Below are 144179 nucleotides of genomic sequence, written 5' to 3' on the forward strand. Positions count from 1 at the left end.
TAGAAACCTCTGTTCATGTTAATAATATGAACAAGGATTATTTCAAAAGTTTATAATATGTAACTGGACAATGTCCACAATCAATATACAATTAATATTAAACTTGCTAAGAGAAAGTCATAAGATTTATGGATTCAGAAATAATTAAAAAATAAACATCCTTTATTCTGTGAATTCTCTGACACATTTGACCAGGCTGGATAACATTTCACTGAATGTATCACAACAGTTTAAGCATATGGGGGTAATTATTACAAGGAAACATAAAGATCGCTTTAAGCACATTTGGTAGTAAAATGGAAAACATCAAAGAAGATGTTAATAGCAAATCTTCCCTCCATCGTACTGTTGCTGAAAGAATCAATATTTTCAAATGCATATCCTCTCAAAGCATCCCTATATACTTCAGCAATTATTTCCTTAGGAAGTTAGACTCAGTTATAACATCAGGTCAGGTTGGGTCAGATTGGCAAGCCCCCAGGCAGACAAACGGTCCAGTCCCACCCTCTGGAAATGACTATCTATCTGCGGCAGCTAGGTGTTACGTGGGTGTCCCCTTGGCCTGGTCCAGTTGTTCGGGTCCTCAACAATGAGGATCCTGTGACCCGGATCACCCTTGTGGAATCGCGCCACATGGCCGTAGTGCCGTAACTGACATTCCCTCACCATTCAGGCAATGTGCCTCATTTGGGACTTCGTGAGCAAACACTCACTTGACACAAAGTCAAACTAGCCCAAGGATTCTCCAAAAAGACACAGTACTGAAGTCCAGTCTTTGTCTCAAGTCACTGGATAGTGTTCATGTCTTGCAACCATATGGCAAGACAGGAAGCACCAGGACTCTAAAGACTTGGACCTTCGTCCTTTTGCATAGATATCGGGAGCACACCCCTTTCCAGTGACCTCATGACCCCCCATGCTCTCCCGATTCGTCTACTGACTTCATAGGAAGAGTCACCAGAGACATGACTGTCACTGCCAAGGTAAGAAAACCTCTTGACAAGGTCGACACTCTCTCCACAGACAGACACAATGCTGATGGCTGTGCCCAAGAGGTCATTAAAGGCCTGGATCTTGGTTTTTATCCAGGACACTCGCAAGCCCAGACACTCAGACTCCTCGCTCAGTGTCTTGAGAGCCCCGACCTGAGCCTCCATTGACTCCGCAAAGCATCGTCAGCAAAGTCAAAATCAGTGAATCTTTCTTCACCAACACATGCCCTACTGCTGCTGGATCCCATGACCTTGCCCAACACCCAGTCCATGCAAGGACTGAACAAAGTAGGAGCAAGAACACACTCCTGATGAAACCCAGAATCAACTGGGAAAAATGCAGAGGTTCTGCATCCACTCTGCACAGCACTCATAGCACCAGTGTACAGGCCGTCCATGATATCCAGCAACCTTGAGGGGATCCCACAATGTCTTAGGATTTCCCACAAGGCAGCTCGATCAACTGAGTTGAATGCTTTTTGAAAATCAGCAAAGTTTGAAAAGAAACTCTGCCGAAATTCACGTTTGTATTCCATTAGAACCCTCAGTGACAGGATGTCGATGGTAGACTTCTTAGTGGCAAAGCCAGACTGCTCCAGTTGCTAGTAGGTAAGCAAGTGATCACAGATCCTATTGTGCATGACACTAGCAAGGACCTTACCTGGCAACAGAAAGCAGTGTTATTTCCCTGTATCCAGGCGATCACCCTTCCCTTCACAGATAGGGATAACAAGTCCCATTCTCCAGTCAGTTGGGATGTTGCCTGTCTTCCAAATGGAAGCAAAGATTGCTTGCAGTGCCAGGAGGCAGCCTTACCACCAGCCTGGAGAAGCTCACCCCAGATACCACAGATCCTCTCAGCCTTCTCTACCATCAGCTGTTTCACAACCTCTGAAGTCTCAGTGAGATTGGGTGGTTCACAGCTAATTGGAGGAAAACCCTAATCCTAATTATAACATCATTTTTCTGAAAATCCAAACAGCCATACTACAAAAAGGTACCTAACTGTATTACTGGGCTGCAAGCATTTATTCCATAAAATATTGGAAACTAGCAAAAGTCTATAAATTTACACTGGCTTGGTTCGCAATGGAAAATAAATCCTGTTCTAAATCTGCTATATATGCACTGATCTGTGCTCCATTTCACACTAGATATAGTGGCAAGAAAAAGTATGTGAACCCATTACAAATAATCACATTTATGTATAAATTACTCTTAAAATATGGTCTGATCTTCATCTAAGTTACAATAATGAACAAACACAATATATTTTAATTAATAACAAAGTATTGTATTGTTTCAGTACTTATTAAATACATAATTCAGACATTCACAGGTTTAGGTTGGAAAAGGTAAGGCTAATGACTTGAGTTGGAGTCAGGAGTTAGCAAACCTGGAGTCCAATCAATAAAAAAGGATTGAAGGTGTGCTTTAGATACTTTGACCTTTAAAAAAGACTTGCAAGGAATCGTTTGCTGATGTGAAGCATGCCTCACAAAAAGAGATCCCAGAAGATGTAGAATAAATACTTGTTGATTGCATACAGATGGAAAAGGTTAGAAAGTAATTTCAAAAAGTTCAGATATTTGTCCATCCACAGTTAAACCAACTGTGTATAAATGGAGATGATTTAGTATAGTGAATGCTCTCCCTTGAAGATGGTGCTCAGCAAAGTTGACTTAAAAGGTATAAAACAGAATGTTCAATGAGGTAAAAAAAGAACCCTAGAGTAACAACTAAAGGCCAGAAGGAATCGTTGGAACAGGTTAATATCTCTGTTCATGAGTCTGCATTATAAAAAATATTGAACAGACATGGTTTCCATGGCAAGACATCAAGAAGAAAGCCACTGAACTCCAAAAACATTTCTGCCTGCCTGAAGGTTTCCTAAAAGCAGTGTCATTGGAAAAATGTTCTGTGGACTGATGAAACTATAAGATGAATTGTTCTGGAAGACTATTCAACAATATGAATGCTATAAAAAAAAAGGACACACACACCAATATGAAAGAATGTTAGAAGGAGGGTGATTTGGGGCTGCTTTGCTGAGTCAGAGCCTGGACAGCTTGCCATCATCAAGGGGAAAATTAATTGCAAAGTTTATATAAGTAACCTACAGAATAATGTCACAGTTACTGTCCACCAGCAGAAGCTCTGTTGAAGTTGAGTGATGCAGGACATTGACCATAAACATCAAAGTAAATCTGGTACAAAATGGCTTAAAAAAAGAAAATTCACATTTTGCAGGGGCCCAGTCAGTGCCCAAACCTTAACCCAGTAGAAATGCTGTGGAATAACATCAAGTGCTTTGAGTAGTGAGAAAAGTGCTATATAAATGTAAAGAATTAAGTAAGCTGTTCACACCACACTTTACAGGAATTGGACTGAGCTGAAGCAGTTCTGTAACAGAGAGTGGTCCAGAATTCCTCTTGAATGATGTGCAGGTTAATTTGTAAGCAATTACAGTTAGGTCCATAAATATTTGGACAGAGACAACTATTTTCTAATTTTGGTTCTGTACATTACCACAATTAATTTTAAATGAAACAACTCAGATGCAGTTGAAGTGCAGACTTTCAGCTTTAATTCAGTGGGGTGAACAAAATGATTGCATAAAAATGTGAGGCAACTAAAGCATTTTTTTAACACAATCCCTTCATTTCAGGGGCTCAAAAGTAATTGGACAAATTAAATAACTGGAAATAAAATGTTCATTTCTAATACTTGGTTGAAAACCCTTTGCTGGCAATGACAGCCTGAAGTCTTGAACTCATGGACATCACCAGATGCTGGGTTTCCTCCTTTTTAATGCTCTGCCAGGCCTTTACTGCAGCGGCTTTCAGTTGCTGTTTGTTTGTGGGCCTTTCTGTCTAAAGTTTAGTCTTCAACAAGTGAAATGCATGCTCAATTGGGTTAAGATCAGGTGACTGACTTGGCCATTCAAGAATTTTCCACATCTTTGCTTTAATAAACTCCTGGGTTGCTTTGGCTGTATGTTTCAGGTCATTGTCCATCTGTATCATGAAACGCCGCCCAATCAATTTGACTGCATTTAGCTGGATTTGAACAGACAGTATGTCTCTGAACACCTCAGAATTCATTCAGCTGCTTCTGTCCTGTGTCACATCATCAATAAACACTAGTGTCCCAGTGCCACTGGTAGCTATGCACGCCCAAGCCATCACACTGCCTCCTCCATGTTTTACAGATGATGTGATATGCTTTGGATAATGAGCTGTTCCACGCCATCTCCATACTTCTTTTTTGCCATCATTCTGGTAGAGGTTGATCTTGGTTTCATCTGTCCAAAGAATGTTTTTCCAGAACTGTGCTGGCTTTTTTAGATGTTCTTTAGTAAAGTCCAATCTAGCTTTTCTATTCTTGAGGCTTATGAGTGACTTGCACCTTGCAGTGCACCCTCTATATTTACTTTCATGCAGTCTTCTCTTTATGGTAGATTTGGATATCGACACGCCTATCCTCTGAAAATTGCTGTTCACTTGGTTGGCTGTTGTGAAGGGGTTTCTCTTCACCATGGAAATGATTCTGCGATCATCCACCACTGTTGTCTTCCGTGGACGTCCAGGTCTTTTTGCGTTGCTGATTTCACCAGTGCTTGCTTTCTTTCTCTGGATGTACCAAACTGTAGATTTTGCCATTCGTAATATTGTAGCAATTTCTCAGATGGGTTTTTTCTGTTTTTGCAGCTTAAGGATGGCTTCTTTCACCTGTATGGAGAGCTCCTTTGACCGCATGTTGTCTGTTCACAGCAAAATCTTCCACATGCAAGCACCACACCTCAAATCAACTCCAGGCCTTTTATCTGCTTAATTCAGGGGTGGGCAAACTCATTCATGGAGGGCCGCAGTGGCTGCAGGTTTTTGTTCCAACCCAATTGCTTAATAAGAAGCACTTATTGCTCTAGAAAGACTTCTGCTTCATTTTAGTTATCTCCCTCATTAAGATTTTGAACCCTTATTGCTTATTTAAGTCTTAAACAGCTGCATTCTTGGATTTTAATTGCTCCTTATTAGCAATAAGATGCAAATGACAAAAGAAACCAGCAGTTATCCATTTTGCTTGTTACCCTTTACACCTGTGTGTATTTATTGTGTACTATTTGGTTTAATTAAATACTTGGAAGGAAAGAGAAGAGAAAAAAGTGAAGGATTGAGAATTACCCATCCGTTTTACACTTCAAAGTATTTGGATGTTATCCTTAGAATGGAAAAAAAATCTAGGATATGAGAATGACTTGACATAGCAGAGTTAAAGCACTAACATGCCATGAAATGTAATTATTGGCAAGGGTTGTTTTCTAATTAAGCAACTGGGTTGGAACAAAAACCCGCAGCCACTGCAGCCCTCCAGGAATGACTTTGCCCACCTCTGGCTTAATTGATAATGACATAACAACGGACTTGCCCACACCTGCCCATGAAATAGCCTTTGAGTCAATTGTCCAATTACTTTTGAGCCCCTGAAATGAAGGGATTGTGTTAAAAAATGCTTTAGTTGCTTCACATTTTTATGCAATCGTTTTGTTCACCCCACTGAATTAAAGCTGAAAGTTTGCACTTCAACTGCATCTGAGTTGTTTCATTTAAAATTCATTGTGGCAATGTACAGAACCAAAATTAGAAAAAAGTTGTCACTGTCCAAATATTTATGGACCTAACTGTAAGTGCTTCACCATTTACTAAAGATACAAAGTGATACATGACAATCACCTATTTCAGCCTTGTGTAATCTACACAATATTAATCTAGGAATGACACACGTGATTGCTATATTTGAAGAGCTCTGTTTTATTAATGTATTCACACTTTTTGAACAATTAGGGTCCAGATTTAATCTTCTAGCTAAACACTTTTTATTCTATATATAAATTTAAAACTATGTCTAGCAACCTACCTAACTTCCACAACCTTTTATGTATATCCCTGAAGCAATACTGACTAGTGTGGGTGAAGATTCAGACTGCATCTCCACAGTATATATAACATTTCAAGGAATTTAGACTTTAGTGATCTTACGAAATGACAGGAAAGAGATCTTTCAATTAAAATTTCATAAGGAATGACCCATTTTTTAAATTGATATTGTATTTCTGTGCCCATCATGAATTTTCAGAAAAAGCACCTTTCTCTAAAATATGTTTTGTTTCAGATGAGTTGATATGGAAAAATTTCTTCATCTCAGATAGGTTCAGAGACATTGCCATAAATTGTCTGCAACTGGCCTGCACCCACCCTCTGTGACTGGCTCCTAGACTTTCTGACTGGCAGGCCCCAGTCTGTCAGGATTGGTAATAGGATTTCAGCCACCATTATTACAAACACAGGCACCCCACAGGGATGTGTCCTCAGCCTCATCCTCTACACCCTGTTCACCCATAACTGTGTTGCCTCCCACAAAGATAACATCATCCTAAAGTTTGCAGGCGACACCGCAGTGATAGGATGCATCACTGGTGGTGATGAGGCAGCCTACAGGAGGGAGGTGGACAGTCTGGCGTCATGGTTTGAGGATAACAACCTCACCCTCAACACAGACAAGACAAAGGAGATGATAGTAGACATGAGGAAGGAGATGAGACCTCACCGCCCACTGTTCATCTGAGGGCTTGAAGTGGAGAGGGTGAGCAGCATTAAATACCTGGGCATCTACATTAGTGAGGACCTCACTTGGACACTTAACACCACACAGCTGGTCAAGATGGCCCAACAGCGGCTGTACTTTCTGAGGAGGCTGAGGAAGTTTGGTATGTCGACTAAGATCCTTGGCAACTTTTACAGCTGCATTGTTAAGAGCATCTTGACTAGCTGCATCACCATGTGGTACAGCAACACTACTGCTACGGACTGTAAACTCCTGCAGAGAGTGGTAAGGACGGCTGAGAAGATCACCAGGACCCCACTGCCCCCTCTGCAGAGCATCTACAACTGCAGAGTCCAAAGCAGCACTGCCTCGATCCTCAAGGACCCCACCCTCCCCCAACACGAACTGTTCACACTTCTATCCTCAGGGAGGAGGTATATAAGTATGAAATGCAGAACTTCCAGGCTAAAGAACTCTTTCTTTCCCAAGCCCATTAGACTCCTAAATAACTGACTGGAGTTTATAACCATGGCTCACCTCATTCTATCTACCTCACACAACTGTATTTGACTTGTCCATCACACACCTATCTGCACATAACACTTTATACTTCTATTCTGTTTTTATACTTTATGCTGCCTCTGTTACTTCTATCTGCTACTTATTATTTATGTTTATCTTTTTACTTTGGTTTTCGCATTTGGTGTGGATAACAAAGAAAGAATTTCATTGTACAGGGAAACATGTTTCCTTACTGTGCACATGACAGTAAACTTTAAATTTGAACTACCTTGACAACAGAGGGAGCTACAAAGAGTTTTAATGAAAAAGGTTAATTTGGGATTGGGTTCTTTTTTGTAACTGATGCAAGGATTTTGGCTGACAATTTCACTGTGGTAAGGCTGTAGACTTGAATGGGGTATAGTCTGAAAAGTTGACAGTCCCTAAAATTGTTGGCAAGTTTTGTCTAACATGACACTTCAGATTTGTATGAATGGCAGGAACCTTATTACATGATTTAAGACTGAAGACTGCATTAAATTTATATACAATTATATTCTTGGAAAGGTGACTGTGGCTAAAAATTACACTTGTGAATGAAAAGAGTATCGTGATGTATCATGTCTTGAATGAAATTGCCTTCAAAAGAAGCCAAATTTTAGAAATGTGTCACCTAGTGGACATGATAATTGGTTCTCTAAATACAGTATGTAGATATAGTCTTTTATAGGTCAAAGTTGTTTACACTTTTTCGGTGACTGAAAATTATCTTTCACAGGTACATATATTTAAATGCCAAGGAACCTTGATAATGGAAGAAGATACAGTATATTCAATTGTAAGACTGTCCAACAGTCTTGGGCAATGGTGTTAAAATGATCCAAAGTATAGTGGTAAGAAGAGACACAAATCATCAGATGAAGTAATAAATGTGATTATGAACAGGGGGTTGTATAATTGTGGCCTAAGTGTTGTTGAAACAAACTAATGCAGGAGGCAATGCAGAAATGTTAGATGGAAATGTTACTCCCTGAATCCAGAAGGTCATTTAGTTTAAATTCTCTTACCTTTGGTCCAGACCTTGGCCAAGTTAGGGAAGCAGGTGATTATGTGGTCCCATTTCAGTTGTAGCATCTTACAGGCTCTGGACATTAAGTAGAATAGTCTGTTTTTTAACAGGGAAGTCTCAGGCAAGGACAGGTCTTCTTTTCAAGGCTCCTCCATACTCATATTGACATGCCTCCAAATGAACCTAAAATGAGTGTGTGTAAGAGCCTGCAGTACAATAAGCTCAAACATTCTGTGCCAGGTGTCCTCTTTGGGAATATTCATTTAGCTTCAAATCAGACTTTTAGAGAGGTAAAATGATTGTAAGGACCCGAAAGAACAGAATTAAAAAAACTGATGTCTGAAATGGAGGATTTACTCTTGGTTTAGGACATGTATATCAGATGTCTGGTCAAAGTTTATTTCTCTAGGGGTATGGAGTTATCAAGGTTAAAGTAAGCAATCCATGATGAACAAAAACAAAACATGTTTTTCTTAACGGAACAGTACCGCCATTTTTAATTTAATATCTCTGTATATTGATAGCTTATTTTACCATTTTTAATCTATTTTCTTTTTTTATCTTTTTTGGCTTGATTATATTAATTACTAAATCAAACCAGCTATTAATAGTTTCTACTTTCTTATTTAATTATTTTATTTTATAACAGTTAATATAGTATACATTGGTTTAAATATAAAACTTCATGAAACCTGAACCTCAATAAATATATCAGTTTTAGTATAGTTTATGAAAAGTGTAAGAGTGCATTTTTGTACAGTAGAGTGGAAATTGTGGCAAACAATTGCATTATGAACACACTATCAATGCATTTTAATACATATATATATATTGTCACACACGTGTGATTGGGAGGCAGCTATACGGCCTAAATATTAGTAGAACCATGCCAGACTAGGGGGTGGCAAGCTGCACTAACTTTCTCTCTCCGTCCTCTGCAGACTATCTCCGGGAAATCCCATTAGGTGCTGGCCCCATAGATGATGTCACTTCCGGCTCTGGTCCTGGGTTTATAGTTGACATCACTTGTCACTTCTGGTCCTGAAGGCGTCACTTCCAGTTCCTGCCCAGATGATGTCACTTCCTGTCATGGCCTTTAAAGTCATGGCATGGCCATCTTGTCAAACCAAACTCAGTTCTGTTTTGGACTTCAACCTGAACACAACTCATCAAAATTGAACCTTTTGGAGTTGGTCTCGTCCATTACGGGAGATGGACGTCTGAAGCAGAGCTCCATTAGCAGCGGTGTTATTTTTTTTCTTATTTCTTATTATCCCGAGGTATCCTGTATCTACCCAAACCAAGGAGGTTCTATTACAGCATATGCAAGCATATATAAACATGAGTAGCAAGAAAGGGGCTCAGAAAGAAACTAAATCTAAAGCTACATCCAAGCCTAGGCAGGCATCAAGTCCAAGTTCAAGGTACGGCCTTTCAGAGACTGACCTAGAACAGACAGGTGAAAACACAGACTTCCCAGGACCCCACTCTGCTGCATCATCTCCAGTCGAGAGCGAAAATGGGAGTGAATGTGGAAGTGATGCAGGTCACGATAGCTCGCTGGTTCCAGAAGATAACTTGAAACTGGAAATGGCCTCACAGTCCATGCTTTCATCTACTCCTCGTGAGCCGGAAGCATCAGCTTTAATAGGGATTGCCACTTCACCTGCGGAGCATGAAAGCCGAAACAATCTGTCCGAAATGAAGGTAATGATCGCTACAATGGCTACAGCCATAAATGAGCTCAAGAAAGATATTCAGAAAAATATAAAGAAAGAAATAAATGGCATGCTCAAGACAAACGAGAAGACAAATGAGAAGGTGCGGCTGGAGCTGCAGAAGCTGCGGCAGGATAATAAAGACTTGGAGAAACATGTATATAATTGCTTTGAGGCAGCCTTTAAAGGTATGCTGGAAAAAACTGAAGAACACATTCAGGAAAATGTGTCTAAACTGAGAGCACTTGCCGATTAGCTGGACAACATTAAGCAGACATTCACAACTCAAATTGAAACAGCCAAACATCCGGCATCCATCACTGATGGAAAAGCAAAAAACTCGGAGACAGACTTGCTGCTCTGGAAGATGGATGCAGAAGGAATAATATTAGAATCGAAGGTCATAGCTGAACTATTCTCAAAAATAATAGAAGAGGACTTTAAATCAGACACCGAGATAGCAGCAGCTTACCACACACGGGGATCAAATACCTCTAAACCTAGGACGCTTGTCATGCGCTTTGAGAAATTAAAATCTAAGTTTAATGTAATGTCACTTCTCAGACAGAAACAAGAGATTATATTTGAAAATAACCACATTCGTATCTTCCCTGATTTCTCACCCTCAACAGCTGCTAAACGAGCAGCTTTTTACAACATTAAACAGCGCTTACGGAAAGCCGAGATCAGATATAGCCTCTTGTATCCTGCCAAACTGAAAGTGGATATTCAAGGCAAGCATTATATCTTTACCACTATGGAGGAAGCAGAAAAATAACTAAGAAAACTGAGTCCGACACTCTTCTGAAATACGATTGTGAGTCGCACCATGTCATGGCATGGCAAAGAAGATCTTACCGGCTGTCTGATCCACTTGCAATGAAACTGGTACCGTAATTATACATCCTTTTCACTTCTCTGCCACTTTCTGTTTTTTGTTTTTTTTTTTTTTGTTTGGTGACTGTTTACCATCATACCCTTGGTTTATTGTTACTGTTATTATTGTATAAGGGCTTGCAATGCTTATCCAGGGCAACTTTTTAACACCATTTCCTGGGTTTACTATGTTACTATTTTAAGACTGTTAAAGACTATATTTTATGCTTATAGTATTTGGTCTGTATTGGCAATAGATATCTCAATTTTAATCCTCATACGTCACTGCTGGGGGGCTTGTTTTGTTTCGGATGTGCTCTGTCTCTAGGTATGTCAGAGGGCTAGGACTTTGTGAAGTGTGGTCCAGGTTCAAGTGGGGAGGCAAAATGGGGGGGGGGGGGGTCTGGGGGGGAGAGAAAGAGAGCAAGCTATTTCTAATCTATCCTTTCAGTCCTTATAATGATAAGAGCCAATGTAACAATAGGCTTCATGGCAATAACTCCTGGGAAAACTGGAAATTTAGGTCAAAGCTGTCTCATTAAAATTACATCAAAAACTCAAAAGCAATGTCTCCATGACCGGGCAGTTAACTTTGTGAGCTGGAATGTTAAAGGCCTGAATCATGAATTAAAAATAAAAAAAGTATTCTCTCACCTAACAGGTCTAAACACTAAAATAGAATGTTTACAGTCCATCGGGTGAGAACAGCATCAGCCTCTGGGCCAAATGGAGTCCCGTACAAAGTGTACAAGAATGCACCAAATGGTTGTAGGTTTCTTTGGAGGCTCATGAGAACAGTATGGCAGAAGAGAACCATACCCAAAGTGTGGTGTAAAGCAGGTGGGGTCTTGATCCCAAAGGAAAAGGACGCAATGAACATCAGCCAGTTCCGTCCAATCTCCCTGCTTAATGTGGAGGGTAAAGTCTTCTTCAGTGTCATTGCACAGAGGATGGCCGATACATTGACACATCTGTACAGAAGGCGGGGATATCGGGCTTCTCTGGGTGTCTAGAATGTGCTAGCATGATCTGGCACCAGATCCAAATGGCAAAGCTGGAGAAAAGGGACCTACATGTAATCTTTTTGGACCTCGCTAATGCCTTTGGCTCTGTGCCCCACTAGCTCCTTTGGTCTGTGTTCAGCTTCTTCAACATCCCAGACACCATCACAACTTTGGTTAAAGTCTACTTTCAGGACTTGCAGTTCTGCTTTTCAACTCCGGAATTTACAACTTCATGGCAGTGCTTGGAGGTAGGCATCATGGCTGGATGCACAGTCTCTCCCTTGGTGTTTACCGTGGCAATGGAGATCATCATTCGAGCCTCAAAATGGGTCATGGGGTGGGGGGGGAACGAGTTGGCTGTTGTCTGCGCCTCCCTCCCCTCAGAGCCTACATGGATGACATTACCACCTTAACTACCACCGTCCCATGCGCCAGGAGATTGCTCAGAAAACTGGAGGAGAATATCAGTTGGGCCCGGATGAAGGTAAAGCCATCTAAGTCACGTAGCATCTCAGTGGTGAAGGGAGTGCTTGCTGACCAGAGGTTCTTCATGAGCCAATCCCCATAGTATCGGAACAGCCTGTAAAGAGCCTCGGAAGGTGCTACAATGCAAGCCTGAAAGACAGAGACCAGGTGAAACAACTGCGCAAGGACATTAATGCTGGCCTATGGTCCATCGACAGCACCCAACTACCCGGGAAATTAAAGACCTGGTGCTTCCAGTTTGGTCTCCTACCCCGGGCATTGTGGCCCCTTTCAGTTTATGAGGTCCCCATCTCAATAGTAGAGAAGCTGGAAAGAGGAGTCACAGCCTACATTAAAAAGTGGCTTAGGGTTCCACGGAGCCTTACCACCATAGGCCTCTACAGAGACGGTGTCCTCAAGCTGCCCCTCACCAGCCTCACAGAGGAGTACAAGTGCACTAAAACACGACTGCAGATGACATTGAATGATTCTCAGGACAAAGTTTTGAGGAGCAACGCACCAACCTTGGCTACTGGGCAAAAATGGATAACAACAGCAGCAGTGAAGGAGGCAATATCAGCTATCAGATATGCTGACATCGTGTGGAATGTTCATCATAGAAGAGGAGGCCTTGGCCTTACAACTAGCCGCCCAGCCTGGAATAAAGCCACTGCTCAAACACGGAGGAGGATGGAGGTGGAGGAAGTACATCGTCAGGAGGAGGCTGCAAAGTGGGCGAAGGCAGTCTCCCTTGGCAAACAGGGGCAGTGGACACGGTGGGACAGTGTCGAAAGGAGGAAGCTTAGCTGGAACGATGTGCGGGCCATGGAGGCGAGGAGTCTGAGCTTTACCATCAGAGCCACTTATGACGTCCTGCCAACACCAACCAATCTCCATCAGTGGATTGGTGAAGATCCAGAGTGTACCCTTTGCTCCAGGCCAACCTCCCTCCGGCATATACTCACAGGGTGTAAGACCAGTCTCACCCAAGGGCGATACACTTGGTGCCACAACCAGGTCCTAAAGAGCCTTGCATCCACAATGGAAGAAAAACGATCTTTCATCAATGCCCTTTCATCACCAATATCTAAACACCCATGGACGACTGACTTTGTCCAAGAAGGTGCTACAGTTACCAGCAGCAACTCCACACCATCGGAGAGAGGCCAGCTGTGCTTAGCACGTGACTGGAAACTGGTGGTAGATATTGGCCAACAGTTGGTGTTTCCCCCGGAGATTGCCACTACTACCTTGAGACCTGACATGATGCTCTGGTCACATTATCGAGCTCACCGTACCCTGGGAGGATTCCGTGGATGAGGCATACGAGCGGAAATACTGTGTCTACGGTATGCTGAAGCGCAACATCATAGCTGGACCATGTAAGTTCACCCAGTGGAAGTTGGATGCAGAGGGTTTGTGGCAACATCTAATATCAAACTGCTGAGAGACCTGGGAATTAGGGGCCAGAGCCAGCGTGCAGCCATCAAAACTGCATCAGAGGCAGCAGAGAGAAGTAGCCAGTGGCTTTGGATGAAGAGGAATGCCCCCTGCTGGGCCCCCAAGTAACAAACTTAGGCTGCCATACATAGGTTCATGAGATGTCAGTCATTTGAGACCAAAGTGACTCTCATGACTAATTGGGAATGGGACGCAAGCTTAGGGCTGATCATCCTATAGCTGGCCACCTCTGGTGAGGGTGTATAGTGTGAAAGGCTGAAACACCCCATGAGCCAGAGGAACACTACTGATGATGCATCCCAATATTGTACAAACTTCTTCAAGTCTACCACTCACCATTCACCGCCAAGCGTAACTGAACCTATTGTACGTGCTTGCACAAGGATAGTAACATCTCATTCTGTGTTTTGTAATCTTACAGGAGAACCATTTATTAAGCAAGGATCAGTTCCGGCTGCAAAAAGATTGGACTGGCCAAATATTCCATTCCAGCTTTACAAAGAAAACTAGAGGTGTGAGAAATCTTATACTGTATATAGAACAGTCTCATTTGTAGTATCAGCTGCAATATCTGATCCTGAAGGGAGATATGTGATTGTCATGGTTAATTTATTTAACTGTAAAGTGATTCTGATAAATGTTTATGCACCCAATGTGGATGCTAGGGAATTCATGCAAAATGTATTTGCATCCATTCCCAATGTGAACACTCATAAAATTATAATGGCTGGGGACTTTAATTGTGTTTTAAATCCAGACCTAGATAGGTCTCCTGTCACAGGGGTGAAGACATCTAACATTGCAAAGACAATTACACAGTTTGTAACTGATCACAACTTATCAGACCCCTGGAGATTTCTAAACCCAAACTCAAGAGCATATTTCTTCTACTCACTAGTGCATCATTGCTACTCAAGAATTGATTATATCTTTGTAGATAACAATTTCTTTCCTACGATTAAATCTTGTAAGTACAATGCTATTGTTATTTCTGACCATACCCCTTTGACCTTGAAGCTAAAATCATTATGCCCCATATACTCATCTCACAGATGGCATCTTAACCCTCTTTTATTAGCAGACAAAAACTGTACAGACTTTATATCAAAACAAATCAGCTTTTTTCTAGAGACAAATATATCTTCAGAGGTCTCTGCAGTTATACTCTGGGAAACCTTGAAGGCCTTCTTAAGAGGACAGATTAGTTCATATCTTTCCCGCAGAAATAAATTGGAAACCAAGAAGGTATCAGAGCTAATTAACGAAATTACTAGAATAGACCAAGAACATGCTAGGTGTCCAAGTGAGGCTCTTCATAGGAAAAGTCAGGCTCTGCATTCAGAACTCAACCTCTTGACAATTAAAGAAACAGAACAACTCATTTCAAAATCAAGACATGAAGAATATACATCTTTATATTCTACTGAGTTTAAAGAAGACAAGATACAATCTAATGCATTTATGGATGCATTACACATACCACAAATAGATACTCTCAATGCAGAGGAATTGGACAAACCTCTGGTGCTATCAGAATTACTAGATGCTATAAAGTCACTTCAGAGTGGGAAAGCAGCAGGCCCCAATGGCTACCCTGCTTAATTTTATAAGAAATTCTCCACTCAGCTAGCTCCCCTCTTATTAGCAACATTCACAAAAATTCTACCTCAACCTTTTCGCCAAGCATTAATCACTGTTTTTCCTAAACAAAATAAGGACTTATTACAATATTCATCATACAGACCAATTTCACTTCTGTATAATGATGTTAAGATACTCACCAAAGTCCTAGCTAGAATAATGAAGAAAGTGCTGCCTTCGGTAATATCATAAGATCAAACAGGATTTATTAACACTAGAATTACCAGAGCCTACGAGAAAATTCATACATCCAGCCCACCTTAAATCCATTCGCACCTCTCCATCAGCGTCTTTTGTCCTGTAAATGTGCCGATTAAGACAAGCAGCAAGCAGCCTGCTATTCCAATCCCCCATTGTCGCAAAACGTGCACAATGTTCTCCCAGCTCATGCCTTGATTGATTATCTGGGAGTGAAGTGCTGAAGTTTTAGAGCGGAAATAGTAGATCGTTATTTGAAACACATGCATTTCATGTGTGTTCCGTTTCTACAGTAATCTGTGTAAGCACATTATTAAAACAGAAACTTTTTCATATTTTAGTAATAAATGTTACAAAATGTAGGCATAAACTATAGAATGTGTGAAACCTGAAGTCCAAAGATCAAATAAACACTTTCACAAAAGGTTCAAGGACAATACTATAGCTTCTGTGGCATAGCGGTAAGATTTGCTGACTTATAATCAAGAGTCCTCGGTTCGAACCCGTCTGCCTCCTGTATTTGCCGTTTTCAGTAGTGAGCTGCTCTTATTGTTAATATTATACAGTACACACATACATTTGGTTTGTGTCTGTATCAGGTACTATACATTTATAGGACTTGTAAAAGTTACCGTTTTTTTTTCACTTTTGTTCTCTGTCACAACCACGATGCATACTACCGCCCCCCTCCAAACACTCTGTGATCTGACGCTGTTACTTTTTATCTGAAACTGGGAATAACTGGAGATGTGAGTGATGTTTTGAGGCAATGGGACTAGAAATTCTCTGATCTGGATGGATAAAAGACATAGGTATATATGATATTTGGAATAACCTATTTTATGACCTGTATAGTACATTTCGGAAAACATTGTGGCACGGATGCAACATTATTCGTATTATTCATATTCATTCGCATAACATCTTGCGGTAGTAATCACTGACCATGTGTTTCGCGTGTTTTTTTTTTCCCCCTGATCTTGCCAGTCCCCACGTGTTGCTGTATGCTGCTGTTTCTTTTGTACTCCAGGATATGCAGAGGAAAGAATAGTACAGAGAGGTCAGTTCAGCACTATATGCAATCATCAGATTCAAATGTTAACAGTTTACACACACGCAAGATCCATCCTTCCTATATTTACGACATGTGTACCTGTTGCAATGCGCACACTTCTCTCTGTGCTGTGGTTTCTATTACACACCTGAAAGAAAGTGACAATATATGTGACATTTTGAAGAAATCATTTTATGACCTGAATAGTACCAATCAGAAAACATCATCTCTATAATGCAATATTATTTGAAAACGAACAGCGTCAGGTCGAGTGTGAATTTATGCTGGCGCTGTTACTTAATCACCCCAGAGACATTATTATTATTGGATGCAGAAAAAGCATTTGATGAGATTGAATGAAACTACCTTTTCACTACATTGGAGAAATTTGGATTTGGCCCGAACATTTGTGTGTGGATCAAACTACTTTATACCAATCCAGAAGCTTCAGTTTGTATTAATACATTAATTCAGACTACTTTAAACTAGAACGTGATACCAGACAACGATACCCCTAATCACCACTGCTTTTTGCAATTGCTATTGAGCCACTGGCAGTTCACTGTAGAAATGCTTTTGAGATAAAGGGGATTAACAGAGAAGGACTTGAACAGAAAATTTCTCTATACGTAGATGATATGATACTGCATATATCAAATCCACAAAATACTGTGCATGCAGTCCTAACAGCACTTACAGAATTTCAAAAGATTTCTGGTCTCAGAATTAATTTGACTAAAAGTGTGCTCTTTACAGTGAATTCTCAAGCACACAATGTAAGATTGGACACCTTCCCATTTATCATCGCAGATCAGTTTACATACCTAGGGGTAAACATTATAAGTAGACTTAAAGCTCTCTATCAACAAAATTTGAAAAAATTAAGCAAGACTTGTATAGATGGTCAACCCTTCATCTCACTTTAGCTAGAAGAATTAACATTGTTAAGAAGAATATCCTTCCTAAGCTTTTCTTTTTATTTCAAAACATTCCAATATACATCAATAAATCATTTTTTAAGAAATTAGATTCAACCATAACCTCATTTATTTGCAATTTAAAACATTCATGTATCCAAAGAGCAACCCTACAAAGACCTAAGGCAGAAGGTGGCATGGCTCTACCTAACTTTCAATTTTATTACTGGGCAGCAAATATACAAGCTATAAAAACTTGGACATGGACACAAATAGATGAACATACACATTGCTTGGTCAGCAATAGAAATAAAATCCTGCAGTACATCTTTATATTCTTTGCTTTGTACCCCAATAAATGCAAGTTATCGGCAATATACTAACAACCCATCCTACGAACAATTACATTCCAAATTTAACTTCCCAGCAACACATTTCTTTCACTACCTTTCAAATCAAAAACTTTGTTAAACAGAACCTGCCCAATTTTCCTCACCTCCCACCTACCTCTATGCTTGAAAAAATATTGATTAGTCTTGAGGACTCAGATAGCATTTTTGTAATATATAAAACTATTTTACAGTCCCTCCCTTTCAAAGATCCAAGAGGACAGTGGGAAAAGGATCTCTCACTCAAAATTTCAGAAAAGGAGTGGAAAGTAGCAATGCAGAGAATCCACTCGAGCTCCATATGCGCAAAGCATACAATTATTCAACTCAATATTATATATCGAGCACATCTGTCTCGCTTAAAATTGTCTAAAATGTTTTCAGGGCAAGATCCAGCCTGCAAATGTTGCAATCAAGTTCCAGCCTCACTGGGCCACATATTCTGGACCTGCACCAAATTAACATCATTCTGGACCAAAATCTTTAAATGCCTATCTGACATCCTTGGTGTCACAATCCCTCCTAACCCATTAACAGCTGTGTTTGGTGTTTAACCCCAGATGGGCTTAAAGTGGAGAAGGACAAACAAACTGTAATTGCCTTTACTACACTATTGGCACATAGACTTATCTTGCTCAACTGGAAGAATGCTAACTCTCCTATTCTAAGTCAGTGGGTAACTGATGTTATATACTATTTGAAACCAGAAAAAATCAAATTCTCACTTAAAGGATCTGTGCAGAACTTTTTCCGAAACTGGCAGGATCTGATCTATAACATTTTAGAATAAGCTTTTAAAGCACTGAGGATTTCTCCATTTATCATTATTCACTTATTAATTAATCTATTTCTAATTTTTACTAGCTTTAAGTTTTACTCTTTCTCAGGGGTGGGGTTGATTTGTTTTCAATCTTATGTTTGTAAAAATTGATTTATTTGTATGGAATGATGTGTGATTTTAATAAAATCAATAAAATAAAAAAAAAGGAACCTTTTGCAGCCAGGGCACAATATATGGGTGTGTTGTGATGTGAGATTTTGCATATAACTTAATAAATATTTTGTGTGTCTTTATTTGTAATTTAGGCAAAGCAAAGTAACTTAGTGTGACTTTGGTGAGAGGCATTCGTGTTTGCCCCCTCTTTTACGACTGAGTTTCTTTGAATTTTACGACAGAGTGGGGGGGTGGGGGTGGTGGGGTGGTGTGCTTTAACCAGTTTGGCGAGTGTTTCTCTGCTAAAGTCTTTCAACCCCCGCAAGGAAGTCTGGTTACTTTAACATATGGTCTTTGGGGGGTGGCAGGTTTTAAGATGTTGTATTCCCCCATTGCTCTGAAGTATGGCTGTTTGGAATTGGCTTGGATCAGAAGCTTTTAAGTACCATGATGTCCTATTGGCTCTAGGGGTTGGACAGAGAATCTATAAATCTGCTTGCTCAGCCACAAAGATCCAAGAGGACAGTGGGAAAAGGATCTCTCACTCAAAATTTCAGAAAAGGAGTGGAAAGTAGCAATGCAGAGAATCCACTCGAGCTCCATATGCGCAAAGCATACAATTATTCAACTCAATATTATATATCGAGCACATCTGTCTCGCTTAAAATTGTCTAAAATGTTTTCAGGGCAAGATCCAGCCTGCAAATGTTGCAATCAAGTTCCAGCCTCACTGGGCCACATATTCTGGACCTGCACCAAATTAACATCATTCTGGACCAAAATCTTTAAATGCCTATCTGACATCCTTGGTGTCACAATCCCTCCTAACCCATTAACAGCTGTGTTTGGTGTTTAACCCCAGATGGGCTTAAAGTGGAGAAGGACAAACAAACTGTAATTGCCTTTACTACACTATTGGCACATAGACTTATCTTGCTCAACTGGAAGAATGCTAACTCTCCTATTCTAAGTCAGTGGGTAACTGATGTTATATACTATTTGAAACCAGAAAAAATCAAATTCTCACTTAAAGGATCTGTGCAGAACTTTTTCCGAAACTGGCAGGATCTGATCTATAACATTTTAGAATAAGCTTTTAAAGCACTGAGGATTTCTCCATTTATCATTATTCACTTATTAATTAATCTATTTCTAATTTTTACTAGCTTTAAGTTTTACTCTTTCTCAGGGGTGGGGGTTGATTTGTTTTCAATCTTATGTTTGTAAAAATTGATTTATTTGTATGGAATGATGTGTGATTTTAATAAAATCAATAAAATAAAAAAAAGGAACCTTTTGCAGCCAGGGCACAATATATGGGTGTGTTGTGATGTGAGATTTTGCATATAACTTAATAAATATTTTGTGTGTCTTTATTTGTAATTTAGGCAAAGCAAAGTAACTTAGTGTGACTTTGGTGAGAGGCATTCGTGTTTGCCCCCTCTTTTACGACTGAGTTTCTTTGAATTTTACGACAGAGTGGGGGGGTGGGGGTGGGTGGGGTGGTGTGCTTTAACCAGTTTGGCGAGTGTTTCTCTGCTAAAGTCTTTCAACCCCCGCAAGGAAGTCTGGTTACTTTAACATATGGTCTTTGGGGGTGGCAGGTTTTAAGATGTTGTATTCCCCCATTGCTCTGAAGTATGGCTGTTTGGAATTGGCTTGGATCAGAAGCTTTTAAGTACCATGATGTCCTATTGGCTCTAGGGGTTGGACAGAGAATCTATAAATCTGCTTGCTCAGCCACATTCTCTCTGTCTCACCAACCAACATATGATGAAGAATTATCTTTCTTACCAAACTGATGAAGACCATCACACCATGAACTGAAAGGACAACACAATGGAGACCACAGCTTAGTAGCCATTTTGGAACAGGCATATAGCCTGTTCTGAAGAAAGCTGAGCAACAGTGATGCCTTAACTAGAGACATTTTAAATAACTAACAAGTCTGTGTGCTGCCTGAAACTACACATCACCATTTAATCAGGTTGTATGGTTGCCAATATTCAAATGTACTTTGCATATTGTTATTATTTATGAATATTACCAATAATACATTGTTTTATGTGTAACTTAATTCCTGCTTGTCTTTTTTACTACACCTAATTGCCTTTAGATATAGAAGGGAAGGTGGGGATAAATCTGCGAGATTAAATACCTTATAAACAGTGGTAAATCTGTGAGATTAAGCATTTTGACAAAGGCTACATATTAATAATACAAAAGGAGAAAGCAGAGCAATATACATTACTCTACCAAGACAAAACAGGGTGGCTGCCCCAAACCTTTTTTGATGTACCCGTGTCTTTCTTATCACCTTATATTCTTATTATATATATATATATATATATATATATATATATACAGTGGTGTGAAAAACTATTTGCCCCCTTCCTGATTTCTTATTCTTTTGCATGTTTGTCACACAAAATGTTTCTGATCATCAAACACATTTGACCATTAGTCAAATATAACACAAGTAAACACAAAATGCAGTTTTTAAATGATGGTTTTTATTATTTAGGGAGAAAAAAAATCCAAACCTACATGGCCCTGTGTGAAAAAGTAATTGCCCCCTTGTTAAAAAATAACCTAACTGTGGTGTATCACACCTGAGTTCAATTTCCGTAGCCACCCCCCAGGCCTGATTACTGCCACACCTGTTTCAATCAAGAAATCACTTAAATAGGAGCTGCCTGACACAGAGAAGTAGACCAAAAGCACCTCAAAAGCTAGACATCATGCCAAGATCCAAAGAAATTCAGGAACAAATGAGAACAGAAGTAATTGAGATCTATCAGTCTGGTAAAGGTTATAAAGCCATTTCTAAAGCTTTGGGACTCCAGCGAACCACAGTGAGAGCCATTATCCACAAATGGCAAAAACATGGAACAGTGGTGAACCTTCCCAGGAGTGGCCGGCCGACCAAAATTACCCCAAGAGCGCAGAGACGACTCACCCGAGAGGTCACAAAAGACCCCAGGACAACGTCTAAAGAACTGCAGGCATCCCTTGCCTCAATTAAGGTCAGTGTTCATGACTCCACCATAAGAAAGAGACTGGGCAAAAACGGCCTGCATGGCAGATTTCCAAGACGCAAACCACTGTTAAGCAAAAAGAACATTAGGGCTCGTCTCAATTTTGCTAAGAAACATCTCAATGATTGCCAAGACTTTTGGGAAAATACCTTGTGGACTGATGAGTCAAAAGTTGAACTTTTTGGAAGGCAAATGTCCCGTTACATCTGGCATAAAAGGAACACAGCATTTCAGAAAAAGAACATCATACCAACAGTAAAATATGGTGGTGGTAGTGTGATGGTCTGGGGTTATTTTGCTGCTTCAGGACCTGGAAGGCTTGCTGTGATAGATGGAACCATGAATTCTACTGTCTACCAAAAAATCCTGAAGGAGAATGTCCGGCCATCTGTTTGTCAACTCAAGCTGAAGCGATCTTGGGTGCTGAAACAGGACAATGACCCAAAACACACCAGCAAATCCACCTCTGAATGGCTGAAGAAAAACAAAATGAAGACTTTGGAGTGGCCTAGTCAAAGTCCTGACCTGAATCCAATTGAGATGCTATGGCATGACCTTAAAAAGGCGGTTCATGCTAGAAAACCCTCAAATAAAGCTGAATTACAACAATTTTGCAAAGATGAGTGGGCCAAAATTCCTCCAGAGCGCTGTAAAAGACTCATTGCAAGTTATCGCAGACGCTTGATTGCAGTTATTGCTGCTAAGGGTGGCCCAACCAGTTATTAGGTTCAGGGGGCAATTACTTTTTCACACAGGGCCATGTAGGTTTGGATTTTTTTTTCCCCCTAAATAATAAAAACCACCATTTACAAACTGCATTTTGTGTTTACTTGTGTTATATTTGACTAATGGTTAAATGTGTTTGATGATCAGAAACATTTTGTGTGACAAACATGCAAAAGAATAAGAAATCAGGAAGGGGGCAAATACTTTTTCACACCACTGTATATATATATATATATATATATATATATATATATATATTTATATATATATATATATATATATATATTTATATATATATATATATATATATATATATATGAAAACTGCACTTCTACAACTCAGATTGAATTGTGTCACTTTCAATGTAAAACATGAAACATCTGAAACCACTGTATGGAGATGTGGCCATAAAAGAGTGAGTGAAGACTTAAGGGTCCAGAGATCATTATGATAGAGTTTCCAGTTGGTGACAATATACTTTTAATGGTTTTATATATTCTGTATGTTGTTTCAGTAAAAGGAGTTATCTTAATAAATTAATCTTCTATCAAATTTATCTTTATTTTGTTATAGTATTACAGGGCAAACTGGCCAACACATAGGGAAAATATGCCAACTCCATAATAAATGCAGTGGGAAAAAACAGTATAATACACAATGCTTAATTTTATCATTTTATTGATATTGATCATTTTATTGATGTATATCAAGAGAGAATTTATCTTGAAGAGACATTGTTTATTTGCATATTTTTCAAAAGCTTTATATGGCATAAAGTGATGCTTTAGTTTGATTGTTATACATCACATGACACTCTTTTGATGCTTATTTGCTTACACCAGTATGTAACATATAAATGTTTATAGAGTATTATTATACAGTATTTATTAACCAAGCTTGATGTCAGGATGCTCTGTCTTCTGAGTGGTCTTTTATCAGGTTAGTCAATAATTCAAGTAATCACTTTGCTTTAATGTAATGTCAATATGATGACTTTCTTTTTTTTAATGTTAAATTTGATTGATGGTGCGATCTATTGAACATTGTCAGTGATTTTACCTTTTTACAGCATGTTAAAGTATTTTAATAAAAATTAATATGGTAAATGATATAGTATTAAAGATTAGATGAATTTAACAAAGGGTAGACTTTCTCAATTAAACTTTGGAAAGAACACAGCATTCAAGTATTTTATCAATCAAAGGTAATAATGCACTTAAACACTGAAAATGCTAATAAGATTATTAATGATTTACCTACTGAACCACTCAAAAGGCAGTATGATAATTCTAAATGAAAAGGGACAAAAAGTCTGCTTGATGAAAATACAGCTATCCTTCAGGCAAAATGATCTTACATTAATACACATTCATTAAAATATTTAAGAAAAAAATCAATATGAAAAATAAACAGCATTGATGTGAGTAATATTTTAATCCATGTGTTTTTTAGCGCTGCATCATAATAGTAAAGATACCATGATGCTACAGACAACATTAAGTAAATATATTGCTGGAAAATGAAAAATAGCATAATGATAAAAGATCATGGCATTCTTTCAGCTTCAACATCAGCAATTAGCCTGATGTTTCATTACCATTTTTATCTTCAAATAACCTTTATTACATGATTAAATATTAAGTATGAGATTGTCATATACTGAGGTTTCTAAATAATTTTTGTTGAGTAATATGTTTAGGTCTACCTAATCTTTCTTTCTTTCTTTCTTTCTTTCTTTCTTTCTTTCTTTCTTTCTTTCTTTCTTTCTTTCTTTCTTCTATATGCAGATACATGATTAACATTACTAAGGTGGGCTGGCGCCCTGCCCGGGGTTTGTTTCCTGCCTTGCACCCTGTGTTGGCTGGGATTGGCTCCAGCAGACCCCCATGACCCTGTAGTTAGGATATAGCAGGTTGGATAATGGATGGATGGATGGATGGATGGATGGATGGATGGATGGATGGATGGATGATCAACATTACAGTTGTGTGAAACTGCGGATTTCTAATATGTCGAGGTAGTCCGAACACAGAGTGATTAGACAAAAAAGTCAAAAAATATTTATGTTCACACTTTATTGGTTTGTGAACAGCAAATCATAAAAAGTTATCTCAAATGCTAATATTGTATTAATTAGGAATGGTTCAATTCTTAAACATACAATTATTAAACAAATATAGTCCTAGGGCATGCAAACAGGAGAAGCTCATCTACTCCTCCTAAAGCTGAGGGTTGTGGGAGTGTTTCAGGCTTGTCCAAGCAGGAGGAGACCTCAGGGCTGACCCAGGATATGCTGGAGAGAAGATATCTCTCAACTGCCCTTGGAATGCCTCAGTATGCCCCTAGAGGAGTTGGAACAGATAACGAGGAAAAGGCACGTCTCAATACTTTGCTCAGACTGCTGCCATCATTGATGGATGGCTGTAGTCCAGTTCTAATTTTTTAGTTCCATCTAAAACTTCATTTAAAAACATTGCTAAACAAGTTTACTTGCTTTTGCCACAAACACTAGTTTTTTCCTTCTGAGGTAATTTTAAGAGATTTAATCACAACAATGGAGTAGTCAAAATCCAAAATCCAAATAAATATAGAGTTAAGTCCAGTATATTTGTCCATATTTAGTTGACAAGCTCCTCGTGAGTGTATCTCATATGAGTTTGAGTCTGCTAATGTCTCATTATCACATATTATCCTGTTTACATATGTTATTTTTAGGACTGAGCTCATTAAGAACCTAAAAATTAACCCATCAATGGTGAGGTCAACAGTTTGCAAAGTAGTATTCATAATCTTTGAAAGCTACAGGTTTCCTGTCAAGATTTAAAAATAAGGATAAGGCACAATCCTACATAAAAAAGCACAGGCATATATAATGTTTGTGAAAATGTGTGTATCAAAGGACAAGACTTTCAAGGAACTATATGGAAATCAATTCATACAATTCACATTGTGATATTGTGCCCAATACTATTTAATTTAACTGGAATAGGCTTGGTCCCATTAATAAAATATTTAAGAATAATTTAAACAGACTGCAAATTGCATTTTCCTCTCATCCATATATATTAATGATTATGAAATTTTTAAGTTTGGGTAAACAATCCCTTATAGATGCTCTATAATGACCTTATGAGATCCAGGAGTTCAGAATTCATATTAGAGTGATTGGAGCTTATTAAACAAGATTATTTTTTTGTCACAGACTGCATTCCTTGCTAACAGAAATTAAGTGTACTGTGAATTGGCTGTCCAACCAGTGCACTAATAACCAATGAAAAGAAGATGAAAGACATTAGCAGAAAAAAATCAGTGTCAGCAGTGACCAACATTGCACCCAATCCTCAGTGACATTGCATTGAAATGAGCTTCCTTACTTCAGTAGTGTCCAAATATGTTCATTACAACCTGGAAGAAGTGCATTTAATATATTTGTTACACTAGTATCTTCTCCTCAGTGTCCATTTTTATTTTCAATATAGCAATAAACGTTCTTTTAAAGCTGAAACATTTATATAGCACAGACACCCTGAGGGGTACGTTGAAATTTTCCTAAACAGAAACAGCTTGTTTCTGCTGTGAATAAAGTGTTTAGAAGCAAGCAGAATTTTATGTCCCCTATTCCATTTTGAACGTGTTGTTAATTTTTCATTGCATTTTGTTATTTTCATGCCACCATTTGGTTAATTGAGGTTGCCATCATCTTGCCTGTTGTTTTTGGCAACAATATTCCATTGCCATCTTGTGAATAACAGAAATTGCAACACATTAACACTACTGTATTTAACTTGGTGTTTTTATGATTCTGTCATCCAGGATTTTGGATTCTCTATTAGAGTGATTTATCACTGTGTTTCTTTTACTTCAAGTTTAGGTTAATGTTTGGCTTTGGTTTCTCAAAGATATTGATCTTTTGGTATTGATCCCTTCATGTTGTTCATTCTGCATAGGCATTTTGTCTGTTGATTTTTTAAAATCCTGATCCATGATTTCAACCCTGGCAAAACAATTGTGTCTTGCTTCCAGATGGATTCTTCATTAAACAACCGTTTTAAACAAACACATTTTGCTACAAGCAAGACAAAACTCATAACAAATAAATACAGATAAGTTCATTTCTGTGTATAAAATATACATATTTAAATTCTATTATTAAGCAACATTAAACTTTATGGCATTTAAGGATAGGCACATTTAATTTAGTTTAGTCTCTGATTATGATATTTGTTAGAACTAAACAGCAGAAATGATTTCCCAGGACCAGGACTGGGAACCACAGATTCAAAGTAATTCAAGTAAAATTTCAATATATCTTGTCTTTAAACCAAACCACTCCAACTTATACACCTTCATAACTTGAGATGCAAATAAAACATGAATGGCATATATTTGAACATCAGCAAAACAGCTTTCTTGTGCTAGATGACAAACACTTAAAATGTTAATGTTCACAATGCTTATTCAGGCTTTTCACTTTTATCACCATCTCTCTCTCTTCTTGCCTAAGCTGAGATGGTGATGGCAGGATTTTCAGGTGCAGAAGTAAACTGAAAGAATGGAGCAAAACATATAATTTAGAACAACAGTTGTTTAGGAAATACTTAGAAGAACAATTAAAGAAACTTAAGTAAACATTAAATTTTCTCTAAAACTACAAATAGAAGATCAGTCTCTTTGCAAGTGGGAGGTGTCCCCATCTTGGTTAACTCTAGAACAGAATCCGATACCTCGTGTTCACTTACCCTCTCTCCCTTTTTATTGTGTATAATCTAAGACATTAATTCTACAACTCTCACCCATACTTAAACATGTGCTGCAGGTTTGGGTTCAGGTGGAGTGTATGTTTAACCCCATTCCGAAGTTTTATCCATATTCACCTATTTTTGACAATTGTGCCCTTAATATCAGGGTTCATCCAACCACTTTCCCTGTGTGGTATAATTCAGGTATTTGTATATTAGGTGATACTGTATCTTTGATTCCAGTTGCCTTTCAGCTATTATGCAAGGAATTCTCAATCCCAAACATTTCCTTCTTCTTCAATATCCCAGTAAGATTGGCTATCAAAGCACAGGGCATTGTTATATCTGCTTCTCTAACAACACACCCATTAATTAAATTTGCCTTTGAACCTGGTTCTGATTCTAGACTTGTCTCTTAATTTTATGATGTGCAATGTAGTGCAGCAGTTAACACATTAACTGTTCAAAAAGTCTGGCAATGGGATTTGTTGGCTACTACAGAGATTTGTTGTGATACCATTTTTGACAGCATAAAGGTCTCGTCTAGAAATCCAGATTATCAGTATGTGCAATTTAGATTTGTTCATTGTATATAAACAGTATATCACACAACGTAAGCATTCTTTATGGATAAAGCCGATTGCTCACACTGTAATTTCTGCCCATCTACAGTGTCTGGCACTTTTATGCATGACTTTTAGGAGTGCCCCAGGGTGGAGGAATTGTGGAATCTTGTTGTGAGCACCCTTACCTCCATACTGGATATTTGATTACCTGTATCACCACAATTATCAATCTTACCAGAATTTTCCATTTTTCTTTCGTCAATATCTCAGCTACACGAAAGGGTTATTTCTATTGCTTCTATTGCTTTAAAACTTCTATTAGTGTGTCATTGGACAGATCAAGATGTGTATCCTTTAGTCAATGAACATTTTCATTTTATAATCTGATTCTTTTAGACGTTTCAGCTTCAAGAATTAATGGGGCATCAGAAAACAGCAGGAGAAAGTGTGAGGCTAGCACTAATACAGTTTTGCTGTCCCAGGTGAGTGGGCATTTTGGGGTTGGGCTGATGGAGTCTTGGAGAGGATTGGGGGGGGGTTGGAGTGTAAGACCACTCTAACATCTAACATTCTTATGTTTATGATTTTTCAAATATAGTTTGCAATTACTTTTTCTTCAAAATATCTGTAATTTTAAATACTGTATTATTTTCCTTTTTTTTTTACATTGGTATGTATTATATCTTACTCTAAGCGAATAATTGTTCACAAAAAAAAACAGCCCCTTTGCAGTATTCACTAGCTCCACTGACTGTTTAAATGAGGGGAAATTAGCCTTATACAGAGACAAGAGATTTTCTTTTTCTTTATTTATCAAGTTTATTAAACTATCATGGATCAAAAAGTACAGTTGTTCATTCTTTAAGAATGCAATAAAGTTTACTGTCCACAAAAATAAGAAATCTCAGCAACATTTTAGAATAGGGGCTTTAAGGGCTTGATAATGATGCATCTATCATTCTCTTATTCATGTATTAAACAAAACAAAAGCTTTGTTAAGGTCTTGGTAGATATAATAAACTATTAGATACATCATAGGTACTCCCTATTCTAAAGTGTGGTCTTTCTAAGTATTACTACGACCAAACCATGCCTTTGTTAAAGTCTTTTCACAAAGCAGTAACAGACTACTAGATACACCTACTGTAGATAGCCCCGCTTCTAACTGATAACCAAATTTCAAGCTTAGTACATTAGAATTCCAAAAACAGCATGGATGCTGTTTTTATTAGGGGGTCATATGTACAGTGCTTAACACTCTTTAGAAACTGTACTTTTTGTCAGCACAATTTCATTTTTTGATACTTTCTGGTTATAGTAACTAAATGCAGATCTTTTCACCTGCATCATTCCAATTCTAATGTGTGCAGTCTGTTAATGTTGTTGAAGTAACGTTGATTAATAAATTTATGTGTCCTCTTTTAGTATTGTGTGCTAGCACTACTGTCTTTGTATTATGGCTCTCAAATATCTGTGAAATGCATTATCACCTAATATATCCTTAAATGTAATTTTAATATCAGCATCAAGCTATTCCATTCAAAACCTTAATTCTTTAACATTGTTGAAACAATTAAGTGGAATGTCCTGTTCTCTTTGGTTCTGCAGTATTTTTGTAATTGCATTGTTTTAAGGAAAGTATTTTATATCCATATCAAATACAAGTCTGATTGTTTTTCTGGCATATTGAGATATATGATTCAAAGTTCCTAGATGAACAAAAACTCACTCTTTGTCCTTAACTAATTAGAATGTTTGAGGGAAAGAAAGGTGAAAAGAAAATCCTGACCTGAGTTTCTAAAGGTGTTTCTTGTATGCTTCATATATCATTATATACCACGATATATAATATTATTGCCTGCATATATCAACAATTTGCAGTTTCTTGACTATGATTCTTCCCTCAACATTTCTTCATATTTCCCATTAGAGTATGATACTAGATGAAATTTTTATTACTATTTCTAAGTTATTATAGCTCTCTTACATCATTTTATTATTACTTATAATTTGGCTCATGACTTTATTCAAGGTTATCTACATCATTTAAGGAGAAGAATTGGTTACATTTCTTTTGTTTTTGGCTAAACAGAGGGGCCGAGCTGGAAAACATGAGCAGCAGGTTAGGGTGATAGAGAATAATGAGGAAACATACTCACAACAAGGAGAGTGTGTTGAGCAGATGGAAGGAGTACTTTGAGAAATTAATGAAGAAAGAAATTGAGAGACTGAAGGTGGGATGATGTGGGGATAGTGAACCAGGAATTGAAATGGATTAGCAAGGAGGAAGTAAGGACCACTATGAAGAGGATGAAGAGTGGGTAAGCTGTTGGTACAGACAACATACCTGTGGAAGCATGGAGTTGTTTAGGAGAGATGTGAGTGGACATTTAACCAGATTGTTTAATTCAAACATGGAAAGTGAAAGTATGCCTGAGGAGTGGAGAAGAAGTATACTGACCGATTTTTAAGGATAAGGGAGATGTGTGAACTCTAGTAACTACAGACGATTCAAATTGATCAGCCTCAGCATGAAGTTATGAGAAAGAGTAGTGGAATCTAGGTTTAAGAAGGAAGGTAATGATTAGTGAGCAGCAGTATGGTTTCATGCCAGGAAAGAGCACCACAGATGCGATGTTTGCTTTGAGTGTGTTGATGGAGAAGTATAGAGGAGGCTAAAAGGAGTTACATTGTGTCTTTGTGGACGTAGAGAAAGCATTTGACAGGGTGCCTAGAGAGAAGTTGTGGTTTTGTATGAGAAAGTGGGGATTGGCAGAGAAGTTTGTAAGTGTGGTACAGGATATGTACAAGGAAAGTGAGACAGTGGTGAGGTCTGCAGTAGGAGTGATGGATGAGTTCAAGGTGGAGGTGGGATTACATCAGGGTACCGGCTCTGGGTCCTTTCTTATTTGCTATGGTGATGGACAGGTTGAAAGACGAGATTAGACAGGAGTCCCTGTGGACTATGATGTTTGCAGATGACATTGTGATCTGTAACAAGAGTAGGAAGTAGGTTGAGGAGACCCTGGAGAGGTGGAGATATGCTGTAGGGAGGAGAGGAATGAAGGTCAGTAGGACCAAGACAGAATACATGGGTGTGAAAGAGATGGAGGACAGAGGAATGGTGATGATGCAGGGAGTAGATTTGATGAAGGTGGATGAGTTTAAATACTTGGGATCAACAGTACAGAGTAACGGAGATTGTGGAAGAGAGGTGAAAAAGAAGAGAGTGCAGGCAAGGTGAAGTGGGTGGAGAAGAGTGTCAGGAGTAATTTGTGACAGACAGGTACCAACAAGGGTGAAAGAGAAGGTCTACAAGATGGTAGTGAGATCAGCTATGTTATATGGTTTGGAGATGGTGGCACTGACAAAAAGACAGGAGACAGAGCTGGAGGTGGCAGAGTTAGAGATGTTAAGATATGCATTGGGTATTACGAGGATGGACAGGATTAGGGGGTCAGCTCAGGTTGGACGGTTTAGAGACAAAGCCAGAGATGCGAGATTGCGTGGGTTTGGACATATACAGAGAAAAAATGATGGGTATATTGGGAGAAGGATTCTAAGGATATCTGCATGGCAAGAGGAAAAGAGCCTAAGAGAAGATTTATGGATGTGTTGAGACATGCAGTTGGTGGGTGTGACCAAGATGCAGAGGAAAGGAAGATATGGAAAAAGATAATCCACTGTGGCGAACTGTAACGGGAGCAGCCGTGAGAAGAAAGGGAAGGGCATGGTGTATTCTTTCTCTTATTCTAAATTTCCAAAAATGCGGAATTGCTACAAGGAAAAAGTAAGTATACCCCTACAGTTATTAACACTTTAAATCCAAATAATGAGAATCAGGTGTTCTAGATTACTGTAGTTGCCAATGATTAGAGCCTCCTTAGGCAGCATAGAGGTGGGACCTGTCGTATTCAAACTGTAGATATGCATCTGGAGTCTGGTGTCCTCTTTGCTTTTGACGTGTGTGGTATCATCATTCCAAGATCAAAAGAGCTCTCAAAAGCCATCAGAAAGAAAGTGGTTAATGCCTCTGAGCCTGTCAAAGGATTTAAAAAGATGCCAGATTATTTGCAAATCAACCATTCTACTGAAAGCAAAATCCACTTCAATTGGCTTAAATTTTAAAGAACTGCTTATTTGTCCAGAGCTGTCCATCCCAGCAAACTCAGTGCAAAAGCTGATCATTTGATACTAAAAGAAGTCTCCAAGAGTCCTAATATTTCACTGCAGGAACTGCAGGTAACTCTTGCAAAGTTTGTGTCAAAGTGCATACATCTACAGTCAGAAAGAGACAACACAAATTTGACTTTGCTGCCCAAAAAATTGATATTGAACATATAAGCAAAGATTAGGCCATTTTGGAACAATGTGCTCTGGACGTTGCCTAGGCACTTAGGGCCAAAGCAGCTTGTGGTCACTGACTCAATTCTGGATTCTGCATTGTATCAAAGGGTGCTTGTGGATAATGTGAGGCCATCTATCCAAAAGCAGAAGTTGAAACATAAATGAATGCTTTAACATGATAATGATCCAAAGCATACTAGCAAATTCACCAAAGAATGGCTCAAAAAGAAGAAATTATGGACTGGGCTAATGAAAATCCTGATTTAAATTCCATTGAAATGTGCTGGTAGAGCGTCTTGCTACTGATGGAATTTTCAATGAAGAAGTGGTCAAAAATGTCACTGAATCAAAGTCAGATTCTGGGGGGCAGTTATACAAACACCAACAAAAAGTAATTTATGCTAAAGAGGGCAATAACAGCTTCTCAGAAAAAAGGTGTACTTTCCCCTTGTAGACCATTACCTCTGCTGTTAGAATTAAGATCTGATATATTCCTGTTCAAATATATTATAAAAAATCTACAATTTCAGGTGGTGTACTTACATTTTCACATGGTTGTCTATTAATTTGTCACATGAAAAAGCTTTCTACAGTATTACAAATTAAAAAAAAATAACTAGCCTGCTCTTGAACTTTATAATGGAGCTAAAGGGAAAGAAGACCCTTAAACATTACTGAATATGTCAATTTTTTACAGCAAAACGTTTTATATGTGTTGATCCACATCATGAGATTATAGACATATTGCATAGCACAGTGTCCATGTCATTTTAAGAAGAAAAAAAGCAATCCATTGTTGTGAGACTCAGCCATTTTTAAAGGATATTGACTTTTAGCCTAACTTTGCTAAGTTTGATTTCATTCATGACACTGCTTAGAACCACGGGCATGGATTAACCTCAGAAAGTCATTGCTAAGTGCTGTTATTGACGTTGAATGTTGATGCCTAGATGTGAATTGCTGTCTTAGTTCTGTAGACAACTAGACAATAGTAACTGAATAAAGTCGCATGTCAGTCAGTTTGCTTTGTAAAGATAAGGCCGGCTGCCACTGTGTTGTTATTGTCATTATACATAATAAAAGATATTTTGTGAAAGTACTGCTGGTGCAGAACAAAAGGTACAAGAGCTTAGATCAATAATCAACTCAATGTCAATAAAAATAAACACATAATCAACAATATTAATTAAAAATGCATTTATTTAATATTTGTTTAAAATGCATTTATCAAATAAAAAGTTAATTTTCATCAAAACATTTTAACATATGTGAAAATATTGATTTTAGTTGGCCCATTCACTTTTTTTTTCCTTATCTAAATACAGTATACTAATAAAATAGATTCTTTGTGATGAACACAAAAAGGTTCAAATAGTTAGGAGAACAGTTGTTTGTACCTTACTATTAAACAGACGAGGGCTAAGAAAAAAAAGACAACATGATTACTAATCAAGAAATTTAATAAGTAAGCAAGGTAAAAACAAAAGGAGATTAAATTTGCTCATATTTCATTGAACTTAAAACCATAAGATGTATGTTTTTGAATGTCAGAGTAATGTAACAGACAAAGATACCAATGGCAATTAGTGAGACTGCAAAAAGAGTTCTTGGATAAAATATCTAATCATCCTAGAAGTTAAATATCAGCAAGAAGTAACCTCAGATTAAGAAATTAGTTGGAACAAAAATCTCCAGTCAGAGGAATGTGTTGCCTATCTACCTTACTTATTAGAGTAGGACAAAATTAGACACGTTTTAAATATTATCAAGAAATACAAACTTACTAATAACTATTCCAATGATGATTGCACAAATTGCTCCCATTAATATCATCATCTGAAAAAAAAGAATATAAAATATAACATCTGTTTGAGTACCTTCACTATAGTTCCGCTTGATCTATTACATAATGTAATTGTCAATTTCTCTATTTTATATGGTTTCTCTTTTTCTTTCTATAAATAGGTGGTGGCCAAGGACTAGACAAATAGACATTTTTAAGCTCCTTTATTAAAGAAAATACCAAATTACTGTACATAAAGATTAGATGTGTTTGGCCTTCTAACCTGAATACATTGCCATCAATCAGTAAATCATACGTTTTAAGCTTATTAGGCCACCACAAGAGTTAAATACTTCATACCAGTTTACTTACAGTGCTTACTACAGTTGAACACATAGTTTTAAATATTCACATAAGCTTTGTGTCAGTGTGAGAAGATTAAAGTCACTCAAGGCCTTACTCATAAACTAATTTGAAATTGTGAGATGTGTGTTAAAATTATCTCTAAGGAGATAATAACATATAAGCTACTAATATATGCTACTAACCAAACACTGACATCACTTCAGTAAGAGTGTAGGCGCACTGGTCTATGAAGAGAGACCTCTGCCCTACACATGAGTTTGTAAATTTTGATTTGCTCTTTATTCCAAAGAGTTTGCTATTTATAGTCTAGTAACAACCATTTATTTATTTCTCCATCTTAATCAGGGGCCTCATGTATAAACGGTGTGTACGCACAGAACTGTTGCGTACGAACGTTTCCACGCTCAAATCGCGATGTATAAAACCTAAACTTGGCGTAAAGCCACACACATTTCCACGGTACCTACCTGGCGTACGCAGTTTCTCCGCTCGGTTTTGCAGACTGGCGGCACCCAGCGTCAAAGCAGTGCTACTGTTCCTGTGTGGTTACCCTTTCTTTCTTAGACCCACATTCCTGGCGGCTTTATAAATACACTGAAATTAACTGCATATTGTTCATTAGTGTAATGCATCTGATTGTAATTAACCTATAGCAATATAATGGTCCAGGGAATAGCCATAGTATTCCAAATACCATAACTGCTTTAGCATTGTTACGCTCACTGCATCTTCTTCTTCTTTCAGCTGCTCCCGTTAAGGGTTGCCACAGCAGATCATCTTTTTCCATATTACTCTCACTGCACCACTTGGAGTATTTATATCACTGTATCTGAGTGGGGAATCACAGCAGCAGCTGATCGGAAAGAGAATTATCGGTATACAGTTTCAAGCACACACTACCTCAGCCACGGCAAAACGCGTCAAAGCTTTTCCTGTACGGACCTCACGTTTCAGAAACAGTTTCATCCCAAGAACTATAAATGCACTCAATCAGTCCATCAAGTGCTCCTTGTAGAACTGTTTGTACTTATAAGTATAATTACCCCACTGTAAACTTGCACTACAGTTATAATATTGCACAACCTGCACCACTTTATAAAGCGCGTATGATGACGATATCATTTTTAAGATGAAATGCAGCAAAATATGTTGCTCATAGTATACAGATAAAACTTTAACTTCATTTAAATAATCTGTATTGTTAATAATTAAACATGTGAGGACACTGTGCCACAGCGCTAGCTAGTTCACGGATAGCTCCTGCCTTGCGCTGTATTATTGGTGGTGCTGACGCGACACTGGAAGGATAGACAGATAGAATAATTAAACATGTACTACGAAGATATTTCAATGCTCCTTAAAAGTTTTGAAGAATCTGCGTTCTAAGTTTACAGATGGCTTAACGTCTATTACAAAGCTGATTGTGTGGCGATTGGGTATTTGGAAAAAGAAAAGTAAGGACAGGAATTGGAGGTTAGTACGTTTGAAAGAGACAGTACTTCTGTAATAAATTATTTCATCAAAGGTCGCGCATGGCGCAGCAAGCCTCTTGCGTGAGATATGAACAATCACTGCACCACCGTGTTCCCATGTTTAATAACATGCTTTCATTCCTATCATCATGAAAAAGATATCACGTATACATCTCAGTATTTTAATTATTCAGAGAGCTGTAATATCATGAATGTAATGGATTCTGTGTCCTGTCGGAGAAAGAGAAAGAACGGAAGCACGTAGTGATTCACACACATAGAGCACATAGAAGATCAAACACAGAACAAAGCATTTAACGTCCTACTTTAGGTACGATGGGATTTGAGAAACTAGTAAAATAAACGATTTTAAGATGAAGTTTATGATGTTCTACTTTAATGACAAAATAAACTATGTGATTAAAGTGGAAATTTCGAGATTAAAGTTGACATTTCGTGCTTTTTTCCCACTGTGTGCCTATTTTTTTTCTCTGTACCCTAATAAGCTTTCATATGACACTCAGACGGTCGGCTACGAGACGCCTTTTCACGCCGACATTGATATGTGACAACTTCTTTTTTATTTCAGGCACTGTGCGACTTTGTGAACTTGAGCTTTCAAGTTTCTTCGACACTATGTCACTCGATCAACTTTCTTTTGTTGATTATACCACTGTTTAAACCAACAAATAGTACGTTTTTCCTTTGCCTCCACTTGGTATTTGCTGAAATTCTTATATTTTCCCCCGTGCTTTTCCCATTGTCTTTTCACAGAAGGCTATTATATCGATTTGCATATTCAAAGAGGCATAATTCTGGGAGGAGTTGGGGCGGGATAGAAGGCATGTGCACGTGCGTTACTTTTTACGCTCATCGGGATATATGTAGTGGAAGAACGTGAAAGTTTGCGTACGTACAGATTCCTGCATCTGGATTTTTCTGTACGTATGCACATTCCCGCTTTTGTGCTTACTCCATGTTATAGTGTGAGTTCTACGCACGGCGTTATACATGAGGCCCCAGGTTTCGTTGTATTAATATGATGCCCCAGGTGCTATCAGCCCAGGACCTCTTTCGAATATTGGAACATTGACAGTCATAACCAAGGATGGACTAGGGCAAATTTGGAAACGAACAACAAGTTATGGTGCAAATGTTCAAAGCAATTGAATCAGTGTTCAAAAAGTGCAGTGTAAAAATCTTTAAATACATTTTCAATAAAAACATTGTGTGTGGAAGTTAAAATCAATCACTAAATAGTTTGAATAAGAATAATTCTATACATTTATATGAAATACAGTAAAAGCAAGAATATAAATACAGTCTGTAATAGACGGCCGGAGACCTGGAGAAGCAGAAGACCGGGAGAGGGGCAATTACCAACCGTGGGATGCAAGATGGGAGCCCTCCAGGACTGCATGGGATCCACGGAGCTGGGAAGCTCAACCCTGTGGGGACCCATGGCCACTGCTAGGGGGTGCCTGAATGGCTCCGGAACCATGGACTGCAGAATTTACGCCACACCAGGAAGTGCTGTCAGAACATGAATCAGGTACACCTGGAGTGCTTCCAGGTGCCCATGTAGCACTTCTGCCACACAAGGAAATGCTGCAGGAAGGCCATTAGGGAGCACCTGGAGCACATTTGGGTGCAACATAAAATGGGCTGCCTCACTCCATTCAGAGAGATGGTGTTGGGCGGCAGAGGACAGAGCTTGCAGGAGAGGAGTGCAGGCGGCAAAGGAAAAAGAAAATAAAGAGAAAGAAAAGGACTGTGAGTTTGGGCTGTTTGGTGCACTGTGCTGTATGCTGGAAAAAGAAAATTAAACATGTGTGTTTTGGGACATTCTGAGTCCATCTCTGTCTGTGTTCTGGGTGTTTTTCACAAGTTATAATCTGGTTTCTTTCTCTCTCCCTCACACCTTCACTTCTCACCGTTTAGGTCTCTTTAGCAGGGCTGAGACGCTGACAAATGTGGGCAACACTCTGGCTCACATCCTACCCATCTCAGCCGGTACCCACTGGGATGCTTGGAGCCCAACTCCATCATCATTCATTGGCATCTATAGGATGCCCTCAGCCATTTCTGCTCCTTAATGCTTAGCAGGAGCGTCCCATCCCTGGAGCACCATTCCTCTCGGTTAAACATAGGGCATCCCAACCGCTTTGCTTCCTCTCCTCCACTCTGGATCAATCAAACAATTCTGTCCTCTCTACTCTCTCTCTCTCTCTCTCTCTCTCTCTCTCTCTCTCTCTCTCTCTCTCTCTCTCTCTCTCTCTCTCTCTCTCTCTCTCTATCTCTATCTCTCTCTCTCTCTTCTTCTCATACTTCCCCTTATTTTCTCAGGCTTGATCTCTTCCTGCTCTCCTTCCTTTTTTATCCTTGTGAGTATAGGTGCTTTCCTTAAGGAACTATGGAGTGTCAAGTGAGGGATGACTAAGCTGATTGAGCTCACACAGGAATGATTAATCAGCCAATTCCCCAATTTAAACACTCCACAGCTGCACAGTTTTCTGCCAGCACACATCTATACCCACAGAGCCTGAGTTTTTAAAATTTTGCACTGCCATGGATGCCTCACACACTGTATCACAATTCTTAGTGTTTCTTTGGAAAATATTCAAATATTGATGTATTTTAATAAAGCCAATTATAAGTTTTTTTCTTTTTGTTTACAGAAAGCACATTAATTGTCTTTTTTACTTAGTATGAGGACATCATGATGCTGTTATAGATACCTAACCCAAAACTGCAAAAAGCAAGCTTCAATTCCAGTCCCACTCCTCTCTCCTTCCATATCCCAAAGAAAAACAGCTTAGGCTAACTGGTAATCCAAGTAGGCCTGGAATGAGTGAAGGTGAGTGTGTGCCATTTGATGGACTGGTTGGTTATTTTTTTGTACCCAGTGCTACTGAGACTGACACTGGCTCCACAGGACCCAGTAATGGAGAGGTTGGTTCAGAAAGGTGAAATATTATATGTATGTCAATTAAAAATGTTTAAATTGTCCATGTTGTGCTTACTGCACAACTTTTAAGTTCATATAGAAAGAATCAACAGGAAAAGCTACCAAAAATTAAAAATGGAGTTAACTGAACATAAACTCTTCATAAAGGGAATGAATAAATTCTTACCGTATGTGCATGATTTGAAACCAATAAGCATTATTCTAATTTTTTGAATGCATTAAACACATGTAGTTGATTTTGTTATATTTTCTACTGGAACATAAATAAATCAATTCATAATGCATTAATTCTCCCTTTACTGAAGTCCTGCTTGGGGCCCAGACTGTGTGTAATAAATTATGGAGTTTTTTTGGCATTAAGCCTAACTATTATACAGCTGTGAAAACTCTGCTGTAAACTGGTAATAACACACTAGCTGTATTAACCATTTTTATACTTTCATGTTCTAAAAGCACTTATGGTTATCCATAATACTGATTTTCAAATAATATTGTTTTTATTTCTAGCCATTCTATGATACATTTCAAATCAATTCTAAACTCACCTTGCTGTTTTGCCACCAGTATTTTCTGCTCAGCTTTTTAGCGCTATTCTCAAATATTTCTGCTCCAGCCTTAACTTCCTCAGCTTTTTCATCCAGCTCAGATAAAACAGCATCCCTTGCCAATATTTTGTCCACATTGAATCGCATTGTGTCCACTACCTATCAGAAGGGGGTGGTGAAAAGATTTGTAAAACAAGGCTACAAAATAAGGAGACATGAAAGTAAATATGTAAATCCCAAGCAATCAATTTCAATTGCATACTTTTTAGAAAACATTTTTTAGCACACTTTTACTAGTAAATTAGGCATCTTTAAATGCTTTTTATGACACAAAGAGTGAATTTGTTCAAAATAGTATTGATTATTAGTTTAAGGCCTACATTTACTATGGCACTTTCATCACAAGACTAGGCAAATAGTAACATATTTGTATAAAACGATTAACTGATAGCTTCTGATTTTATTTTATTTTAAGGACCTCTGCTATTCGTTGTACATATCAAACAGAAACTGTGTGTGAGGCCATTTTTGATCTTAACTATGGACTCAAGAATAGATTAGAAATTTTTTGCTCTATGTTAAGCTGGATATTTTACGTTAAATGAGATGTACCTCTTAAATATCAATAAATGTATCAATACTGGGTACAATGTACAGAATTTCTATTTGTTACAACAAAGAAGCATAATTTCAATCAGAGAAAAAGTATACTGTTAATGTACATGCATTTAAGCCTTTTAGCACAATGGTTGTGCTGGCTTCTCTTGAATCCTGCATTGTGTGTTCAAATACCACACCTGGAAATTGTCTGGAGTCTGCACATTCTCTCCACGTGTCTGTAGGAATTAAATTTCTTTTATTTCCCTCACCAAACATGTGGAGGATAGACTCTTTTGTGATTCCAATTTGAACAAAGTGAGGGTGTGCATGGGTGGGTCCTGCAATAGACTACTGCCCTGTGCAAGATCACTTTCCTGTCTTGCATACACTGCTGCTAGGATTGGCTCCAACTCCATGATACTGAATTGAATTTAGTGGGTTTTCAAAACAAGATTAACTGAACAAGTAAGGTATCAATATTCTTGAAATGGTAAGGAAACGCTAAGCTAAACTTCTTTTTAATTCCTTTGTACTATGTCTACATGCTAAAGGTTTAAATTTCTAATTGAAGTACAACATATCTAACCATGTTGCTGCCTCACATGCTAAATATGCCCTTTATTTTCAAGATCCAACTATTTGTAAAATGACCTGTTGTATTGAATCAACAGCTCTCAGGGCATCTCAGTATCATTGTATTATTTATAAAACATTAATTTACAGTATGTGTTTGTAATAACTGTCTAAATGAATGGCAATATATATATAAAGAGCAATAGCCTAAATTATTCCAGAAATGTCTGTAATCATTTACACTTCTTTACTAAATTTTCTCCTTGCAACTTAATAAACAGAAAAAAATATCTTGCACAAGGTTAATAAATGCTATTTTTTTTATTTTAATACAATTCCAGCATGTTAGTGAAAATAGTATATCTTCTGGCTAAACTGAGGTAAATGTTGATTGGTCCTTAAGATGACAATGCTGCCTCTTGTCATGACTGTTTATGTCAAAAAAATTACATTCTACTCATTTAACAAAAAATGGAAGTCATCCATGTCAGTGTTAACTATTTTTAAGGTACCAGAATTATTGTATATTCACAGTTTTCCATGAAACCAGTAGTAAAGATGTGTTACAGATCTGTAGACACAATCACTATCAAAATTTTATATTTGAATTTTTCACATATTACCTCATTTACTTCTCCCTGAGTTTTCTGCAGCTTTTTACTGGAGTGGGGTTCTGGATGTCCACCATCAGGTATTTCATTTTGTCCATCAAGTTCTTCAGCTGCACCAAATGCTTCAGAAACAGGGGCTGACCTACAGAAGATTACTGTTTAACTTTAACACACTCTGTAATGTAACAGAAAATAATGTATAAGACTGCAAAATGGAATGCTCTAAATATGGGAAGTACAAAAATGATAATTGAGAACTAACACAATAAAGAACCTGAGATATGAATGCTCCATGATTCAAAAACAGCTGTGTTGACCATAGCCAACTTGAGTTGGAGTCAAAATTACTATTGGCCACCAGAACTGAATGAGTTCAGAGCTCTGTAGATGACAGCTTGTGGTATAGCCAGTCCATAGCTGGGAAATTAGTGGCCCATTTTTAAATAAATGTGTAAATAACCCGGCTTGATCTCAATGGGTGAGAGTGCTTGCACAGCCGCTGGAGGTGGCTGAGGAAACTGAGGTGAGACACCCCTGCACATGAGAGTGAAATCTGTTTCGATTGCTTCATTGGCTTTGTGCAGTGCGTGAATGAGATGCTGCACCCACTGAGGCATTTAAGGGGGAGCCGGCACATAGAAAGGGACAAAAGTAAGACCAATCGGGAGGAAAAAGAATGAAAGACAACATAGAAAGAGAAAAGGATTCTAAAAGATGGAGAGAGAAAGCAGGAGGTGGAGAAAGAAAGGGAATGTGAATGTAAGAGAGAGAAGACAGTCAGCTGAGAGGACGTCCCTCGAGGGAACGTGCGGCCGGCACTCAGGGACAGAAGGAGGCCACTATAGTCAAGCGAATAGGGAGTTGGAGTGACTGAGACATGGCTTGGTTAGAGCAACTCTGCATTAGGCCTGGAGAAAAACAGTGGGAATTGCAGGGGTATTGGAAGGCTCAGTGAGGTGTCCTGCAGGTGGAGCCATGGACCACAGGAGCACCAGCCTGGCAAAAGGAGTCAGAGTCTTGGTGTGGTGCCCCGCTAAGGCCACAGAAAGCAGCAGGAGCCCGAGCCTAAGAGAAGCATAAAAGGTTGGCTGAACTAAAATTAGGTGTCTCCTTGGCTGCAAGGACTCATTTTAGTTTTAAGGACAGCTTCCTGCATCGTGTTTTAACCTTGTTTAAATGGATTATTTATTTGGATTTTAACTACCACATCTACAAATTTTTATTGGATTATTTATTTATGGAACATTTTGAACACCACACTGTTTTGGACACTTTGGTTTTTGGATTGTTTTAATAAAAGCACTTTGGGCATCTTTGGGCAGCACAGACGGACGCTTCGGACACAGGCCTTGGAGCCGTGCTGAGCCAAAGCGTCGACGGTGCTGAACACCCCGTCATGTTCCTGAGCCGGAAACTGCTGGACCGCAAGACCAGATATGCGGCGGTGGAAAGAGAGGCTCTTGCGATTAAATGGGCGATTACACAGTTGAGGTACTACCTCTTGGGGTGGGAGTTTACACTTGTCACGGACCATGCACCTTTACAGTGGATGGCCCTGCATAAGGAGTCTAACCCTCGAGTCACGAGGTGGTTTCTTGACTTACAACCTTATAAGTTTTCGGTCATTCATCGGAAGGGTTCTCTCCACGCCAACGCCGATGCTCTCTCCCGCGTTCACGACCTCTCGGTGCAGAACGCCTGACCCAACGGGTCTGGGTTGAGGGGGGAGCCCTGTCACACATGTGTGTTTTGGAGACAACCAAAGGGCTTGAATACATGTAATTCCATGCCAGACCAGGGGGTGGCGAAGTGCACTAATTTTCCCTCTCGATCTTTTGCAGACCAGTCTAGGGAAATCCCGCCCGGCTCTGGGGCAGCCAATGACGTCCCTTCCGGTTCCGGTGCAGATGACATCACTTCCTTTTCTGGCCTTTAAAGCCACCATATTGCCTGAAGAAGTCAGTTCTGTTTTGGACTCAGTTGAATGCACATGTCTTTGCTATTTAGTTCATTTTGCAACCGTAAACAATTATACGGGTGGCTGCCCCAAACTTTCGCAATGTCTAATGGTCGTTATTGTGACAAGCCATATAAGAAAAGTTGAGGCTAATTAAATCTAAAATCTAAAATAATCTAAAATGCGATGGTTTCATAGACTAATTTTATTGAAAAGCAAAGAATGCTGTAAAGAGCAAGTTCAGACAGCAATCAGACATTCCCTGGTCAAAACATTAATCAAGCATTGGCAAGCTGAAGAAAGGGTAAAACAAACCTTGTGGTCATAAACTAGCACAGGCTTAGCTCAAATTTATTTACCTTTGATTCTTTTTCTTTTTAGATTGTTAATGAATAAAATTGATTGACAAAAATATTTCTTTTTTAATACAAAGTTTAGACTTGGCATGCCGTCTAAGCATAAAGCTCCAAATGACATGTAGTGCACATGTCATGTAGTTCACTACTCAAGAACAAATAAAGAGATAAAATTATAAGTCTTCTCTGACCTCAAGGCAGGCATGTGCCATGGAGAAAGGAGGCAAAAGGGGCACTCAAACACTTAACTGAACTGGATGAAAACATTTTTGAAAACTTTCATTTACTTAACACATCCCTCAATAATTCCATAGAGCATAAGCATTATCTATCCAATTCATGATGATTACATGCTGTATTTTAAAGCTTCAGAAAAAAATGAAAAGTGAAAGTTTCATAATTTTGAAGCAATCTTTTGCATTAATTTCTGAGCTTTCACATATAAATTCTTACTGGTTGTACTGTGAGGATGGAATTGACACAAAGAGAAAAAAGGGAGGACAGGAACCAGACAAAAAACATCATCTAAAACAGGTCATGGTCAAAACCAAAAGTAAATAAATATTCAGTAACCTAAACGCAACATGCAATCCCAAACTGCAGTCAAAACACGAAATTCTTGAGTTATCACTGGTCTACAAAAAATATTTTTTGTCTGCTACTGGGAACTCCAGAGCAGCTCTTTATTAAGTTTTTTACACCGATTCCATATATGAAATCGGAATTAAGCTATCACATCATGTTTTTGAAATACAAATCATTGACATTTTGACACTTTTGAATATCAATATAATATATCAACACGATATCTGGAGTTTGGAATATGTCCCATCAAAATTGTTTTGATTTGTTTCTTCTGAAAACAAACTAGAAGACGATACCAGAGACACGTTAAAGCATATTTATGCCAATTTACCTCAATATAAAAGTGAGGTCAGCGTGACCAAAAATGTTGGAGGCACTCGCTTTTGCGCTTGTACTGCACATCCGTCTCTCTTTGCAAGAACCAACAGTAGTCACTCATCTTGCTCGGAGTGAATTTTCCCTGATATCAGTTTTCCATCACCTTTAGATCTTGATGAAATCTTTCTCTATACTCATCTCTGACATCGCCCAGATTTGGTGGAAAAAGTCAAGATGAGAATGTAAGAAAATGCATCTTCAGTGACATTCTGGCTCCCAAAAGCTAATACACTTTCAGCAGGTTCTCCACATAAAGCATCAGTTCACGGATTTCAGGAACAACAAAAACACCTTTCTTAATTTTGGCTTCACTTTTCTCAAGACCAAACTTATTTCTTAAATGCTGAAAAGCATTGCCATTTCTGTCCATCGCCTTGACAGAAATTTCAAAGTAATGGTGAATCTAATGAACGAAATGTCCTGAAATGCAATGTTATGTTTAACGGTAAAACCTCTGCCTTCTGCACTATCATGTCTGAGTTGTGTCATTATGCTTTAGAGTCATATAAGACCTGGTAATCAGTAACAAATATTTTTTCTGCTAATTAAAAATTAATAATAAAAAAAAATTAATAATGACAAGGTAAACAACTTACAGCTGTTAGTAATGTGTGGCGAAATCATTTATCTCAATGGTATCCCTAATGGAATTACCAGTATTTATCAAAATGGTTATCCGCCTTTACTGTCCAGTCACCCTTGTTGTCCAAGACCTGGAACATCATAACTAAAAAACAGGACATGCTGGACGGAAACTGTTTTCAGATTTGGAGTCAGCAAGTGATAACCTGTTAACGTAAAGGTAGCAAAATGCTTGTTGACCACTGTTATCAATCACAACCCATACTTCTAAATGCTACAAAAGCTTTTGTTTGTTATCCAGAATTTTGTGTGATTAACTTTTGTGTGATTAACTACTGTGTGTTGCTGGTTAAATTACCATTGAACTGCTGGCATAACCCACCATGACTTCTGGTAACCACGGCACAAAATGATGAAGATGAAGCCTATTCAAAATGGTGTTGCAGCAATTACATTTAATAATAGACATAAAATATAACTGTCTATAGTGGAAAAATAATTCTTGACAATTGTTTTTTTGTGTATGTATTGTTTCTTTTGAAAGTAAATTAACCTTCATTTCACAATAGCTGTGGATATTCCACATAAAGCACATTTATTTTGCATTAACTTTTGTAAATACTGATGCAACTCTGACCTGTGAGGAATATGCAGTAAGAATTTATCTGGTGGCAAACCCATGTGTACTGAAGCAGCATAAAATGAGTTGTGCTAAGCTGCCCAGTAGGCTAAAATAGAAAAGAAAAAGAAGACAGCTAGTATGGTGAGGAGAGTTCATGAAGACAGTAATTGGCCTGGGGAATTTAAGTACTTCACAGGATGTCTCACAAGGCAGAAAATGGAAGTGAGTGAGTCTGGGTCTTCATGAGAAAAGAGCTAATAAACTATCCTTCCAAGGGTTATTAACTGTTGTGTCTGAGCGTCAGACCCACACTTTGGGTTGTTTCAATATATTGAATTTGTTAAGGAGAGGTATTGTGGACAATCATCATCATTTTGGGGTCTGCAGGCATTATAATAAAAGCAAGCAGCAGTCTGCTTTGCTTATAAGCTCATGCTCAGACAGACTGCCATGGCCTGTAAATGAACCGTCTGGAAACAGAACAGTACTGTGAAATCCCATGAAGAGGAATGCTGTGTTTGGCACTGCGAAAATGTTTTTTAATTTTGTTTTAATTATGTGTACTTTGCATAATTTCTTTTTGATGTTATCTGTGCACATTTGTTCATTATAATCTTAGCTTAGAATAACCAGACAGCAAATATCTGAAATGTTAGACAGGAGTAACTCTTTTCCCAAGGGAACTGAAGATACAACAGACAGCATCCTTGACCAGATAAACTGTTTCTACAAATACTTTTGTGATCGAAGCATTTAGACAGAGCTGTCCATCACCAGAGTAGCTAGCCAATTACAGTTAGGTCCGTAAGTATTTAGACAGTGACACAATTTTCATAATTTTGGCTCTATATGCCTCCACGATGAATTTGAAATGAAGAAATAATTACATGACTGAAGTGTAGATTTTCAGCATTAATTTAAAGGATTTAACAGAAAGTTGGTATGAGCCATTTTTGATAGCCATTTTTGTACATGGTCCCCCCATTTTCAGGGGCTCAAAGGATAATTCACTGACAAGCTGTTCCATTGCCAGATGTGAGCAGTTCCCTCCTTATTTCATTAACTATTAAGCAGATTGAAAGTCTATAGTTGATTCCAAGTGTGGAATTTGCATTTGGAAAATGTCGCTATTAACTCTCAACATGAGGCCCAAAGAACTGTCCATGTAAATAAAAACAGGCTATCATTAGGCTGAAAAAACATAAACAAACCCATCCAAGAGATAGCATGAACAACAAGAGTTCTAATCAACCACCTGATACATTCTTAAAGAGGAGAAACATATCGGTGAGCTCAACAATACTCGATGGCCTAGACAAACATGGAAGACAACTGTGCTGGATAATTGCAGAATTATTTCCTTGGTGAAGAAAAGCCCATTCATGACATTTAGCCAAACTAAGAACACTCTCCGGGAGGTAGGCCTATCATTGCCAAAGTATACAATCAAGAGAAGATTTCACAAAAGTAAATACGTAGGGTTTACCACAAGGTGCAAACCATTGGTAATCATCAAGCATAGGAAAGACAGATTAGACTTTGCCAGAAAATATTTAAAAAACAAACAGTCCAGTTTTGAAAACAGTTTTTTTTGGAGAAATGAAATTAAGATCAATATGTACCAGAATGATGGACAGATAAAAAAGTATGGAGAAGAGAAGGAACAGCTTATGATCTGTAGCATACCACATAATCTGTGAAACATGGTGGAGGCAGTGTTATGGCATGGGCATGCCTGACTGCCAGTGGAAGTGAGTCACTGGTATTTATTGATGATATGACTACTGACAAAAGTTGCTGGATGAATTCTGTGTATAGAGCTATACAGTCTGCTCAGATTTAGCCAAATGCTGCAAAAGTGATAGAATAACGCTTAACATTAAAGATGGACAATGAGCCAAAACATGCTGTGACAGTAAACCAAGTGCTTTTCAATGCAAGGCAGTATAATATTCTTCAATGACCAAGTCAATCAATTGACCTCAACCCAAATGAACATGCATTTCACTCGCTGAAGATAAAACTGAAGGCAGAAAGTTCCACAAACAAGCAACACCTGGAGACAGTAGCAGTAAGGGCCTTGCAAAGCATCAGTAGGTAAGAAACACAGCACTTGGAGAAAACCATGTGTTTCACACTTCAGGCAATCACTGAATTTTCAACCAAGTATTGAAAATGATAATTATATCCATGATTATGTTAGTTCATCCAGATAGTTTTGTGACCTTGAAAATGCAGGGACCGTGTATGAAAATAGCTATCTTTTCTAAATGGCTCATATAATTTTTTTTGTTAAATTCTTTAAATTAAAACTGCAAGTCTACACTTCAAACATATCTTGATTTCTTCATTTTATATTCATTGTGGTGGCAAAAAGAAGTGCCAAAATTATGAAAATTGTATCACTGTTCAAATACTTATGGAGCTAACTGTATTTATGTGTAACATCATGAGGTTCAAAACTCCACATGGTCTTTGGACATAAAAATGGACTATCTGAGAGAGACGACACACAAAAGAGACATCATTGAGGAAGAGAGACCCTATTCCAGCTTCTAAAAGCTGTCCAGCAGTACAATTTCTCCTTTGACATAGCTTTTAGCTTTATCTTGATGGAAAGTATTGTTTAAGATACTTTTACTTTTCATTAAGGGTGTCTTTTTATTAGTGCTTTACATCCAATCTTGGTTATTATTGAATTATTTCATTCATTTAGTTTATATAGTATTATTCTGTTTGAATAAATGCTTCACTTTTAAAGTGTTATGTTTGTCTGGACATCTTCAGTGATTAAAGCAATAATGCAGACAGAGGGCAGCTACAATGGGAAGATGTAATTTGTTTTCTTTTTTTTAATTAAAGATCATTAATTATTAATTACATGACTATGACTATATGAATCCTTTTGTGTTAGACCACCTGGACCCACTTCAGTTTGCTTACCAGACAAAGATTGGAGTGAAAAATGTAATTATCTATTGGCCTCACAAAGCTTATTCTCACCTGGACAAAACTGGCAGCATTGTGAGGATTATTTTTTTTTTATTTCTCCAGTCCCTTCAGTGCCATCAAAACATCCTTCTTAAGGGCTAAATTCAGAGATTGCAGCAGGATGTGCTTATAATGTCCTGGACAATGGACTGTCTGTAGGATAGACAGCTGATGGCGAGACTTAAGGACTGTGTTTCTGGTACGGACATGAGCCACACTGGAGCACCACAAGGAACAATCCTATCTCCTTTTCTCTTCACTTTGTACACCACAAACTATAAATATAACACCAGGTCATGTCACTTGCAGAAATTCTCAGATGATTTAACACTTATAGAGTGTATTAATAAAGGAGATTAGACAAAGAATAGGAGTCAGGTGGAAAGGTTTGTTTCCTGGTACAAAGAGAATTGTTGGCATCTAACATCATCAAAAACAAGGAACTGGTTATTGATTTTTGCTGCACCAAGGAGCCTCTATATGTCTGGTCACTATTCAAGGAGTGGATGTAGAGGTGGTCCACTCCTACAAGTACTTGGGAGTCTGTATTAATGATAGGTTGGACTGGTCTTGGAAAACAGAGGAACTGTATAAGAAAGGGCAAAGCAGACTCTTTTTCCTTAAGAGACTGTGTTCCTTTCCTGTGGGAAGTGACATTCTTCACATCTTCTATAGCTCTGTGATTATGAGGGCTGGTAACATCACTTCAGGAAAGGCTCACCGAATCAACAAGTTAATTAAAAGGGCAAGAACAAGTATAGGACACATCTGGACACCCGGGAGGTAGTAGCAAAGGAGAGAATTAAAACAAAACTAGGTCCCATTATGAATAATGCTGCACATCCTGTATCTGACACACTAACACTGAGTACTTTCAGCCAACAATTTATTTAGCAGAATTATGTCAAGAAACACTGCTAGGGCTCCTTTGCACCAACAGCAATATATCTGCAAAATGCCTTACTGTGACTATCACAACTAAGTCAGAACTTTTGTTTCTTTACAGTCATTCCGGTGTGTGTTCATATTTGTTTATCTACCTAATTATGTATTTATATACTTACATAGCTTCTGTAAAAAGACAAATTTCCCCCTGGAGACAAACTTTTATTTATCTATCTATCTAAACAGAGTTAGCGGGCTGATGAAGCAGAATGATAGGTGTAATATATCATTCATTAGTTTGTGGATATCAACCTCACTGTGTCTAGGTTATTCTTGGGGATCAAGATATGTCAACCTTTAGGTCTAAATTATATCTGAGGACACCTGTATTGTTCATGCTAAAGTTAGTAAGTCCCTATGTGGAGTACTGAAGAGCGACAGGCTGTGCAAGTATCACTAATACTCAGCGATTAAGTGCATAGGGTCTGATCAGTTTAGGGAGTGGGATTAGGCCAATCCGTAATGAACTTAGTTAGTTCTGCTAACCCCACAACAGTACAGAAGGTGAATGTTGGAGGAAATCAAAGATACGATTGTATTATGTTTGTTTGTGCAGAGGATATCAAAAAGTTTAATGAAGTATAAATTCATTAAAAAAGAATTTGTGTTTATAATGACAAATTTCAGTATGGCGCATTCATTGTTACTGCAATAATAAGTGTGATAAATAGCGAACATGTGCTGGCGTCCCAGCTGGGATGGGATTTTGTTCCTTCACTGGACGAGAGGCCAACCCTACATTGGCACAAGAAACAGGACGAAGATCATCCTGCCTAAGCCAGAAGACAGGCAGAAGATGCCAGTGTGGCAAAGGATACACAGGCATCCTGTTAGGGTTGGACTAAGGAATAATACCTGGCCAGGAGGCCAGTGTAGTGGAAGGAGAGGGGGATATAACCTGGCAGGATTGCATGTTCCCACAACATGCTACATGGCAACCTTCCTGGGTGGCGATACCTGTATGGACACCTGCAAGACATGCTGAGAACTGTTGTCCTGTAGGACAGCCATGTCAGGTTCTAGGGGGTGCTGCCAGGGTGTGCTGCAGGAATTCATGATTCCAAAGTTTTGGGACTCCTGATTAACCTGGAAGTACTTCTGTTGGGCTATGCCCTAGCAATGGAAGTAGTCCCAGGTCCATGATAAAAGAGACAATTCAACCTCATCGTGGTGAGCCAGAGTCAGGTGGAAGTGTACAAAAGTTTCCCTGGAGGAGTGAAATAAGAGAAGAATAATTAAAGAGAATATTTATATTTAGTTTATGTCACTGTTGGTACCTTTTTTATGAGGTATTTTGAAGAATAAACCTTTTATTGTCTGGAACTTGGGTCTGTGAAATTGTGTCTGGGTTTGGGGTGTTGCATCGCCCCCTGAAGGTCATAAAGTAAATTTTAAAGTAAAGCTTCATTTTGGGAGTTGCCATGCCTCCATTTCAACAAAATTATCACCTCCCTCCTACAGATTTTTCCCTTGCAGCTAGTCCTTCTACAAGCCTTCCTCCAACACACTGTTTTAAGTTATGTAAAATTATGTAGAATGTATAAACATCAGGAATGTATAAAATCAGATACCTGCAGATAGTTTGAAAGGGGCTTGCCTTTGCTTCGTTCATGTCTTGTTAACACCTGTTTCACATATTCAATTATTTTATCCATCAATTTATCACTAGTAAACTTCAATAAAATGCATATAATGCATTATTAACCAGTATCCCCATAGATTGGAAGGATGCCATTGTTGTTTGATCTTGTTAAGTTAGAGAATGGTTATTTTTTGATGTGATGGTCACTTGCATTTGAGGTCTTAAATTCTAGTGCCTCCCTGCCCTACGACTGTGTTGATTGAGCTCTCTGAAACAACAGTGTTTCTGAAGATGGTGGTACTTTACATTGGATAACAGTTGTTTCAATGCAGATTTGACATGTCAGCTGAGCATTTTGGAATGATGACAATACAAAGATGTTTTCAGTCCATTCGCCATTGAAATGATTATTCAATTTTCTCACTAAGATTTTTTGACCGTGACATTTTTGCTGAGTAACTTGTTTTGATTAGCTAAATAAAATGTGATTTTTTAAGGATTTATCTTGTTCAACTAGAAAATAATAGCACCAGAATTAATTCATTGCAATATATGCTTGATTATTCTTTATTTTGCAGAGATATAAATTTGCCAGGTTTGAATTGACTTAACAAGTATGTGATGTGAATGAGCTGGTGATTGAATGAAAGTGTCCAAGACTGAATGAGAGAGTTTGTCTGTTGAAGTGAATGAGGTATTTGTGTGTTGTATGTATGACACCTGGGGTATATACAATGTGTGTCTCAGCACAACCCAGCCCAAAAAGTACTTGATCTGTGAGAATTTGGCCCCAGGTCAAATCAATTTGATGACAACCACTATAGAAACTGAGAAACTATGAAAATTTAAAAAAAAATTGCATTAATGGTGTGTGTACAAAATTAACAAGGGTAGGAGTAAACCAGCTAGAAAACTGTTGATTTATTTTACTGTTGGTTTTCACATATGGATGAACTGGGGCTACCAGAAATACTTTTGAACAAATTTTCTGGTTTTGCTGACTTCTGAGTAACCTGACAAATGGCATCATTAAACTAAAACAAGACCTCCGTAAAGACAGAGATTGTAAAAAATGAGGAAACAATCTGGATTTTCACTTGGAGGGAGGATAGTATTTTGAGCACTCAACACTAATTTTAAATAAGATTCCTGATTTTGGATCACTTTCTAACACATTAATCTCCGACTATAAAAAATTATTTATACTTTAAATGTGACTATAGGAGTATATCTTCATTTAATGCATTGTTATTTATCATGCTGTGGTGATGTGTTGTATGTTAGTCAGACATGGAAATAAAAATTTCACTAAATTCTGTACACCTGACAATACTGTTACTATTAACACTCTTCCTTCCCCAGCATTCCAGCTCATAAGTTTACCAATTAAATTTTATATTATACTAATATAACCAATAGTATCCAATAATAACTTGCAGTATGGAAGAGGAAATGAAATGTATTTGTAATTAATTAATACATTAGGCATCTTCCATGGAATGTTAAGGCGCTCCAAGAAACCAAACCAATTGCCCCCCGGTTCTTCTGATATGGATTTATACAGATAATTGTTATTTGTTAAATTACAACATGCAAACGATAAGTACATCTTGACAACCAGAAATGATTTGCCAATTTCTGATACAGATTTAACTTTCACATTAAAATGTGGTAAGTTTCCTCTGAAAACTGCATTTTCTATGACTATTAACAAACACCAAGTATAAATATTAGATAAAATGGGTATTTTTTTTACAGTTAGTGCCTGTGTTGGGAAATCAGCAACTATATGTAGCTTTCTCAGAAATCAGATGGGTATCTGACAAGAAAAGTGATGTTTCAGATGCCGTTTAGCAAAGAACATTAATTCCAAAGTGCTAGAAGGTGCTTATTTGAAATGTTGTCTATTGTGAAGTATCTGAAATTTGAGAGTAACAAATTTGAAACATTTGACACAGACTATTTATGAAAAAAAAAAGTTAAAATGGCTTTCACAAATGTATCACAAGTGCCTCCCAAAAAGGGCTCATTGGGTATCATGCAGAAGGGGGTGTACATCCCTGTTCTGGGCTCTGAGTTAAATATTAAATTAACAAACAGTTCTTTTTAAAAATCACACTTTATTCTTGTAAAAGTATAAACTTAGGGAAAACACTTTTAATGACTTTTATTGGCATTGGATATGACAGCTGCATGTTAAGGCAGTTGACATGCAGCTGATTCTACAACTCTGACTATTATTTGAAGCAATTAAGTTTTCTCTGAAACAACATTTTACAGTGCTTTTTGTAACTATTTTATTATGATTGGCTGTTCAGTAACAATGAACATCAAGACTAAAGTGTTATCCATTTACAGTAAACCAATCAACACTAGAATTTTCCCCCAACTATCAACAATATTGCCCCAACTATCACATTACAGGTTGGAAGCTTACACAGGGGAACCCTATACCTTTTTCAAGTTAAAGCTAATGGTAAGTACATAGTCATTAAACAAGCTAGAGTTCGGGAACTATAAAAAGCCAACCAAAGTTGATCTTCAATGTGCAAATTCCATAATAACAGTTGAATTAAAAAAAGAAAAATAAATAACAAACATAAAAGTTATAAAATAACCATAGCAAAATCTCCTTATTGATTTAAATTTCTTTGCCTAAAATACTATTAAGATTTTGCACATTTTTTTTTTTCTTTTGGTTTTGTCTTGGACATTGGCGTCTCTGTGCCACCATCTTTAAATAGTTGCAGTAGAAGTAATGTCACAAGCCATGCCTCTCGTGAAATCTTGCAAGAAGAATGAAAATACAAAATAGAGCCAGTAAGCATTTACCTGACTCAACTCTTGCATTTTTAACATATTCTTGAGGGAGTCTTTCAAGCCAAGTCTCAGAATCACTTTGTACAGTAAGCCAGGGGAAACCCCCAAAAGCTAAAATCAAACTTAAAGGAAAATGAATTCAAGTAAAAATACAGCATAATCAGAAATATCAGAAAAGAATTGGAGTAATGGTTCAAGTCAGAACAGAAAAACTTTTACTTTTAACATAACAAATTATCAGTAGGCTAAATGTGAATGACTTTCACTGGCATTAAGGAGACAATTAAAGAAGTAACAGTAAAATGCCAACAATATAGAGAGCAGAGATCTAGTTAGTGAACATTGCATATTAAAAAATAAGCAGCATTTACAATAAGGGAAGATAGGAAAATCATGTCTTCAGCAGCAGTGTGTTCTTAATGTTGCAATTATGAGGTTAACTCATAATTACAAAATGTATAGTATGAAACTTTACATCTGTATGATAGCATTTGTCAGAGCCTGCACATTTGTAGTGCTTTCTTTGCATTATTATTACATTGTAACAGTTTGTTGACAAGACATTAGCTTTGTTTTGATATTGTCTATTTTTCATTTTGTGATGCACTTATGTCACTTGCATTTTGGTAGCCATGTACACTACAAAACCATGGTGTAATCAATGCCTTTGGTGACTTAGATTTGTAACTTTTCTGAGCTTTAAAATAAAAGTGGATCACTTCTTGATTCATTTCTAAAATAAATATATTTTTAACTATATCTACATTCTGATCATGATTGCCCATTGCTCATTACCCGTTGTAGTATAAAATATTCTTCACCAAAATGTGCTTATTTTGTCATTTTCATTTAACTTGCACAAATTGTTTTTTCTTTGATACACATTATTTATTCTTAAAATATAGATGTGTGTGTTAAATACATGTATCAGAACACAAAAATGAGTGATCAAGAGGTTAAGAAACTTTCTAGGAAAATACCTTCACTGTATTCAATAATGAATAGTTTCAAGCACAAGTAAGTGCACTAACAGCCATGGTTCAGTAAGTCCTATTTGAACTGGATGAAAGAATATAATCAGGAAGAGCAGCGCCTACAGTATAACTGAACTGGAGATTTCTCTTTTAGAACAGTATATGCATAGTCTTGTTGGGCGAATTGTTTTTTTAAGTCAGTAATACTTGTAATGCAACTTAATTTTTATTTTAAAATAGCAGGCTTTGCTTCATTATTATCAGGTAAACTCATGGAGCTGGGTACTGCTTTAAGGAATAATGAGCACACTTGCTGCAAGAATTCTACTTTTTCTTTTTTTTTGCACAAATATAAAGTTACCTTTGATGATCCTAAAGGAAAGGCAGCTGCTACCAGTTTTTCACTTACATTACAAACACACAAAAGAATATGATTATTAAAGACCGTATAGTAACCTTCAGAACAATGTCAGCTGATATCACTTATTTTAGCTTGTAGGACTGGATTATCTGAAGAATTCAGCCATAATAAACAAGAAACATAGAGGATGTTACAACTTTACAATTTAAGCTGGAAAGCCATCTATTGGAAAGAAAGCATAGTTAAACCAGTAACTCTAATTGAAACTGTTAATTGTACTTTCATTTTTGGAAAATTACTTACCAGATTGTATGAAACCTAATTGTGGAAAAAAACAATAACAGTTTATACATTCTTACTTTTATTTTTGATTCTTCTGTGGACTAGTCAGACTATTCCATGATTTAAATAATAAGGCGAAGATACGAACCATTGATAAGGACCCTATTGGGTGAGGCCAGTGCTGGTGCCAGGTTATTTTACGTACTAGTAAAATTATTAGTGTGCCAAATGACTGTTCAAAAGCTAATGTGTGCAGGTTTCGACTTTGGGAACACTTAATGCTTCTTTTCCCAGCAATCCCCATTTCTTAATTAGCCTTTCCTTGTGCAAGACATACAGTTAGGTCCATAAATATTTGGACAGAGACAACTTTTTTCTAATTTTGGTTCTGTACATTACCACAATGAATTTTAAATGAAACAACTCAGATGCAGTTGAAGTGCAGACTTTCAGCTTTAATTCAGTGGGGTGAACAAAACGATTGCATAAAAATGTGAGGCAACTGAAGCATTTTTTTAACACAGTCCCTTCATTTCAGGGCCTCAGAAGTAATTGGACAATTGACTCAAAGGCTATTTCATGGGCAGGTGTGGGCAAGTCCGTCGTTATGTCATTATCAATTAAGCAGATAAAAGGACTGGAGTTGATTTGAGGTGTGGTGCTTTCATGTGAACAGACAACATGCGGTCAAAGGAGCTCTCCATGCAGGCAAAAGAAGCCATCCTTAAGCTGCGAAAACAAAAAAAACCCATCCGAGAAATTGCTACAATATTACGAGTGGCAAAATCTAAAGTTTGGTACATCCTGAGAAAGAAAGCAAGCACTGGTGAACTCACCAATGCAAAAAGACCTGGACATCCACGGAAGGCAACAGTGGTGGATGATTGCAGAATCATTTCCATGGTGAAGAGAAACCCCTTCACAACAGCCAACCAAGTGAACAACACTCTTCAGGGGGTAGGACTATCGATATCCAAGTCTACCATAAAGAGAAGACTGCATGAAAGTAAATACAGAGGGTGCACTGCAAGGTGCAAGCCACTCATAAGCCTCAAGAATAGAAAGGCTAGATTGGACATTGCTGAAGAACATCTAAAAATGCCAGCACAGTTCTGGAAAAACATTCTTTGGACAGATGAAACCAAGATCAACCTCTACCAGAATGATGGCAAGAAAAAAGTATGGAGAAGGCATGGAACAGCTCATTATCCAAAGCATACCACATCATCTGTAAAACATGGTGGAGGCAGTGTGATGGCTTGGGCGTGCATGGCTGCCAGTGGCACTGGGACACTAGTGTTTATTGATGATGTGACACAGGACAGAAGCAGCTGAATGAATTCTGAGGTGTTCAGAGACATACTGTCTGCTCAAATCCAGCTAAATGCAGTCAAATTGATTGGGCGGCATTTCATGATACAGATGGACAATGACCCAAAACAGGAGTTTATTAAAGCAAAAAGTGGAAAATTCTTGAATGGTCAAGTCAGTCACCTGATCTTACTCCAACTGAGCATGCATTTCACTTGTTGAAGACTAAATTTCATACAGAAAGGCCCACAAACAAACAGCAACTGAAAGCCGCTGCAGTAAAGGCCTGGCAGAGCATTAAAAAGGAAGAAACTCAGCATCTGGTGATGTCCATGAGTTCAAGACTTCAGGCTGTCATTGCCAGCAAAGGGTTTTCAACCATGTATTAGAAATGAACATTTATTTCCATTTATTTAATATGTCCAATTACTTTTGAGCCCCTGAAATGAAGGGATTGTGTTAAAAAAATGCTTTAGTTGCCTCACATTTTTATGCAATCGTTTTGTTCACCCCACTGAATTAAAGCTGAAAGTCTGCACTTCAACTGCATCTGAGTTGTTTCATTTAAAATTCATTGTGGTAATGTACAGAACCAAAATTAGAAAAAAGTTGTCTCTGTCCAAATATTTTTGGACCTAACTGTATATTGCCAAAGAAATTCTCAAAAGAACAGATGAGACCCTTCAGTAATCCAACTGTTACTGGCCATTTGTTTTTGAAAACGAAAAGAACTTTATCACAATGTTTATCTGATAAACAAAACTGCAGTCAAAAATATTAACCTCTTCCACGTATCTGTTCTCTTCCAGATCAACTTTGTGCATTGTCACTGTTTTCACAAAATGTAATTGAGTGTATAAAATCTTGTACAAATTGGGGAAGGAGATAAATGCAAGATTAAGTTTAATAAAATGCCTTTGATCATGTGTAAGGGTTGGCAAGTGCATTAGTAATGTTTTAGTAATTTATTAATAATATATTATTGTGACCATTTAGGAGTTTTTGTTTTAAGTATGTTTTAATTACATTCTGATATTTTTTTTCATACATGAACATGTGTATAGGTCATGGTCAAGTTTTGGACAATACAATTAGAGTCGTGCTGAAAGCCAAAAAGTCATTACACTAAAATCTTGAAGAACTGCAGCTATCACACATAAAAAAGTTTGTTTATTAATTGAAACCCATTCTCAAGCTCACAAAGTCCTGGAAAATCCCAAAAATAACCACTAGAGGGGAAAATACTATTGAAAACCTGGCTAGTTATACAAAGGGCAATGTCATATTTTTAACATGAAAATATTTATTTTTCAAAAGCTCAGTTGAACACAAATAAGCTCTGAGGAGCACAAAGACACAGAAGTCAATGTCTCCTTAAAGGCAATTCCAAAAGCAAACACAGTCCTAGTACAAAATGTATAGAGAATTTGAAGAGAAACTCGCCACACTACAACTGCATTCAAAATGAACCGCAAGGGACTGTGGATTGTCCCTGCCTTTATAGGGCTGAGCACAGTTCCTTGATAGTGATGGGCCTCTTGGGTGAAATACAACAAAACCAAAATCCTGGTTGGTAAAAACAGCACATCACATCGCTAGCAACAGCTGGAACCTGAAAACTAGACAAACTAAATACTGGTGCCAACAACACTAAAAGGCAACAAAACAGTAAATAAATGTAAAGTAAAAAAATTACAATAATGAAAATGACAGGTTTTTAATAAATTGAATAAAGAAACAGAATCTACAATGAGTAAAACCTCAACATCATAATACATTCGGGAAAGACCAAGCTAAAAGAATTGTTTGTTAAATTAGATCCATATGATTTTGTTAAGAAATAATTTCTGTTTTAATGTTATGTAACTTCAGATAGTGTTGTATGTGTGGATCCTGTCTAAGTCAAAACATTGTATTAATGGTTTGTGTTTAACTCAATGAAGTGGGTACAGAAATTAGTTGATTTGCAAACTATTAGAAGTAGTTTATATATATATATATATATATATATATATATATATGTTACGGCTATAACCTGAAATCGGCCAAAACGGGAAGTGTCCGGCCAAATCGTGAAATGGCTAATGTCGCTGTAAATTGACTGGCCAATGTCCGATCTTTTCCTCGATTTCAGGATTTGGCCAGCCAGTTTGCGAATGAGGAGCGATTTGTTGCACACTTAGTAGTGCAATTGCATTGAGTGTAGCCTTGGCAGCTCTTGTTCAGAAAGTGGACGCCACTTGGTTGTTTCACAATAATTAAGATTAGGTATATAAGTAGGTTTCACGTTTCTGTTATCATTTTAGCCCTAAAATAGTCACTTAACATCAGGGACCTATTTTATTGACCTTAAGGTTAGTGTTTGGGCAACGGGAAGGTCGTCTCAAGTGGCATCCGCTTCCTGGACAAGACCCACCTTGAGAAGTTTCTCGTGCAGAATGGAAAACTCACATATGAATCTGCATCTGAAAGTTTTTAAGCATCTTCACACCTTGAGCGGACAGTCTTACATCAGCGCATCGAATTTTGGCCAGGGAGTTCTCGCCACTTCGCAAAATGGCCAGCCAAAGTAGCATATACACTGGTCATTTCTAGTAATTCAGACTTTGGCCACACCTCTCGGCCAAAATGTGAAGAGGCCGGCTAATTCAGGAACTGACCTGAACTTCGGGTTTTGGCCGTAACATATTTATACTTAAAATTAATTTTAATCCTCAGGAGACACTTTTTCAGTTAAAAAGATTTTTACATCATTCCCAGTTCTTGATCATGCTAATTGCTCTTTACACTTTGAGTTAAAAGTTGGTGCCATAAAGAAATAAGTAGGCACAATACATTCCAGCAAAATTTCTTCAACACAGGAAAATTACATTACTGTGCATTTTGTTAATGAAACTTAACTCCATTAGAATGCAATTATAGTGTTGGTAACTGGGTATTCTTAAGATTACTTTGACATTAGAAAAATAAATGAATTGTCTTAGAGAAGCTCATTTGCCAGCATTTGCCTGTATTGATTTAAAAAAACAATGCATATCTAAAAACTACAAAATATTGAAATTCTAAACAATCAGATTCAAGTTTCTTATTTTGCATTGACACAAGAGCAAAAATGCAAAGGTTGTTACTTCATCTAGTCAGTACAAAGGAGAAAGGCTTGATATTGAAGTGATTAGTGTTACTAATTTGATGTTTAGGAAAATATTCCGTTCCTTCCACAAATTCCTGTAAGTTTACTCTTTGTTCCAGATAAATATTTGGTCCAAAGTATTGTTTTGGGGATATTTTAGGATGTTATTGGTAGCCCACCTTGAACAAAGTGTCATAGAATATGTCACTACACTAGGTGTACCAGGTATAAAATAGTAAAATGCTGTCTAGTTGAATTGTTACAGAATTTGTCATTATCCGAAAAACCATGGACACATTTGTTGATGGATTACATTATGGACTGGCAGCCAACTGGGATTACACTGCTCTTTTAGTGTTAGCAGATTCATTTTCTTACACTGTTCATTTGAGAGCTCTAAAAATTATCGCCATTTACTGTTTTCTAACAGATATTTTTATATCTAAACAATTATGATTTTCCAGCATCCATGGTAACAGATTAGGAGCATGTCATTTATAATATGCTTCTAGATGTACTTTGTTTATGAATTGGCATTAAAATCAATTTGACTTCAGGCTATCATAAAGACACCAGTGCTCAAACTATGAGAGTATATAAGGATGCAGAATTAATCAGTCCATTTACAGCAATTTTTTTTATATATAAACTGAATACAGTACTCTTCCTTGAGCTGCCACCTTATCGTGGTGGAGGGGTTTAGTGTCCCAATGATCCTAGGAGCTCTGTTGTCGGGGGCTTTATGCCCCTGGTAGGGTCACCCAAGGCAAACTGGTCCTAGGTGAGGGACGAGACAAAGAGTGATTCAGAAAACCTACCATGAAGAATAAAAACTTTGGACGGCATTTTCCCTCGCCTGGATGCGGGTCACTGGGGCCCTCCTCTGGAGCCAGGCCTGGAGGTGGGGCTTAATGGTGAGTGCCTGGTGGCCAGGCCTGCACCCATGGGGCTCGGCCGGGCACAGCCCGTAGAGGCAATGTGGGTCCCCCTTCCCATGGGCTCACTACCTGTAGGAGGGGCCAAGGAGGTTGGGTGCAGTGTGAGTTGGGTGGTGGCCGAAGGCAGGGACCTTGGCGGTGTGATCCTCGGCTACAGAAGCTGGCTCTTGGGATGTGGAATGTCACCTCTCTGAAGGGGAAGAAGCCTGAGCTAGTACGCGAGGTCGAGAGGTTCCGGCTAGATATAGTCAGGCTCACCTCGACGCAGAACGTGGACTGGAACCAATCTCCTTGAGAAGGGTTGGACTCTCTACCACTCTGGAGTTGCCCCCGGTGAGAGGCGCCGAGCAGGTGTGGGCATACTTATTGCCCCCCAACTTGGAGTCTGTTTATTGGGGTTCACCCTGGTAGACGAGAGGGTAGCCTCCCTCCGCCTTCAGGTGGGGGGACGGGTCCTAACTGTTGTTTGCGCCAAACAGCAGTCTGGAGTACCCACCCTTTTGGAGTCCCTGGAGGGGGTGCTAGAGGGTAAACCTTCTGGGGACTCCCTCGTTCTGCTTGGAGACTTCAATGCTCACGTGGGGCAATGACAGTGACACCTGGAAGGGTGTGATTGGGAGGAATGCCCCCCCCCCCCCGAATCTGAACCCGAGTGGTGTTTTGTTATTGGACTTCTGTGCTCGTCACGGATTGTCCATAACGAACACCATGTTCAAGCACAGGGGTGTCCATATGTGCACCTGGCACCAGGACACCCTATGCCTCAGTTCGATGATCGACTTTGTGGTCATGTCGTTGGACTTGCGGCCACATGTCTTGGACACTCGGGTGAAGACAGAGGCGGGGCTGTCAACTGATCACCACCTGGTGGTGAGTTGGCTTCGATGGTGGTGGAGGATGCCAGTCAGGCCTGGTAAGCCCAAACGTATTGTGAGGGTCTGCTGGGAATATCTGGCAGAGTCCCCTATCAGAAGTAGTTTCAACTTTGACCACATCCCAAGGGAGGTAGGGGACATTGAGTCCGAATGGGCCATGTTCCGTACCTCTATTATTGAAGCGGATGACTGGAGCTGTGGCTGTAAGGTGGTCAGTGCCTGTCGTGGCAGCAATCCCTGAACCCATTGGTGAACACCGGCAGTGAGGGATGCCATCAAGCTGAAGAAGGAGTCCTACAGGACCTTTTTGTTCTGTGGGACTCTGGAGGCAGCTAATAGGTACCGGCAGGCTGAGCAGAATGCGTCTTTGGTGGTTGCTGAGGCAAAAACTCGGGTGTGGGAGGAATTTGGGGAGGCCATGGAGAATGTCTTCTGGATGGCTTTGAGAAGATTCTGGTCCACCATCCGGTGTCTCAGGAGGGGAAAGCGGTGCAGTGTCAACACTATGTATGATGGGGATGGTGCGCTGCTGACCTCGACTCGGGACGTTGAGGGTCGGTGGGGGGAGTACTTTGAAGACCTCCTCAATCCCACTAACATGCCTTCCAATGAGGAAGCAGAGCCTGGGGACTCGGAGGTGAGCTCTCCCATCTCTGGGACTGAGGTCACCGAAGTGGTCAAAAAACTCCTTGGTGGAAGGGCCCCGGGGGTACATGGGAGTTTGCCCAACCAGTCTACATGTGTTTTGTGACTTGGAAAAGGCATTCAACCGTGACCCTCAGGGAATCCTGTGGGGGGTGCTCCGAGAATATGGGATACCGGACCCCCTGACAATTGCTGTTTGGTCTCTGTACAACCAGTGTCAGAGCTTGGTCCGCATAGCCGGCAGTAAGTCGAACCCATTTCTTATTCAGAGTTGGACTCTGCCAGGGCTGCCCTTTGTCACCAATTCTGTTCATAACGTTTATGGAGAGAATTTCTAGGTGCAGCCAGGGCGTTGAGGGGGTCCGGTTTGGTGGGCTCAGGATTGGATCACTGGTTTTTGCAGATGATGTTGTCCTGTTTGCTTCATCAGGCCGTGATCTTCAGCTCTCTATGGAGAGCTGAGTGTGAAGCAGCTGGGATGGGAATCAGCACCTCCAAATCCGAGACCATGGTCCTCAGCCGGAGAAAGGTGGAGTGCCCTCTCAGGGTTGGGAGCGAGATCCTGCCCCAAGTGGAGGAGTTCAAGTATCTCAGGGTCTTGTTCACGAGTGAGGGAAGAATGGAGCGGGAGATCGACAGGCGGATCGGTGCGGCGTCCGCAGTGATGCGGGATCTGCATCGGTCTGTCGTGGTGAAAAAGGAGCTGAGCCATAAGGCAAAGCTCTCAATTTACTGGTCAATCTATGTTCCTACCCTCACCTATGGTCATGAGCTGTGGGTAGTGACCAAAAGAACGAGATCGCGAATACAAGCGGCTGAAATGAGTTTCCTCTGCAGGGTATCTGGGCTTTCCCTTAAAGATAGGGTGAGAAGCTCAGTCATCTGGGAGGAGCTCGGAGTAGAGCCACTGCTCCTCCGCATTGAGAGGAGTCAGATGAGGTGGCTCGGGCATCTGATCAGGATGCCTCCTGGACGCCTCCCTGGTGAGGTGTTCCGGGCACATCTAACTGGGAGGGGGCCCCGGGGAAGACCCTGGACATGCTGGAGGGACTATGTCTCCTGGCTGGCCTGAGAACGCCTCGGGATTCCCCTGGAAGAGCTAGTGGAAGTGGCCGGAGAGAAGTCTGGGCATCTCTCCTCAAGCTGCAGCCCCCGTGACCCGATCTTGGATAAGCGGAAGAGGATGGATGGATGGATGGATGGATGGATGGATGGATAAATACAGTAGAAATATGGAGAAATCCTGTACCATAATATTTTCTCCATTTGAGTGAGTTTTTGGCTATGAAATAAACTTAGCTCAACTAGAAATGAACATAACTAGCTTAAATTTGTGCAAAGTGTGTAAGAACCAGACAGCATTCTAGGGAACTGATGGAAAAATGTTAAGATTGCCTTTGTAAGTACCATTCACATATTAGGTAGAAAAAAAGAGTATGACTCACCACTTGAGATCTCAGGATGGCCATTTCTTCATGGAAATTAGCTCCTTGCTTCAAAGACTTGTACAAAGGATGTTCAAAAAGTTTCGACACTTTTTTTTTAACTCTATTTATTAAGAATTTCAAAAACAAATTACGAGCACTTTTCTACATAGTCACCTTTCTTTGCGATGCAAATTTCCCAGCGTCATACCAACTTTTAATGCCCAATTACTACTCCTCCCTCCTCCACCGTTTCCAATGAAAATATAAAAGTGCAGAATCTTTTTGAATGCCCTTTATAAAAAAAAAATATGTTTTTCTCACCCTGTTGCAGCTTAAATGGCAATTGCCTGAACCTTGACTCTTGGTTCCAATTATGTCTGGCATCTTATTTTACTTTTCCACTGAATACGCGTTATTTAAATTGTAGATGTCTTCTTTGATCACAGATTAAAAATACATTTGTAAAAGGAACTAATTTTTTTTCAGAAGATTGTAAAGAATTACTGATATTATACATTAAACCTACACATATTGTTCTGAATTGTTCTGTAAGGAAATAGTGCATTTCTTGGCCTGCCATCTTCCTTTTACATGTTCTAGCCATCTTGTGAACTGCTTTGTCGTTTTGCCATTTTTTATCCAAACTATTTAATCGTCTGACTCATCTTACCAAATTCCACTCCATGGAGAATGTGCATTACTGATTCCCTAAGCCTTGGGCTCCTTCATTGTTACCTGACATTGTCTGTCACCTTTTCCTGTGGCTTTTCTGTTACAAAGAAATGTCACAGAAAAAGAGAAGGAGAAAGAAGCTTTCTGGTGAAGATCAGAAATCTGTGTTTCCCTTTGGGATTTCATGGACTTTTAGGTGAAAACTAGGGGTGATTTTATTTAATCTCTCAGCGTTGTCTGCACATAAGATTTGCCGGTCTTCAGCCTATTTTCCCAGTTTGACTCCTCAGCACATTTCTGGCATTATTATCATTAAATAAATTAAATTAATTATTTTTATCATTGTTCTGGTGGTGCCATTTTGTCTTTTTTGTTTTGGTTGTTTGTTGTCATTAAGTAGTTATCTTTACTTGACTGTGGCTGTGTGGTTTACAGCTGCAATGCATATTGGTCAAGTGATGTATTTTGTCATCAAATCCCACCAATATAAGATGGCAGTGCGCAGCTCCTTGCTTCCAAGCTTATTGATTGAAATCTTTGCAGATTAATGAGGTATAAAGATTTCTAGTTAATATTAGCACTATTTTGGCTATTTTTGATTTCAACGTTTGGTTAACAATTCCAGTTTTGTGTCCTTCTGTATTGCTGATCTTTGTTTGTTCTAAGATTAGCTCATTTCATGTTTCAGCTTTGGTTTGTCATTTTCTAGTCCATGACTCTGTTCCTTACTGTTGAACACCGATTAATTTTCGTAGTGTTCAGTTTACACATGTCTGCAGTTGTGTTAACCATTATGGCCTCTGAAATACTAATGATGTTTGGTTAATGAGCCTGTCCACATAAACAGGGCATTGGTAAACATTAGATCACTTTCAGACAACAGTTTTCGTCTGGATTTTTTTAACATCTTGTGGATTGTAGATTTTATTTTTGACTGAGACTTTATCTCTTTTTCTGAAATTACTCTTATGGATTGTAGCTTTTACAGTTCTCCTGGGACTGTTGACTATGGTTGGGAATTAGCTATTGATTTTAAGAATAATTTTAAATTGACTACCAGTAGCATTTCCGCATTAAGAACCAGTGAAGCACTACCACCATCTCTCTTTAGATGGCGTTGTACTGGAAAATTTAACAGCTGATAACGAACATATTGCTAAAATGTTTATAACAAGCTAGACTTAGACATCATAATCAAACTTTTCCAATTTTTTATGACTCACTCATTTCTTACATAAAAATATATATTTTTTGTTTAATAGACTTTGTGTCTGCTGCTACTAGCCTGTTTCTCAATTGCTTAGGCAGGCTCTTGGACCCTGCAGTGTTCTAAGCATAACTTTGCTCAAAGACAGCCATGGCCAAAGGTTTTGAGAATGACACAAGTATTGGTTTTCACAATTTTTGCAGCTGAAGTGTTTTTAAATCTTTCTGTCAGATGTTTCTATGGTATACTGTGATGATGCGGGTTCGCTCCATACTCCCATCTGACTTCTGGGAGCTCTTAACCCAACATCGTCGGTAATGTCACCGATGAGCTAGACAGTGAGGCAAAAGAAAGCGAGGGGATGGTGCACAAAGTGCAAAAGTGCTTTTATTAAAACAGCAAACAAAAACAAAGTGTCCCAATTAAATAATGTGCAGTTTATCAAAATATGTTAATAAATACATAATCCATAAAAACGAGTGATAGGTGGAGGTTAAAATCCAACAGAAAAAAATCCCTTAAAACAAAAAACAATGAGGGTAAACAACGGCCGGAAACAGTCTCTTTAAAAGCACAAAGCACGGTGCCTTCTTTTACTGGTGACTCCTCTGCTTCTCCCATCCAGGCTATGCACCAGGGGAGTCACCCTACATGCTGCTGACCTTCTTCTGCTTGACTGGTCTGGTGGCCTCCAGATCCCTGGCTTTGTTCAGCCCCTGCCAGACTGAGACTTGGCTTTCCCCCAATGGCCATGACGCTCACGCGGAGTATTCTACTCCAAATCTCAGACTCCCGCTGCCTTCACTTTTAACCTCCACCCTTTCACTTGTTTTTATGGATTATTTATTTAATGACTTGTTTGTGAAGCACTGCACTTTATTTTGGACATTTTGATTTTGTTGATTTTAAATAAAAGCACTTGACACTTTTTTACACCATGCCCTTACTTCATTGTTGTGCCTCACTGCCTAGCTCATCGGTGACATTACCGACGGTGTCGGGTTCGAGAGCTCCCAGAAGCTGGATGGGAGCACGGAATAGAACCCGCATTGTCACATATACTGAAGTATAACTACAAGCATTTCATAAGTTTCAAAGGCTTTTATTGACAATTACATTAAGTTTATGCAAAGAGTCAATATTTGCAGTGTTGGTCCTTCTTTTTCAAGACCTCTGTAATTTGCCCTGGCATGCTGTCAATCAATTTCTGGGTCAAATCCTGACTGATGGCAGCCCATTCTTGTATAATCAATGCTTGGAGTTTGTCAGAATTGGTGAAAAACAGTATTTTTGTAATTCTCAAAACTTTTGGCCACAACTGTATGGGTGTACGTACAGCCTAAACCTTTCAATTCCACCTTGGGGCTCGATGGCTAGAGCCCTTTAAGACCCACTGATTGATTTTTTTTCTCTTTTCTATACTTCATATAGTGCGTGGACTTAAACATCTTGCAGTTTTGGATTAGTTGTAACCATTATCATGAATCTTGTTGATTACTTATTTACCAATATCTTTTAATATTGTCATTTGGTGGTTGTAATTTATGAAAAATTACTTTTTAACAGATCTTCATTTTTCATATTTTATGGCATTATTTGGCTGATATTTTATTATTACTGGTGTTGGTAGCCTAATGTTGTGAAAGTCAGTGTCTCTTCTTTGCTAAGTCATATGAGATTTAGTTAAAGCTGACTCCATCCTCAGTCACACTCCACTCTCACTGCCACTGCTCAGATCTTCCATGGTTTGTTCCATGCAGCTACAGTGATCTTTTCTCTGCTGCATCCACTGCTCCCACATTTATGCTGCCAGCTCCACCTGATGGTGCTCACTTGGGGTCAGAGACAGCACCATCTGCAGTCACTTACTCTAACTCCATCAGCCGATCCAAACCAGTGGCCACGTGTCTAGGCCAATGGATTTAAGTGGCAGAGCAGGTCTCAAAAGTGGTGCCTGTAATTGCTCTTCTCTCCATCTCTCATGCTTACCTCACAAACAAGCACACTAACCCTATGCTTTTTAGGAAGGCTTATTCCTATGTGACAGCATTATTCTCTCTCCAGGGGCCTCATATATAACACTGTGCGTAGAATTCACACTAAAACATGTTGAATAGACAAACACAGAAATGTATGTACAAACAGAAATTCCAGATGGATAAAACTGGGTGTAAACCAAGTTCCATGCACTTCCCCTTTAGAAATCACAATGAACGTGAAATTTAACACACAAGCATGCGCCAACAGCCCCACACTGAATCCTCCCAGAATTTTGCATGTTCTAATATGTAAATCAATATTTTACTTTCTGTTCAATGTTTTGTTAAAAGACAATGGCAAAATCACGTGGAAAAAAAAGAATTTCAGTGAATGTGAAGTGGAGGCAAGGAAAAAATGTATTATTTGTTGGCTTAAGCAGTGGTATAAGCAAGAAAAGGAAGTTATGGTGTAATACAACATGGCGAAGACACTCGAAAGTACAAGTTCAGAAAGTTGCACAGTTCCCAAAGTAAAAAAAGAAGTGGTCAGATGTCAAAGTCAACATGAAAAGGTGAGTCTCAGCCCACTGTCTGTTTATTCTCTTTCAGGCAATATTACAATAACTGACCCACATGCCAGTGACTCGACTCCAGGTGGTAATGTTGTTGCTGTGCCCACCACATCTTCAGACGCTATTTGCACACACACCTCTGCCTCAGAAATCCCTGTGTGATCATCTGGCTGTCTGCTGATGGACTGTTCTGGAGTCACAAAATACAACAGTGGATGCTGTAAGATATATGGCCAATGAGCTAAGGAATATAAGGGCGGTACTATGTGATATTGACCACAATTTAAATTAAATGGTTAAAAAATAAATTCTGCATCTGATTACCTGTTTTTGCATTCTGCTAATTATATTCAAACAAAGTTGCAACACTGTCTGATTTGGGTGATCATTTGGTGGGAGAGGGTCTGGTTCATCATACCACATCTCTTCAGGCACGGGCAAGCCATGATTGTCTGGCATATTATGCAGGAAGCTACATGCCTGCACAATGCGATATAGTTTCTGTGGAAATGCATTCTACTTACATAAGCAAATTCATTCTCTGAAGGCGCCTTTATAGTGTAGCATCGGCTCCAAGTGACAAAACGGATTGATTCTCTTCTCTTTACATGGCAATTTGAGGTGACTCGCTATCTTGAAAAGAACTGCTTGCCTTTTGCCACGCTAGTTGGAAAAAGCACCTGCAACTCTATGGAGCGGACATTTTTATAGGTTCTCCAGCTACCTGTATATACTGTATGATATAATGCCAGCTCATTTTTTTGGTGATTCATCCCTGGCTGATGTAACTTGTCCAGTGCTGTTGCAATAGCAATGTGCGTGCAGCTGACCGCTCCGATTACATTTGGAAAATCAGACGTTGCTGCGAATTGAGCTTTGATGTTTCGTTGTTCAATGAAAGTGTAAGGAAATCTTATATATCTGGATGACAAACAGATAATACCATCCTATACAGCTGGCATGGCACGACTTGGTGATGTTTGTGAAATACACAATCGATCAGCAAGTTTACATTGAAAAGTTCCTGTGGTTAAAAACCCGAGATTGGATAGAACTTGCAAAGGAGAAGGTAGAGCACAATTCCCTAAAGCCTGCCTTTGTAAAGCTGGCACCAGTTCAGCACACAGCTCCAAGAGGATAGCTTAGAAGCCAGACATCATTATCATCTATAAATACGCACTCTCTTCTAATTCTTCCATTTGCAATGTCTTCTAACAGTGCTAAAGCAGCTATGGTAGTTGGAATAGTTTGGTCGTTCCATGCACCATTGTCTTCTCATAATATAATACCATTTAAGTATTTGTTGTCTGGTTCCTAGGTACACAGTTGTTGTTGCTGAGTTCTTTTCATACTTCCTCACCTTTGTCATAGGATTTGCCATTCTATTTTAAAACAAGATGACCTATGGTTTTCATCTGAAGGCGAAAAATTTCAGCATTTCAGAAAGATATCTGATTGCAGTTTAGGATTTTAGGAATTAAGACGTTGACTAGCTACTGACTTCAATTTAAAATTTTGTCTTTTAAAAATGTAGCTAAAAGATGTAACATTCAGACCCCTATCTGTTTATTGATATTTCAGGTTTACTTCATAGCAATTCAGATCTCTGTCAGTCAAAAATAACACTGTTTAAGGAGACAACTATTCTTCATTGAGAGATGTATTCATTCCTGATGTCAGAAGGGGACCTTCTTTTTCGATTTCCTGGATAATCCAGTTACTGATTGTGTCAGGGTTGTCTGTGTAGGTATTTGCTGTCTTGCAAAGGAGTCACCGCTTTGAAGTCTGGCTGGTTGAGTATACAAACAATACCATGTGTGATAAAAGAATTGCTGCTTCCTTGGAGGATCCTGGATAATCCAGTTACTGATTGTGTCAGGGTTGTTTGTGTAGGTATTTGCTGTCTTGCAAAGCAGTCACCGCTTTGAAGTCTGGCCTTGGAGGATGTCTGTATTTACCTGAAATTAACATGTTTGACAATATTGGTTTTCGAATCAGCAGATCTGTACTCATTAATGGTTGGTAACAATACACTTTGTTAACTTGTGTTTTCATTAATTGTTAAACCCAGGAAATTTAGATGTGCCATTGATTAAACTGATTGTCCAGGACTGACAACAGCAGGGACTGGAAAAGATTTAAAACTCCTGGGCAGCAGAAGGCAGAGAGCACAGTCCACAGAAAACGCTGCCAAGACACTCGGACAGAGCACAGGGGCTTGCAGGCAGACAAGGGTACCTGGCTGGCACGACGTGAGGCACAAGGACGGCAACACTTCCAGGGAGGAAGAGACAGTTCCACAAAGAGACGTGAGATGTGGGTTCAGCGGGAGAGGGAATCCGCATGAAAGGACCAAGCAAAGCTGACAGACGAGAAATGAGGCATGCCTAGGTCCCAGCAACACAAGGAGCCCAGAGTGGAAGAAAAAGGAACAACGAAGAGACGCTGACAGGGATTCAACAATTTGACACAACTTCTGTAGGGGAACGAGTGTCCAGTGAACAGAGTGCATCCGTGGACAGTTGAACAATTAAGTGTTGGGGTAATACAGTGCACCAACTGGACTCTGCACCACTAAAGGTTGTATCCTCCAATTCTTGTTTTTAATGGATTTTAGAGTGTGGACTGTGTGTTTTCCTCTTAAAAAACAGGAAATTAATTCCTGATATGTTTAGATTTTGTTATGTTTATCTTTTTAATGTACCTTATATTGTCTTATGTAATAGAACTTACTGTTGCTTTTTTCTGAAATTACTGTTGTGTCTTTCATTGTGTGTTTACTCACCGCCCAATTTAAAGAAACCTGTGTGCTATTATTGGTAAATTTCAGGAGTTCCCAGTCTCTTAATAAAACTGGGTGGCGTAGTCGGATATTTTAATGGTGTCTAAGTTAGATTACCTGTAAGTGTGACCAGACACCTGTTACACTAACATTAACCTCACTCCTTGATCTGTTTTATGACCTGCTCTAATCTTACTAATGAACAAGGACATGGGGTACTTGAACTCCCCCACTTTGAGCAACTATTCTCCCCTTATTTTCAGGGACCAAGTTGCTCTTTTCTAGAAGGGGACTACACATTTCATGGTGCCTGAATGCTATCACACTCGACTTTAAACCACCTTGTTGCTTCTAGGAAATCAAAGTGTGATGTGACTAAGAGGAGTGTATCACTTGCAAGTGGTAGAGACACAAACCTCACATTCCTGTATTGTATGATTCCCAAGTCTCAACTTTATTTTGAAATCTTGTTCATGAATATCACAAAAAGAAAGAGACAAGACACGTCCATGGCAGAGTCCCAGGACCCTAGTGTACAAAATCACCTTATTGCCGAGTTTGAGACTGATGCCTACACAATGCATGTATGGTAAACGTGCAGAGCTAGCATGCAAGCTAGTGGCTCTATCTTTCTATCTCAGACAGTCACTGTGGAGAAAGCTACAGAAGTTTATTTTAGTGGATAATTACAAAAACAACGAATAGGTTTCCTTACATTTTTAAATGTTATTCAATTAAAGTATTGTGAGGATGTGCCGATTTTGGAAAGATTTTGCAGGGATTGCATATTATATGGCACTATAAATTGCACATTACAGTAACCCTTTCATTTACAAAGTTTTGCATTTCCTCTCCATTTGTGCATAGTGCCTCTCCTTGAGTTATATTTTTGTTTGGCTGCATTTTCATAATTTCATTTATATTATTTTTGTATAAAATATTCTCAGTGGTCAAATCTCAATTAACAAGAGTGTTATACACCATAATTGGAATTAAATTTATATGTGTAATGTATATGCAATTGAGGAGAGTTTATTAGCACTTCGTGTTTGCTTCTGTGCAAGCTTTTTCTATGTAGATTTGTCACTGTGAATGTCTGTGCACCCTTTTCTACTGTGCTTAAAGCTGAAGTCAAGTTATGTAACTTCTTGTCAGAGATGTCAAACTTGATGACTGTGTTGCTGATCTTATATTTTGACATCCTCAGATGACAAGAATAAAATTTGCATGGCTTGACAAGTTACATGACTCAATGATGACTTTCTAGCATAGTTTCACATTTCAAAAGTACTGCAAGTTTGCCCTTTTTTTGAAAACCCAGTAACACACTGCCTGACAGTACCATAACTGTACAAATGCTTTCTAGGTTTGCTGAGTTCAGCTGCCTTTATTTTTTAAAACTTCATTCTGTCAAGGTACATAAAATACAAGACATCAAACACATGCCTCTCTTCTGTTTGGGAGGTTCAAGCATGCTCTTGCCCTGCTTCCTTGAGAATGCATTGCATGCACCACATGTCTGAGTGAGCATTGGCTGTCAGCTCTCACATAAACAAAGCCTGCCACTACTTAAGACAAAATGGGGGCAAATCTTAACACTGGTCTGAATGAAACTTCACAATTGCTGGACACAGGAGTGTGATGCAACTGCCCTCAACTTGTTATGACCATGTAACTTAAGGCTCTGACTGAAAATCAGTGGAAAAATTGTGTAGTACAACAGGGCCTTTAGTCATGCTGCTGACTGATGTTTTTAGTCTGCAATTGTGGCACTGAATGGCAGACAGTCATACTTTTGCAACATTTTCCATAAGATACCTAGGTCTACAATGTCAATGTTTTCCCAAGTCCACAAGGTACACATAAAAAGGACTGGTAGACTCAAAGGACACAGTATGGTATCTTATATCCACAGCCAGTTTGGAATCTGCATTTTTCACCCTGCAAATAAATGTTCCAGCACCCAAGCATATCCTTTCCCAGGAAGGATGAGTAGTGTGACCCCTTGGTAACTATAAAGCACCTTTTTGTTACATTTTGAAAAAGTCAAACAAACATGCCCTGTCCATGTATAATGGCTGATGTGCCCTTACTGGCACAGCATAGCTCATTTCTACCATTACTGATTTGTATAGGACTTTACAGGTCTTTGACCAGCCCAGGGTATGTCTTGTACAGGAATCAGTTTCCTGTCACTACCCTGACCACGTATGACCAGTTTACACTAGTAATCACATTGAAATCAAATGAAATAAGGAAAAGAGTATTGAAAAAAAAGCATATTCCTATGTGCTACGTGCTAAAATATCTTGTGACTCTGTAGGTATTAATAATAGTCAATACTACTTTAAAGTGTGTTGCATAGGACATTATGGATAAAACACTACCAGATACTGAAATTGATGTTCTTATATGCTTTCTGAATGTGTAAATTGTCGGTTCTTATCTATTAATCACATTGACAGTACGTAAAGTAATCTGGAACTAAAACAATAAACTTAGAAAAGAATGGGAACAGCTTTTTTTCTATTCAGGTTGTATTCTATACAAAACTATTAGAGGTTTTCACATGAATATTTTTTGTATTTTTAATGTATCTCTCTGAGTCATTTTACATAAGTGACTTACTGTATTGCAGAGTTAATGCATCTTTTGGTAGATGTAAGATGGCGGAATGGCAAGTAGATTGGGGAAAGTTAGATTTTCGGCTGTCAGTCCTTTTCAGGCTTGCTTATCTTTTGTGTTGAGACCTTACTGGAAGAGAGAGTGTGAAGTCTGTTTGAAAATATTCTTCTTCCTTTTCTAAAAGCTCTGCATTGCTTACTCTCTTCAACTCTTAGGTCTGAGAAGACCGATGTGCTACCTTTTAACAGTAAATGCATACTCTGGAGGTATAATAAAAGCTTATTTCACTAGAAAATATGAATCCCAGTAATAAAAGTCTAGAGGCCTCATGTGTAAAATGATTATACAAACAGATTTGATCTTAAATTCCATGGATTTCATTAAACATAAAATTTGCCAAACAAGCAGATTTATAAAACTTGAAATTGATATGAAAATGTTCTCATACATATGCAAATTGAAAAGCATGTGTACAAACATTTCTTTGTGCATTTGCACTGACAAGGTATTGCTCACTCACTTTTTTCCTAGTTAGAAAACTTACACCTGACTGTACTAAATTTATATAATCTATAAAAAGGTTCTGTTAACATGAACTTTGAAAACCTTAAAAATTAAAAGTTTAGGAAAATAGGATAACCAATATGAGAATACATTAAAATCAGATCATCAGATGGGTGATGCTGAAAGACTACTGAGAACATGCAATACAAGATTTTTTTTATTTCATTTAGATTAGAAAACACATATAATGCTAAAATGCATTTCATTGATTACACTGAGAACTATAATGAAACACCACCTGTTTGTGCCTCATTATTTCAGGTATCACTTAGTTAAAATGTGACATTCACCTCAATGATCTGGCATAGTTAATTGCTAATTAGTGTAGTGTGTTCACTGTATATATGGACAGAAATCATTGAAGAGTAAGGAGTAAAGACTAAACTTGGTCTGCTAGAGTACTTCACCAGGTTGTGTAAAGAGCACCTTGTCAGAGATTGATAAGGTATTTTCACTCATGATGACAGGTCACTAATGAGTAATTATTGATTACCAACAGCTATTCTTATGAACCTCTTGCAGTAGCTTTATCTAACACTTCATTGTTCCTACAGTGCACAACCATGTTTTTCCATATCAGAAGTATGTCAGTCTACTCTCAGGTGAAACTTGCCAAATGTCATGAAAGCTATCATTCACCTGTCTCCTTATATGGCAATGAGTAGGAGATGGGATTCTCAAATGTGACTTTTGCAATACATTACACCCATATTGCCATATGATCACCTTCTGTGATTGAACACACTTACAAGAACAAGAAACACAAATATTCCATAAACATTCAGATCACTTGCTATTTTATCATGGGTGATTTGTTTCCATCTACAGTATATGGCATTACAGTAATAACTTGGTTAACAAATACTCTAAGAATTCTTTAAAACATAAAAAATGGACAAATAAGAGGAGACCATTCAGTCCATCAAGTGACTTTGTTTAGGTAATACCTAAGATATCCCAATATCTCATCAAGATAATTTTTAAGGGTTGTCAAAGTTTCATTATAAGGCAGTCAGCATAAAACACACCATGGCGTATGCACTACCTGTCAGCTATAGTAATATGGTAGTCATTGCTGAACTTCTCTACATGGAAGAGTTGTCTGCCATTAATACTGTGTGCACTGCAGAACACAAACATATTATACAGTACATGAGTTCTTAGTGATTACATGTGTACTGTAGTTATTTTAATATTTTTATGAAGTAAAAAAAAATTCCCAGTATGTCATGAAAACATAAAACAACATCTTTAAAAATGAAATTCAGATTATAAAGAGAGCAGAAGCTAGACAAATGAAATGCCATGAAGCAGAACCATAGGGGTTAGCACTTGCCCATAAAGGAGCCTTGTGAAAACCATGGAAGGTGGGGTGTGGATAGAAAGCCATAACCTGCAAGCATTCATAAGGGGCTTGTCCATTGCTAAAATTCACTGGCCTGGGCGCTTGGCCACAGGTACGTTTCCTAAAGAATTCTGGCTTGGACCAACTTAATAGAGTTGGGAAAGTAAGAGATAACATTGCCTTTTAACCAAATGAGCAGTGTGAGGTGGTGAATGTGCAAGCAGATAGAGCATGAGGCAGATGAGAATGCATCAAGCCACATAGTTTCTTATAGCAACCTTAAGTCTTGGAATAAATCTACTTTATTAACTGATGTATTACTGTGTATCCTATCACATAAGGATATTTTAAGTGATTTTCATGAGGGACAAAAACAATGTGGACAGAGACCTATAAAGACCTAGGAAGACTGATACTGGCTGTAATCGACTAGAACATGTCAGCATAAATAAAGATGGCATGGCAGAGGCTGGTAGGTCTTACATATGGAGAGAGCATATTTGGACTCCTTGTATATATTTTGAAGGGCAGACCATCTGGAGGCTACCAGGAGTGTATTTTTAAATAAGCTATTTGATTGCCAGGAGGTTGTTCCTGAACCCTAAAATCCAGAGATTTCTACAAAACAATGTTTCTGAATTGGATTTAAAGGTCACTTCTGTTATGTTCAAATATTATTTACGTTTATATATGTTCATTTATCAGACACTTTTATCCAAAGCGATTTACAAATGAAGTCAACATAATTGAGTAAACATTACTCTAGGGACTGTTTTGAAAAAACTGTTTTAGGACAGGGCTACAGAATTGATCACCACAAGTACAGAGGTCTAAAATAAACAGAACAACACAAGACTAGTTTTTGTTTTGCTACATAGAACCACACATGAAAACCATTAACAATTATAAAAATGTTCACAGAACAAGAAATAGCATGTTAGTGAGTAACAAATTAGGCAGAATGCAATAGTGAGTGGAAGAGAAGAAGAGAGATCATTCTTTAGAGGCAAGCCAAAGAATAGTTGTCATTAGCAAAGGATGTTTTACATGAATTCTTTTTACCGTATATACTCACGTATAAGTCGGGTCTTGAAACCTGAAAAATCGATCATAAAATCAGACCCCGACTTATACGCCTGTTCAATTTTTTTTATTTTTACATCTTTTTGCTTCCTCCTATCTCGCACCAGTTTCTCAGACGCATCGAATTTTGTTGCAGCAGTTTCTTTCGTTACTTAAACGACGTTTAATTTAAAACCAGCTTCATATTTTCTTCTGATCGAACGTTCCATCATAGATAAGGGATGCTGTTACAATAAAAGTGTATGAGGGTGTGAGATACAAAAAACACAAATCAGTGCAAACATTGCTTTGTAATAGTTCGGATATTACTGTGTGGTCATAATAGAAAGAGAGAGAAAGAGAGAGGTTAGGAGCACACACTGATGCGGTGCATTGCCGCACCCACATAGAAAAAAAGGCTGTGTGCTCCATGGTTACTCTCTCAGGTGGGCATTAGCATATAGTAATTCCTTGTGCCAATAGCGTGAGTTTTCTGCATTTGCCTTATATAACCGACATTATAAAATACCAGAGATTATATGGTAAAATCAAGTCCTGACTTATCCATGGGAGAAATTACCCGCAACTATATACAGTAGATACTTAACACACTGCTTAATTTGTTCCACTATCTTTTTTATAAAATACATAGCTACAAAGAGGCAGCACTTATGTAAAGTGTTACACAAAATGGTGGTGCCCATAGAAGAACAAACACATAATGTGATAAAAGTTAATAAGGCACAAACCCCCAAAACAAGCATAAAAATCACATTAATAATGCATAAATGAAAGCTTTTTGCCAAGGACCCAAAGAGTATGAATCCAGGATGTGAAAATGGAAAAAGCACTCTAAAGGTCTGCCAGGGCACAAACTTGAAGCCCAATCCCACAGACAGACACACAGACAGATTCTTACAGATGCAGTTTTACAGTGCTTTGTTAGTTTGCAATGAGCAATGAGCTGGAAAATTAAGGACATTATGATAAAAAGGCATTTAATACATCTGAAAAATGTTTGAAAGTAGTGAAAAATTAATTACTGTAATAGCTTTACTAGAAAAGCTACAGCTCAGCAAAGTAGAAATGAAGCAGACATTAATGGGTTTTAACTACCATCTACTTGATAATGTAAGCTAACACATCAGGACATAAATAGTTCCACATTTTTGTGGAATTAACTGTCCTACCTGGCAATAATCATCATAATGTAATATCCAGTACAGTACTTTATTTCCATATAGGATAATAAACAGTTTCCTACCTACACAGCTTAACAAGGCACTAATGCTCATACGCACAGCACAGCAAAGTAGTATAATGATTTGTCATACAAGTAAGTGGTCCTCAAACACTGAAACTTCACCCAATGAGTGACTTAACATGGGAATACTAGTTGCTAGTTATCTCCACCAAATGAACAAGGCTGAACAGTCAAATGAATTTATCAAACTACATTTGACTTACAAACAAGAATTGTTTAGAGTCATGAGGTTCTGGAGAAAAAGAAGTGCATCCATCATTAATGGTTTTAGTGCTATTGTTCCCTGATTGACCGTTAGCTCTGCTGTTAATATTTCCTTCTCTACCCCACTATTTTCAGAAATGTTGAATACACACCGTACAAGAATCTAGCAAACAGGAGAAAAAATTCTCTATGACTCTTGCATGATCCCAACAAATTTCTGTCATCTTCTATGTTATGATTGCAGTTAATATACTTCATCTCTAGTTTCATTCAGTCGTACATTCACACACTACTCAAATTCTGTCACTTCTGTTGTTCTTCTCTTGACAGCAGGTTCACTGGTTGGCTCAGCATTTACTGTGAAGCAGGTTATCCAACACATGGCCTCCTAATGGACATTTCTCATCTCAATATGGGATAGCAAACAGGATTTTGCCAGAATTTAGGCCATATGACATCATGACAATATTGTGGAAAACCACTGTTTATTTTCTATTTTAAACATTAGAGATGTCTCTCTCAGAAAACTACCTGATAAGGGCTGTATGTACCTTCAAATATGCAGTGATGTTTACAATACTACAATGCTACCAGATTGTGGGTAGGGTGCTTTTGCCTTCCAAATCTTTCTGTGCTTGGATGAATAAGCAAAAAGGTCATCAGGAAATATGTTGTTGATTCTTTGTCTCTCCCTATGGCTGCTCTTTCTAAGAGTTCTGTGTAAACATCCTTGATTGACTTATTGGAAATAAATGTGCTCCTAAACTGTGTGTCTGACATTTGCTTTTGGGTTCCAGTATGCCCAGACCTATTACCTTAACATATTTCACTTGTGTCTTTCTTGTTAACAAATTTTGTGCAATTTCTGTGACTCTGTCTCTAAGCTTGGAGATATTAAGGGCAATGTTATATATTATTTTTGCTGTCATGGTGATGATACAGTGTATGTGCGCCAATGATGCTTGATCAGTAATCAGTTACCCCAAGAACTTTGATCATAACAGTTTTGTCAAATCCTGCTATGATCTTGTTTTTTTTATCATTTTTTGAGTTTCTTTTGCATTTTGCATGGTCAACTTGGTTCTATTTGGGGTTTTTACTTATGTAGAAAACAATGGAAATACTCAACTACAACCTGTTGCAAGTGGGAGCAGTCCCAAAGAACCATCTTTCCTTTGTGCCTTTCTTTAGGCTGGGCATCCTAAAAAGTGCATAGGATTCTCCAAACAATTCCAGATGATCTTCTATCTCCAGCCTCAAGCTTGTCTTTTAGATGGGGCATGGATTGAATACGTGTTGACATCATTAGATGAGAAACCTCTTTAATGGGCATCAATGATATTCTTTGTCAGTGAGTTTTGCTAAGTGTTTGATATGTATGTCTGCTCTGAAGGGGTGGCTGATTGCATTTTAAATACAAACAGCAGAATTCGTCCAACAATGGCTAAAATGTTATATTGAGAATGTTCAGATGAGGCAGGTAGACTGAGGTTGAAGTAGGTTGTGGATGAATTATCACTAATTTCAGTATTCAAAAAGGTTTTAGCAAGTGAAGTTAAAGACAAATTACTGAGTCATAATATAGGGAGTACATTGTATAAAAGGATTGATTTAGCTAAAAAAATTTAACCCAAATAACACAAAGGAAAATCGGGCACAGACAAGACATTAACCACATTCTCCTGAACCCACATCAGTAGCTGAAACAATGTCAACCTTTGAGAAAAACAATAAAAGATTAGGAAAAAAAATATGTTTTTACTGGGTGATCCTGGTCACTTGGAGGGTACTCCAGTACCCCAGCATTCCAATTTTACTTGCACCACAGAAACATTATTTCCCCTAACTATACTAAGTGTTTAATCATTTTTTACTTAAAATCTTCACTTTCTGTTTACTGCTACACTCCATCATAATTCCACTTGGAGGTATTGGAATTCTCTTTAATCCTCTCTGGTTATTAACTGCTCTGAATCACAGCTTAACACTCTTCCCCACAGTCATTTTTAGAGATGTACTCCAACTTCTGCATCTTCTTACACTCTTGCCTTTTCCCCTATCCTTCTTACATACTGTGTTCCCCATCTATCTTTATTGTGCCATTTTCTCATATATTTTTTCTTGTAATATTAGCAAAGGGCAATTTCTTAACACATGCCTCCTTATCCTGCACATATCACTAATATACAGTATACTTCTGTCACTGTATGAGTCAATACTTCAAAGTTCCTACATTTTAAGATTCTAAAGTTGATTGACACATGACTTTCTTCATTACATTTCATTCATTTTTTGGCTGACTACCATAAAAGGGATTGTCTTTTGTTCCTTCAATATGAACTTAAAGGGTGCAGATACAGTTTGTTTTCCATGCGAGTATTCCTGTTGACAATTCCACTTAGAAATACACAACACATTCTATAGCTATTCCTTATCCATCACTGGTCCTTCTTGTCCAACACAGTCCTAACAAGCACATGTTAATATATGGATAATCACTTCCTCTGTATACATAATGACAGTTACCTGCTTCTTCACTTTTGAACTCAAGGCATTTGCAATATCCTGTTATAATGCAGCAGCATTCTTCATTTCACTGAACAGTCATGTATAATAGTGATACATTGCTTACCTATTTAACAAAACTTTAAGGGAATCCTCATACTATATACAGTAAGTAGGAAAATTAAAAATAAATATCACCAAGTACAAACTCTAAACCCTTCTCCATTTTACCTCCATACTGAAATTCAAATCTCACTTCTTCATCTATTCATGTTTTCTTGGCTGTGTTGTTGCATTTTGTTCACCAAAGGCACATTAAGCATAACACATGAACAACACTTGTTTGATTTATCATTAGATAAAGCACTAGTTATAATGAAATGTTAATATCTTGGTATTGCAGCAGCAAGAATGTGACCCATTCCATTTCTTCTTCAATCAAAGTGCAGAGTGTAGGGCATATTTCTCTTTGAGATCAAGATGGTACTGCCTCCCACTGACCATTGTAAATTCACCAAGCAGTGCAATAACAACAACGTAATGACACCCAAAAAATATCTAGGTGGCCAATAGAAAGACTGTGCAAGATAGTTTGGCTGCATGAAATATATCAGGATGTCTGGTTCCACTTCACTCTTGTCACGAATCACACAAATCCAACATTTTCCATCATATATGTACACAACATAGCCTCCAATAAGACACTGGACTAATGTGAGCTGACACATCTGATCCATCAGGACTGTGTTTCTGTGAGGGCAGGATTTCAGCTGCTGCTTCAGTGGTTAATATTCAGACAATGAATTGTTATCTTCACCAGACACCCGGCTGGCTTTGAGTTTGCCATCTTCTGTAGGGATCTAACAGTGGTATTCTCGAGTATCAGGTACTCTTTTAGCCATGAAAAATCACATTCTCTATTCAGTGACATAAGATAGGACATTGGCATTTGATATGATAAAAGTTTGACATTTTTGATAACTTACTGATTGAAAACTCAGTGATTACCATTATTGACACATGACGCATTCAGCCCAGGTTTAGGATCAAAAGTAAGAAAAGTAAGGTTTGTGTTTTGAGAAAGGAAAAGAATAATGTAGAATAAAAATAAGAATATTTTTCAAATTATCTGCACATACTCACATGCTGTTAGGGTGCTCTGAAAGTGAAATCCAAAATGATTTTTTGGATTTGAGAGGTCTGCTGTTTAAACCTTGATAAGGTTACTTTTCTGTTTATTGCTTTTTCAGAAAGCCTATATAGTTATCTGAATAAGGAAAAAATCAAAAGTCTGTGATGGTTACAAGTAAGTTTTCTGAGGCCTAAACATACCTAAGCCAAAAACTCAAATTTTAATCAATTTCAAGGGGCTGCTTTGACCATACACGGTCATCTGGAACAAATGTTTTAATTTCATCACATACTATACCAATTAACGTAGCATTGTGCAAAGTCCGAGCCTGCTTGGTAGTTTATTTCCTGAGCAACTAGACTTGTGAAATCTGATGAAAAAATGAGGCTGGATAAAATTGACACTCCCTGGCCTCAGTTAACTGGCTGAATCTTAGAAAATATTGATCTTACATCAAAAAACTTTTGCAGAATTTCTCCTGACTAATATGGGTACACCTGGCACTTTTTTCAGAATTTTTTTAATCTGAAGTGCATGGGCCATTGGTTGATTTGACATGGAATGACCCCCATGGGATACTCAGCCATCTAGTGGCGCTCAGGCAAAATGCTAAGAAGCAGTGTTCTGTCATACTGTATGATGCACAAAACACAAGCAGTCTTAGAAAGGCAAATAGTATTATTAAAAACCTAAGTAATTTGGAACAGTCACTTTTCTTCCTCCGTTGTTCTGGAAAATGTTATGGGACCATTAGCACTTGCCAAAGTGGATTCAGGAACATTTTTAATGCACTTTATTATCTTTTAATTATATATATACAACCAATTCAAAAACACCTTCGAATAGTAATATAGTCACCATCCCATAATCCCACATATCACATGCCTTTGTTTTGAGATACCAGCATTATATGTGTGTATTAGTAGTAATATACATAAACTATTTACAAATAACAAAAAACTAAAATTCGGAGAAAAATTATAAACTAGTTTATTTTGTTTTCCCTTTTTCCCTTATACTTATTCAACTTACTCCCTTACCTTCTATCTGTACCTGCGGCCCAAAAATGCATGTTGGATAACTTTTGTTGCCAAACACCCTCAGGTAATAAGGCTACTCACTGGTCATTTATACTGCTTGAGGGTTTCTTCCACATACTGCCTGATATTATAATATATTTGGTTGTTTTCATTTCCTTTGCTGTGTTAACTGCTGGTATACTGGCACTAATGTATAAGACACATATAAGAAAAGAATTTCAATATACACTTGACAAAAAAAATATTTGGACTTGAAGTCAGTTTTTAATAACCCATCCGATTATTTTACAATCCAACTTTTTCCATTGGGGTCCTAGGGTTGTAGAAGCTGTTCTGAAAGCACACACACACACACACACACACACACACACACACACAATTTCACCTGACAAATTTATTCTGATTAACTATTGTAGTTGTTTAAAATACTAAATGTGGAAAACAGCTACATCTGCACGTCAGTATAAACTTGGATAACACTTCCCATTTCTGTACTTTCAAAAACTAAGAGTTTGTCGTTAAACTTTTCGTTTAATTTTATTAAATTCTATGTTTACTTTCTCATCTTGACCACTCTATTGGCGGTGCATTTACCAAGTTTACTGTCAACCTGTCAACAAGCAATTGTATAGTAAAATCCCAGGTGGATTCGGGACTGGGGCAGTGGAGTACGCTGGAGCGTTATAGTGTCAAGACAACACATTCGAGCTACTTACTCGTGGGGAATGTACACGTTCTCCCCTATATTGAAAAGACGTGGTGTTGCACGTAGGTCGGAACTTAAATTAGACGATTTACTAAATTTACCGTTTAGAGCTGTTTAGCACGAGTTGGAAAAGGTGGTTACACTGACGACTAGTCACGCCCATTGCTGCATCGCGTCACGTGACAAACCCTACCTTACCTTAGAATTTAAGGACATTGCCGAATTATCAAGGTGATCGAGACAAATCAAATTACACTTTTGAAGAAAAGTCGGGATATGGACTTGTTGTTGCGATTATGCAGCACACTTTAGCGGCAGACCACACTATTAATTTTAGTTTCTAATAAAGATGCGAGGCTACTGAAAACAAAAAAAGTATTACCACAATTAGCTATTAAATGAAAAGCTCTGATAGTTAACATTACCTATTCATAATGTGACTTATGTAAACACGGACAGATAATCGCACAACATAAGTCAAACAAAATAGCAAGAATAGTAGTGCCTTTAGTAATATTAATTATTATGTTATTTTCGTACTAAACGATCTGTTATGGCAACGATGCCGTATTAGTTCAATCTTAATAATACTTAAAGGCACAGAAGACTAAACTGTACATAGGATTGTTTAGTGGTGCCTTTTCCCTTTTAATCTTTTACTATACTGAGCTACCACAGTGGAGAGACGGCTGGATGCTATTGCCTTTTTGCGTGAGCATGCCAATACCCGAAATACCAGCCATCGTCAACGCTGATTGCACTTAACGCGGAGCATGCGCCATACTGCGTCAATATAAACGCGAAGTGCACAGTAAAATAACAATCCAAATAATAAAACTGAAAAAATCGAGGTGAACGGCGAACAGTAATACAGCTGCCACATGATACAGGTAACTGCCACTGAAGCCATGCACGCCTAGCAAATTACAAGGCACAATGAAGCCAACATAAATGTTCGTACTTACATGACACTTGTTACAATAAATAGTGACACTGAAAGAAAGTGTCTGGTTAAATTGTGAAACTATTCTCCAAAAATAATAAAGTAAACGTGCTGCTGATAGCACCTTATGATATTTTTTTAGAATTGACCAGGGAAAATAAGAAAAAGTCCGACTCTCCAGGTTGATATGAACAGATAAAGCGCAATACAAGTCAGCAGATCCTCCAAGTAGTCGTGTCTCAGCTGACAGGGCACGGAATGACTAAATGAAACGCACCCGTCCGCTGCTGCGTGGCTTTCTTGCGCAGCATTGACGTCACTTTAGCGTTAACTGTCACTGTAGAGCTTAGAAAGGAAATTATAAAAATGCAAAAAGTAGACCCAGTAAACTAACGAATAAAAACGTACAGCTTTAAGAAGGTAACGCAGTGGTAAACCCGGCTGAGTTACAGGAGTAGATGTTATGTATTGAAATAAATGTACAGTAATAATATTTGGGCAGTATTCCTAGGCAGCAGGGGGCGCCGCAGTGGGGTTTACAGGTGATATCTTTGAACAAGTGGTTGCAGAAACTCTTAGTAAAAAGACTACATAATTTCTGCCCTCAGTGTCTATCATTGAATGTCTGCTCCTCATCATCCTCAAATTACCGGACATAATAATAGAGACACTGGTTCGAATCCAGCGCTGGGCTGTTGTCAGCGTAGTGTGCATGTTCTCCCTGCATGCACGTGGGTTTACTCTGAGTGCTCTGATTTTCCACCCACAACTCAGAGACGTCCTTAGATGATGGATTGTGGGTCTATGGCAAACAGCTTCTCTTGACCCCATTGCTACGGAAGCGTATTAGGGCAACGGAGAAGAAAAAAAAAATACAGACACAGTGAGGAAAAAAAAATATAGACCTATGTTGAGAATAAAGTCGACATTATTCTAGACATTTCCACTTTATTCTCGCCGTTTATGTAGAGATTAGAGTAGACATGTTGACTTTATTTTCGTTTATTTTGTCTTTAAAGTAGAACGTCATAATCTTCATCTTAAAATCGATGTTTCATTTACTAGATTTTCTCAAACCCCGTTAGTGTAGCACATTAAATGCTTTGTGTTAAGTGTTCCCCGACCTATGTTAATCGCTACGCGCTTCTTAAACTGACTTCTTCTTGCACCAAGAGGAAGCGTTGCCAGCGATCGCCATACAGAATACATTCATTTGATGAAATGCCTGCTCTCTGAATATTTAGAATGCTAAGATAAAAACTTGATAACATTTTCATGGCAAAATTCATTAAAGCATGTATTAAACATTCACAGTGGTGTAGCGGTAGTGCTGCTCCCTCGCAGTATGGGGTCCCCATCCAGTGTAGAGAACCTCTAAGAGGCTCCAAAAAACTGGATATATAGATGGGTATCGCACTGGTTTAACTGAAATATGGTGTGAAAGTTGGGTTCGTGATCTGGTGGTCCGAGACGCGAACACAGAATTCAGTGGAAGTTCTTCTGAGTGGGCTTTCTTTATTGCATGCGCGCTATCTCTATCGAACGTACCAGACCCCTGGTACCTATATCCATCCTTTTTCTTTCTCCACATAACCAATTATCACACGATAAACGTAATTGTGAAAGTAAAACTAGATATAAACTCAGGTCACGGAGTGTTCGGAACTTTAAAAAATCTTCGTTTAACATGTTTAATTAAGCCATCCATTTACGGTTGCGCCTATCCCAGCAAGCATCGTACGCGAAACAGGATCACATCCTGAACTGGGCGCTAGCACATCGCAGGGTGAATACGAGCACACACATACACTAGGGTCAATATAGCATAACAAAACCCCACAGCCTACATGACTTTAAAAGGAAGCTGAAGCACGCCTAGTAAACCCACCAGAAAAACATGCAAACTCAAGGCAGGGAACACCGGGACCCCCGTTCTGCAAGGCAGCAGCGCAGACTCCCCTCCACAGTGCCCCCACGTGTTTAATACATGCTTTAATGTATTGAATAATGACAATGAAATTAAGTATTTATCGCAGAATTCTAAATGTCCAGAGAGCAGGAATATAAAAAAAATTAATGTATTCTGTGGGGCGATCGCTGCCTGCGCCCCCTCTCGGTGCAAGAGGAAGTCAGTTCAAGAAGCGCTACCGATTAACATGGGTTGGGGGACACTTAACACAAAGCATTTAATGTCCTACTTATGACAGGGTTTGAAACAATCTAGTAATTAAACATTGATTTTAAGATGAAGTTTACGACGTTCTGCTGTAATAACAAAATAACCCACGAGAATAAAGTCAACATGTCGACTTGAATCTCGACATAAACATTAGCTAAGTTTCCATCCAGTTTTTTGCGACGTTTTGTTATCGACAAACAGAATATACGTAAAAAAAATGTGCGAAATTTGCTGTCTCCAGCCTGTTTCCATCAAACTGGCTTTTTATCGATAAAATGGTGTGCGTGATGACGTCACCCCCCCCCCCCCCAAAACGAACTGTCGCATAACTTTTGTTGTATCGCGAAAAAAATCTGCCCTTGAGCCGTTTCCATACATAATTTTGTGTATGTCGCAAATTATCTACCTTTTGTTTTCCACGTTACACCCCCTCCACTAAACAAAGAAATGGAGAGATTATTCAGACAGTTTTTTGAAATTTGCCAGCTTACTGTTATTTCAGTTTCACAAATAATTGGAATTGTACATAATATCCGAAGACGACAGCAGAATGAAGCAGTTGCTTGTCTGAATAGCCCTAGAGCTCGAAGAAAGTACCCCAGTGCGATGAAACCCACGGGTATGGGAGAGACGACGGAATAAGACCTTCTGGGAGGAGGTGGTGGAGAGACACTTAACAGAAAATCTCTGGCTGCAACATTTTATAATGACACGGCCGACGTTTGACATGTTGTGTGGATTCATCAGTCCTGATGTTGCGCCCATCACAGGTTGCCACCGACCACCGGTTCCAACCCAAAAGCGGATTGCCATCGCCCTTTACAAGCTGGCAACCTGTGCCGAGTATAGAGTAGTTGGAGAAACTTTCGTGGTTAGTAAAACTACCGTCCATCGATGTGTATATGCTGTGTGCACCGCCATTAAAGAAAAATTAATGCGGCGTTATATCAGACTTCCGACTGTAGCGGAGGCCAATGAAATTGCATACCGCAATTCCTTGGTGCATCTTGTGCCACAGATTTACGGTGCGCTGGATGGCACGCATGTGCCTATTCTTCCCCAGACGGAAGGCTACCGCGATTACATTAATCGCAAAGGGTGGCCATCTATTGTTCTCCAGGCCCTTGTTGATGACAGGTGCATGATACGAGACATTTGCGTTGGCACTCCTGGAAGTGCCCATGATGCAGCTGTGTTTGCAGCATCGGATCTGTACAGGTGAGCCTACCTTTCAACATCCCTTCACAGTGCGATAACAACTGAATTAACCTGCTTCCCTTAAGGTTTTTAATTAAAACTGAAATTTGAATTAATACAAAATAACGACGTTTAATCAAAAAAAAAAAAACTCTCTTCATCAGACCATGCGAGCCGCTCCGCCATTCTCGTTTTGATTGCACGTGATGAAAATGTGACACATTTATTTGCGTTAAAGCCCTTTTTTCCGACAAAAACTGTTTCCAATGTAGTTTTTGCGACATCTGAAGTATCGACATGGAATTTATGCGCTAAAGTTAAACGGAAAAATATTATGTCGACATGTACAACATTTCATCGATAATTAGCATTTCCATCAGCTATATCGGTAAAAAATTTGAAGCGCTAAATATTTTTTCGCAAAAACTCCTTGGATGGAAACCTGGCTATTGAGATTAAAGTGGAAATTTCGATAATGAAGTCGGCATGTCGACTTTATTCTTGACATAAAATCTACTCTCGCGTGGCAGTTATTATAAAATAAGCATGCATCTTTTTAAAAAAAATTAAAAAAAAAAAACTATTCTTGAATACTTTTAAGAGCATGGTCACTTATTTTACCAGAAGCACAATATTTAAGTGCAGTTGTTTATACATTAATGGGCTGGAATATAATGGAATACGTCAGAGCAGTATAATGTTGAAGTTTTGCTCTGCCCTTAAACATTCAGGAGGCAATTCACATTGTTCCTCCTGGATATGAGTTAGGACGGAATCTCTGTGTGATCATTTAGTAATTAGAACAGACCCTTTTGTTTTTAAATAAGGATCACTCCCCCATTCTTCCTATCCTTTCCTTCATGTATTCAGCTTCATTAACACACCTGTGGAACTTGCATCATGGAGCTTTTTAGACACCACAATGACCTCAACCAGTCATAATCGATGCTTCTGCCATTGTCTCCTCAAATGAGGACATATCCATTTTGTTTAGAGGTTTCTCAGACTTATCATTCTGTGTTGTGTAAAGAAAGATGCCATACATATCCTGTATTCTATGGTTTTGCATCGTAGCATGCACTATGGCATAGTGCCTAAGGCTTTAGACTTTAAATCCTAAGGTGTGGATTCTACGTCTGCTATTGACAGTACGTGACCATGAGGAAGTCACTTCATCGGCCTGTGATCCAAATGGAAAAACAAAAGAATTGCAGCCAATTGTACTTCAGGTGTCAGCCATATAAGTAAAGAATAAAATAGTAATTTCTGGGAAGTTCCTGATTGCCTGGATAATTTGCAACAGTTTTTATTTTTTATTTCTCTTCACTTCCACAAGGTGGGATCAGGGAGGCCTGAACTGGAAATGATGTCCTCAGTAGGTGGGTTTTCCATCCATCCATCCATTGTCCAACCCGCTGAATCCGAACACAGGGTCACGGGGGTCTGCTGGAGCCAATCCCAGCCAACACAGGGCACAAGGCAGGAACCAATCCCGGGCAGGGTGCCAACCCACCGCAGGACACACACACAAACACACCCACACACCAAGCACACACTAGGGCCAATTTAGAATCGCCAATCCACCTAACCTGCATGTCTTTGGAATGTGGGAGGAAACCGGAGCGCCCGGAGGAAACCCACGCAGACACGGGGAGAACATGCAAACTCCACGCAGGGAGGACCCGGGAATCGAACCCAGGTCCCCAGGTGTCCCAACTGCGAGGCAGCAGCGCTACCCACTGCGCCACCCAGGTGGGCTTTGGATACTGGAAATAATGTCATCAAAGGGTGGTGGAAGTGACATCATCAGTGGGTGGGCCAGATGTAACATCATTGGGAGGCATAGTCTTCACTTCATCTGCAGAGGGACAAAAGGAAAAAGGTTCAGATGACAGTGCCAACCCCTGGTCCAACTGACAAATACCACTATTTTAGCCCATAAACCATCTCCCATGCACATGTGTTACACCTCGTTTCCCAGCAGATGGCATTGTTTAGCAATACTAACAATCACGCCTCAGTAATTTCATCTTGTTTTAAACAGTTTACATTATATTTTTTACATTTATGTTTATTTATTTACAGCAAACTAAACTTTTTCGTCATAATCTGATTTTTTTCTTTCAATTTTGCTTGATAGGCTCAATTCAACACTCTTAAAAATAAAGGTGCCACAGTGGTCCTTTAGAGCGATGTCACAGGGGAACTCTTTTGGTTCTCAAAAGACCTATCCACATGAAGGTTCCAGAAAGAAACTTTATTTCTTTAGATAATAGGCGTCATACAGCAGATAACCATGTATAGACTGTAACAGATGTGTGAAATACCAATGGGTCATGATTTTAAAAGAGCTCTTCCTGCATACAAAAACAAAGGCTAAGTCAAGGTTTTATTAATTGTCCTGCTAGGTAGTAAAACCATCCAATTTAATTTTCATATTAAGAATTTTTTCAAAGCACAGAACCAACTTCACTTGCAAAGAACCCTTCCCAGAATGAAATGGTGCTTTGTCAAGTAATAGTTGTACGAGTAACCACACAACTCAGTAAAGAACCATAAAATGCCATTAAAGAACTATTAAGAGAAAATTTCTTGTCTAGAAAAATATTTCTTTTTAGAATATGTGAAATTTTCTTTGTGCATGAATTTGCTACCCTGTTTCCAATTTGCTTGGGCAGACCCTTGGACCAGAAATGTTTGCTTCATATCTTTGCTTATGTGTGCACATGTACTGTCTGAAATTTTCAGTTTTGTCTTGGGACTTGAATGCTACTGCCCTATAAAGTGACCTATTGGTTGATTTTTTGTGATGCAATGTATATGAGCTGGTATTTTTTGTGATTTTGGAGTTGTCATGATTATTATCATGAATTGCATATGTGCAATATGGTTTAGCTCAGTGCAATATGGTTTAGCTCATTGCTCATTAAGCAAAAAATTGGAAATATATAATTATTTGTTTGTGTTTCTACTTTTGGTGTTGAGTATTTTATGTGGATGCTGATATATATCTTAATACTGTCATTTGGTAGTTGTACTGTATGACAAATACTATGTTTGTAGGTTTTCATTTTGTGTGTGTTTTTATACTACTATTTGGCTGACATTTAATTCACATTAGTGGTTGAACTTGTCTTCTAGGTCTTCTCTGTTTTTGCTGTTTTGTTCTAGTGGTTACTAAGATGAATGCTGTTCCCCATTTTAATTTTGTTAGTGCTATTTTACCTCTTTTTTACCTCTTTCTTTTACCTCTTTCTCCAACTGCCAAATACTAGAATTAAGTTATATATTTAATCTATAATTTTGTATTGAACAATAAAAGATAATCTAATTAAATACTCAAATTTTGTTCATGACAGATTGGAGAGTGGGGTCACTGTTTATTTCCATTTTGGTCAGTTTGGATTTGGCTTGAACCCCTATTTCAATCCCTCTCCTGAATCCAATATTACTGCTTCTAGGTCCCTTTCAAATCTTCCCTTTTATATCTACAGGGTATATATATAAAATCCCTATGTGCGTCCAGGTGTCCATGTGTGGGTGTCTTCTGGTGAAGTGCGCATGCGTGGGGCATGGTGCGATGCGCAATATTACTGTCAGAGAAAGTTAGAGGCGTTTTACGGAAATACAAACCAGTATTACTGCGAGAGGAAATTAAAGGTACACAATACAGTGACGCATATTACAGCCACATACAAGCCAGTATTACTGTTAGAGGAGATTAAAGGCATATTACCGACGCGCACACCTGTATTACCGCCAGAGAAAATTAAAGGTATATTACGGACGTACAAGCCCGCGGACGTACAAGCCAGCGGACGTACAAGATGGTATCCTTCAATAAGGGCGTGCACAAAAAGGCGAGCCTCAAAAGGGCGACCTCAATTGGGCTCAGCGAATAAATGCGCACGTAAATAAAGATCTGCACCTTTGTTGCTTTTCACATATTCCAGAGCCATTTGAACTAAATTATCTACGAGCGCCTTTATTCCCCACACTCAATTGAGGTCGCCCTTTTGAAGCTCGCCTTTTTGTGCGCGCCCTTATTGAATAGAGCCGTACAAAACAGTATTACTGTCACAGAAAATTAAAGACACACAATACACGGCGGCATCCCACGAAGAACGGTTAGCTCAGCAAGTAAACATCAACAAAACAAAGGATGAAAGAAAGAAAAATACGACCAACAAAAAGAATGAGGTCAAAGTCCCTTGCCATTTAATATAGACTGTTCCTACTAATGTTTATGCACTACTGTTCTAGTGCCCGTTATTGTAACGGGCTAAATGACTAGTTTTTAAATAAATATCCAGCTCAGATTTAAGCCCTATTATCTCCTTCTCTCCTTGCTTAGGCCAATGTATACAGACTGTCCCACACGTGCGCTTAGGAGGCAGTCAGCAAGCCCTAAAGTGAGTGATATTACACAAGATAAAGGTTGATTGTGTGTACTAATGCATCTCTCTCTCCTTCAACAGAATTAAAGAAGAAAAACCATAACTCACCCACAATACTTCCAGTTCCCCAAAATGGCTACTACCCAACAATCCCATCTCCAAATACCATTGATGATGTCACTTCTGGCTCTCCCGTGATGACGTCACTTCTGGTACTCCATGATGACCTCAATCTTGTTCCTCCTTGATGACATCATTTCCGTCTGTCTGCTTGGATGTCATTTCCTGTCTTAATCATTTCTTGCCACCATTTTGCCTATATAAACTCCATGTACCAATTACAGTTTGTCAAATGCTCTTATTTTTGATCCATTTTGCTCATATTTTTTTCATTTGTTCAACGGACATTATATGGGGTCATTCCCCAACTCTTCTTGGAGTTTTCCAGTGTTTACCAGTATTTATAACAAGACCTTATTAAGCATTTTTGATAACACTGGAGTTTGAACATTCTAGTCTTTGACTACCTGTTTTATTACTCCACCTTTCTCCTTGTTTCTACCTACAACTTCAGTCTTTTTTTAAGAGAAGTGAAACATCTTTTTCTTCTTCACTCCACACTCAGCCACTCTATAACTTCTCCCATTTACTTTACTCTTATAGAAAACAGGTAGAAACCTTGTATGTAACCTCTTTGAATCATATAATCATATAGCCCAATGGCAATATTCTAAGTTTGATCATTTTCATTTTCCCTCTGTCTTTTGGAAATTAGTTGTCATAAATGTAACCTTTTCTTCAAAATATCCAAACCATTAACATATCAAGTTCAAATATGTATACAATTTATACCCTAATCCACAAATGCATTATACTGTGGGTCTACCTGTGGATCCTTATTGTCATCCTTGCCTTTTGAATGCATCAGGTACATTTATGACTGCTCTGAGGCTGTCAATTGGTAAAGTTTTTCTGGTGTTCTGTTGGTATCTTTCTGTACTACATTCACTCTTCTACTATACCACGTCTGCCTTTTTTGAGTATTTTTGTCTGTATCCCTCATTTTATTCCAGCAGAGGTCGATATCTCTAGGTACTATTGTTACAAAATATTTGCTAACCTCCCACTGTAAATCTAACGATTCTATTTCTTTCCTTCTTTATAAATCCTCCTTCTACAATTTACTCACTCATTCTCATTCAGGCACAATCACACATCCTCTGCATGGCTTCCCAGGATGGTTCAGTCCTATCTTACAGCATCTATCTCTCAGGTACTCGTGGCTCTGCCAGAATTTTCTTGAAAATGCCTCTGGATCAAAAACTATAAATACACGGAGAAAGTGTCACAATATAGTGTCATTTTAAAAATATGTGTGGAAAATCTGGAGCTACAAAGTGCAGCTGAGAGATCAACTTGATTGTGGGTTAACTAATGCTGAGCTACATGCTGATCTATTAAAGGTCAAGTTGAAAGAACTGATAACCTGAAAGAAGATGATGGATATCTATAAGAATTATAAGTGAATTACTGCAAGCATTAAATACTTTCAGTATGTTAAGAATGTTAATACTGTCAGTGGGGATTCTTAAAAAAAGGCTTTGGATACACGTTTTGCAGTTTGAATTAGGTTATAAGTCCAGGAACAGCCATTTAAGACTTTAAGGTTAAGGCTGTGCTAAAATGGGTCATTTCACCAAAGCTTGTTGATGTAAAGATCACATAGAATGAGTGCCATCAATATTGAAACTTCATGGGAGTTTAGAAATTGATAGAGCGAAGGAGGAACAAGTGCTTTGTATGAGACTCATGGGATTGCTATAGGATGTCTCCCAGCTCATTTGGGGATTCTGATGCTTTTCAAAAGATAACATTATAAGTGTAAAGATGGATAAAATTATGAACATGAGGAAGGAGGGCATAAAAGGTATTTTAGGGATGGCTGGAATTAAGTGGCAGAAGTTATGTGTTTTAAGTGTGATGAGTAGGTGAAATTATCACTTATGTAAAAAGTACAGGAGAAGCATTTTCTAGGTTGAAACTGGAAAGTGGAAGTGGATGACAGGATTAACATTTGGTCACACTGGTTTGCGTTTAGTTTTGGTTATCATGGAAACACATCTATAAGGTGCCAAAAACTGCTGAACTTGCATGAACTGTAAGAAATTCTTTGGAGCATAATAAGATGTGCAGTAATATTTGAACTGAGAGATTATTTAGGTGTAAAGGTGTTGTGGTGAAATCTCAGAAAAAACAAGCTGAGTCTTCAGAAAGGCAGTCAGAATTTAAGACTTTATTGCACAGCATAGAAAACAATTGCAGAGCACATAAAGCCTGTCTCAATTCATGACGTGAGCCCATAGTGTCCAGAGAGCCCTGAATATATTATAATTCTTATCACACAATGCCCCCCTTCCAGACTAGTTTCCCAACATCTACTGTATAGAGCAGGGGTCTCCAACCTTTTTTCCCCTGAGAGCTACTTTTACAAAATGAAAATGGCAGAGAGCTGCTCATGTTTTCTAACGTTTATTCTCATAGCTTATTTCAACCCAAACAAACTGAATAAGCTTGTTTTGCCTGAACATTTACAAAATGTTGGTGTCCACAACTCACATTTTGCATTAAAACATCACAAAAAATATTTAGTTCATCTGCAAGTGCATTTTGTATGTCTGTATGCATTTTCTAGTGTAACTCACACTACTGAATTAAAACATGAATGCTGTCAAAACAAAACAATGCAATTACAAATACACAGATATTACTTATTCATTTGTCATTTTGTTCCATGTCACTGTTTCACTTCATAAGAGTATTCACGTGTCCAGTTGCATGTGTGATGTGTTTTTTAGTTAGTCAGATGACTGGCACTGCATGGAGTCAACAAGAGAGGTGTATGTTGGAGTGTAGCCACTTAGGTTCACTCTTATGGAGTCATTTAAATGTTCATCTGTCAGTCTTATTCTGAACTTTGATTTCATGACATTCACGTCAGAAAAGGCAGACTCACAAAGGTATGTAGACCCAAACAAAGCAGACATTTTCAGAGCTGCTTGGTGAAGATTCTTATAGTTATCTGGCTCTACTAAGCTCCAGAAATGCTGAGAATGCTTTTGAGACTTTAACTGCACAATAATTTGAAAGTTTACTAATATCTAATATATAAAATCCAATGTCTGTTTGTCTGTCTGTCCGCTTTTCACGAGAGAACTACTTAGCAGATTTTGATCGGGGGTTTTTTCTATAATTTGCTTGAAAATTCCTGTTGTGACTTTTCTCATTTTGCTATGTATCATAGTTTGGTTGCGGTACCGAATTATTTGTGCAAAACCAAGAAACACATAGCGGGCCGAGGGGGGGTAGGGGCTCTCCTCACTCACTTGCCATCTTCGGGGCATGTTCCTTAACTCTGCTTACCTAACGAACGACAGAACAATTGAATTCAACTTTGTTTGATATTTAAAATAAAGTGTTACTTGGGTCTTGAGTGTCTCTTAAGTGTATACCACATTGAAAAAATAGATTGTAATTCAGATTGTGGATCGTGATATTATTTTCTGGAAAGATCGCCCACCCCTAATTTGACTAATCAAGTTTTCAAATTTATGTAGGATTCATTAACCCTTTGGCGACCTACTTGGATAGGGGTTGTGAGCTACCGGTAGCTTGCGAGCGACTTGTTGGAGACCCCTGGTATAGAGTTTCCCATGATGTTGTCCCCACTCAGCACCTTTTCCCATAACAATCACCTGAGGTCTTATGTATAAACGGTGTGTACGCACAAAAATGTTGCATACTTCCGTTTCCACGCTCACATCGTGATGTATAAAAATTAAACTTGGCATAAAGCCACGCACATTTTCACGACAGCTCAATCCCTTGCGTACGCAAGTTCTCCGCTCAGTTTTGCAAACTGGTGGCACTCAGCGTCAAAGCAGTGCTACTGTTCCTGTGTGGTTTCCCTTTAGTTTTTAGATTCACATCCCTGACACGGCTTTTATCAAATGCACTGAAATTAACCACATATCATTAATTAGTTTAAGGCATCTCATTGTAATCAACCCGTAACCATATAATGGTGCACCGAATGGCCAAACTATTCTAAATACCATCACTGCTTTAGTGTTGTTACTCCCAGTGCACCACTGAGTATTTAACCCACTGTATCTGAATGTGGAATCACAGCTGTACAGCAGCTGATCGGATTATCGGTATACAGCATCTTGCACACGCTGTCTCAGCCATGCATGCAATCTATTTGAACTGTTCCCATACGGCAAATGCTTCAGAGACTTTCTTGTAGGGACCTCGTGGTTCAGAAACAGTTTCGTCTCAAGTCCTCTAAATGCACTCAATTAGTCCATCAATTGTTCCTGGTAGAACTGTTTGTACTTATAAGCGCTAGCGACGAGCTGGTGCCACATTCAGGGATTGTTCCTGCCTCGCGCTGTGTGCTTTTTGGGATTGGCGTGACCCTGGATGGAATAAGATAGATGGATGAAATAATTAAACATGTACTACGAAGATATTTCAATGTTTCATAAAAGTTTTGAAGAATCAGCGTTCTAAGTTTACAGATGGCTTGGCATCCATTACAGAGATGATTGTGTGGCGATCGGTTACTTGGAGAAAGAAATGTCAAGGACAGGAATTGGAGGTTAGTAAGTTTAAGTGAGATAATACTGCTGCAGTAAATTATTTCATCGAAGGTCACCCACAGCGCAGCAAGCATCTTGCGGGATGCAGGAACAATCTCCAGACAGGGCGCCAGCTCATCATTAATACTGCTCCACCGTGTCCCCATGTTTAATACATGCTTTAATTCCTATTATGAAAATGATATCAAGTATTCATCTTAATATTTAAATTGTTCAGAGAGCTGTAATATCATGAGTGTAATGTGTTTTGTGTCCTGTCGGTGGAAGAGAAAGCCCATTTAAGAAGCATGTAGTGATTCACACACATAGAGTACATAAAAGAACACATAGAAAGAAGCATTTCAATGTGCTACTTTAGTTATGATGGGATCTGAGAAACTAGTAAATTAAATGATTTTAAGATGAAGTTTATGACGTTCTACTTTGATGACAAAATAAAGTACATGATTAAAGTGGAAATTTCGAGATTAAAGTTGACAGTTGGACATTTTTTTCAACTGTGTTCCTATTTTGTTTTTCTTTTCTCTGTACCCTAATACGCTTCCATATGACACTCAGACGGTGGGCTACGACTCGCCTTTTTACGGTGACTTTTATATCTGACCACTTCTTATTTATTTCAAACACTTTACTTTCTGAACTTGAACTTTCGAGTTTCTCCGCCACTCCGTTACTCGATCATCTTCTTTTGTTGCTTACATCACTGCTTAAACCAACAAACAGTAAGTTTTTCCTTGCCTTCCCTTGGTATTCGCTGAAATTCTTCTATTTCCCCGTGCTTTTGCCATTGTCTTTTCACAGAACGCTGAGTTTAAGGGGAATTTATATTCATTTTCATATTCAAAGAGGCATAATTCTGCGAGGAGTTGGGGAGTGGTGGCAGGCGTGTGCATGTGAGTTACTTTTCACGCTGACTGGGATTTATGTAGCGGAAAAATGTGGAAGATGGAGTACGCACAGATTTATGCATCTGGATTTTTTTGTGTGTACGTACATTTCCGCTTTTGTCCATATGCTATCTTTTAGTGTGAACTCTACGTACGACATTATGCATGTGGCCCCCCGATGTTCCAGACCTTCTCAAAACAATATTCTTGCCCCGAAGACATCCCCATAATAGTCTTCATCCCGATAAAGCTTCTCATAACAATATTTTTGCTGGCAGGATATATTTGCCATCTGGCAATAAGCACACCTGATTACCCCTCCCTTCATTCTCATGGCATAATCCTGAGCTGTTAAGATCGATGGCCTTTCAGTTGATAATCAATTTTTAAGTTAACAATTATGTTGAGATCAGAAGGGCCCATGTATGAAAACTGGACTGCCTAATTATTCAACAAATGATTACTTGTTGCACTAGCATTCTGTAAGGCTAATTAATGCTACCATAATAGGCAACTGTGCCAGTGAGCGGCAGTGCTCAGCTTCACTGATAAGGGCCAAGCTGTGAACAACCTTGACACAGTGCTTCATGCTTGAGAGAAAGAAGGAAAAAGACAAGCTTTTAAGAACTGCTTCATTAAGCTCACTCATATGTGCTACTATATCTTATTATTATTATCACTAAGCTGTATAAAGAAACATTGCCATATAAACTTAAATGCTACTGTAAAACATATACATGCATGCTAATATAAAAGCCAATGAATGCAGACAGCAGCACTGTTAAGTCATGGCACACAGCTGCACAGTGGTCTGACTGAGGCCAAGCTACTGCTTACGTCATAGCACATGTTCAGGAAAAAGTCCCCTAACTTTCAACAATCAACTATTAAGTCCCTATAATGTTCAAAATAATTAATATCTTAATACATTGTGTTTTAATTTTATTGCCTAACGTATTGATGAGCTCTAATAATGATGAGCTTTTAAAGGCAGTGATCAGCATGAGCTCAAGCGCATACAGAAGGAACTCCAAGTCCAGCTTAGGGAGGTGAAGGAATAGTACAGCAGAGCGCTGGAGCAGAAGTTGCAGAATAAAAGCATGAAGGAAGTGTGGGATGGGATAAAGATCATCACTGTCTGCAGCTCGAAGCGGGATGCCACCATCGAGAGAGAAATGGAGAGAGCGAACCTGATGAACAACTTCTTTAACAGGTTTGACCACCCTAACCCACTCTCACCTCAGAGTACTGCATCCTCCACCCATCCTCCTGCTGATACCAGCACAGGAGAGAGTTTCCCCCCAACCACAATTACAGCAGCCCAGGTAAGCAGAGAGCTGAGGAGATTTCGTGCCAGCAAAGCAGTGGGTCCTGATGGAGTATCGCCATGACTGCTGAAGGCCTGTGTGTTGGAACTGGGGAGTCCTCTACAGCGCATCTTCAACCTGAGCCTGGAACAGGGGAGAGTCCTGAGGCTTTGGAAAACTTCTTGCATCACCCCAGTCCCAAAGGTATCACATCCTGGTGAGCTGAATAACTTTCAGCCTGTCGCTCTGACGTCACATGTGATGAAGACCATGGACCGGCTGCTGCTTCACCACCTGAGGCCACAGGTCTACCTCACCCTCGACCCTCTGCAGTTCGCATACCAGGAGAAGGTGGGAGTGGAGGATGTCATCATCTATATGCTACACCGATCCCTCTCCCACATGGACAGAGGCAGTGGTGCTGTAAGAATTATGTTTCTGGACTTCTCTAGCACCTTCAGCACCATCCAACCTCGGCTCCTTAGTGACAAGTTGACATTTATGGGAGTAGATTCATACCTGGTGGCATGGATCTTGGACTTTCTTACAAACAGACCTCAGTATGTACGTCTCGGGAACTGCAGGTCTGACATTGTGGTCAGCAGCACAGGAGCGCCACAGGGGACTGTGCTTTCTCCAGTCCTGTTCAGCCTATATACATCGGACTTCTAATACAACTCTGAGTCCTGCCACGTGCAAAAGTTCACTGATGACACTACTATCGTGGGCTGCATCAGGAGTGGGCAGGAGGAGTACAGGAACCTAATCAATGACTTTGTTAAATGGTGCGACTCAACCCACCTACACCTGAACATCAGCAAAACCAAGGAGCTGGTGGTGGATTTTAGGAGGCCCAGGCCCCTCCCGGACCCCGTGATTATCAGAGGTGACTGTGTGCAGAGGGTACAGACCTATAAATACCTGGGAGTGCAGCTGGATGATAAATTGGACTGGACTGCCAATACTGATGCTCTGTGCAAGAGAGGACAGAGCTGACTATACTTCCTTAGAAGACTGGCATCCTTCAACATCTGCACTAAGACTGTGGCTAAGGATCTGCGCTGGTATCCCAAAGGTTGCCGGTTCGAATCCCCGCCACTGCCAAAAAGGCCACTGCTCTGCTGGGCTCTTGAGCAAGGCCCTTAACCTGTAATTGCTCCAGGGGCGCTGTACAATGGCTGACCCTGCGCTCTGACCCCAAGGGGTATGCGAAAACTACCAAATTCCTAATACAAGAAATTGTATAAGGCGAAATAAAGAACAAAAAAAAAAAAAGATGCTGCAGATGTTCTATCAGACAGTTGTGGCGAGCGCCCTCTTCTACACGGTGGTGTGCTGGGGAAGCAGCATAAAGAAGAGGGACGCCTCACGCCTGGACAAATTGGTGAGGAAAGTGGGCTCTATTGTAGGCATGGAGCTGGACAGTTTGACATCCGTGGCAGAGCAACGGGCGCTGAGCAGGCTCCTGTCAATCATGGAGAATCCACTGCATCCACTAAGCAGTATCCTCTAAAGACAGAGGAGCAGCTTCAGCGACAGACTGCTGTCACTGTCCTGCTCCACTGACAGACTGAGGAGATCGTTCCTCCCCCACTGCTGCTGCAGTATGTGAATTTCCCCTTGGGGATTAATAAAGTATCTATCTATCTATCTATCTATCTATCTATCTATCTATCTATCTATCTATCTATCTATCTATCTATCTATCTATCTATCTATCTATCTATCTATCTATCTATCTATCTATCTATCTATCTATCTATCTATCTATCTATCTATCTATCTATCTATCTATCTATCTATCTATCTATCTATCTATGTAATGCTTCTAAAAGCCATTTAATTGCTTATATGTTTTATGAGCTAGCTTAAGAGCTTGCCCTTTACTCACACAGGCAAAAAGCCTTGTATGCAGTTTGTTTGGTCTTCTATCAGTAAAAAAAGCTCTGCTCCTGCATTTTTCTAAACAAAGTTTGCCTGCTTGCTTCCTCAGAGAGCATGATAACCTTGTCTCACAGCTCAACTCACAGAAACTCAAAACAATGCAAGTAAGAAGGACATGCAAGCAGGAGGCCTCTCAATAAAAATAAATGGTGTCCTTTTAAAGTTGTTTCAGGCCTAGACTTTTCATAGCTAAGAACACGAAAACTAATAATACAGCATATTGATGCTTCATCAAAATTCTCAACAAAGGAAAGATCAGTTAAGAAAGATTTAGGTGGTAGAATCTGATTCATGCTATACTGTATCTGCCTCACAATGGAGTACAGTAGGCAATGGCAATGCACCTTTCTGTAGGATGTATTTTGTTATAAATACATAAAAAGGAGGAGGAAGGCATCACCTCCTAGGATGTAAACAACACCCTTTAACATTATAGCATTTTTCCTTTTCATAAAACACTGAACACTTACATTAAATGAAAACATAGTTAAGTACTACCCTTCTTGGGTGCATTTTACAGAAATTATTCACTTACACACACACACACATATATATATATATATATATATATATATATATATATATATATATATATATATATATATATATATATATATATATATATATATATATATACTCGACTGGACATCTCAAACCAAAATGGTTCAACTGGAACTGGAGATTTATAAATGTAATGTCATATTTAAAAACTTTCATTGACAGTAATCAAATAAAAAACAATCTTAGAAGATAACAGACTTTGTATACATATACAAAATGTATGCATTCCTTTTTATATATGAAACTGACAACTCTTTTGCTCTGATGCTTCTCCTTTTGAAAACAGAAATCTTTATAAATTCCATGTATATTCAGAACATTGCTCAACTAACAATAATGTATATTTCATTTGGGAATTGTTTTATAATTTCTGCATGAGATTTGCATTGTTGAAAAATCAAGAAAAAGTAATTCACTTAAAAAAATACAGACAACATAGTTTGCACATTTTCTTTTAGGTTCAATGTCTAAACATATACATCTTCTGGAGAACATCTGGCGATATGACATTCACTTTTTTGAAAAAAGAGTTTCACATTTTTGTTAAGCATTTTAACATTTGACCCTTTGATTCACTTTTAAGCTGATGAGGGGCATCAGAGATTTGAGATTTTGATTTGCATCATTTTTCAAGAAACTCTTAATCCTTAAATAGGTATAAATTTAAAATTGCTAAGGCAGCTAGACAAGCTGTTAGGTACATGAGTATTCATTTCTTAAGTGATTTGGTGAGCAAAGTTTTAATGTTTTGGGAGAGAGAGGGAGAAGCAGCATATCGTTTTCAGTTTTGTCTTTCCTCTTCTTTATGGTTCCTTTCTATGTATTTAACAAAATATCTCCTGAAAAGTAACTCAAGGGCATAATGATTTTATTGCCATATTGTATCACTTCTTGTCTTGCATTGTATTGGTTTTTTCAGCTTCTTGATACTGACTGGCAGTGAATGTGTGGGTGGATCTTGCCTCTACCCTGGCTATGGGCCAAATATGTAAAAAGTATTTAGGTTAAACTGTATGAGTGAATTAGGCCTGTTCCTAAATTCTGTAAGACAAGACCTGTGCCATGTGCAGACAGAGAAGCAGTGAATTAGCAATTGGAGCGTAGAATACAACACAAAGTTTTGACTCCGTTGTTTTACCCAAAGTAGGCAGCACTCATTGTATGTGTTCCTAAGCCAGATGTGATTATACATAGTTCTAGGGACTATAGGGTCACTATCAAACTTACTCGTTAAATATACCTTCATATCCTACAGCCAGATTACTGAATTAATTACCTGTGCTAATTAATTTGGCTAATATGATAAACAATTTAGCCAAATTAATTACCACTGGCATATTGTTAGTTTAAACTTGATAAAAAAGTGTAAAGCCTTTCTAACAAACCAGTGCACCCTATATTTTTCTGGGAATCATGGACACAGTTTAGCAAAGTTTTAAATGAATGATCTTCTATCTGTTCTAACTGCATCCATCAAGAAAGCCAAAGCTGCAAAAGCACTCTCATTTATTAAATGCACTAATTACATGATTGATTAAATCCACAGTTCAAAATTACATTCTAAAAAAACATCATTTCAATTAACAACAGGAGAATAAACATAAGTGCTGCTCAGTACTGAATAAAATAAGAAAAGGTCTAGTATACAAAGGAGACTCAAAAGTTAAAAACAAATGAACAAACGAAAAAATGAAAACCAAATGAAAGCAAAAGAATACTTCACCAAAACCAAAATGCAAAAGAATACTCAATGATCTACAATAGGGGTACTCAAACGGCGGACCGCAGTCCACAATCCGGACCGCCAAGACGTTTTTGGCGGACCGCGACTGTCTTCTGCGTAAGTCAAAAGTCAGAATAGGCGGACCTGTTTTCTGTTTATTTGAATTATTTCCGATTGCTGTAGTATACGCAGTGTCGTGTCGTCTGCTCCGTTGATTTTCATTTCCGGTGTACGACGTATAACTGTATGACTTGTATTATTTACACGAATTTTGAATTTCAATCGGTAATAATCGTAATTATGGCAACAAGTTGCAAGCGCAGAAAGATAGATCAAGAAAATCGATCGTTTCAGAAGTCGTGGACTGAGCACTTTTTCTTTATTTTGCCAGACCGACCTAACGTACGGCCCATGTGCATTATTTGCCAGGAAATGGTAAGCGTGTTTAAAAGCGGCAATGTAAAACGACATTTTGAGACGAAACACGCTAAGTACTACAATGCAAATTATCCACCAAAGTCAGAGCTCCGTTCACATAAGATCGACGCCCTTAAGTCGTCGTTGGTAGTGAGTTCATCGCTGATGACGAAAGTGACCACCACACAATCAAATGTTACAGAAGCTTAGCTACGCATTGTTTGGGTTCTTGGCAGACATAAGAAAGCATTTACTGATGCAGAGGTTGTTAAAGAATGCATGATGTCTGCTTCTTCGGTTCTGTTTAGCGACAAAAAGTGTGTTGAACTGATTCAGCAGATACCATTATCAGACAGTACTGCTAGTCGTCGTGCAGATGACCTTGCTGACAATGTCGGTGGTCAGTTAATATCAGATCTTAAACAGGCTGAATTGTTTGCTCTCGCGTGCGATGAATCCACTGATATAACTGACATGTCTCAACTCTGTGTGTTCACAAGATTTTTTGATGGCCATAATTTTGTTGAAGAGTTTCTGACATTACTACCGCTAGCAAAACAGACCCGCGGTGAGCACGTGTTTTCAGCATTATCGCAGTTTATGCACGCAGCTGGACTGGATGTAAAAAAAATGGTTTCCCTTACAACAGACGGGGCACCAGCAATGACTGGTAAAGATAGAGGACTTGTCACTCATATGAAGGCACTTCAGCCCAACCTTGTTGCTTATTACTGCATCATTCATCAGTCAGCCATCTGTTCAAAACTTTGTGACGAACTGACGGAAGTGATGTCTACTCTTGTGAAATTAATGAATTTTTTATGATGTAATTCGTCTCTGCAATATCATCTGTTTCGTTCTTTTCTTGAAGAGATGTCTGCAGAATTTTGAGATTTGCTGCTTCACAATGATGTCAGATGGTTAAGCAAGGGCCGTGTGTTGGAAAGGTTCTGGAATCTCTGTGAAGATGTAGCTGACTTCCTGCAGTCCTTGAATACAAAGAAAGCTGCAGAATTTTTAACATTTATTCAAGACAGTGACAAGGTTGCACTGCTGGCATTTCTTGTTGATATTATGGGACATATAAATACACTGAATTTGTCACTTCAGGGTGCAGACAAAACCATTGTTGAATTGCAAGAAAAATGTTGTGCCTTTGAAACAAAACTGAGCATTTTCATCAATGACTTGGAAGGTGGCAAGATGCTGCATTTCCCAAACCTGAAGCGTTGCATGACAGCTGATCAACAGGCATATTTTCAGTTGATTTCCACATTTCTACATCATTTGAAGGTCGAGTTTGATGAACGTTTTAAGGATTTCAGAAAACTGAAGCCTGTGTTTTTGTTTGTTGCTAATCCTTTCATTGTCCAGCCTGACGGTGAATGGACATCTGTGGCTGCCTCAATTTTTCCGAACTCAAACCCGTCACTGTTGCAAATGGAAGCAGCTGATTTGCAAGCTTCTCACGTTTTGAAAGCAAAATTGAACGAAGTCGGCATAATAATTTTTTGGTCAAAGTTTGTTCCAGATTCTCAGTATCCTGCTGCAAAGAAACTGGCGATTTCTGTGCTCACTATGTTTGGTTCAACATATTCTTGTGAGTGTGCGTTCTCCACTATGAATACTATCAAGACGAAACATCGAAGTGTAATTACCAACCAGAACCTCAGGAATGCAATGAGAATTGCACTGACTGGTTACTCACCGAACTATGCTGCCATTATGAAATCGAAACAACAGTTTCATACTTCACACTGAGTGACAATCATTTATGTACCAACTGTTGTAATTGGTGTGTTAATTGCAAGTAGTCATGTGACTTTTTTGAATTGTTTTCCATGTTTTGTGCATGTCTTGGTCTTCTGTAAAAATGTTATCATTTGTATTGAATCTTATTACTAGCCTCCTACAGACCTACACCTACAGCCCTACAGACCTACACGGTAAACCTGGCTATAGCAGACCCCGATGTATGGTGGCGAACTGAATGTGGACCGGCATTCAAAAACTTTGAGTACCCCTGATCTACAATAAAAGCCAAAAAGCATAAATTCAAAAGCCTTTAAGCCATTTCAGAAGTAAAGAACAGAAGAGGTGCCAAAGACTTATGTAAGACTCTTGGGTAACTGGGGTTCTAATGACCACATCAACTGAAAGGCCATAATGAGGCATCCACTCCAGAAAACACATAATGCAATTGATGCTAAGGGACCTGGGGGGATAGAAAAAACACAAAATAACATGTAAAAAAGACAAAAGTTGAAGAGCACGCAAAAATAACAAATACAGAAAAATGTAAAGAGTGTATGGAGCTTCCACAACACTAATACTGCATACAGTAGATAACAGGTTAATAAAGACATAACACTCATTAAGGTATAAGGGCAAAAGAGAGTGATTCTTCCTTTGACATAGGCGAGATTGCAAAGATGGGCCTTTATCTTGGCATTTCATCAAAACAAGATTTCCTTCAAAATGTCTGCTCAGCAAGGAAATACCGATGCATTATCAAGATTGCCTTTGAAAAGGTCTGGTCCAAATTTAAATTCAGAGTTTAGAGATTCTTGCTTAGGTATGCTCCCAGTTTCTGCAACAGATGTTGCTTAAGCTACAGAAAAGGCACAGCCTTGAACAACATAAAATATTACTCATTACATGGATGGCCAAGATCCAAAGCCTTATTTTCAGAAGAGCTCTGAACTCACATTGGACAATGATTATATACATTGAAAACAGATAGTCATAATTCTTTCATGTTTCAGCATGTATAGGTGGTGAATTGCACCCATTGTTATGATTTAACAATGGCTCTATCGATAACTTTATCTTATTTTGTGTTTGTCTGTTTAGTTTGTTGTTATGTATGTATCCTCTTATGTGTTAATAGGGGGTTCCCCCCTGCTTGCTTCACTTGCCAACTCCCCTGCTTGCTTCGCTCATCAGCCACTTCGCGTCTCTGCCGCTCGCATTGTGAAGAGGGGGGCTGAACGCACCCCAAGGAGATGTGGTCAATCCTCAAAAAACCCACTCTTAAACTGTGATACAATGGGAAACAAATAGTTTTTTTCTTTTACTTCGTCTTTGCTTGATCAGCTGCTAGCTTGCTGCTGCTGGCGTGCCACGTGATCTGCATCTCGTGCAAGGCTTCAAACATTTAAAAGCCTGTATAGCAGCTGTCATACTCTTTGTGTTTTATTTCCAGCCACAGGCGTGGTTAAATCTTTTGGCACAAAGCCCCGTCTCGCGAGACATGAGTTCTTGATATTTTTTAGTTTATAATTTAAAAACAGAATAAGAATCTGAAAATCTAACAACGTCACATTAAACTTACATAAATTCTAAAAAGAATGATACCAAACATATATATGTAGGTTTTAAAATAAGCCCAACTGAAAGAGTGACAAAAAACGTGACACTAAAACATCATCGTTGCACTTTTAGGCTAAGAATTTTATATACTGTATACAGAGTAGATGTTATTGAATGTGTTTCACTTTCTTTTTTCATTGTATTTCTATGTGTTTTCTTGTTTGCCAATTATTTCATTTTGTTATTTTGTCTAATCCTGACAATGATTTCTCTCCTACTCTTTATGTTGAATCTAAGTGAGCAGGACTTCCTAATACTGAAGCTGAAGGTCTGTTCTCAGCTTTAAAAAAGAATCATGAGACCTCCGCATTATTGAAGAGACATTAGCTAACTTCCAAGCTCATGTTGTTAATTTACTGTCATGGTGTGGAAAATGGCAGGACACAAGGGCATAGAATGACAAACAAGAAACTGAAATGTAAGTTAATATACATAAAAAATTAACCCCAGAAACTCAGATCTAACCTGTGTTTAAATCAGCATTTCTCAACCTTTAAGTATTTGCGACCCGAGTTTTCATAACAGTTTTAATCGCGCCCCTCCTAACGTTTTTTTGAAAGGAGCCCACTAATACCAATTTGTTCTTTTTTAATTAATGATATATCATAGATGCATATTTTATTATACCTACTTAACTTTTATCGACATTTATCTAACTCTTTATTTATTTTTCTAGTATCAGAATGTAGTTTAAGTTAATTTATTTTGGTGTCAGTAGATGTATTATTCATATTTTTGATTCTTGTTTTCTTATTTTCACATCTTCGCACCTCCCTTTTTGTTACTTCGTGCCCCCCTAGGGAGGCCCACCCCACAGATTGAGAACCACTGGTTTAAACCAAAATTTAACCCATGGAACTAATTTACAGGAAGAAACCCACAGGCAAAAGTACTGCATTCTGAACCAAATCCTTTGTCCCACTCTTAACTCTGGGGATTTTTATGGTCCATAAACTATTTAGCAGGAGTTCCCTTTGTCTGTAAGTTATTCCAAACCTTGTGTCACATATCCTGGCTAAGTACATATTTTCATATACATATACATATATTTTCACTTTGTGTTGACCATTCTGGGTGATGTATCTAATTTCTTCCAATTTCAATCAATTATAGTGAAGAAAAATTTGTGAAATGAGACAAATTTGTTGGACTAATGATGAGCAAAACAATCCACGTTGAACCGAATTAACAAAAACCTCAATGTTTCACTCCTCCATGAACTCTGAAGGAACAAAACTCTTACCCTAATGTACATTGTCAGCAGTATCTTGAAAAGAAGAAGAGGACATTTTTCCATTTAATTCTTTAAAAACTAATGTTGCAGGTAAGAAGTGTTCTGGTGGCAAACTGTTTCAGGGTTTCTTGGGTTTATTGTGTCCATAGATACAAGACAAAATGTCTGCTTTTGCATTTTTATTTGCCTATTACTTAAACATTTGATGATTTAATGTATATCATATTCTTGTTAATTGTGTAAATAATAAATTGAAACTGAGCCCTTCAAGAGCAGGTTTTGCTGCCTGAAGTTCTTCATTCTTGATTCTACATATTGAATTTGCTCAACTGGGAAGGGTTTTTTTTACAATAAAACACAAAAGGTTACAACTCTTAAGAATTTATTTGCTTTTGGTCTAATGTTTTTCCTCTTTGTAAATTTGGAATATTTACTTCAACTATGAATTGTAGAGAAAGATCAGGATGTCATAGTATGGGGGCTAGAGTAAATACATGTTTTAATAAGCCAAGTGATTCCTGAGCTTCAGGTGTCCATTGAAACTTGTAATAGGGACAATGGCTGAACTAAAATTCTTGATGAAATGTCTACAATAATTTTCAGACTCTACAAACCTTTCATTCACAAGTATTCTCTAATTTAAAATTACTGGCACCTTTGCTTTGTCCATATTTAAACCTTCATGAGTAATTTTGTATCACAAAACAAGACAGGCTATTGGTGAAATTGAACTTTCTCTAATTTAATAAATAATTTGTTTGTTGTAAACCTCATTGTAAATAAGGCATTGCTCTGTGGACAGCCTTCAAAATAATGCACTGCTGAGTCAGGGAAGGAGATTCCATGGCAGATGTCCAGAGGCAAGGAAACATGAGAAATCTGTTCAGATTACTCAGCTTAGTTTCTTTACCCCCTATTAACAATTATTTGCACAAAAAAAATCCTTTTCTCCTTTATATGCATAAAAACATACAACAGATGTGTGTTGTTTGAAGACAGAAAATTAACTGTCATATCAGCTGAAATAGTACTAAATTAATAGCATTACATATTTAGTAGATGACAGCAATAGATCAATAGAGTAGTCAGTCAGTCATTATCCAACCCGCTATATCTTAACACAGGGTCACGGGGGTATGCTGGCGCCAATCCCAGCCAACATAGGGTGGAAGGGAGGAACAAATCCCTGGGCAGGGTGCCAGCCCACGGCAAATCAATAGAGTACCTCCCTGAAATTGCTGGGATGAAATGGCATTTTGTATGTTTTGGATATTAATATGAGAATATGGAATTTAACAATTGACTTTCTACTTTGACATAGCTAAATGTGACAAAACCTAGCTCAAATGAAAGATTATCAAAGGTCACTGCTTATAACCATAACTGTATTCAGTGTCCTGCTTTCTTAACATTAACATACAAACAACATAACATGCCATCGCTACAACATAATTAACCTTAAATTAATATTACAACACTAATAACTTGAAGTGAAATCATTCACTTTATATTTATGCAAAATTTGCCTAGCAGGCGGGAGTTATTTGACAGCAGTGATTTCCAGAAGAAACAGACACCCTTTATTTTTTGTTGAATGAATCAGAAAGTCATCCTTTTTAACATACCATTTTTCATATGATCATCATAGCAATTATCAACCCTTTTTTAGTTTTTCTTTCTATTGTTCCCTTTTTTAATTTAATTGTCACTTTTAGGTTGTATCTTTGTTAATTGCTTTGTATTTGTTAAATGTTATTCTTTAGTTTCTTGTTCTAGTTATTTTAATTCTCTTCTTTGTACATTATGTTATTGTAGAATTGATAATTGAGTGGTGAGACTTCTAATTAGGGTACAGCCATCATGTAATGTAATCAGTTGGCTGCAGTACCTGAGGACTATTCATCCTCTTTGATGTTAACCCCAAGTATCTCTTGACTTGGAATTCTATGTAAAAAGGTTAAGCCGTAGTATCTCTCTGTGGTAAGCAATTATGATCCCATGTACATAGCTAAGCCAAGAAAAATGCTCGAGGGAATATTATGGTGCCATCTAGTGAATAAAATAACATCATGCAGCAAAAAATGTGAATATTTCTATGAGTTGTATCACTTTATGTTAACTTATGAGTGGGATGAAGTTTTCAACCAAAACACATAATGGCATAGAAACGGAAAGCTGTAACGCCAGTTTTAGAACAAATTGAAACTGATTCAAATTAGTCAAATTAAGTGATAGTGATGACAATATGAATTGGTCATCACACTTTGACATGGATAGTGAAACAGCACTGTACACCTAAACTGCAATGGTATGCCTGGTGAGTTTGGTCATGTGAACCAAATATGAACCTGTTGTGCAAGTAGGTGTGTGGCAAAAGGCAAAATGACTGCAATTAAGTGAAATGGCAACAAAGACTTTATCTCTCCAGGTCCTGTACACAATGCAACAATTGTCAATGTTTTTTTCAGGGAAAATGTGTACATCACTAAGTCTTGCATTGTGGTAGCCTACAATAATACAATGGGTGTGTCAATCATACGGATCAGGCACTGACATTCTACCTTATTATGCTGTAGCAACAGAAAAAATATTAAAGAAAAATGTAAAAAGAACCATGCCTCTGCTGTCCTAATTGCAACATCAGGCTGTGTGTTGGTGACTGTTTCAAAACATACAGAATCACAAAAAGGATATGTACTATATCTGCAACAGTACAACAGAGGACAATAGACATATCATTCAAACCGCATTTATACTGATGTTTTTGTTCACACATAATCCCATTTTTTCATTTTGAAACAAATCATTTTTTTTGTTTTGTTCTTCCAGAGCTAAACACAATACTAAGCAGTTTAAACAACTTGTGACCACTGCTTCATTAGTTTTTCAGTTGTGTTCTTTTGCTGCTTTTTGCGGTCCTTTCTCTTTCATAAGTTTATCAGTTTTTTGGCTATTCAGGTTGGGTCTTCTTAATTTTTTTTTTAACTTTGGTTTTATTGTTTTGGATTTGGCATTTTGTATCACTTATTATTTGATTTGTAATAGTGGCAGTTTTCATTTTGTTTTTCTTTCTTTCTTTTTTTTTTATTTTGAATTGAGCACTTTGCCTTTTGAACTTTATATGTTGTATTTTAAATTTTTGGGGTTTCTTTTTTTAATAATTCAATAAGTTAACATTTGTTTTGTTTGGCCAAAGTTGTCATGGCTGCCTTGCTCTAACCTTTTTCAATGAAAATAATAGCAAGAGGAATTCATTGGCAAACAGTGGCAATCCAGGTTCATTTTGGTTTGTGTGTCATTCTGTACCAGCTTAGAGGAAATGTAAGATCTTTTCTCAGCCACAATTCAAGTTGCATATGTGACTAATAACTGTCAATCTGTGGTTGAGCTCCAGTATGGACAATATTGGGGTACTTGATACTGTTAACTTTGAAATTTTCTATTAGTCCCATGTAATTAGTCAACCAATGTGCTTTTACTGATGTGCAGGTGCTCGAATCCCAGCATGCCATGATGTACTGTAAATTTACATTGACAAACACAGAAAAGCTTATCAGGATTTCTGCAAAGAATAGTGTTTGCTAAAAGAAGAAGCAATGTGAACATACTTTCCGGATAAAATAAGGATAGATTGCTCAACATATATGTATACTCCTGGACTTGAGTTGCAGGTAGAAGTATAGTATATCAACAACTTCAATATATAAGAGGACAAGGTGTGATCTTTTTATTGAGTTCGGCTCTGAAGCAGTATCAGGCATTCTCCTGTGACTCCTGTCCTGTGTAAAAGAAAAAGTGCTGTATATCCTGTATTCTCCAGTCTTGCTTTGATCCTGATGAAGTTCCTGGTGTACTGACTTATTTGCTTCTCTTTACATCAAAGTGCATATTTATTTTTAATTTTTCTTCACTTCTTGGCAGTGTCCGTGTGTACTACACTACTGAAACATAAATCTGAATTTGCCTGACTCTACCAGAGACACTATACAATTTGGTGATGTTTCCGTTAACGTCAGCTTCCTCCTTACTGAACATTGTCCTGTCATTTTTCAGAACCTCCTTGGGCCCATTTAAAAAGTCATTGTCTATTGTCTCACTCTTTCTCATCAGCCCTTGCTACTGTTGCTTCCTTCTTATATGACATAACTACCAAGTACATAACTGACTTTTCACTAAAGTTACACTGGTATCCAGGTATATTTATAAACAAACATCAGTTGAAAATTTAGGCTGTTATACAAAATCTATTATTAGTAAATATATCAAATATTAATTTGCCTCTAGGATTCAGATCAGAGAGATCATACACATTGTTTACTCCCAATTATACCCTTTCTGAGTGTCCTCTTCACTTCCTCAAATGGACATTTAAGTCCCCCAGTATAACAACAGAATCAGCAATCAGCATGTAGTACTCATTCAAGCACTGAATCCACTGTCTCTGACTTGCCTCTCTGAATCTCCAGTGTGGTCTCAGAGCAAAGGTTCTGCACAGAGTCTGACTATATCTAGTCAATATTCCTTAGACTTTCACATGAGCTTCAGCTCATTCCTACTTAATGATAAATTCTGTCTATAGCTATTATCCACTGTCAATATATTTCTATCCATCAATCCTATACCTGTAACTTAACTGGAATCACACCAGTCTTGCAGGTGGTGATTCCACATGAATGTTCTATGTGGCTTCTTCATACTGACACTGACTCCATCTGGGTAATGTCAGTCAGCCTACTACACTGCACATAGCACATAATTGCTGACAATCATCACTTCTAGGCCTGAATTCAGAAGTAAGTTGAGGTTTAAATAGATTTGTTAAAAACTATCATCACATCCAGTCTTTTCATAAATCCATGCCTGAAACTTCCCTTAGACAGATTTGCTATGTATGACAACCAGGGCTACAAGATTCCAAGCAACATAGCTGTAGCCACTATGCCAAGGTCGTACCTCATACACAATAATCTATGAATTTAGAACCATTTTGCTATTAATAATCTACAATTTAGTAGTAATCCAGTTATACAATATAATCCGTTTTTCTTTAACCTACAGTAAAGGAAGTCACTTGATATTTAAACATTTAAAGACCTCTGTGTTGACAATGTCTATGCATCCTTTGAATGATGCTGAATCATCTATAATGTGGAATAATACACTATGTTTTCAATTTAAACATCACACAATTTGTCGAAAGGAACGTTCCCTAATTTCCCTAATCTTCAATAAATATCTTCACTTGGAAAAATTTCTAGACTCTATAAGCTTATTGTAGACAGAGAAAAAATATGCAGCTTATGGTTAGTACTCTTTCCTTTTTTCTTCACTCTCTTAGCCACTTAGCAATACATTTATGGTACTAGCTCCATCCTCCTCTGTAAAACGTGGGTGTCCTCATGAGTGTGTGCTGCGGAAGATTTTAACAGAAGTTTGATGAATTTATCGGAGAATGCCAAACTAGCCGTTCCTCCCTTTTGCCTGTGTTGTTGAACTAGATGTTTGAAGTCAGATCTTATTCTTAGCAAAACCTCTGGCATCTTGTAATTTTATGGTATTAATTTACTTTCTGTTTTATTGCCTTTGTAACCATACTGAACTTACTGTATATGTTAATTTTGAGAAGCATTAGTAGTAAATTCTAAGACATGAACTGTTTTGATGTTGGTTTACTGTACTAAAAACTGAATACACTGGAAAATATTTTGGAAGTCCGTTCTATGATGTAGTTCTGTATATCGTTTGTTATATGAAACATTTGAATATTCTATTAACTGTGTATTTCTTCAAACATATAAATACTGTGTAGTACTAAACCATTTTATTGCTGCACTGAACTCGTGACAAGCTGTAGTCTGGTAAAAACAAATATTTTCTGTTAACTAGACAATTTTGCTAAATTGCGTTCTTAAGGGATAGTAGTGAGTAAATTTGTTTCATATTTTTTACTTTTATTTAGAGCCATTAAGCAATTTTATTTTGCATATGGTTGTTCTTTTTAATTACAAACAAAAAGCGTTTTTGATACTGCCACAAATGCTGGCAATCTGTAGCAGGGCTTGTTGTGGGGTACAAAATCTGTATATTTTGTTTTTTATTTCCATTATATTTTGTTCAAGACAAGACAACAGATGAACTACATTCAGGACAAATCAAAGCATGTCTTTTTTCTCAGTTATACCTCACTTTTAAAGCAGTTGTTCCAACATAGAAAGGAAGACATGCTGGTGGCTCAATTACTTTATAACCTGGGAAAAGAAGACTGAGCCGATGCCTAAGGATATTGATTACTTTATGGATGGACATCTAATTATTTTACAGCCTGGGAAAGGAAGATCTGCTGACACCTCTTACTTACTTATGCCCTCCACCCCTTCCGGGTTATGGGCCGCCAAAGGTAGACCTCCAGAGGTTTCTGTCCTGAGCCATTCTTTCTAGTTGACTCCAGGTGTAGCCCATTCTTGTGATGTCTGCCTCGAGGTCGCGTCGCCAGGTGTTTCTTGGACGGCCTTTCTTCCGCTTTCCTTGGGGGTTCCATCTGAGAGCCTGTCTGGTGATGCTGGTTTGCAGTTTTCGTAGGGTGTGCCCTATCCATCCCCATCTTCTCTTCCAGATTTCTGTTTCTACTGAATGTTGGTAGGTCCTTTCCCATAGATTAGTGTTACTGATGGTGTCTGGCCAGCGAATGTGGAGGATCTTTCTGAGACAGGTGTTGATGAAAGTCTGGATTCTTCGGGTGGTGTTTTTGGTTGTCCTCTAGGTTTCGGCCCCGTACAACAGTACTGACTTCACATTTGTGTTGAACAGACGGATCTTGGTGGTCAAAGTCAGTTCTCCGGAAGCCCAGATGTTCTTGAGCTGGATAAAGGCGGCTCTTGCTTTGCCGATCCTTGCCTTGGCGTCTGTATTTGTTCCACCCTGCTGGTCGATGATGCTGCCCAGGTAGGTGAAGGACTGTATCTCCTCCAGGGAACTTCCATTTAAGGTGACTGGGTTGTTGCTGCTGGAGTTGATCTTAATAATCTTTGTCTTCTCCATGTGTATGTTGAGTCCAGCCTGTGATGATGTGGCTGCCAACACATTTGTCTTTTCTTGTGTCTGCTGCTGACTGTGGGAAAGAAGTGCAAGATCGTCGGCAAACTCTAAGTCTTCCAATTGGCTCCACAAGGTCCACTGGATTCCATTCCTGCGTTCACTAGTGGATGTCTTCATGATCCAGTTGATAGCGATGAGGAAGAGGAACGGGGATAACAAGCATCCCTGTCGGACTCCCGTCTTCACTTGGAAGCTGTTGGTGAGCTGCCCTCCATGGATCACTCTGCAGGTTATTTCCTCGTATGAGCTCTTGATCAGATTGACCACCTTGGCTGGGATACCGTAGTGCCAGAGGAGCTTCCACAGGGTCCTCCGATCCACACTGTCAAATGCCTTCTCATAGTCAGACAAAGTTGATGTACAACGGTGTATTCCACTCCAAGGAATGCTCCGACTATGAAACGTAGCATTGCAATCTGGTCTGTGCATGATCGATTCTGAATGAAACCTGCTTGCTCATCTCATAATTGTGGATCGATGACATCCTTCATCCGCTCTAGGAGGATCCGGTTGAAGACCTTGCCTGGCACTGACAGGAGTGTGATGCCTGTGTAGTTGTTACAATTACTTAGGTCCCCTTTTTTTGGAAGCTTGACTAGGTAACCCTCCTTCCAGTCAGTCGGTATCTCTTCCTCCTCCTTGATCTTCTTGAAAAGGGGGTACAGCATCTCCACCGATGCTTCCAGGTCTGCTTTTAGAGCTTCTGCTGGTATGTCATCAGGTCCAGCTGCCTTCCCGTTCTTCATCAGGGTGATGGCCTTCCTGATCTCTTCTCTGGTCAGCTTACCGCAGTTAATGGGGGGAGCTTCGTTGGCTGGGTTGATGTCTGGAGGGTTTGGTGGTACTGGTCTGTTCAGAAGTTCCTCAAAATGTTCAGACCATCTATTCATCTGCAGTTCTAGTCCTGTCATGGCCTTTCCCTCCTTGTCTTTGACGGGTCACTCCGGCCTGTTGTATTTCCCAGATAGTTTCTTAGTTGTGTCATACAACTGTTTCATGTTACCGTTGTTCTGCTTCAGCTGCCAGTCCATCTATGTAGTCTTTCTTGTCCTTCCTAATGCTCTTCTTCACTGTTCTATGGGCTTCTGCGTATTCCTCTTGGGCCTTGGCTTTTGATGCCCTAGTCCTGCTGTTATTGGCTGCCGCTTTCTTCTGTTTACTCTCTTCTATCCTTCCCAAGGTCACAGCTGTGATCCACTCTTTGTGATGTTGTTTCTTTGTTCTGACCACTTCTTGACAGGCTGTTCTCAGTGTCTCTTTTACTGCCTGCCAGCTGATCTGCACCCTACTTCCTTCCTCTTCCTGGTGCCGTTCTTGTAGCACCTCAAACTTGTTCTTCAACTGAAGTTGAAACTCTTCCCTGACGTTGGAGATTTTTAGACGGCTGACATCGTACTTCACTCTACACTGTGTTGTTTCCTTCCAGTTCTTACTTCAACTTCAGCTGCATGCTGGCTACTACTAGGTGGTGGTCAGAATCCACATCTGCTCCTCTTCTAACTCTAACGTCCTGCAGGGATCTTCTAAACTTCTTGCTAATACATATGTGGTCAATCTGGTTCTCTGTCAACCTATCTCGTAATACCCAGGTGCTTTTGTGGATCCTCTTGTGAGGGAAGATGCTGCCTCCGATGACCAGGGGCCTCATGTATAAACGGTGCGTACGCACAGAAATGTTGCATACTCCCATTTCCACGCTCAAATCGCGATGTATAAAACCTAAACTTGGCGTAAAGCCACGCACATTTCCATGGTAACTCATACCTTGGCGTATGCAATTTCTCCGCTCGGTTTTGCAGACTGGCGGCACCCAGCGTCAAAGCAGTGCTACTGTTCCTGCGTGGTCACCCTTTCTTTCTTAGCTCCACATTCCTGACGCGGCTTTATAAATACACTGAAACTAACGGCATATTGTTTATTAGTGTAATGCATCTGATTGTAATTAACCTGCAGCAATATAATGGTCCAGGGAATAGCCATAGTATTCCAAATACCATAACTGCTTTAGCGTTGTTACTCTCAATGCATCTTCTTCTTCTTTCAGCTGCTCCCGCAAAGGGTTGCCACAGCAGATCATCTTTTTCCATATTACACTCACTGCACCACTCGGAGTATTTATATCACTGTATCTGAGTGGGGAATCACAGCAGCAGCTGATCGGAAAGAGAAATATCGGTATACAGCATGAAGCAGACGCTGCCTGAGCCACGGCAAAACGCTTTAGAGACTTCCCAGTACGGACTTCGCGGTTTAGAAAAGGTTTCATCCCAAGAACTCTAAACGCACTCAATCAGTCCATCAAGTGCTCCTTATAGAACTGTTTACTTATAAGTACAATTACCTCACTGTAAACTTGCACTACAGTTATAATATTGCACAACCTGCGCCACTTTATGAAGTGCGTATTTACATATGATGACAGTATTCATTTTTAAGATGAAATGCAGCAAAATATGTTGATTATATTATACAGATAAAACTTTAACTTCATTTAAATAATCTGTATTGTTAATAATTAAACATGTGAGGACACGGTGCCATAGAAATAGCTAGTTCAGGGATTGTTCCTGCATTGCGTTGTATTCTTGCTGTTGCTGACACTGGAAGGATAGACGGATATAATAATTAAAAATGTACTACGAAGATATTTCATTGTTCCTTAAAAGTTTTGAAGAATCGGTGTTTTAATCTTACAGATGGCTTCAGGTCTATATAGCTGATTGTGTGGCGATTGGGTTTTTGGAGAAAGAAAAGTAAGGACAGGAATTGGAGGTTAGTACGTTTGAAAGAGACAGTACTTCTGTAATAAATTATTTCATCGAAGGTCGCGCATGGCGCCGCAAGCCTCTTGCGTGAGACATGAATAAGCACTGCGCCACCGTGTTCCCATGTTTAATAACATGCTTTCATTCCTATCATCATGAAAAAGATATCACGTATACATCTCAGTATTTTAATTATTCAGAGAGCTGTAATATCACAAATGTAATGGATTATGTGTCCTGTCGGAGAAAGAGAAAGCCCGTTTAAGAAGCTGGTAGTGATTCACACATGTAGAGCACATAGAAGATCAAATACAGAACAAAGCATTTAATGTGCAACTTTAGTTACAATGGGATTTGAGAAACTAGTAAATTAAACGATTTTAAGATGAAGTTTATGATGTTCTACTTTAATGGCAAAATAAACTACGTGATTAAAGTGGAAATTTCGAGATTAAAGTTGACATTTCGTGCTTTTTTCCCACTGTGTGCCTATTTTTTTTTGTCTGTACCCCAATAAGCTTTCATATGACACTCAGACAGTGGGCTACGACTCACCTTTTCACGGCAATTTTGATATGTGATTTCTTTTTTATTTCGGGCACTGTGTGACTTTGTGAACTTGAGCCTTCGAGTTTCTCCGACACTCTGTCACTCTATCAACTTCCTTTTGTTGATTATACCACTGTTTAAACCAACAAATAGTACGTTTTTCCTTTGCCTCCACTTGGTATTCGCTGAAATTCTTATATTTTCCCCCGTGCTTTTCCCATTGTCTTTTCACAGAAGGCTATTTATATTGATTTGCATATTCAAAGAGGCGTAATTCTGGGAGGAGTTGGGGTGGGACAGAAGGCGCGTGCACGTACGTTACTTTTCACGCTGATCGGGGTTTATGTAGTGGGAGAACGTGAAAATTTGCGTACGTACAGATTCCTGCATCTGGATTTTTCTGTGCGTACGCACATTCCCGCTTTTGAGCTTACGCCATGTTATAGTGTGAGTTCTACGCACGGCGTTATACATGAGGCCCCAGGTTATTGAGCGCACACAGTTCCGTAAATCTCTCTCCATTATCGTTCATCACTCCCAGCCCGTGGATCCCCATGACTTGTTCATATCCTGTATTGTCGGGTCCGATCTTGGCATTGAAGTCTCCCATAAGGATGACTATGTCTCTGGCTCGAAATGTCTGCAGTCTGTTGTAGAACTGGTCCTTTTCTTTTTCATCAGAGTCATTAGTTGGAGCATAACTCTGGATGACATTGAGTTTTATCTTCTTGTGTTTGGTTCTGAAGGATGCTGTGACGATTCTTGGGCCATGTGCCTCCCATCCAATCAATGCCTTCTGTGCTTGTTTGGACAACATGAGGCCTACTCCCTGCATATGGGTTGCATTACTCTCTTCATGCCCAGAGTACAGCAACAGTTCTCCTGTCTTCAGTTTTCTCTGTCTGACTTGTGTCCATCTGGTGTCACTGATGCCCAACATGATCAGGTTGTTCTTTTTCATCTCGGCAGCTACCTGTGCCATCTTTCCTGTCTCGTACATGGTCCTGACATTCCATGTGCCGATAAGGGTTCTCCTGGTCGAAAGAAGGTTGGTTGGCTCGATTGCTTCCTTCTGGCTTTCACCCTCTAGCATCATGTGTCTCCGAGTTGTCGGAGATCCTTAATTTCCCAGGAAGTTAGCCTCTGTTTCTCTTTTTGGCGTTTCTATAGCGGTTAGAGTTTTATGGGGTGGAGTTGCTAGCCCAACGCCCAACCCTCCTCCTTTTTCATCCGAGCTTGGGACCGGCAATGACGGAGTTGCTGACACCTCAGAGAACATAAAAGGTTTTATTTTTTGGGAAAATGGACAGTGAATTAATTCTTCATATTGACAGCCAGCCAATCAGAATATCTGTCAATCACATCTTGCAAAACCCCTTGGTACAATTTTAGAATAAATATGCCTCATCTGAGCAGTGAGTAGGGAAGTAAGGAGTAAGGAAGTAAGGAAGGAGGGAGGAAGAAGAACGGACGAAGACGTCACTGGTTGTCAGAAAAGCATCATGAACATCAATTGCTAAATCAAACGCCGCCCTGGGACATTCATCCTTGTCATCTGTAACTTTTTCGTAAGCTTTTTCTAAAGACTGTATAAATCCAGACTTTCCTATCAGTGCCTATTTTCTATTATTCTTTGTTCCAGTGGTATTATTATTATTATTGTAATAAATGCCATACTGCTTTTAACTTTCTATGCTTTGTCTTAATGTCTAGAGCGATTGAAGTAATAAGTTAGATTTCTTTGAGCACCTAGTGCAGCCAGAGATTTCTCGTTACCTCTGTGCTGCAAGGTTTATTTTGGCTGCGAGTGGGAGCTCCACTCAGTAGTAGGGAACAGTACGTAAAGAAGGTATTCTTGGCTGATAAATGGCCTATAGTCAAGAGTGCTGAGTCTTTGTATGTTTAAATGTATTCCTGTAGACAAAAAGTAATATTTAGGTCTGAGGCATCATTAAAACATTGAATGTTGTTTGTGCCAATAACAAGTAAGTCTCTTGAAGTGCTGAGTGACAGGCTGTGTTATTCGTAAAGCACTTGTGTGGTTTAAAGTGCTAAAGGTTAATCAGTGTGTGTGAGTGTGTGTGTGTGTCATTCATGGGGCACTGTTGTGGTTAGGGTCTGTGTGTATGCGTATAGCTATGTATGTGTGTGTTCATCTTAAAGTGCAACAGTAGACCAACCCAATAACGAACTTGACAAGTACATTTACCCTTGAGGGAAAACAGGTAAAGGGTAAGTAGCGGGAAATACTATGATAATACAGGGCTTTATTGTAAATCCCATTGCTGTAAATGTGGTACAGATGGTTGATTGTATTTCTTTTGTGTATAAATATCTCCTTCCTCTCCTAATATATTCCCTAAATTTGAGTAATAAACATTCAACTAATTAAAATATTTTTATTCAAAAAATTCCTGGTGCTAAAATAATCCTCAATTAAAATATATTCTGTTAAGTTATTGATTGTGTAATAACTGCATCATTCCATGCAAGGTGTTATATAAATTCAAAGTGTACACCCAAAGATGACATTTAGTTTTAATCATGTTATTTAGTGCAGATGTTTTAACACAGGTGGTAGCATTCCTGCCTCACATTTGATTATTGGGTATTCAGAGTCTTTATCAGATTTACACATTCTACCCATATGCATATGGATTGATTGGTATGAAGTAATGTGAGTAACAGCAGAAGATGACCTGTTTTATAAATATGCATGAAATGTCTCCATAATCTCTCTTAAATACCAAAATACATTTATTCCTATATGTAGCATGGAATAAATTAAATCCACCTACTTTAGGGTCATATGGTAGAAGCTGGTCAAAGAGTGCAACCGTACCTGAGCCACTTCATAGTAGCTTCTATAATATGAACCTTCAAAGAGGAAAATAGGTGGGTAGTTTACAAAATGGTCTCTCCTGTATCACTGGAGTACTGTACACTATTATGCATAACATCTACATGTACTGTAGCTATTTGCTCTGTTGCACTGTATGTTCCTATTGGAAAATTTATGGTTTTACTGTTAGTATTTGCATTATTCTGTTTTCCAGAGAGACAACCACTTGGTGAAAGCAGAAGAACTCTATTTTCTGAAGACCAAGAGAGGGCAATGATCAATATAGTTATAGCCAACAACATGATTCATGTGCAGAAATACAACAGAGGATTATTGTAGACCAAGAAATCTTCTGAGGGACTGATGCAGTCAGCATTTCCACAACTGACTGCATTCTTCAAAAAAAAAAAGTTTTTTCTCTGTTACTAAAACACTAAACCCCATTCTCTGAACCAAATTATCAGTGGCTTGATTCATTTTTCAAATCAAACACACTTTTGGCCAAGGCTCAAACACTATTCGGGTACTTAGACACAATTTGCAAAACTCATCCGCTCTTTTTTGCTAAACCTTAAACACATTCTCAGTCACTAAACACATTCCACACTGTGATACACTTGTGTTGCAAAATTCTAAACACTAGTAGGAAAATGTGAACACAACTCCAACACAGCTGTCATCTCTTACACACAATGACTCAAAACTGAACACACGTTTCTAATGATCAATTAGGCAGGATAAAGGTCAGTTCAAAGTGCACAGGTAGCACATGTGCATCCATCTACAATGGACAGAAACATACAGAGGGGCAGACTTCGTGTGAGAGGTGGTGGGTGAGCAGGAAGGGGACGAGGAAGACCAAGAACAATCATTACTGATGAAATTCAGGAAACTGTTGTACACCATGTTCTTGTTCATGGGATGACAATGAGGAAGCTGGACAAAAAGTTCAACCCAATTTAAGCAGGTTCTCTGTGGCTGGCATCATCAGGACATTCAGAGAAGAGAACAGGTAATTGTTCCTTGCTGTACAACATTTGACATGCAGTATACTATACTGTAAGTACTGTAATGTTCATTACAATATTGTTTCTACTGGCTGTATAAGTTTGTAAGTGCATTGTCACCTCTGTAGAATTGAAGCACGACTAAATGAAGGTGGAAGGATTGCTCTTTTCTTCCAACAACAAGAAGCACTCATTGTTGACATGGTGCTTCAAAATAATGCTATCCGACTCTGTGAAATCCAGCAGTGATTGAAGAGAATGTCAACTTTGATGGAATCAACAGTGTGTCTCTGTCAGCTGTTGACCGTGTCCTCCAACGCAACAGACAGCATGAAACAGGTGTACAGAGCGCAACTCTGCAAGAGTCAAAGATCTAAGATATCAGTATGTGCAAGTAAGTGTAACCTACACACACTTTCAGCACTTATGCTTCTAGTAAAATTCTATGATCATAGGCCTACTGTTACTGTAGGCTAGTAGTTGCAGTTGCTACCTTTACAGTATTGTGAACAATATTGTAATACTGTATACGTAAATCTGGAGTGCATATACTGTAAATACTCTATTGCAGAGGTCTATCTTTTTGTATCACTTACAGTACTAAACTACTTATCTATTTCTATAGAGAGTGTTTGCATTGGAGTCCATGGAAAAACCCCATGAATACATTTTTATAGATGAAGCAGGGTTCAATCTGGTGAAAAGGAGGCAGAGAGGCAGGAACATAATTGGTCAACGTGCCATTGTGGAAGTCCCTGGCCGGCATGGTGGCAATGTCACCCTTTCTGCAGCCATAAGTAACTGGAGGGTTCTCCATTGTCATGCAAACCTGGGGCCATATAACACCGAACATCTCCTTACATTTCTGGGTGGTCTACAGGATATTGTGGCTGCGCATGAGCAGCTGGTTTAGCAAGCAGTGCATCCTGTAAATGTCATAGTTTGTGACAATGTGAGCTTTCACCGCACTGTCCTGATACATGAGTGGTTCACCAGCAACCAGCGATTCATAAAGGTCTTCCTTCCACCTTATAGCCCCTTCCTGACTCCGATAGAGGAGTTCTTCTCTGACTGGCGGTGGAAGGTCTATGACCGGTAGCCCTACAACAGGGAAACTTTTTTGGAGGCAATGGAACATGCCTATGATTATATAACTGTGGAGTCTTGGCTGGATTCAGCACACCAGAGGGCTTTTCCCCTGTTGCCTGGCTAGGGAAAATATTGCCTGTGATGTGGATGTCCTCTAGCCGAACCCCACACAAAGACATGATGTTGGACAATGAATCTCAATGACAGTGATTGTGCAGTAATGTACTCGTCATTTAGTTTTTTTTATATTTTTTGTTATGAAAGTGCTGAATGTAGATATTACTTTGCCTATGGTAATTTTTTGCTAAATGTATTTACAATAAACATTCTCTGTTACCTACATGCCCTGGATGCTGTGTCCTACATTATTTTATGTAGTGTCTAATGAAGGCTCTGGTGGTGAATATATTTATAAACTGCTCAAAAAAATTAAAGGAACACTTTGAAAACACATCAGATCTCAGTGGGAAGAAAATCATGCTGGATAGCTATACTGATATGGGCTGTGTTAAGTGTTAGGAACGAAAGGATGCCACATCGTTTGATGGAAATAAAAATTATCAACCTACAGAGGCCTGAATTCAAAGACACCCCGAAAATCAAAGTGAAAAAATTATGTGACAGGCTAATCCATTTTGCTGAAATTCCATTTCAGCAACTCAGAATCATACTCAATAGTTTGTATGGCCCCCATGTGCTTGTATGCATGCCTGACAACGTCGGAGCATGCTCCTAATGAGATAACAGATGGTGACCTGGGGAATCTCTTCCCAGAATTGGGCCAGGGCATCACTGAGCTCCTGCACAGTCTGAGATGCAACCTGACGTCATCTGATGGACTGAAACATAAAGTCCCAGAGGTGTTCTATTGAATTTAGGTCAGGTGAGCATGGGGGCCAGTCAATGGTATCAATTCCTTCATCCTCCAGGAAGTGCCTGCATACTCTTGCCACATGAGTCTGGGTATTGTCAGGCACCAGGAGGAACCCAGGACCCACTGCACCAGCATAGGGTCAGACAAAGGGTCCAAGGATTTCATCCTGATATCTAACAGAAGTCAAGGTGCCGTTATCTAGTCTTTAGAGGTCTGTGAATCCCTGCATGGATATGCCTCCCCAGACCATCACTGACCCACTACCAAACCGGTTATGCTGAACGATGTTACAGGCAGCATAACGTTCTCCACGGCTTCTCCAGACCATTTCACATCTGTCACATGTGCTCTGGGTGAACCTGCTCTCTTCTGTGAAAAGCACAGGGCGCCAGTGGTGGACCTGCCATTTCTGGTATTCTATAGCAAATGCCAATCGAGTTCCATTGTGACGGGCAGTGAGCACAGGACCCATTAGAGGACGTTGGGCCCTCAGGCCACCCTCATGAAGTCTGTTTCTGATTATTTGGTCAGAGACATTTACACCAGTGGCCTGCTGGAGGTCATTTTGTAGGGCTCTGGCAGTGCTCATCCTGTTCCTTCTTGCCCAAAGGAGCAGATACCGGTCCTGATGATGGGTTAAGGACCTTCTACGGCCCTGTCCAGCACTCCTAGGGTAACTGCCTGTCTCCTGGAATATCCTCCATGCCCTTGAGACTGTGCTGGGAGACACAGCAAACCTTCTGGCAATGGCACGTATTGATGTGCCATCTTGGAGAAGTTGGACTACTTGTGCAACCTCTGTAGGGTCCAGGTACTGCCTCATGCTACCAGTAGTGACACTGACTGTAGCAAAATGCAAAACTAGTGAAAAAACAGTCCGAAAAGATTAGTAGGGAAAAATGCCAGTGGCCTCCACCTGTAAAACCATTCATGTTTTGGGGGTTGTCTCATTTTTGCCCCTCTAGTGTACCTGTTGTAAATTTCATTAAAACCAAAACAGCTGAAACTGATTAACAACCCCTTCTGCTACTTAATTGACCAGATCAATATACCCGAAGTTTCATTGACTTGATGTTATACTCTGATTAAAAAGTGTTCCTTTAATTTTTTTGAGCAGTATACTTGCTGTCTGGATGATCTGAACACATTGTTTTGTTTTGTTGATAGGAAACGCCAAGGTTTTGTGAATGTAGTTTGAATTTTCAGATTTGTGTTTAAGGTTTTCAGAAAATGGGTGGAGGTTTCAAGAAGTGTCTTTTAGCAATTGGGAAAAACTATAAAGTGCAATGCCTGTAATACGTGTAGGCATGATTTTTCATACTTGTAACATAGTTACAGTATGTTTTACAGTACTATACAGAACTATATAGCATAGAACAAACTGTTCCAATGGCCTCCTTCTTGTAAACTCTAGCAATGTGTTTCAGAGTAGAAATTTACTGTAGTGTGTGTCATCTTTTGTAGAGAATCTTTGAAACAGAAGCAAGACACACTCCTCCTGGCAGTTTGTTCATAAGGCAGGCTTCAACCTCACTAAAAGGAAGAGGAGGGCAAGGAGCATAACTGGCTAATGGGCCATTGTGAATGTCTCTGGCTAGTGAGGGAAGAATGTGACAATATGTGCTGCCATCAGCCACGAGGCATCCTCCACTGACATGCCACCCTTGGTCCTACGACACAATGCTTCTACTGGCTTTCCTTAATGGTCTTTGATATCATGTATACCAACTGGACCAGAGGGAGCCAGCCTAACCACAGCAATAATGCTGTGTTGTAATTTGAGACAATGTCAGTTTCCACCAGGCTGCTCTGTTTTGTGAATGGTCGACCAACAACCCCAGATTCAGCAACATTTTCCTGCCTGCATATTCTCCTTTCCTAACCCCTATAGAGGAGTTTTTTTCAGCATTAAAGGCCTACGACCGAGACCCCTACATTCGTGTTCACCTTTTCCAGGCCATGGAGAAAGCTTTTTTGGACATCACAGTTGAAGACTGATAAGGCATGCAAGGGGGTTTTTCCCCCACTGTCTGGTCAGGGCTCATATTGCATGCAATGTCGATGAGATTCTCTGGTCTGACCCTAACAAGAGAAGGGATACTGTGGCTGAATAGAATTTTCTTTTTCTTTTCAGTTCTTTGTGTGTTGTGTTGTACATTACAGGATAACAATCTTTTAGAAAATTTCTACATTTGTTGTTTCTATAGTGTTTATTATGTAAAGAAGTAGCTGTGGGGTGGGGGGCATAAGTAGCATTACTCATTGCAATAACGGGTTTTAACAGTAGTGTTTTGAATTGATCTCAGCATAGTGTAAGGCTATGTTGTAGTTGTATGTGTTTTTGAGGGCTTTTGTATTATGTCTGAAGGCAACGTTTGGTTTTGATATAAGATTACAGTGATCCCTCGCTATATCGCGCTTCGCCTTTCGCGGCTTCACTCCATCGCGGATTTTATATGTAAGCATATTTAAATATATATCGCGGATTTTTCGCTGCTTCGCGGGTTTCTGCGGACAATAGGTCTTTTAATTTCTGGTACATGCTTCCTCAGTTGGTTTGCCCAGTTGATTTCATACAAGGGACGCTATTGGCAGATGGCTGAGAAGCTACCCAACTTACTTTTCTTTCTCTCTCTCTTGCGCTGACATAGGGGGGTGTGAGCAGGGGGGCTGTGTGCAGCTGCTTCCTGAAAGGACATGCTGCACGGAGCTTCGCATACTTAAAAGCTCAAAGGGCACGTATTGATTTTTTTTATGTCTCTCGCTATCTCTCTCTATCTCTCTCTCTCTGTCTTCCTGCTCCTGACAGAGGGGGTGTGAGCTGCCGCCTTCAACAGCTTTGTACCGGCGGTGCTTCGCATACTTAAAAGCCAAAAAGCCGTATTGATTTTTTTTTTGACTGCTTGCTTTGCACTCCTTTGAAAAGGAAGATATGTTTGCATTCTTTTAATTGTGAGACAGAACTGTCATCTCTGTCTTGTCATGGAGCACAGTTTAAACTTTTGAAAAAGAGACAAATGTTTGTTTGCAGTGTTTGAATAACGTTCCTGTCTCTCTACAATCTCCTGTGTTTCTGCGCAAATCTGTGACCCAAGCATGACATTCTAAAAATAACCATATAAACATATGGTTTCTACTTCGCGGATTTTCCTATTTCGCGGGTGGCTCTGGAACGCAACCCCCGCGATGGAGGAGGGATTACTGTACTTGCTTTTGAGTAGAGAGATTGGTTTTGACCTTGAAGTTTGAAGTTTGGGGAGTTGACTTTGCGGTTATGAAATTGTGTTTAGAGTTTAGGGAAATTAAGCTTATTTTCAAGAAATGTGTCTAAGCAATTGAGAAGAAATGTAATATATTTAACATAATGACATCAAAAGTATTTGAAAGAAATAACAAATGCATATCTTTGTGAGTTAAACAATAATCTTGTAAAATAACCCAATTAAATATTCTTGATTGGCAGGAATAAGCTTCTCTAAATACTAGATGATGTAAGATTATGCAATGAAAAATCTAATTTTTATGTAATGAATGTATATGTATTTTGTTATTTTTGAGTACAAGAAATTATGTTTTATTTTTACATATTTTCTGTTATGTTTATCATTGTGTACTGTATTTTACAATTTAACTATTTTCCATGTAATTTATGGGTTGCACCCTAAGAGGCAGGACCACCATGACATATCTGAACCGTCCCTCAGGCTAATTAAGCAGGCTGAGAAGGCTCAGGAAGGGCAACCATTTGGTTAAGGATTGTCTATGAGTAGTGCTATGCTTTTTGTTGTTGCTTTTCTGTTTTTTAATTATATTTTACATCAAATTAAGGATTTTGATTTATGAACTGTGATTGGGACTTTGCTGTGGATTAGGAAGGTGAGGTCGTATATTATCTAAAAGTTAACAAAATCTAATTTTCTTTAAAAAGAATAATCTGAAGTTTATTCAAAATTAGGCAATAATTCATTAATGCTGCTCAAAAATTAACTTGCCAGGGCTGTACTTACAGTAACCTTTTCTTCTTTTGATGTCTGAGTATTCATTTAGAACTATTTCATAATGGACAGGTTCACTGTTCAATTAGCATTCTGAAATTGGCGAGGAAGGGCATACAGTGTAATTTAATTTAAGCATAAATATTTGGAATGTTGTACTAATTTACTTATAGTAATGTGACTATACACAATAAAATAGTGTAATATACACAGCATTAAGCTCAGCAATTTAAATATGTTTTCCCTTTTAAAAATTTCAGAATCACAGCAAAGTCTATTGTTCTGGCTAGGTTAAAAAAACTGAACAACTGGTTATAATGTTATGTAATTTCTTCACGTTGTCTGGGATATGATAGGAGAAAATGTTTTAATCTGTCACGGGGTACCTTTAAAAAAACATGACAGGCAGCTGTAGCATATGATAATGTTTAGGAAATGGCAAGCTGACAGATGTTTCCAGTTGAAACAATAATTTTGTTTTGCTTATTTACATGTTATAATAATGAATAAAGTAAATGTAATCTTTGGCTTATTTATTCTGTGTTGTTGTGCATTAAAAACAAGAAATGACCAATAAGTCTATTGCATGATTATCACATAAATAAACACTTGCATGATACCAAATGTTATTGAAAACTGCATGTAATAGTGATGCCATGTGCAGTGGCTAAGGGCTTAACCGAGGGCAGAAAACAAAAGGTTTTTTCGAAGTGCACTTACCTTTCTTCTCCTTCTACAGATCCCCCGAAGGGAAACCAACATAGATTCCTACTTCCTACTTCCTTTGCCTAACCACGCCTCCTACTGAGGTTACTTCCGGCCTCAATTATTGGACCCCACCTCCCTGGCTATTATAAAAGCCCAACCCCTTTTGTGTTTTGTTGTCCCTGTTTAGGACATGGAACCAGATGTTGCTCTGGAGCCATTTGTTGAATTTCTGTATTATTTTGCATTGTATGCTGTACAATATAGGGGGCAGTTCCCCAAACCATCTTCTGCCTTTTCATGTGTATTTACAGCAGATATTTTTCACAGTTAATTATGCAAGCGGTGAACCTATTAGTTTATCATATAGCTTATTGATTTTTCTCATACATATTTTTATATTGGGCAGCATGGTGGTGCAGTGGGTAGCGCTGCTACCTCACAGTTAGGAGACCCGGGTTCGCTTCCCAGGTCCTCCCTGCGTGGAGTTTGCATGTTCTCCCCGTGTCTGCATGGGTTTCCTCCCACAGTCCAAAGACATGAAGGTTAGGTGCTTTGGCGATTCTAAATTGTACCTAGTGTGTGTGTGTGTGTGTGTGTGCCCTGCGGTGGGCTGGCGCCCTGCCTGGGGTTTGTTTCCTGCCTTGCACCCTGTGTTGGCTGGGATTGGCTCCAGCAGACCCCCTTGACCCTGTAGTTAGGATATAGCGGGTTGGAAAATGGATGGATGGATATTTTTATATTTCTTTTAACTATAAACTGCATGAAAATATAAGAACACATATTATAGGTCTGAAACATAAACCATACGCTAGCCTAATGCTAGTTTAATGGTTCAATGTACTCAATTCCAGAATATATCAGTAGATGACTATAGTAATTTCAAATAGAGAAAAGAAATTAGTTTTATTTGTTGTCTTGTCCTGTCAAGAAAAATGTGCTCGTACTGAAGTAAGTTAAGGACAATTAGACTAACTTTACTAACTTAATTCTGTCAATGGTCATTCCTGACATGGAGGGGTAATTGATGCTGAAGAAGCACACAAACATGAGTAAATTAAAAAGATTTTGCTTTGATCGTTTGTTGAATCTTGTGTTTATCAATGCATGGTGTGGACCATCAGGGGGTGCACCTGTTACCCCAACCAGACACAGAGAGATGCCAGATACCAGTGCAAGCACACACAGTTTTTATTTTCCTTTTTCTTCCGGTGGAAAGCACCTTCACCAGTTTCCCACTGGTACAGCACAGTGTAATTCAATAAATCAATCAGAAAGCTGCAAAAAGATTTGGGGAATTGCCCCGTGTAATATCCTGTGAAAAAGCAGCAAAATTGAGTCAATATTTTATGAAAAAACAAAAACATTTGACATAATACAAAAGATGAATGATCGTTTATATACAAAATGGCTGCAGGAAATGAGTTGTGAGGAAATGATGATGAAACCGGGAGTGATGTCATCTTGTATTCTATCACTCACCTCAGGGCTTATTGACTACCTCCTAAGCGCATATGTGTGACATGACCTCCCCTCAGCCCAGACCCAGGTCGGGCGGTCTGAACTGAGAGGTTGTAGATACGGGAGAGGGCGTCAGCATTGGCTTGGAGAGAACCTCAAGTGATTCTGAATCTGTAAGGTTGTAATTTCAGAAACCACCTAGTGACATGAGGATTAGACTCACGATGCAGAGCTATCCACTGTAAGCAGCATGGTCCATCACCAGAGTAAACTCCCATCCCAAAAGATAGTAACATAATTGTGTCACAGCCCACTTAATCTCTAAGGCTTCCCTTTCCACTGCCGCATAACTAGTCTCTCGATCTAGCAGTTTCCAGCTCAGATACTGTTGTGATGTGAGATTTTATATATAACTTGATGAATATTTTGTATGTCTTTATTTGTAATTTAGGCATAGCAATGTAATTTAGTGTTTACCCCCCCCCCCCCCCCCCCCTTAGGAATGGGTCTGTTTGAATTTTACAACAGGATTTGGGGGATGTGTCTTAAACCAGTTTGCCGAGTGTTTCTTTGCTAAAGTCATTTCTACCCCCGCAAATAGGCTAAGGTTTACTTTAACATATGGTTTGGGGGAAGGTGTTAAGATGTTCTATTCCTCCATTGGTCTGAGGTATGGCTGTTTGGAATAGGCTTGAATTAGAAGCTTTTAAGTACCATGATGTCCTATTGGCTATAGGGGTTGGACAGAACATCTATAAATGTATGTGTTTAACCTCATAATCTCTCTCTTACTAACCAACAAGGCCCCTTAAGGAGCATCTCTCTTGCTAACCTGTGATGATGTAAAAGTGTCTCTCTCTTACTAACCAACATCTGAAAGAAGCATCTCTCTTGCTAACCTGTGATGATGAAGACAACACAATGAAGAGCACAGCTCAGCAGCCATTTTGAACAGACATGTGGCTGAAAGCTGAGCACCAATGATGCCTTGACTAGAGACATTTAAGTAACTGCAAGTCTGTGTGCCGCCTGAACTACATATCACCATTTAATCAGGTTGTATGGTTGCCAATATTCAAATGCACTTTGCATTTTGTTATTATTTATGAATATTATCAGTAATACATTATTTTATGTGTAACTTAACTTCTGCTTGTCTCTTTACTACATCTAATTGCCTGAGGTTATAGATATAGAAGGGAAGGTGGGGATAAGTTATATACAGTACAATAATACCTTATAAACAGTGGTAAGTCTGTGAGATTAGGCATTCTAAGGCTACATATTAATAATACAATAGGGGAAAGTAGAGCAATTTATATTACTCTACCAAGATAAAACAGATACATTACGGGGTGTTCAGCACCATCAATTCATTGGCTCAACACGGTACCGAGTCCTGTGTCCGACGCATCGGTCTGGCAGATAAAAGGAAACCAAAAGATAGGAGTTTTTAACACAGGTGCTGATGTAAGGACCATCTACAAGTCACTAAATGCGGCTTCAGTTTTGTCATCCCAAACCACATTAAGGGGAGCCCTTTTCTTTGTTAAGTCAGTTAGGGACGTAGCATTAATTTTAGAACACTGTGGCTTCACTATATCTCCTCCCACCAGGTAGTCTAAATACTTGGCTTCTTTCAGCATGAAGAAACACTTCTTTGGATTGATTTGAAATCCCGCTTGTGCAAGTGTTACGAGAACAGATGTAACCTGCCGTACATGTTCTTTCCAGGTGCCGGAATATATGACTACGTCATCCAGGTAGGCAGCACTGTAGGAATAGTGGGGCCGTAACCAAATGGAAGGACCGTGTATTACCAGTGTCCGCTAGGTGTACTAAAGGCATTTCTTTCTTTGGTGGAACATGTTAAGGGAATTTGCCAGTACCCTTTAGTCATATCAAGGGTAGTTAGATATTAAGCATTGCCTAGCCGTTCGAAGAGATAATCAACTCGAGGCACTGGATAAGCATCAAATTTGGATACCTGATTGAGTCACCAGAAGTCATTACAGAACCTCCACGATCCATCAAGTTTTGGAACTAAGATGATAAGACTGGACAGTGGCCTGTAGCTCTCTTCAATCATCCCCAGATCCAGCATATGTCTGATTTCCAACTCCAAAGCAGTCTTTATTTCTTGGGGAAGCCGATATAGGCGTTCTTGGACAATCACTCCCAGGTCAGTAATGATGTCATGTTCAATCAGCACTGTGCAACTTGGGTGCTCACTTACTACTTCCAACACTGACAGGATGGATGTTTCCAGCTCCTGTCACTGTTGCCAAGTCAAATCAGATCCGAAATTAAGGGTCTGGTGTTCGATGAAATGGGAGCATGGCCAACTGGAGAGGGACTCAATCTCCCTATCTTTCCATGGTTTTAGCAAATTTACATGATAAATACGGTCATTCAGCCGATGATTTGGTTGTTTAACCAAATAATCGATGAGCCCTTTTTGTTCCTTAATTTCGTATGGGCCTTGCCAATGTGCCAATAATTTGGAATGGGAAGTAGGTACGAGCACCATAACCACAATCTCCTGGGAGAAATTCCTGGATGGTGGTGTTCCAATTGTAATATCCCACCTGCGCTGCTTTAGCTTTTTCTAGATGCTCTTTTAGTACGGGTCTAATTTTTGCCAATCTATTGTGTAATTGAGCAATATATTCTAATATATTTGAGGAGGGAAGGACCTCTTCTTCCCATCCTTCTTTTAACATGTCCAATATACCTTGGGGTTGTCTACCGTATAAGAGTTCAAAAGGAGAAAAGCCCGTAGACGTCTGTGGTACTTCCCTATAGGTTAATAATATGAGGGGAAGCAACTGATCCCAGATCATCCATCCTCGCTAACTACCTTGCGTAACATCTGATTAAGCATTTGATTAAATCGTTCTGCCAGACCATCTGTTTGTGGGTGATAGACAATGTTTAAGATGTTTAATTTGCAATAACTTAGCAACCTCCCTGAATGTTTCACAAGTGAAGGGAGTTCCTTGGTCTGTCAGTACCTCTTTTGGAATCCCCACACGTGCGAATATCCCTACTAATTCCCGTGCTATTATTTTAGAGGTTGCTTACCGCAAGGAAAAAGCCCCTGGAAATTGAGTGGCATAATCTACCATGACCAAAATATATTTATGGTCATGCGATGAGGGTTCAAGGGGTCCGATGAGATCAATGCCGACCTTTTCAAATATGTCAATAAAGGGTAAAGGAAAAAGAGGAGCATGGTGCTTCTTAGGAATCTGACGAAGCTGGCATTCTGGACACGAAGCACAGAATCGTCTGACCTCCTCGTTTATTCCTGGCCAATAAATCGGAACTTAATTCGTTGAAATGTTTTCAAGATCCCCAAATTGTCTCCTAGGAGATGGGTATGAGCCAATTCACATTCTTTCCGCCAATAAGTATGTGGGATTAACAAAAATGACCTCACCTCCCCCTCATGTTTTGCCACCTGATACAAGAGGTCATTTTTAATAACAAAGTAGGACATTCATGGTGTAGGATCTTGGGATGATTATCCAACAACTGCATTTCTTGCAAATTTTAAGGAATCATTGTTCCACTGCTCCCTTTTATGCCTGCAGCCCAAGCTTCTGACTCCAGTTGGGTACGGGTTTCTCCTACATGGATCTTGAGCTGTTGCAACTCATTCATCATGGTGGTCAATACAGTGTTGAGGTCTTTTATAAGGCTCCTTTTATAATTCACCTAATGTGCTCCAGGTGGTTGTTGACCTATTTCCGGCAGTACTTCCGGGTGTGGCAGCAGTACTGCATCAAAGGGTTCAGCATTTCTCCAGGTGCCCCCAGCGGTGGCCACGGGCCCCAACAGGGTTGAGCTTCCATGCTCCAAACCTGTGGTACCACTCCACTCCACTCCAAGGGGGCTGCCCTCTAGCGCCCCGGGGAAGGTAATGCTCTAATAACGCTTCTTCCCCCAGTCCTTTCATGTTTGGGGCATCCTGGGCTGGTAAGAGCCCCGGCTGTCCCCCACAATGGTTAACCTCAGGAGAAAACAGTTGTCATTGTATGACAGACTTCAGGATAATTATAAAAAATTATCATAGTGGTAGATTTCTTAGATAATGCAGAGGAATGGTGAAATAACCTGTTGCCCAAATCCATGATAATTTTGATATTTGTCATCTATTATGCACAAACTTTAGTCTAAATTTCCAAGTGTTTGAAGAATAAACAATTGTTCAGTTGTATAATGAAATTCAAATTTTTACACTATATAGCAAGACAAATTAATTTGGTAAATTTTAAATTTTATATACATCACTTATTATTTTCTATGTCACTGACTTAAGTATGATGGATTTTACCGTATTATACTTAAGTCCAAAATCATGGCATATGCTTATGATAACCTGATTTCCTACAGCTTGCTTTTCCTCATTAAACCTGGGACATCAATTGTCATGAACCAAGAATGGAATAAGTGCAATGAGAACACATTACAACAAGAGTTGGTGAAAAATTACACAGTGCATTTTATTCTCTCAATAAAGTGTCCAACAATAAGATAGTTTGGTGATGAATCATCCTCAATAAATAAATAAAGTAATTAATTGAATAAAAACAGTGTTCTTGGTGGATATTGTGGAGAATGGAGGTGATAAGTGAGGACTAGGAGAACCAAAGAAAAATTGGGGTGCCAACCAGGCCACCTAGTTTACTGCAATCTTCCAAAAAACAATACAAAAATGAGATTTGACATAATAACTGCTTTTTAGCTTCAATGACTTTCTAAGTACTCAGCTTTCTTGAGCAGGTCTGATTCGGGAAGCCTGTGCATGTGGGACAAATTTCCGTTAACTGAGATGCCATTCTCCATTAACCCTCAGCTTTATATCATCCTGACCTTAAGGGGCCTGGCTGATTTGCCCTCCATGGGCAGTTTTTCTGAGGTATGGAAGAGAAAAGAGAACATATGGTTAGCTTTGGCACCCGTCTTGTCCCAGAATCTCTCCCGGCCCAAACGTTTGCAGCTGAGATACATGACATGGTGTTCAGCTCCATTGGCTCAGCACGGCACCAAGTCTGGTGTCTAAGGTGTCATTCTGGAGAAGAAAAGGCATAGAGAACATGAGAGCTATTTTCAAGTAACAGAATGTGGCTTCTGCTTCAGGTCCCCATGCCACTGTGTTGGGCACCTTCTTCTTCGCTTGTTAAAGGTGCCACCTCTAGAAGGACTGAGAGGTGTTACAAGTGTTCTTCCCAGGTGCTGGAATATGATGATGATGTTGTCAGCAGTCAGTACACCAGACACTGGGAGGTTGTGGGGCCCTGTGTAGCACAAAGGGTAAAATGCGGTATTTCCAATTGTCACAAGGGGTGCTAAACAGTATCTTCTTCTTCATGGACTCTATTAAGAGGAATTTGATAAATTCCAAGTGTTGTGAAAAGTGCAAAAGTACTAGACCTGGCCCAGGCATTCCAAGAGGTTGTCTGCCCTTGGCATAGGATAAGCATTAAAATGTGAGACTTGATTAAATGTGCCAAATTTCAGGATCAGTCCAATGGGACTGGACCAGGGGTTTTGACTTTCCTCAATCACTCCCAGGTTTAGCATATGTCTTATTTCCAGCTCCACCTTGGCCTGTTTCACCACCAAGAAGTAGTAAGGACATTCCCCTTACCCCAGCCTGAGATTTACCACTACTCGCACCTTGGCTATGGTGGCAGCTAGTTCCTGCCCATTACCAGAGGCTTAGGTTTTATCTCATAATTAAGCTGTTCTGTGTCTCTATATAAGGATACTGCAGGAGAAGCCACAGCACCTTGGTCAGCCCAGCCATGCCATGGCTTGAGGAGGTTCACATGACAAATATGCTCTGAGGGACACCAATTTCCCATTTCCCACAACCCATTTTTGCTCCTTGACCTCATAGGACCTCTGCCAGTGAGCCAGGACCTGCAAGTGGAATGTGGTGACTAGAGCCATTACTCAATACCCCAGGTGGAATTTTCACAGGCAGGTGCCTTGGTTGTACTGACTGTGCATAGCTTTGAAAAGCAGTCATGTAAGGCTGTGATTTAGTCAAGAATGTTATGGGAGGGAGGCGTTGTGTCGTCCTCCCAGACTCATCATATCAGATTCAACAGCACTCTTGGACGTCTTCATACAGGATTTCAAAGGGGACAATCCCATTGAGGCTTGGGGTACTTCCCAGAAAGCAAAGACAACTAGAGGTAGGAGATTATCCCAATCTCTCACATCTGCATTCAGCCCCCCCCCTCAACATCTGTATTAGCATTTGATTAAAATGGTCTACTAAGCCGTCAGTCTGAGGATGGTTTTGAGGTGGCTGCTGTGCAGCAGCTTGGCAACCTCCATAAAGGTTCATGAAGTGAAGGGTGTCTCCTGATCCATTAGGACCTCTTTGGGGATAGTGATGTGCAGAAAGACCCCTAACAAGTTCCACTTGAACAGGATGCCAGTTATCGAAAGGGGAACAAGAGGTGCAGGTTCCTTCTGGGGAAGCTGAGTTAATTGAAACTCCAGTCAGAACCTGCAAAAACTAAGCATTTCTTCATGCACATTGGGCCAGAAGAAATGTGTATTCATTTTTTCCATAGTTTTTGTTAATCCCAGGTGAGTCCCCAGCAGGTGGGTAAGTGCTTTGTCGCAAACTTGTCAATAATAAAGGTGGAGAACTAACAAATGGGTTTGTGTTTTGCCTTGAGACTCAGCCATCTGATATAGCAGGTCATTTAGTAGAACAAAGTGGGGTTTGGGAGGCAATGAGGAGTCGGTCACTTGATTGCGTACAATGGTGTCTGCATAATTGAAAACTTCAGAGAGTCATCTTTCCCCTGTTCATTTTTTACAGGGGACGAGCATGGAGTGGAACTGGTGCTGCAGGAAGGCTATGGAATCAGGAGTGGCACAAGCCGATGCAGCAGTATCGGAGGGTTTATGTATCTGCATTTACCTCGGTCTCATAGATGACACTGCTCACATCATACTGAGTCTCCCCGACCTTACCTGCTTGCTTGCATGGTGGGGTATCAACATTGGAAGGTTTGTCTCTGTCCATCTCGAAACTCCAGCCTGGCGGCAGATCCTCTCTGACTTTTCTTTGTGGTCAGTATCTTCCCAGTATCACAGTATATGGAGGTTGTGGCACTAACACCACACGCAGATTTTGGATGTTTTCTTGGATGTGCACCCAACAGACAGTGGTGGGGTAGTGTCGGACCTCTCAGTGTATACAGGTAAGATGGGCTTGTTTTCCTTTATATTATTGCAACAGGACAAAGTCGTAGATAACAATGGTGGTGTTGCTACCAGAGTCATACAGAGGCAGGACAGAGTGTCCGTTGACAGGGTACAATGTAAATTCAGACTATTTCATACTAGAAAACAGAACTAGACAGGAATACCCATTATTGCCAATGCTTTCTGCAATTGATACCAAATCCCTGCAATTACAAGGAAACTATATGAACAAAAAGTATCTCTCTATGCTGATAACATGGTGTTTGATATCATTAATCCTTGCTTCTTGTTTTAAATCTGTTGGATTGATTTCTTAGAATTTCTGGGCTCAAACTTAAAAAAAGCTTATAGGTTTTCTAATAGATTGAACTGCATGTTAGATTAAACTAAATAGCTTATTGTCAATCGTAATAGAACAGTGCATACTTTATGTCTAGCGTTGTACAATTTTATTAAATTAGTACGATTTGTACCATTTTTACGATACCATTTTGGAATTTATTTTGAGGTGGTGTAACCATGTTTTTTATGGTTGCTGGTCACCTAATATTCAGCATTATTGTTCCTGGCACGCTATCTAAAATTATAATTCACATTACCATGTGTCATATCTTTGAAATTTCTCGGATATGACCACATTTATTTTTTTAACCTTAATCTTTACTTAAGAGTTTTAATTTTTCATGCTTTGTTTAAAGGATGATTGCTATTTCCATTTTGAAAGGACCAATCTAATACTGCTATTAACGTTTTTGAGGAATGTTTGCTTCAACATAAGCACAACATCCTGGAGTTAAGCTTACAAGAAAACATATAGACCAATCCGAAACTTTATTACTGTAATAAGTTTGACATTATCAAAGAAGATGCTAGTAAATAATTAGGCCATCAGTAGATATGAGAATTAATATTGCTCTCATCCCCAAACTCCTATTACTTTACTTTAGTATCCTTAAACGTGTTAACATGTCTAAAAAGTTAGATATAATTTAACCTCCTTAATTTAAAACAGAAAAAGGTCACATAATTAAAAACATCCTTCTCTAGGGTCTAAAGTAGAGAGTTATACAGCATTAAGTAAATTAAAGTTTTACTGATGATACTTGTGAATATTTCTTTCTGTGCATGTGACAATGCTACTACTACTACTACCACTACAAGTTTGTAGAAGAAATCGGAAAGCAATGAAACCAGAACTGCTTCATTAGCTATGAAAATGAAATTTTGTTCAAACTGCTCTTTTTATGATTTGCGCTCCAGTCATTAATTATCACAAATTTACTAGTAATCATGTTGAGTGTTTGCTCAAAATCCTTAAAGACAGAAATTCTATTCTCTGCTGCTCCAATGAATGATATTCATATATTGTAGCTCTTTGTAACCTACACTGTATTTAATTAATGGAAGACACTTGAAATGTAGAGCTTTAGAGATTTGTATACTGATGAAATTAATGAATCCTTTGAACAATTATGTATCAATGTATATTATTCAATTAATACACTACTTTTTCTATGTATAAATCAGAAACATTGTTCAACTTGATAACCTTCCATTGATTTCAAATTTGAACATATACACTACCTTGTAGTGATGAAGATATCTGTAGTATTTCTAGACTTTTTTTATTTATTTCAGGGTGTGCACCTATAAAAGATCTTATGCAATGATGAGGAAGGGATGTCTCAATTAAAATCTCAGATAAGGAGTAGGATTCAGCCCTTCACCATATTACCTTCATCTTCAGCCAATGCTGAACTGTACACTCATTTATCTTGGATACAATAATAATAATAATAATACTCTATCAGGAACAAAATCTAAATTATGAACAATGACATCAAGCACTACCCTTTACCATCCTCTGTTGTGTGAAGTTAAGCAAAATGACAACATTTATTAGCTAACTAGAAAGATTACAATAAGCGAACTTTGGAGGCAACTCAGGCCACTTCTTCAGGCAAGATGTTATGTAGGTAATAGGTTTTTGGGATTCAACATATTTTGGGGGGAAATATTAGCTTCTCTACTAAATAGTACAATAAGATTATGGAGTGAAAAATCTCCTGTACAACACTAGTATAGTGTTGACTTATCATACTCATCTGGAGGAATCCTAATCCAACCTTGCAAAGGGAAAGCAATGTTTTAATTTATTTAAAACTATAAAAAATATTGCAAACATTCCTTCATTTTGTTTCAAAATGTTTTCTTGGAACTATCTGATACTGGGGTCTCTGTTTCCATATCTCTCTGAACGTAGGAGTTTTCCTGAGTGTTGAATGTTATTAACATATCAGTATTTGGAATGTTGTATGTTTTGACTGAACTGTGTTTATTTATCATAATGTAATCTAAAAGCTCAATAAAACTTAAAAGATGGCAAACATGTGCACAGTATATTTATTTTATTGAATATGCTCTATCTTTTACTTTGGTTTACATTTAATATACATGCACTTTTTACATAAATTACTCATAGGAATTGTATTTGTTCATATTATAGTCCATTATTTTAGTTAATCTTTTAAAACTTTTTACAGCATTTATCAGTAGTTGACAACACACTGGACATTGGGAATAACATAATTATTAACAGCAATAAAATTATTTTGTTTGCATATTATGGAAGTTCTTCATTCTTGTATTTAAAATAGAACATATATCTGCTTATGAAAAAATTAAATAATCAAGATATTGTAATGTGCCTGTAAAATCAAGTTTCATTTAACAAGCTTAATTTTAAAATTATAATCACTGTTAAGTGTGAAATAAACAAAAAACATGAAAACCCCCTTTCAGTGCATCAAAACTATTCAACTCTTAAATTTGATACCATTGCAATCTAGTTAATTTTTGCCTTTGCAAACATAGTCATGTCTCCTGCATGGCAAAGCCTACAGATTTAACACTTATCACGTCACACATAGTATCCCGTTAAATTTATAGGAGTTTAGGAGCTGGACTAAATAATTAAATGAACATTTAAACAGAGAATCATTAAAACAGGTCATCATACTTAAAGAAACAGATTTTTTTTTTGTGATTGCAATATTTCATGTTTTCCCAAAAATATAAATCCAAATAGGTGTTATGCAATACAATTCAATAAATAAATGCTCTTTTTAATTGATTTGATTTCTATGGGCAAATATACATTTTAAAATAATGAGGGTTGACTTAATTCTGAAAACATACTACAGTATATTATTGAGAATTTGAAACAACTGGTCCATTTCTCTTTATTCTCTGCAAAATATATTTTACTAAAATTTAGCTTCTTTCTGATGTCTTGAAAAAATGTTCAGAATTTTGGATTGTTGTTAACTTTAGTTTCTCTAACACTTCCAGATTCAGATCCCCTCCCATCAAGCCCCTTGAAAACCGATGACCATATTATTTCAAACTAATATTACCATGATTCATTAAGTCCTGGTAAAATTTCATCAATACAACTTATTACTAAAAATGAATTATTAAAATTTAAACAGAAAAATTATACACTAAAAATCTTTGAATCTTAAACTCTCTACTCTGCAATAGTGCATATGGAATTGGATCATACCAGTTGCTTTTATTCCTTTTTGCAGAGTAATATTTTCTGTCAAAAAATCAAATACAGAGACAACACAGACGCTTTTACACAAAGGTTAATATGCAGTCAGTATATAATTAACACTGCTAATCTGCAGTTCTTACAGTCCAGGACAGGGGCACTGCTGGTAAGTAAAGAATCACAATGACACATTTTACAAGCTGTGGAACAGCTGATTTGAAGCGTGCAAATAATAATAAAATAGCATTTCAATCCTTAGGTTATTAACTGAAGATTTTTTTTTTTTTGACCATGAACATTCACAGTTAGTAGACATCTTAATATTGGATTATACTTAACATCCAGAGACAAAATTTAATACAAAACTGAATTAAACAAAAATATACATGTGTATGATATTTTTAGTATAAAATGAAATCTCACGATCTTGAAAGACCTTATATACTCTTCAGCTATAGATTTGGTTAGTTTTGCAACAAGCTGATTCATCCATTTAAATAGATTACAGAGATTAATCATAAGGATTTCATACAGTAAAAATCAATGTACTTAGGGAACCTATTCAGTTAAAATCAGAACTATGAAACAAAAGTAATATGCAAAACTTTTGAAAATACATTTATATATTAACACTTTTCAGCATTGCAGAAATTATTTTAACTGTAGTAGATTTTGTTCAAGTAACATATTAACTCTTATTAACAATTATTACTTTTTCATTTCCACTTGATATTTTCCAGAGAAAAACTTATTAATTGTCCATACACATTTAATTTGGTTTTCATTAAAGCAGCACATTTTTACCCAAAGTAAAAAAAAATCCATACATAATTATAAAAATTATTGATAATAATTTAACATTCAGGGCTCAAACTCACTGTTCTAAACAAAATAATTGACCAGAGTGTGATGGTGTGGTTGGTGGTGCTGTTAAGGGCCAGGATTGTGCAGTTCTACTAAGTACCACATGTATTGTAGGAAAGTTACACTGGTTGGTCAGATTTTAAAAGGGAAATACTGCAGCAGAGCACTGTTGCATTTTCTGTACTAATAATCTTATACCTGTACAGGTCAATAAAAGCAGTTAAGTGTATGTCCATATGCCTCTCAGATAATATCTATCATCACTGAATTTTTCAGGGTTCGCTTCACTATAAATATAAATAAAAAACTATAGTATGTAATTTCTTATAATTTTTACAGTGCTTTTTGAAAATTCCACTTCTCAGTTCTGTTTCTCTATATGGTATATTATTCACACTAAATTTAAGATACTTCTTGCCTTTATACATTAAATGGTTTATATTCACAAGTTCTGTACATTTATGGGGATTATTAAATAGAAAAAAAAAAGGTAAACAACAGGTAAAAAAAACCAAAACAATATGCCATACCAAAAAACACCATCGCCTGCCTTAGAAATAACATCCCCACAATCAATGGTTTGGGACTACCTCTCTGTTCTTGTCCTTTACAATTTACCTGATGGAACTATGAATTCATATGATTTCAGAACCTTGCCATTATGGAATGTCTTTCCTTAAGTCCTCTGACCTAAAACTCATCGTCCAGTATGACAATGATCCTACAACCTGCAGTAAATGTGCCATGCAGTTGGTTAAGACTAAGAAAAGTAATATTTTGGATTGACTGGGTCATAATCCAGATTTCATCTCAAAAGAAATGTTACAGAAAGGTCTGAAGTGGACTCTTCATGCAAGACAGTGAACAAATCTAGAGCAGATAAAGTAGTTCTCTCTCAAAGCAGAGGCTGATTAGTAATTATTGTAAATGTTTAGTTGCTCTTATAATGTAGCTGCTGAAGAATCTACAATATTTATTTTTACATGTGTATCCATTATTCACAACATAATCATTAAATATTGGAGTTTTTGTTTAATAATTTAAAAGAAATTGTTTACATGCCTTCAAGTAGTATTGTGTCTACAAGTGACAATAATATTAAATGTAATTTAAAATAAAAGTGAAATGTCTTGATTCTGTAAGTAGTCACAGATGTATCATCTTTCATTGTGTGTCCCTTAAATGGCACTTACACAGTGCTTTCATTTATATTTTATAAAATGTCTATAAAAGACTTTACTCATGACTTTATATATTAGAGCAAATACAAATTGCATACAAATCAGTGAATGAAGCAGTGAGCAGGAATACATCTGTATTATCATTTCAAAAGTATAAAGAATGCTGAACCACTAAGACAAAGACTGACCATCCAAACAAGAAGAACCCCGTAAGCACCCTGACTGAGCCTCAAAGTTCAATGATGAACAAATACAGGTCAGCACCCATGTATCACCATTTCTACCATGAAGGATCATGGCATTTGCTTCATTTGCCAGAATTTGGTAAAAGTAATGATCTAAGAAGCTAAATACTGGTCTGACCAAGTTCTTCAGGAAATCCTGAATTAGTTTGCAAAAGACTGAGTCAAACTCTGGCCATATTCCAAAATAACAATGGTTCCAAGAATATGTTCATAATAACACTGTTTCAGTTTATTTGAAACAAGAATAGGAGAGACCTTGGCTTTCCCAGGTCTCAGTACCATGCAAACATCTGTAGATAGCCTTGAGTATCAA

General features: G+C 38.5%; 2 protein-coding genes across 3 annotated transcripts in view; both read right to left on the reverse strand.

Moving 5' to 3' along the window:
- Window positions 1–24378: 24378 nt before the first annotated feature.
- Window positions 24379–84791, reverse strand: LOC114657198 (vesicle-associated membrane protein 2-like). 2 transcript variants are annotated; one of them, XM_051931751.1, is made up of 5 exons: window positions 84543–84791; window positions 41170–41299; window positions 39374–39532; window positions 34024–34075; window positions 24379–24938 (listed from the first exon to the last, which is right to left on the reverse strand). In XM_051931751.1, coding segments are annotated over exons 1-5 (363 nt in total). In that variant the 5' UTR covers window positions 84545–84791; the 3' UTR covers window positions 24379–24918. The 2 variants fall into 2 exon arrangements, with proteins under 2 accessions (XP_051787711.1, XP_028664770.1); XM_028808937.2 differs by lacking the exon at window positions 24379–24938 and adding an exon at window positions 25519–27131.
- Window positions 84792–141670: 56879 nt separating this feature from the next.
- The window catches only part of LOC114657998 (vesicle-associated membrane protein 1-like), a 19300-nt gene continuing 16791 nt past the window's right edge, over window positions 141671–144179 (reverse strand). Inside the window, exon 5 of the mRNA XM_028810013.2 lies at window positions 141671–144179. This exon is cut by the window's right edge and continues 1292 nt beyond it. The gene's annotated coding sequence lies outside the window, so the exon portion shown is untranslated.

The sequence above is a fragment of the Erpetoichthys calabaricus genome, chromosome 9 (assembly GCF_900747795.2).
Source record: "Erpetoichthys calabaricus chromosome 9, fErpCal1.3, whole genome shotgun sequence".
In the NCBI taxonomy this organism is placed as follows: Eukaryota; Metazoa; Chordata; class Cladistia; order Polypteriformes; family Polypteridae; genus Erpetoichthys; species Erpetoichthys calabaricus.

Excerpts from the sequence above, each read along its gene's own strand:
- LOC114657198 (XM_051931751.1), bottom strand. Across the intron at positions 39,533-41,169 it reads CTCAGGGAGAAGTAAATGAG|GTAGTGGACACAATGCGATT; the intron begins GTAATATGTGAA and ends CCCTTCTGATAG. Across the intron at positions 24,939-34,023 it reads CATCATTGGAATAGTTATTA|CTCCTCTAGGGGCATACTGA; the intron begins GTAAGTTTGTAT and ends TATCTGTTCCAA.